This window comes from Abrus precatorius, unplaced genomic scaffold, assembly GCF_003935025.1.
Source record: "Abrus precatorius isolate BTA unplaced genomic scaffold, Abrus_2018 Scaffold9, whole genome shotgun sequence".
Classification (NCBI taxonomy): Eukaryota; Viridiplantae; Streptophyta; class Magnoliopsida; order Fabales; family Fabaceae; genus Abrus; species Abrus precatorius.
Window position 1 is genome coordinate 8737036 of NW_020874439.1, and position 144179 is coordinate 8881214.

The 144179-nt window shown below is 29.4% G+C and overlaps 9 protein-coding genes and 1 pseudogene across 9 annotated transcripts; 7 read left to right on the plus strand and 3 right to left on the minus strand.

Annotated features, from left to right (window-relative positions):
* The first annotated feature begins 4576 nt into the window (after positions 1-4576).
* LOC113849582 (cytochrome P450 CYP82D47-like) lies at positions 4577-10784 on the plus strand. Its single transcript, XM_027479584.1, has 2 exons — positions 4577-5528; positions 9918-10784. Exons 1-2 carry the CDS (start codon positions 4587-4589, stop codon positions 10545-10547), a joined length of 1572 nt encoding a protein of 523 aa, XP_027335385.1. The 5' UTR covers positions 4577-4586; the 3' UTR covers positions 10548-10784.
* A 7392-nt stretch (positions 10785-18176) lies between these two features.
* LOC113850741 lies at positions 18177-20060 on the minus strand (annotated as a pseudogene).
* A 507-nt stretch (positions 20061-20567) lies between these two features.
* LOC113850743 lies at positions 20568-24620 on the minus strand. The gene is made up of 2 exons (XM_027481292.1): positions 21307-24620; positions 20568-21093 (listed from the first exon to the last, which is right to left on the minus strand). Exons 1-2 carry the CDS (start codon positions 24618-24620, stop codon positions 20568-20570), a joined length of 3840 nt encoding a protein of 1279 aa, XP_027337093.1.
* Positions 24621-38139: 13519 nt separating this feature from the next.
* LOC113849494 (cytochrome P450 82C4-like) lies at positions 38140-40329 on the plus strand. The gene is made up of 3 exons (XM_027479441.1): positions 38140-38847; positions 39041-39380; positions 39486-40329. The coding sequence occupies exons 1-3, from the start codon at positions 38249-38251 to the stop codon at positions 40095-40097; spliced, it is 1551 nt and encodes a 516-aa protein (XP_027335242.1). The 5' UTR covers positions 38140-38248; the 3' UTR covers positions 40098-40329.
* Positions 40330-45838: 5509 nt separating this feature from the next.
* Positions 45839-68298, plus strand: LOC113849495 (ER lumen protein-retaining receptor-like). The gene is made up of 6 exons (XM_027479442.1): positions 45839-46067; positions 53074-53273; positions 67311-67451; positions 67543-67623; positions 67996-68123; positions 68212-68298. The coding sequence occupies exons 1-6, from the start codon at positions 45839-45841 to the stop codon at positions 68249-68251; spliced, it is 819 nt and encodes a 272-aa protein (XP_027335243.1). The 3' UTR covers positions 68252-68298.
* A 2110-nt stretch (positions 68299-70408) lies between these two features.
* Positions 70409-72693, plus strand: LOC113851519 (ninja-family protein AFP3). Its single transcript, XM_027482028.1, has 2 exons — positions 70409-71101; positions 71839-72693. The coding sequence occupies exons 1-2, from the start codon at positions 70615-70617 to the stop codon at positions 72423-72425; spliced, it is 1074 nt and encodes a 357-aa protein (XP_027337829.1). The 5' UTR covers positions 70409-70614; the 3' UTR covers positions 72426-72693.
* Positions 72694-74359: 1666 nt separating this feature from the next.
* LOC113849922 (galacturonosyltransferase 8-like) lies at positions 74360-77998 on the minus strand. The gene is made up of 4 exons (XM_027480173.1): positions 77833-77998; positions 75902-77149; positions 75336-75616; positions 74360-74448 (listed from the first exon to the last, which is right to left on the minus strand). Exons 1-3 carry the CDS (start codon positions 77992-77994, stop codon positions 75341-75343), a joined length of 1686 nt encoding a protein of 561 aa, XP_027335974.1. The 5' UTR covers positions 77995-77998; the 3' UTR covers positions 74360-74448; positions 75336-75340.
* Positions 77999-85580: 7582 nt separating this feature from the next.
* On the plus strand, positions 85581-90439 carry LOC113851372 (ethylene-responsive transcription factor-like protein At4g13040). Its single transcript, XM_027481835.1, has 7 exons — positions 85581-85853; positions 86890-86989; positions 87138-87268; positions 88273-88360; positions 88860-89040; positions 89887-90008; positions 90103-90439. Exons 2-7 carry the CDS (start codon positions 86947-86949, stop codon positions 90249-90251), a joined length of 714 nt encoding a protein of 237 aa, XP_027337636.1. The 5' UTR covers positions 85581-85853; positions 86890-86946; the 3' UTR covers positions 90252-90439.
* A 19688-nt stretch (positions 90440-110127) lies between these two features.
* LOC113850518 lies at positions 110128-118072 on the plus strand. The gene is made up of 4 exons (XM_027481082.1): positions 110128-110442; positions 110986-111099; positions 116681-116785; positions 117527-118072. The coding sequence occupies exons 1-4, from the start codon at positions 110340-110342 to the stop codon at positions 117805-117807; spliced, it is 603 nt and encodes a 200-aa protein (XP_027336883.1). The 5' UTR covers positions 110128-110339; the 3' UTR covers positions 117808-118072.
* Positions 118073-125227: 7155 nt separating this feature from the next.
* Positions 125228-125805, plus strand: LOC113850744 (pentatricopeptide repeat-containing protein At1g05670, mitochondrial-like). The gene is made up of 2 exons (XM_027481293.1): positions 125228-125345; positions 125447-125805. The coding sequence occupies exons 1-2, from the start codon at positions 125228-125230 to the stop codon at positions 125803-125805; spliced, it is 477 nt and encodes a 158-aa protein (XP_027337094.1).
* Positions 125806-144179: the final 18374 nt, after the last annotated feature.

Here is a 144179-nt window from a genome sequence, read left to right on the forward strand (position 1 = left end):
TCACAGAAGACTTACTCTAAAGTCAACAAAATAGTGGTGCACTGTGCTGCACGTTATATTGATTATGCTTTTGTACCCTCTATAAATTAATTAATTTTATAATTGAAAAAAATATTACCTAAAAAAACAAATAAGAGCCGATACTTGAATTTGATTACTGTTATTAGTTATGACTTTTTTTTTTAATCATGTAGTTATATTATAGGTTAGCTCATTTAAAATAGAAAAAAATATTTCTTACACTGTCTAATAAAAACACACACTTTAATTTAAAAACTACAATTTATGAACATGTTTTGATTATATTTAATTATTTAAAATTAATTTATCAAAATTAATTTAAACAATTTTAAACCATATAAACAATATATTTAAGAAAATAGAATAAACAGAAAACAGTGACTGTGATGATCATTGGATTTTCTGTTTCAGTTATTATTCATAGATATATATTTGGGACTCATTTATAACTAGAATTATAGGAATTATCAAGTAAATTAATTTATGATTTTTAAATTTTGTTAACATGTATCCATAAAATTAATACAAAGAAATAAAATAATATCATTTATTATAATTACTTTTTATTATTTATCCTAAATATTTATTAGAAAAAAGTTTTGATTTCAATAATTTTCAAAATGTTAGATTTTATTTGATAACAAATATTATAATGATTTTCAAAATAATTATAAAAGTAAAATTATATTTTAATTAAGAGTTGTTGTTTCTACTCTTTTTTTTTATATGTACTTAAAGACACAATTTTTAGCAAAACTCATTATTAATGATTGGAATGCAATCATAGCAATTGTGAATACTATAATTTTACTTTAAAAAATTATATTTATTTTTTGAAAATTTAAATTTGATTATTACAAAAAGGAATAAAAATAAAGTATTTAAAAAAATAAAATTTAATCTTAATAAAATGAAAAAACTTTAGAATTAGCTTCTAAATAAAAAAAATAAAACATTGCGAACAATTAAACTCATAAATCAATGTTGCTTTATATGTAAATATGGAAAAATTCAGAGTTTAGCTTTTTATGAAAGACTCTAGCATAAAAGGAGGGCTAAAAAATTTGAAAAGGAATTTTTTGAAAGATAAAGAGAAGAAGGAAGGAGGGAGAAGAACGAGAGAAAGCAAAAATGTTAAAGGAGGAAAAAAAATAGAAAGAGAAAGAATAAAAATTTCTGATAATAAAGAGAGAGCACACAAAAAGGGATCAAAAAAATTTTGTTCACAAAGGTGAATAGAAGAGTGCTTAATAGGAGAGTAGAAAGAATAAAACAAAAAATGAAAGAAGAAGAAATTGTAGATAGAAAGTTAAAGAAAAAGACAAGAGAAAAACTACCATTTTTATCATTTTATCATCTTTTATTGTGATTAGATTTTTTTTACAGGCATATTTCCTTACTTTAGTTCAAAAAATGTTTTGCCTTTCTGTTTCTTCAAATCTTTGCTTCTGTTTCATCATCGTGAGTTTATTTTCTCAAGTTTTTGTTGTAAATATTCTTATGAACTTAAAGACATTAATATTGTTTCAAATATTGTAATTGTTTTAAAAAAATTTAGTTTTTTATAAGATTCATTATCTTTTTTATTACTATAAAATTAATGTAAATAATAATTGTAAGATGTATCATATGAGCTGTGGTAGTGTTATATAAAACAATAATAATAAATGATTTACGATGTTTATTTTTGATAATGAATTTACTCGCTATATCTCTCTTTTATATATATATATATATATATATATATATATATATATATATATATATTATTCTTGTAGAGTCTTTACCTAATCATATTAAAAGTTATTATAAACTAATTTTAAAATATAATTAATTTAATAACCCATAAACTTGCTAGTTTAATATTTTTGTCTAAAATTCTATTTCACTTTCTAAATAATCCTCTAGATGTAATTTATAAACTTTTAATTTTAGATATTTTGCATATTTTATAGTTTCTTTCAATTTTTTTTCTCTTTAAAAAAAATTAACTTGAATATTTTATCACAAGTAATTTATAATATAAAAATTGTAATTAAAAGTATTTAAGGCATATTTCAAAAGCTTTTCAAAAATGTTATATATTAAATTCAGGAAACTAAATTTATTATTTTAGTAATGCTGGAGTGAAACTTTAAAAAAAATTATTTGTTTGAAGCAGTAAAAAATATCTATTTTAATTATGAAAACAAATATATATATATATATATATATATATATATATATATATATTTAAGATCCGTGATAGTTACAAACTTCGAATAAAATTAGTCTTAGACCAGTTATATTTAAAGACAGGACATGATCTTTTATTTAAAAAAATATATAAATTCTCATTTTTTATTTTAAAATTAATTTTTTCTTATATTTTTATAAATTTTAGCATGCGTTAAAAAACTGTGGCAAACTTTCTCTAAACTAATTGTTTGGACGTACGAGCTATTTCGGTCGATCATAAATTGAGTGAAGCCAATTTCTTAGTTGTTGGGAAAGCTTTTGGCATCTTTCTTTTTGTTTTTTCTCTTAGAAATCCATATGAAGATATTATTTGGGGTTGTTTGGGTGCGGAAGGCAAGATAAATTTTGTATTTTAAATAAATATATTTAAAATAATATAATATAAATAATATAAATTTTTAATTTAAAATTAAATATGTTCTCTATTCTATTTTTCTCTAAAATTAATATCCCAAATATATTTTTAGTGTTTTATTTTAATTTATTTAATACTTTAAAATAATTAAAAGTATTAATTATTTTTGATAAAACCATTATTTATAGTTTATTTAAGTAAAGAATAAAACATATAACACTAAAAATAGTTTTTAATAAGAGTATTTTAGTAAAATAAATTTATTTTATCATAATAATTGGTTATTTTTTAAAAATTATACATTAATACTAAGTAACATTAAATATAAGGCACGGAATACTACTAAGGCGTTTATGAGATGAATCTCTTAATTAAAAAGAGAATAAGCACCTATAAATACTTTGTTAGTTAAATTTAATTAAAAATTCATAATTTATGATTGTTTGATCAAATTTAATTGTAAAAATATTTAAAATACTTTAAATGATTGAAAATAAAAGTTTCAAGATTATATTATGCTTGTATAAATTGTTTTAAAAAAAATAAGGGTTAAAACAAATATTGGAAGTTACTCTTTTTTGTTTTTTAGTCTAAATCACATGTTAAGCACTTTATCTGAAGATTTAACACAGGTGTATTAAGTAAGATTCAAATTTGAAATTATCGATAAAGCTGGAACAACCCTATTAGTCGATGAATGTACTTAATGATATTTGAGGCTATTTTTAATAAGTTAAATGTTACATGACTTAATTTTCAAAAAATATAAATTCTCTTTTAAAATTTATAAGCTTCCTTTATTTTTTAGTTTACCAATCAATTTTACTAATTTATTAAAAAATTATAAACCCCAAAATAACTCCAACTGAGTAGCTTCTAACTTGGCCAAGACATCAACACATTAGTTCAAACTATCATTTTCTTAAAATAAAAAATAATAATTAAACAAATAAAATCACGTGGTCTGATTAATAGTGGGGCACAAATAGAGAAAATGGTTACAAGAACAATAAATAACTTTTGAAAAGTAGATGACAATAAAATTTTATTTGTAAATTTTAAATATTTACTGAAGTATCCTTAAAAGGGGTTATGTCAAAATAATTTTTAAACTAAATTTAAATTATAACTTTTAATTATCTTCTTAATAATAATTTTATAAATTCTGTTGTATGCCAAGATTATAATGCAGTCAAGTAAGATGTGTAACAGTACCACATGTGAAACATACGGAATACTTACCAATTAATTAACTTCATAACATTTCATAAAATCAATATAGTCATAATAATGGTTAATCATCGCATTTATTTTCAACTATATCTTTGTCTTATCTATAAATTAACAAAATTTTGAATGTTTTGATGACAATAGTTTAATCAAGTACCTTTATAGTTTCTTTCAATTGAAATTATTGAACCATTTTTATAATACATAATGAATAATCTTAAACAATAACGTAAATTACGCTGATGTCTCCTAATATTTAACCTGATTACTCTTAATTATAACCATTCCCCCCCCCCCACCCCAAAAGTTTCTCTTATGTCCTCGAAATTTAGTTAACCTGAGAAAAACACGTTTCATTTTTCTTTTAAAAACAAATTTTACAAAGATAATATTTTTATATATCATTTTTTATTCTTAAAATACAGTATAAATTTATAATATATAGCGTTTTTTTTTATTAATTTTGATAAATTAACTAGTTATTTTTGTTTCTTAAAAAATGTAAAGCAATAATTTGTAAGAGCCATTTTAATTTTCTTAATTATTGGATCTAACTTGTCGGAGAAAGACATAAATTTTACTATATAGGAAACTACAATAATGAGGCAAAATAATTGTATTTCAAACTCAAGTAACTATGTCGTTATCTCATAATCGGACCCTTTGAACATGTCCTTAAACAATGGCCAGATGCTATAAATAGATGTGTAAGTATTGTGTCTACTCAAATATCATCTCCAATATGGATCCTGCTTCTTATGTCCAAACTATTGCAGGAATCTTAGCTTTGTTAATTGCATACACTGTCTTTAGGTCCATTAGATCATCCAATGGATCTAAGCTCAAGAAAGTACCCGAACCTTATGGTGCTTTACCCTTCATAGGTCACCTTCATCTTCTTAATGCTAGAGTACCATATTTTAGGACCTTTTCGGTCATGACTGAGAAATATGGTTCAATTTTCTCCCTTAGGCTGGGTTGCCACAACACCTTAGTGGTTAGTAGTAGGGAAATTGCCAAGGAATGCCTCATAACAAATGACAAAGTTTTTGCCACAAGGCCAAACACAGCAGCAGGTAGATACATTGGTTACAACAATGCAATTTTTGGGCTTGCCCCTTATGGCCAATATTGGCGTGACATAAGAAAAATGGCCACTCTCGAGCTTCTTTCAAGTTATAGGCTTGAGAAGCTAAAGCATGTGAGAGATAGTGAAACATTTTCTCTGGTAAAAGATGTGTACTCATCTTTGTCTTTTGGCAACAAATTGAATGGTGTGCCAATAAGCAATTTATTGGAGCACATGACATTTAACATAATTGTGAGAATGATAGCAGGGAAGCGCTATGGTAGAGAAAGCGCTAACAAAGAAGAAAACGAGGCGTGGAGGCTAAGAAAGGCCATAAAAGATGCAACGTATTTGAGTGGTGTTTTTGTGGCTGCTGATGCTATTCCTTACCTTGGTTGGCTAGATTTTCAAGGATATGTGAGTTTCATGAAGAGAACCGCTAAGGAAACGGACTCTATTCTTGAGGAGTGGCTTCAAGAACATCTCAGAAAGAGGAGTGAAGAGAGGAATGGTGTAAGCCAAAATGACTTCATGGATGTGATGATATCAAAATTTGAAGATCAAGATGAGATTTATGGCTGCAAGCGCGAGATAGCTATCAAAGCCACAGCAATGGTATGTACTACTTTTCCTCCACTGCAATAGTTGCTACTATGTTAATCAAATGTTCTTTAATCTCTATTCTCAGACTTTTCACTGAATTTAAATATCAAACAGTAACATTTTTTTAAAATTATTTATTATATTAAAATATAAAAATAGTTTAAATATATCATAGTGTAAAAAGATTTTATTAATAATTGAGTTTAATTTTGAAGCATTATCATTCTAAAAATTTTTACACAGTAAATAGTCATTCTATGTTACGAATATAATCAAAGTTTCAACGGCATGACATCCTCTAAGAAAACTATTTAACGTTCAAATCTACAAGGATACATTTTATTCGTTCACATAACTTCAAATCCGTTTCTAAAATCCATTTTACACGCGATTAAGTACATGTGATAAGAAATTAACAAATGACGTATTTTATTAAAATATTTAATTTTATTTTGTAAAAAATAATTAAGAATATTTTTTTAATTATAAAAAAATAAAAAATAATTTTAAAATGTATTTATTATAATTTTTATATTAAAAGATACTCACTTATTCCTTATTTAAATAAATATATTAATTATTTAATATTATGAGTAATTTTGGAATGTAAAATAGATTTATAATATATTTTTTATTAATTTTCATAAATGAATTATATTTTCTTGTTATAAATAAAATTAAAGGTAATAACACTTAATATTATTATTAATATATTAAATTTTGTAAATTTTATTAAAATTTTATCATATAAATTTTTATTATTCTTTAAATACATATAAAAAAACCGTAAGTAAAATAATATTGCTTTTAATTCTGTTTATCTCCGAAAAGAGAAAATAAATTACATATAAACCAAAAAAATCGATATTTTCTTGGACTTAATTAATTGGTAAATTATAAATTAGAATATGAGGAGTCTCTTTCTGAACTACTCCAATTGTACCTCTATTCTTATTATCACTCTAGATAAAGAAAAATTTATAGAGACTGAAAAATTTAATTATTTTATTAAAATTAGTTGCTAAATTTATAATTTATTCTTTATTAACGAGTATATTTATTTATTTATTATTTTAAACATTTAAATAGTATAAATTTTTATATAGACAAAAAAAATTGATGAAAGAATAATAATTATTATTATCTTAAATTTTTATATAAATAAATAAAATAAAATAAGAGATAATAGGATCAATGCAGACCGAAAGAGAAAAACAAAAAAAAAACAAAAAAAAACAACAGCCATCAGTCCAATATCGTACAATTATAAAACTTCAAGCTAAGGAAGAAACACGTTTGGTGTCGTAGATGGTCCCCATCCTAAGAAGTACCCACACGACTTCAAATGCCACAAAATTTTTAAGAAACAAATCACAATTAAAATATATTAAGTAAAAAAAATAACCTCAACTTTTGTGTCAGAATTTAAACAAAATATTTAATTAAAAATTATATTTTATTTATATATTTAATGTAATAAATATATTTTTAATAAAAATATATTTTTATTTTTTGCTTAAAGTCAATCTTAGTAATTAGAATTAATAAAACTAAAAATACAATACAATAATCATAAAAAAATATTTTAGAAATAAAAATTTATTATATTACCTTAATATATTAAAATCTTAAAAAAGTGTTTGGAAAGTTATTATTTTTTTACATTCCAGAATTTTTTATTCATTAAATATTTAAAATTTATTTTTAAATTTTTTTAATGAAATTAATTTAATATAATAAAATAAATTTTTAAATTCTAAAATATTTAATTTATAAATAATAATCTATTTAAAGTTATTAATTTCATATAGGAAATGTGTTGGTCATTGCTACGGCAAATTTGCAGTCCACTCCTTAGTTTTCCATTTTCCATGCTCAAACCTTCTTTTCAGAAACTCATATTCATAATCAACTTTCAACAGCTGCAAACAACTTTCCACTGTGTAACTTACTAACTCGTGTTCATTTTTGCCCAATAATGTAAAATGAAACTTAAAATATATTCACACAATATATGCTAACATTATGTCAATATTAAATTATTTTATTAACATTAATTATTCAATTTCTTAATTTATCTTTCATTAGTAAGTCTTTTACTAACTCTTGCCCTACTAAAATAATATATATATTTATTTGACAAAAACTTTAAATTGGATCTTAAAATATAAGAGTTAAAATTTGATCCTTAAAAAAAATATTCAACATTATTTGCTAAATATATGATTTGTTATAATTAGCTTTCACAAAGTTGATGATAAAGTACGATATAAATATAATCTATTTTCACTTTTTCATAACACTTCATTGATAATATACACATGAATAAAGTATTTTTTTAGATATTTTTATTATAATATTTTTAATCGGTATCATTAAAAATACATTAATGTTTTATGATTTTTTTTTATACATCATTATTTTTATGAGATTTAAGTAACGGATTCTAACAAAAATATTAATTAAAAAGTTTTTCATCTTTTAAAAATTAAATTAAATAGACATAGTGTTTAAATTTTACAATAAAAAAAAATTATTAAGAAAAATAAATAAAAATAGTCAAAATAATTTTTAAAATTTTTCTTTATTATATTATTTACCATATTCCATATTTTGTCTTTATTTTTGTTGTATAATTTAATTGCACTATATGATTACATTGCATGTTCTCCACACAATGTTTTTAAGAAAGAAAAATGTCCTCCACAAATGGTATTGATAGGTTTAACGGTGTAGTCAACGTCCATGACTTTTTCTCCATCAAGTGACGTGTGACACCCTACCTACACTGACCTCACAATTTGTGAAAAAGACGGATATTTGATTGGTTTGACTATTCTACCAGGGATAATTTAACAACTTAAATATATTTTTCTTTTTATAATTTAATAATTTTTTTTATTTTTAAATGATTCTTTTTGTTTTTAACGAACTAAATTTCTAACTTCTTTTATTGACATGATTAAACTAAAAATTACCATTTAAGAATATTTTAATAAATTATATTGTTCATATAAATTAAAAATAAAAATTTATTATAAATTAGTCAAAATAAAAAATTCACTTAAATAAAATAAAATAAAATAACATCAAAATGTAAGCGTGAAAAGGATATTTAGCCCTATATTATTATGATAATCTATATCATATGTTTCATTATATTATTTTTATAGTTTCTTTCATATTATTTATTTTCTTATATTTTTATTTTTTTCTATAATAAAATAAACCTAAATATTATTGAACGTAATATTTAGTAAAAAAAAAAAGGTGTAAGTTTTCAATAAGATTTATAACTTTTTGATTTCTGATTTTTTTAAAATTTTAATAATAATTTACATTTTAAAATTTTTATATAATTTCTTAATTTTAGAAATGTTATTCTTTTAATTATGTCTTATTTAATTTAGTAAAATAACTACTATTAATAATAAAATATGTAATGTATTTATTTTATAAATTTTAAAAATAATCATATTATATGTCTTTATTTCTATATTTTTTTTATTTTAATAATATATAAATAATTTTTTTAATAATATATAATAAATTTTAATATATAATATATTTTTAACCTATAAGTAAATATCAAATTTTGTATTTCGTTAAAAATTATAAAATTATGTAAGTATTTAAATTTGATATATGATGTAAATTGGATCCAAACTCTTTATATATGTATATATATAATTTAGTAAATTTTTAAATAATTAGAATTTTTATTTACCTATGAATTGATTATAAATTTATAAATTAATGAAAATAAGTTATGAAATTATGACTAAAAGTTGTGTATTCATATTTTATTTTCTTCTAAAATTATTGGAAAAGTTACAAATTTTAGGATATAAATTACGAAGTTAAAGAAAATTAAGGAAAATATGATACTCATTTTAAAGAGAGCATCAAAGTAAGTTCTCATGTTATAATTGAACATTATGTACAAATTTGTTTTCTAATTTTGGTCTCACTGATGAGAGATCATTTAGTTTAAACTACTAAATAATTTAAGCTTATTTTGTGTATATTCTTTATGGAAAATCATATTAAAATAATTATGTAGTCGATTTTTCATGTTTCAATAAGGGAATTTTTTTTGTCACAAATATGCCATGATATAGTTTGTTTGGATTATATAGAGAGAAATCGTTTTACGTATTGAATTAGAAGTAAAATGATACACTTCATTAAGAAAGATTATTACACTTAACCACCCAAATGATATACAATGAACTTTTCAAAATTTTCAGCACTAACCAGCATTTCATGAAGAAATTAAGATATACATTTGTTTTATGTTTAACCTAATCAATACTTTTTTTAAGAGCTGGAATTTAACAGTTTCTTTAATATTATGTTTTCGATCCACACTTTATTAATTCCCACCAATTTTTGGTGCAGATGCTTATACTTACGGCGTCAGGAAGCACAGCCATGACACTTACATGGGCACTTTCCTTGCTCCTAAACCATCCAAAGGTCCTAAAGAAAGCGCAACAGGAATTGGACACCAACGTAGGACAAAAAAGATGGGTCCAAGAATCTGACATCAACAACCTCAATTATTTACAAGCCATTGTTAAAGAGACCCTTCGTTTGTACCCACCAGCACCCTTAACAGGGATCAGGGAAGCCAGAGAAGATTGCTACGTGGCAGGTTACCATGTAGCAAAAGGCACACGTTTGCTAATTAACCTTTGGAAGTTGCAAAGGGACCCACAAATATGGTCCAACCCTGATGAGTTTGAGCCTGAGAGATTCCTCACCACTCACCAAGACATTGATTTTTTGAGTCAAAACTTTGAGCTAATCCCATTTAGCTTTGGAAGAAGGTCATGCCCTGGCATGGCATTTGGGCTCCAAGTGGTTAACTTGACCTTGGCTCGGTTACTTCAAGGCTTTGATATGTACCCAAAAGGTGGTGTTGAAGTTGATATGACTGAAGGGTTAGGTGTGGCCTTGCCTAAGGAAAATGGACTTGAAGTGATGCTAGAACCACGTCTTCCTTTGGAGCTTTATGAAAGCCTTTGAACAAGGTGTTTCAAAAATACAAATTCTATTTTATTTCTGCTCTGGGATATTGGAGCCCCAAATAAATCCCACCGTCTTTTGTGTTGTATTCTTATTCCACTAGTAGTTTATGTAGGTTAATGGTATCAGCTGTTGTACCGTTGCCGTATTTGATATCAAATAGTTAATAACGTATTTGATAGCATGTATGATTATTTTTTTCTCTTATTTATTTATTTATATTTCATAAATAGTATTTTAAAATTTTAAAAATAATAATAAAATTCATTTTAATATAAGAAGAAAAAGCAAAACTAAAGTTTTAATTAGGGCTATGCATGAATTGGATTCACACAAAACTAATTAAATTTATTTTCAATCTAATTATATGGATTAAATTTTAAACAATTTATTTTATCTTTTTTAGAATCAGTTTAAAATTTGTTTTGGGAAAGATAATGACATGTAAGGCATAATGATGATGGTGGATCTTAAGACAATACATAGTACATTTCATGTTGTCAAGGTGGAAGTGGTGAAATAGTAAACTCTTATCTCTTTTGACATTAAAGACCATGTTGCTTAACCTAACTTATTGATATATCAAGGTTCACAAGTTTATATGGGATAAACACACATCGTATTGGTTCAGGTTCAAAAGTTTAGAGTTAGGCCTATATATTATGATATTCCTCTTTTACTATCATTATCGTGTCTTCTACTTTTTACCTTATAAAATCAAATATAGAAACATTTGACCAAGTCCTTCTAAACATTCTTTAGATACTAAATAATGTATTATCTTTGTTTTATCAACTTGCAAAAACCTAAAATTGCAAAAATTTTAAAGAGTCATTTAAATAAAAGTATTTGCAAGTACTAAATCATACCTCTAATTTTTTATTCCACAAATGAATGTATGGTTGGTAAATTAATGATCAATCTTTATTAGTCATTTCTTTCAATATTGCCCTATGTATACTTGTTTAGTAGGCAAGTATACCCAACGAAAGTAATATATGTAAACTTCTATTTTTGTTATCTATTAATTTGGTATCGTATGATGATTGTTAATGCATGTTGCTTAAAATTAGGAGAGTTTTAAGTGTGTAAGTTGCAAGATTTTTCGCTGTAGCAAGATGTGTCTCACTGTAGTAAGAAAAGGCATTCAGAATCAAGCTCTCTGAAGTTCTGTCGCTATAACGAGAAGTGGATAAGGTTAGCTCAACTAATCCTCTCGCTGGAGCGAAAAATTCTCGCTGGAGTAAGGAGATTCTCGTTAAAGCAAAAATGACAGATACCAAGGAAAAAAAGATATATGATTTTTTCACTATAGTGAGAGAAGAGCTCACTATAGCGAGAATGTTGCAAGTTGAGGGGTATTTAAAAGTTTTCAAGTTAAGAAACTTGAATTCTAATCCAAGTTATGACCCACTCTTCATTTTCTCTGACCTCTCTCTTTCTTTTTTTCAGAAAACCCTTGATAAACCACAATCTTTCTCCAATCTAAACTTGAAAGTTCACTCTTCTTGATATTTGGTAAGTTCTTGAAGCTTGGTTATCCATTTCCTTGGTTGTTTTCTTGTTTCTCACCTCTAAAAAGGATCTCTTGTGATATTTAGGAAAAACTCAACCTTTTAAACAAGATCTCTAACAAATCTTTTTTTAAAACTTCCATTTCAAGGTAAGAAAAGTTTTTTCTCGTTGCTAAAAGCTTGATGTGTTTATATTCATAAAAATACTGTGGTGGGATGCATGATGGTGGATATATGTTGGATTGAAACATGTTTTATGTGTTTGATGATGTGAATGACCTCTATTTTAAGCATGTGTGTATGTATATTGTGGACTGAGTATGGAGGTAACTGACCTCAGCAATGCTTAATTGATATATGACGTAGTTAATGTACTTGAATGAAATAGAAAGAGGAAAGGATGAACAAAAGATTAACATGGAAATATCAAGTTAGAGTTTGATAAGAAATACAAAAAGAGAAATGGAATGAGAAAGAAAAATGATAAGGACAAGTATAGATAGTTTAGAGATATACTGGGGTATGGAAGATAGAGGCAATTTGAGAAATCTTAAAAAAATAAGGGTAGTGGATACTTTTCTTGAATAGCGCATAACAACTAAGAGTAAGAGCATCATTGGCCTCACATTTATTTCCTGACCACGTTTTTGCTAAAAGAAACTGGGTCAACACACGTTATATCCGTGTACCTACGGCTATCTAGCAACTATCTATGTTAAGGAAGACCTTAAGGGATTTTAAGAGCAATGAATGTGTCGCAACCAGAGACACGATGGGACAACGATGACAAGGAGTCGCCACCAAAGTTTATTAAAGAAAAACATTGGAAAAAACTTTTAATAAAATAATCTTCGAAATCATGTTTGGACTCGAGAGTTGTTTACGCATAGGGAAGGTATTAGCATCCTACGACATCCGTTGATTAAAACGGTTACTTTCTAACTAATTGTGCAAAAATTATTTCAACTTTAAAAATTATTTATTTCATTTTTTAAAGAAAATTATTGATTTTTTTTTCTGATTTTTCATTTATTTTTTTTATTTTTAACAATTTTTTTTAAGTTTTAATTTTTTATATATTTTTTAGAAATACAACAAAAAATTTTGAATTAAAGAAATGAATATATATAAAAAAAATACTATTTTTCTTTTATTTTCGTATTAAATAAATTTAAATAAAATATGACATGATTTTTTATTTTTCTTAAAGTAAGATTTTCTTTTTTTCTTTTTTGTATTTTCTCATTTTTGACAATGAGCTAAAAATCTAATAGAGAAAGTGAAATATTTATAAAATATTATTCTTTTTATTATCATATAAAATAAATTTTAAAAAAATCAAAATTACTATTTTTCTTTTTATTTTCGTATTAAATAAATTTAAATAAAATATGATATGGTTTTTTATTTTTTCTTAAAGTAAGATTTCCCTTTTTTTTTTTTAGTTTTTGAATAGTGCTAAAAATATAATTCAGAAAGTGAAATATTTATAAAATATTACTTTTTCATTATCATATTAAATAAATTTGAATAAAAATCAACCTAATTTTTTTATTGTTAAGCAAAAATTCATTTTTTGCATTTTTTTAAAGAACTAAAGAATTTAGTTTTAATTGGAAAAATGGATTATTTACAAAGTATTATTCTCTTTTTTATTTTTTGAATTGGATAAATTTAAACAAAATTTAATTTAATTTTTTCTCTCTTTTTTTTAAGTATAAAATTCGTTTTTCATATTTTTTAATAAAAAATTAAAAAATTAATTTAAATTAGGAAGATGGATTATTTATAAAATATTATTCATTTTTTATTTTTCATATTAAATAAAATTTAGCTTATTATTTTAGTAAATATTTATTTTTTATTTTTTAAATAAAGAAACATAAAAAATTTAATTTTAATTGAGAAAAGGGATTAATCATAGGATCTTATTGCCTCCTCTCTTTTTTTTTCTTTCTCTTTCTCTTTTTTTTTTTACATTTTTGGCATTAATGAAAATAATCTTAAAACATTTTTTTTCTTTATTTACTTATTCCCCTTTTTTACATAAACATAGAAATTTTGTTTTCCTTTTTTATTATTTTGAATTGCTCATAGTAAAATTTTTTTAAAATAATTTAAACTTCAAAAAAAAATAAAAAAAATAGACTTGACGAGTCAGGTTCCCGCTCCTACGTATCTCCCGTATGCAACAGAAGAATCAAAGCTGTCACATAGTTCTTTTGAAAATTAGGTTTGAAAGAGTTTCAAAAGTGTTAATTTTTTTTTGCTTGATTTTTACTTTATTATTATTATTTTTTATTTATTTATTTTTAAATCCACTCTTGCACGGGGTTCAAGTTAGTACACGACCACTCAATAAACCCTTACGATCCAAGCGATATTAAAGGTGGATCCACCACTCTATCAAAATTACTTGGCCGTTGCGTGGATTTAAAAGCCTCTTTTTTTTATATATATAACCAAAAATGTCTTATCGATATTGGATTTATATATATATATATATATATATATATATATATATATATATATATATATACAATAAGAAATAAACGAGAAATATATAGAACAATAAAAACAAACACAAGAGCAAACAAAATAACAAGAAAATAATCATTGTTTGATCTAGGAATTAGTGTTTATTTTTTGGAATTTGTAAAGAAATTGAAAATTTTAAGATTTACAAAGAAAGAAATAATTTTTAGGGTTTGAAAAATTTAGACTTTTATAATTTGTGAAATGGTTAGGGTTTAAAAAAAGGTTCTTTTTTTTTAGGTTTTTGTAAAAAAGGAATACTTGAGGTTTTTTAAAAATTTATTTTTAGCGTTTTAAAAAAAAAATAACACTTTTAGGTAGAACATGCTTTAGAGTTTGCAAAATGATACTTTTAAGGTTAAAAAAAATGTTTAGGGTTTGTAAAAAAGGAATACTTGGGATTTTTCAAAAAAAAATAATATTTTTAGGGTTTGTAAAAAAGGACACTTTTGGGTAGAAAATGCTTAGGGTTGGCAAAAGGCAAAGCAAACAATGCTTGTTTTTTTAAAAAAATTTAGGGTTTGCAAAAAAGGGACAATCTTTATTTTTAAAAAAAAAGTGATACATTCAATGTGAACTAACCAAATAAGGAAAAGATAGAGATGCAAGCAAAGTACACATAATAAAAACAAAGAGATTTTTGTTTAGAAATAAAAATTTAGACTTTTAATATGAACAGAAAGAAGAAATGAGAACAATATAATAGATGCAGAGGTATTTCATTTAGAAACAAAATTTGAGACTTTTAATATAACAAAAAAAAATATACAAGCAGAAACGAGAGCAAATAATAGAGGAAGAACAAGAAACAAAAGGAAATCTTACTTGATTCGGAGAATAAGAATTTTGTTAGCTTTAACCTTCAACTCTTTTGGTTTACTCTCTTTGTTGACCTCAGGTGCACCTTGGTATGCTCTCGGTTGATTTATTTTCAGCTTTCTCTTCTTTTTCTTCGTTTCCCGAGCTCTCTCTCTCTAGAATTCTCTCTCTTTTTCTCTCTATGCGTTCAAAGTGTCACATAAAAATATGAAGTGTAAAAGTGTCCTTCTAAAGACTTAAGCTTCCTATTTATAGCCACACCTCCTAACCCTAGGTCTTATTTAATTTATTTATTTATTTATTCTTTTTATTAAAAAAAGGTTCCACCTTCTTATTTTTTTGATGGCCACCTCTCACATTTCCTTAAACATCTCATCCACTTCCCTTAAAATCTACTTACTAACCTAAATATCTACATATTTAAAATTTGAAATTTGAAATTTAAAATTTAAAATTTTAATCTCTTATAGACCTAAAATTTAAAATCTTATCTAATTTTTTTTTTTATTATTTATGTATTTATTTATTTTAAGAGGGGACCTGGATAAAATTGGGTATTCACAGTTGCCCCTCTTTACTTATTTCTTACTCAATGATATGAATAATAAAAATTTCATATTATTATGGTAAGAAATGGGTAAAGAAGTGAATCAATTTTATCTGTGGTCCGAAAAAGAGGGCCAGTCAGATCCTAGACTTTTAACAAAGAGTAGACGTGTCAGTCAGATTCTGGACTTTAGACAAAAGGTAATTATGCCAATCAGGTTCTGGCCTTTAGCAAACGATAGACATGTCAGTCTGGCTGTAGACTTTGGACAACAGGTAAACATGCCAGTCAGGTTCTGGACTTTAATAAACGTAGACGTGCCAGTCAGGTTCTGGACTTTTGGCAACAGGTAAACATGCCAATCAGGTTTTGGACCTTAGCGAACGGTAGATATGTCAGTCAGGTACTGGACTTTGGACAAAAGGTAGAGGTTTCAGTCAAGTTCTAAACTTTAGCAAAAGAGTAAGAGTTCCAGTCAGGTTCTGGACTATTTTTAAAAAGAGTAAGAGTTTCAGTCAGATTTTGGACAAGAGTGTTTGCCCATGCATAATGATGCATCATATGAAAAGTGGTATAATGATGATGCAAGAGTAATGCATGATGTGAGACTTTTGAAAGCAATGAAGATGCGTGATGCGAGACTTTTGAAAGCAATGAAGATGCATGATGCAAGACTTTTGAAAGCAATGAAGATGCGTGATGCAAGACTTTTGAAAATAATGAAGATGCATGATGCGAGACTTTTGAAAGCAATGAAGATGCGTGATGCAAGACTTTTGAAAGTAATGAAGATGAAAGTCTTTTCAAAATTACAATAATATTTTCATTTTGAATTTGTGATCTGTCATCCTTACAGAATCGTGTGTCTTCTAGTTTGAAATGAGATTTGACTTTCTGACTCTTTTTGTTATTTGAATTCTTATCAAGGTGTATTCCAATTTGACTGCAATTGACGATCCCCAATAATAGTTTGCAGGGAGATTAAAGCTGTGGAATTTCAATGAGCTTACTGTAATTGCTAGATCTATCAAGACACCTTTGATGCCCATTTCTTTCTTTCTCTACTCATTTCCTTTTGTTTTTGTTTTTTATTTTTGTTTCCTCTTGATATGTGTTTAACAAAATGCACAATGAATTAACCATGGTTAGGTTTAAAGAAGATAACTCTATTTACTCAATAAAGAGAATGTATTTACATGAACAAGCTTTGTTGGATGAGTGGAGAGGGTAAGAGTACATAGCTATTTTGATGAACACTTTCTAGATGAACAATGCTAATATCGTACATGAATAACTTTGACTGCTTCTTTAAACAAACCATGAATTGCCCCAGTTTAGAGCTTCAGAAATACGTTTCTCCCAGAGCCGCAAGCACGTGACTGTCTCCATAGTTGTGAATGACCCTGACCACCCTTTTAGTAAATCATAAGTTGCCCCAATTTAAAGCTTGAGGCACATGCTTCCTAGAGTTTCAATTTTTCATCTTGGAACCTCAAAGGTTTGGATGACGCTTCAATTGTTCGTTTAGACTACCTTTTTGGGTTACAGCTTAATAGTGAGTTATCTTGCCCTAATTTTTGCTTGGATCGCTCTTTCGAGTTTTCAATCCAACGAGCTGCTCTAATTTTTGTCTAGGTCGCCCTTTCGGGTTTTCAACCTAGTGAGCTTTCACCTCTTTTTTTTTTTCAAGGGTAGTATTTTTTAAATGCATCAGAATTCATAGGATATGATAAGTCTTTGCCATCCATGTTCAAAAAAATCAAGGCTCCTCCTGAGAAAGCCTTCTTTACGACGTAAGGTCCTTTATAATTTGGAGTCCACTTACCAATACGACTCTTTTGAATAGGGAGTATCTTCTTGACTACCAAATCCCCTTCTTGAAACTCTCGAGGGTGTACCTTCTTCTCGAACATTCTCTTTAATCTCTTATGGTACAATTGACCATGACACATTGCATTTAACCTTTTTTCCTTCAATAAGGTTTAATTGGTCAAAACGAGTTCATACCTATTCCGCTTCTTCTAATTCAGTTTCCATCAGCACCCTTAGTGAAGGGATTTCAACTTCAATTGGAAGAATTGCTTCCATACCATATACCAAGGAGAATGGAGTTACCCTGATTGATGTGCGGACAGACGTACGATACCCATGTAGGGCAAAGGGAAGCATTTCGTGCCAATCTTTATACGTCACTACCATTTTCTGAATAATCTTTTAAATATTCTTGTTAGCTGCTTCAACTGCTCCATTCATTTTTGGGCGGTACGGAGAAGAGTTATCATGCTGAATCTTGAAATTAGCACATAACTCTGTCATCATTTTGTTATTGAGATTAGTGGCATTATCCGTGATCAACTTATTTGGTAGGCCGTACCGAAATATTAATTCCTTTTTGATAAACCTTACTATTACATTTCGAGTCATATTGGCGTATGAGGTGGCTTCAACCCATTTGGTGAAATAGTCGATTGCTACTAGGATGAAACGATGTCCATTCGATGCCTTAGGCTCAATGGGCCCTATGACATCCATCCCCCACATTGAAAAAGGCCATGGTGATGACAAGACATTTAATGTTGTTGGTGGGATATGGATGTTATCTGCATAAGTTTGACATTTGTGACATTTTTTCACGTATTTGAAGCAATCAGTCTTCACGGTTAGCCAATAATAGCCAGCCCTTAAGATCTTTCTTGCCATGGCATGTCCATTTGCATGTGTTCCAAAGGAGCCTTCATGAACTTCTCTGATAATATTTTGTGCTTCATTGGCATCCACACATCTAAGTAGTATCATGTCATGATTTTTCTTGTAGAGTATCTCACCATTTAAAAAGAAACTCATTGCCAATCTTGTTAGAGTTCTTTTGTCATTCTCTGAAGTTCCTGACAGATACTCTTTATTTTGGATATACTGCTTGATGTCGTGGTACCATGGTCGTCCATCTAACTCTTCTTCTACTAGTTGGCAATAAGCTGGCTGATCGCGATGTTGAATCTTTATAAGCGGCATATCTTTTTCGTTGCTCAATTCGAACATAGACGCTAGGGTAGCTAATGCGTCTGCCAATTGATTATTCTCCCGTGGGATATGATGAAAGGTGATTTCCTCAAATTGCTTTATCAACTCTCTCACAAAAGCTTGATAAGGGATTAGCTTGCCATCTCTAGTCTCCCATTCACCTCGCGATTGATGAATCACTAAGGCCGAATCACCATATACGTCAAGAATCTTGGCTTTTGATTCTATAGCTGCTTGAATCCCTAGAACTCATGCTTCATATTCTGCCACATTATTTGTACAATCAAAAGATAGCCTTGCTGTGATTGGGATATGGTGTTTCTCTGGGGAGATTAACACAGCGCCAACTCCATGTCCCAATGCATTGGAGGCCCCATCAAATAGCATGATCCATTTTTCCTTTCCTGACCCTTCTTCTTTAAACAAAGTCATTATGTCTTCATTGGGAAATTCACATTGCATTGACTGGTAGTCGTTTACTGGCTGGTGAGCTAGGTAGTCTGCTAGGGCACTGCCTTTAATTGCCTTTTGAGTGACGTACACAATGTCATATTCAGATAAAAGTACTTGCCAACGAGCAATTCTCCCAGTGAGAGCAGGCTTTTCAAAGATATACTTGATTGGATCCATCTTTGATACCAACTAGGTCATGTGGCTAAGCATATATTGTCTCAATCGGCTGGCAGCCCAAGTTAAAGCACAACAAGTTCGCTCCAACAATGAGTAATTGACTTCATAATTGGTGAATTTTTTGCTTAAGTAATAAATGACATGCTCTTTTCTTCCAAAGTCATCATATTGCCCCAACACACAACCCATTGATCCATCGAGTATTGTCAGGTACATGATTAAGGGTCTTCCATGAACTGGTGGAATCAAAATTGGAGGGTCCTGTAAGTACTGCTTGATTTTCTCAAAGGCTTCTTGGCAATCATCATTCCATTTCATTGGTTTATTTTTGCGCAATAACTTGAAAATTGGTTCACATGTAGCGGTCAATTGGGATATGAATCGGGCAATATAGTTTAGTCTCCCTAAGAACCCTCGAATTTCTTTTTCTATGTTGGGTGGTGGCATTTCAAGAATTGCTCAAACTTTGTTAGGATCCACTTCTATCCCCTTTTGGCTAACTATGAATCCAAGTAGCTTGCCAGACTTCACGCCAAAGGCACATTTGGCTGGATTCAATCTCAGCTTGAACTTCCTCAGTCGCTCAAATAGCTTCTGAAGAAGAACAATATGATCCTCTTCACTTCTAGATTTTGCAATCATGTCATCTACATACACCTCAATCTCTTTATGCATCATATCATGAAATAAGGTCACCATTGCTCTTTGGTATGTTGCCCCGACATTTTTTAACCCGAACGGCATAACTTTGTAGCAAAAGGTACCTCAAGGTGTGATGAATATAGTCTTTTCTCTATCTTCTTCTGCCATTTTGATCTGATTATATCCTAAGAAACCGTCCATGAAGGAGAAGAATTAGTGTTGGGCTGTGTTGTCTACAAGCATGTTGATGTGAGGCAGTGGAAAATCATCTTTAGGACTAGCTCGGTTCAGATCTCGATAGTCTACGTACATTCAGACTTTTCCATCTTTCTTAGGGACAGGCACTATGTTTGCAACCCATTGTGGATATTTTGCAGCAATTAGGAAACCAACATCAAGTTGTTTCTTCACTTCTTCTCTGATTTTTAAGGACATTTCGGGCTTCATCCGTCTTAACTTTTGCTTGATCGGGGGACATTCTGGCCTTAGTGGTAATTTATGTTCCACAATATTTGCATCGAGGCCAGGCATGTCTTGGTATAACCATGCAAAGATGTCCTTATATTCATAGAGGAGTTCTATCAACTTGCGGCGCTCATTCTCTTTCAATAAGGTGCCGATTTTGACTTCATTTTTCTCTTCTCCGAGGCCCAGATTAATCATCTTTGTAGGTTCTTGGTGGGGCAAAATTTCTTTAGTTTCTTGCTTTACTAGCCTTAGCAGTTCAGGAGAAAGATCGTGCTCATGCTCAGTTTCATTGCTAGCTTGATTAATGAGACATTCAACATTACTCTGAGCGATATTAGCATTGACACTTTTGAGTATATCATCGTCAGGTCTGCACAATTTATAGTTTGCAATAACAAAAAGATAAGAAGATAGCAAAAGGTCTAATAATAAGAAAGGAATGAAATTTTATTGGAAAATTCAAAATGCATTTTATTGATAATATCAAAAGGAAATATGTATGCCCGATTCAATAAAACAAAATAAAGAAAAACAAATATCCTAAAGCCTTGGGCAGAGCAATAGAATCAGCATTACAAATTACTTGAATTTTGAATCTAAAATCACAGGAAGCTCAATGATCTCCCAATTGCCGATCTCTGTATTCGGCGAGCACGCCCAAACTAAATTAACATGTTCATCTCCGTGGGTATCTTCCTCAACAGCAGCCACTGGATCTGCAAATTCAAATCCTGCACTTTGAAAGCTTTGTAGGAGATCACAAAAGGGGATCCTTCCAGTTTCAGGCTCTCTATTTTCTAATTTGGCCATCCTCTTTTCTCTTCTCTCAGCTATTATCCTTCTTTTATCTGCCCTTGTTGGCCTATAACCAAGTCCAAATTGATCTTTATTGTCAATTGGTTTAGGCAACTCAATCAATCCTTGCTCATTTTTGCCTAACCCGCATCCAGGCCAGTAACCTTCCTCAAGCATAACTCTCGCTATCATCATAGCTGTATCTGATGGTTGTGGCTTCATGACATATGTTCCCTCCCCCACATACGTCGTATTAGCAATCTCGAGTGCCTGGAATGAGGTTTCCAGAGCCTCTTCAGTGACGTCAATGTAAGGGGTGGATGAAGGCTTAGTTACTAACAGGTCCTCTTCAGCTGAGACAATGACTAACTTGTCATCTATAATAAACTTCAGTTTCTGGTGAAGTGTAGAAGGTACAGCCCTTGCACAGTGAATCCATGGTCTACCCAAGAGATAGCTATAGGCCGGTGCGATATCCATCACATGGAATGTTACCTCAAAGATAATAGGTCCAATCATCACCGGTAAAGTTATTTCCCCAATCACTTCTCTTTGAGAGCCATCGAATGCTTTAACCACCATGGTACTTGGCTTCATGTATGATCCATCTGATGATAACTTTGCTAGGGTCATTTTAGGCATTACGTTTAGTGAAGAGCCGTTATCAATTAAGACTCTTGCCAAGATATGATCCATACACTTCACAGAAATGTGCAAAGCTTTGTTATGTCCCGCTCCTCCCACGAGAATTTCGTCATCAGTGAATGTAAGATAATTATTAGCACTGATGTTGCCCACAATACCTTCTAACTTGTCAACTGAGATATTATGGACAACGTGAGCCTCATTTAAGACTTTCAACAATGATTTTCTATGAGGTTCTGAGTTTATCGTCAATGACAACAATGATATTCTAGCAGGAATTCGGTTTAGTTGGTCCACCACCATATACTTGCTCTGTTTTATGAGCTTCAAAAACTCACAGGCCTCTTCATGAGAGACCATTTTCTTTTGTTTCCCCTTTTTGTCTTTAGCTATTGAGTCAGTTGCCTTGGTGCCCTCCTTTCCACAATTATTCCTCTTTTCTATCAACTGTTCATTCCTCAATTCCTCAGGAGTATAGATTCGACCACTCCGAGTCATACCTCCGACACCAGCGATATTTGTAACATCAACAGCATGGGAATCAATGTCCTCTGATTGACTCTCTCCATGATTATTAGTGTAAACTTTCACATCATATTTCCAAGGTATCGCTTTATTGTCCTTATATGGGAAAGGCATAGGGACTCGTAAAGTGATGGGCTTTGGTAGAGTAGATACCAATGCGATTCTTTTCTTAGTGTAATGGATCACTAAAGGTTTTGGGCTGTTTGAGGTCAACTCGTCAACTGCTAACACTTCTTGATCAATCTTAGAGCAACTAATTTGAATTAATTGCTTATCCATAAGGTCTTGCAAAGTGTGGGTAAATTCAATACATTCCTCCAATGTGTGGGTTGCATTAGGATGAAACTCACAACCATTTCCTCTTTCTGAACATCGCTTAAGTAGTCCAAATTTGCACATTTCTCTAAAAATGGACTTCAATGAGGTCTTCACTTCTTCAACTTTTCTCCTCAAGAATTGTTCTCTGCCTTCATTAATGAGGTTGATAGACGGTCCCTGATGACCTGGCAAAGGATTGCTTCCGATATTGGGATTCTTCTCCTCAAAACTTATCCACCCTACATTAATCAAATCTTGCACTATAAACTTTAGTGCCTTACAATTTTCTGTGGAATGGCCAACAGCACCTGCATGGTATTCGCACCTAGCATTGGGATCATACCCCCTGGGATATGGGGGTTCCAGGGGTTTCATGGGACAACGCACCACCATTGAGCTCTGCAGTAACTGAGATAACAGTTCTGTATAGGTGATAGGGATGGGGTCGAAGTGAACTGATTTTCGGTCTTGATAGTTTTGGGGTCTAGCTTGGTTAGGATAAGTGTGATGGGCTTGGTTGGTTTGGGGTGGTTGTATAGGGAGTGTGGAGGATGGATTTTGTGTGTTGGGATGGTAAGATTTATAGGGGGTATGGGCTGGTCTACGGTCGACTTTTCTAGAGGGGTGAAACGTTACTGCATTGGCTTCCCCTTCTTTCTTTTTCCCAGGTCCACTCAATGGCCTCTTGATGCTAGTTGCCCCCGTAGCATATGCAATTTTTCCACTTCTCATGCCACTTTCTACTCTTTCTCCTATAATGACAACGTCAGAGAAGTTTGCAGAGATACTTCCAATCATCTTGTCATAATAGGGAGATCTAAAAGTATCAATGAATAAAGAAACCATTTCCTTTTTTGAAAGGGGTGACTCAACCTGTGCTGCCGTCTCTCTCCATCTTTGAGCATATTCTTTAAAAGTTTCATGGTCTTTCTTCATCATGGTTTGAAGCTCTAATCTATCAGGAGCCATGTCAATGTTGTACTTGTATTGCTTCAGGAAAGCATCAACCAGATCCTTCCAACAACGAATACGAGTACGTTCCAGATGCATGTACCAATTTAAAGCTGCCCCAGTTAGACTATCTTGGAAGACATGGATTAACAACTTGTCATCACGGGCATGCGACGCCATTTTCCTGCAGTACATTGTTAGGTGACTCTTTGGACATGTAATGCCTTTGTATTTATCAAATTCTGGTGCTTTAAATTTTGGAGGAATTACTAGGTCTAGCACCAAGCAAAGGTCAATTGCGTCTCCAATACCGTAACTATTACCCTCAACAGCTCGCAACCTGTCTTCCAAGAGTTGCAACTTCCCTTTAGAAGGATCATCCTCATCTGGCTGAAACTCTTCAATAGTGGGATGAAAAGATGTGTTAGCAATACCAATGCGGGTAGGTGGATTCCCTTGGGTGCTCAGGTTGATAGTTTGCTGTTGAAGGATAACCTGTGGGTTAGGAATAGTATCCTTTGGCAATATAGGAAAGGTTTGAGGGCTTTCGGTGATGTTTGAGGGCATGCCTGGGGGTTGGGTAGATTGTTGTTGAGTGATTAATGAATCACTTATAGCTGAAGGTGCATTATTGTATGATGAAAATTGTGCCTCTTGAGCCATAGGTGGTGCATAGCCAGCTGGGAGGCCATAAGGTGGGAATTGAGCCTCTTAAAAATTAGTCTGTTGGACAGGCCCAGTGGGATGCAATGTTAGTGGTGCCATTGTCCCTTGGGGGATGAAGCTGGGTGGATACGTGGGAGTAGCAGGCGGTCCTTCATTAACTGGCGTGATCCCCTCAGTGTTTCTCCTTTTCAAAGATTGCAGTATTTCAAGAATTCTGGCCATTTGATCTTTCAGTTGGTTGACTTCATTTCTCAACTCTTCATTGTATTGTTCTAATTCGTCCATGATCTTTGACTGGCAACGCGTTCTGTAAGGATGTCTGATTCGCAATTTTGCTAATTTTAATTATGAAAAGAGCATGATGAGTAAAAAGAAGACTACTAGAATGAATATGTTTTTGTTAAATATTCAATGTTTTTAGAGAAGTCCCTACTTTTCAACGCTAGAGGCAAATCCCCCTTAGGTCGAGCAGTAGTTGACACTCAGTCTAAGGAAGCATTCACTTCTCAATAGCCGAGATCTTACTCATTAGCAATGCATCATATGCCTCTTGCTCTCATTCCATGGCAAATCACTTCGGTTAAGAATGAGGGTATCCTCAATAGGTGAGATTTGTATTAAAGCCAAATATGAACGCCACAAATAAATTTTATCCCATATCAAATAGAATAAATACAGTGTCATTTTCAAGTGAAGGAATTACACATGCACCCTAAAACTCATAGCAAGGTTTTTACAATATCTGAAGAACATAATGACTTTAAGAGGAAACACAATCTCATCGTTCCTCTAGTACTCTTCCTTTGCTTCTCGAAAGTGTTCTAACAGTTGTGTGGTGTGACGTTGGACGCAGTCATACATGTCATCGCACCTCTTCATCCACTCCCTCTTCCTTTCCTGTTCGTACTCGGCTCGAATGCGCCATTTATATTTCTCATTCTCAAGTGCTTCATTTTGGTTTTGTAATTTCCTCTCCCTTTCAAGAGTCTCGGTCAATTCTCTCTTTAACATATTCATTTCATCTTGCGCTCCCTTCATTTTAGAGAGGGATGCCTCCTTCTCTATCTTCAGAGCCTCCGTCAGCATGTTTATTTCATCTCACATTCTTTTCATTTTTGAGAGAGAAGCTTCTTCTTTCTTCTTTCTTTTTACCCCTTTACCATTTGAGTTGTCAAACCCGTCGGCACATTGATCTTTAAATGATTTATTTCTCGATCTTTCTTTTGACATTATCTCTTGAGCCGATCAACCTCCACCTTGGCATATTCTCCTTCCTCTTCCAATAATCTCATTTGTGCTTTTACTCCTTCTAACTGGGTCATCAAGGAAGTCACTGCTTCATTGGGTGCTTGAGAAGATTTCTTTTCTTGACAATCTGCTTTAGGGGCTTGATTTTGGGTACTTCTAGCTTCCCTCCACTCTCAATATTATGGTGAGAAGGTCACACAAGGTTTACCCAGTTCCTTCTCTCCCTTTCTTCTAACATTCTCCAATGCAGCTTTGATTTCTTCTAGACGCTTATTTGCACCATCTCCAGTATACTGGAATATCAGTCCTCCCAATTCTTCATTCCTTGGCTTGGTTTGAGTCCATTTGAGTTATCTGAGAGCTACAGTTGGAGTATATGCTATGCATCCTCTTGGTCCCATCAAAGGCACACTTGAAAACTTTCCGCAACTAACAATGGTGTCTCTGGGGTGGTACCAAGGACATACCCATGGAAAATTTTCAGCATTGAATCTCAAGAAGTCTTCTTTCCATAGTCGAGAGTCTTGTTTTTTGATTGGAATGCGATGAAAACTCCTCAAAGGATCGGGTATTTGACCTATATGATTTGCTGCATAGAGATGGGTTGTGAACCAAATAAATAGTAAATGAGAACAACATCGTAATGTACCCCCTTTTCTCTGATGACATACTTCCATAGAAAGTAAAGTACCTGCTAAGATAGCTGGAACTGGATTCACTCTGTTTGTTTCATATTGGTAAAATACATCCATAGCAGCTTGGTCTACAAAACCTGAGGTGAATGGGAATATAACTAATCCATAGATTAATAATGCGAGAGTCTTGTTGAAATTGTCCCAATTCCCTTGCTTGTATAACGACTCCAGATATTCTTCTAAATAGCCCTTCTTCCAACCCTGAACTGATCCCCTGTTCTCAAACTCGGCTCGTTCTGTGCTTGGGCCGATAAAAGCAGCTATTTTCCTGGATCCCACGTAGTTTCCTCTATACAGATATACCTTATTGTCTTCCTTGATTGATAGCCTAACCATTATTTCATATTCTTCTATGGTAGGCACAAGATCCAAGTTGGGTAATTCCAAGCATCTGAGTTTTGAATTCCAGAATTGGGCTATAGTGCTCAACATTGGTGTTTCTATTGAGATAGAAAGCAAATCGAGGATTTGACCATATTTCCTTTCAAAGTTTAAATGTGCTTCTTTGGGCATATGTTGGCGAATCTCATTCACTCTTTGAAGGTCATTACTCAACACAGTGATTTTGATACTTCTCATTGGTCCTGATGCATTGCTAATGTGACCTTGAACTTCTCTCATTTTTGAATGCTATTAAATCTTGTAAAAATTTTATACAAAAAAAATGAGCATAATGAAAAAAGAAAAACATAATAAAATAAAATTGATGTTTGATATGTAAACTTAATGAATGCATGATAATTTGGATGATTGCAAATAATGAGATGAAATGTAACCCATCATCCTTAGGAGATGTCCTACCGATGCATGCTCAACGTAATGACCTTGATTTTCGCAAAATGAATATTTTTTAATTTTTTAGATGCAAAGGAAAGAAAATTGTATGCTCATGGTATGCATGTCATGTTACTAAAGCTATGATGAATGAAGAGAAAAGGAGAGTGAGCTCCTCATGTGTCCTTATTTTGGGTAGAATCCTATAGTGAGGTGGTCACTATGGTCATTAATTAGTGCATGGTTTTGAGGTGGATCTAAATCCCTAAGTCTATTATGGCCCTCAGATTGTCCCTATTAAATTATAAGGACCCAGCTTATAACCTTGCCACAAGTAGGGACATTTCCTCTCAATATGACTAAGCCATGATGCTAGTAACAACCTGAGCGATACCCAGACGACGGCCAAGTGGGCATCAAGCCCCTCAATAACAGCAGTCAAGGCATCTTCTATTCCTAGGCTTGCACAGGCTTGGGTATAGAGCCCAAATGTGTGTGAGGTGAGCGTTAGTGATGTGTGTGGAAGGAGTACACAAACCATTACCCTACATCAAATATCAACAAACAAATAACAAATAGTACAAGGGTCATCTATCCTAAGTTTCATAATATATCAAGAGAACGAAATATATTTACAAAATACACTAGACGATAAGTGAAATAAAAGGAATATACAAACAAGATAAAAAGTGAAACAAATATGTAAAAAGTTAAAAATATTGTACAATTAATTAGATTAAGCTTGACTTTAGAAAAAGTCCCCAGTGGAGTCGCCATGACGGGACGACGATGACAAGGAGTCGCCACCAAAGTTTATTAAAGAAAAACATTGGAAAAAACTTTTAATAAAATAATCTTCGAAGCCATGTTTGGGCTCGGGAGTCGTTTACGCATAAGGAAGGTATTAACATCCTACGACATCCGTTGATTAAAACGGTTACTTTCTAACTAATTGTGCAAAAATTATTTCAACTTTAAAAATTATTTATTTCATTTTTCAAAGAAAATTATTGATGTTTTTTTTTTTTTTCATTTATTTTTAACATTTTTAACATTTTTTTTAAGTTTTAATTTTATATATATATTTTAAAAATACAATAAAAAAATTTGAATTAAAGAAATGAATATATATATAAAAAATACTATTTTTCTTTTATTTTCGTATTAAATAAATTTAAATAAAATATGACATGATTTTTTATTTTTCTTAAAGTAAGATTTTCCTTTTTTCTTTTTCGTATTTTTTCATTTTTGAACAATGAGCTAAAAATCTAATAGAGAAAGTGAAATATTTATAAAATATTATTCTTTTTATTACCATATTAAATAAATTTTAAAAAAAATAAAAAATACTATATTTCTTTTTATTTTCGTATTAAATAAATTTAAATAAAATATGATATGGTTTTTTATTTTTTCTTAAAGTAAGATTTCCCTTCTTTTTTTTTTTAGTTTTTGAATTGTGCTAAAAATCTAATTGAGAAAGTGAAATATTTATAAATATTACTTTTTCATTATCATATTAAATAAATTTGAATAAAAATCAACCTAATTTTTTTGTTGTTAAGTAAAAATTCGTTTTTTGCATTTTTTTTTTGTAAAGAACTACAGAATTTAGTTTTAATTGGAAAAATGGATTATTTACAAAATATTATTCTCCTTTTAATTTTTTTGAATTGGATAAATTTAAACAAAATTTAATTTATTTTTTTCTCTTTTTTATTTAAGTATAAAATTCATTTTTTATATTTTTTAATAAAAAATTAAAAAATTAATTTAAATTAGGAAGATGGATTATTTATAAAATATTATTCATTTTTTATTTTTCATATTAAATAAAATTTAGCTTGATTTTTTTAGTAAATATTTATTTTTTATTTTTTAAATAAAGAAACATAAAAATTTTAATTTGAATTGAGAGAAAGAATTAATCATAGGATCTTATTGCCCCCTCTTTTTTTTTCTTTTTCTTTTTTTTTTACATTTTTGGCATTAATGAAAATAATCTTAAAATATTTTTTTCTTTATTTACTTATTCCCCTTTTTTAAATAAACATAGAAATTTTGTTTTCCTTTTTTATTATTTTGAATTGCTCATAGTAAAATTTTTTTAAAATAATTTAAAATTTAAAAAAAAAATTAGACTTGACGGGTCAAATTTCCGCTCCTACGTATCTCCCGTATGTAACAGAAGAATCAAAGTTGTCACATAGTTCTTTTGAAAATTAGGTTTGAAAGAGTTTCAAAAGTGTTAATTAATTTTTTTTGCTTGATTTTTACTTTATTATTATTATTTTTTATTTATTTATTTATTTTTAAATCCACTCTTGCACGGGGTTCAAGTTAGTACATGACTACTCAATAAACCCTTACGATCCAAGCGATGTTGAAGGTGGATCCACCACTCTATCAAAATTACTTGGCCGTTGCGTGGATTTAAAAGCCTCTTTTTTTTATATATATAACCAAAAATGTCTTATCGATATTGGATTTTTTTATATATATATACAATAAGAAATAAACGAGAAATATATAGAACAATAAAAACAAACACAAGAGCAAACAAAATAATAAGAAAATAATCATTGTTTGATCTAGGAATTAGTTTTTTTTTTTTTTGAAATTTGTAAAGAAATTGAAATTTTTAAGATTTACAAAAAAAGAAATAATTTTTAGGGTTTGAAAAATTTAGACTTTTATAATTTCTGAAATGGTTAGGGTTTTGAAAAAAGGTTCTTTTTTTTAGGTTTTTGTAAAAAAGGAATACTTGATCTTTTTTATAAATTTATTTTTAGGGTTTTAAAAAAAAAATATCACTTTTAGGTAGAACATGCTTTAGGGTTTGCAAAAAGATACTTTTAAGGTTAAAAAAAATGTTTAGAGTTTGAAAAAAGGAATACTTGGGATTTTTCAAAAAAAAATTATTTTTAAGATTTGCAAAAAGATACTTTTAAGGTTAAAAAAATGTTTAGGGATTGTAAAAAAGGACACTTTTGGGTAGAAAACGCTTAGGGTTGGCAAAAGGCAAAGCAAACAATGCTTTTTTTTATAGAATTTTTTAGGGTTCGCAAAGACTAGGGTTTGCAAAAAAGGGACAATCTTTATTTTAAAAAAAAAGTGATACATTCAATGTGAACTAACCAAATAAGGAAAAGATAGAGATGCAAGAAAAGTACACATAATAAAAACAAAGAGATTTTTGTTTAGAAATAAAAATTTAGACTTTTAATATGAACAGAAGGAAGAAATGAGAACAATATAATAGATGCAGAGGTATTTCATTTAGAAACAAAATTTGAGACTTTTAATATAACAAAAAAAATATACAAGCAGAAACGAGAGCAAATAATAGAGGAAGAACAAGAAACAAAAGGAAATCTTACTTGATTCGGAGAATAAGAATTTTGTTAGCTTTAACCTTCAACTCTTTTGGTTTACTCTCTTTGTTGACCTCGGGTGCACCTTGGTATGCTGTCGGTTGATTTCTTTTCAGCTTTCTCTTCTTTTTCTTCGTTTCCCGAGCCCTCTCTCTCTAGAATTCTCTCTTTTTTCTCTCTATGCTTTCAAAGTGTCACATAAAAATATGAAGTGTAAAAGTGCCCTTCTAAAGACCTAAGCTTCCTATTTATAGCCACACCTCCTAACCCTAGGTCTTATTTTTTTTTTTTATTCTTTTTATTAAAAAAAGGTTCCACCTTCTTATTTTTCTGATGGCCACCTCTCACATTTCCTTAAACATCTCATCCACTTCCCTTAAAATCTACTCACTAACCTAAATATCTACGTATTTAAATTTAATATTTGAAATTTAAAATTTAAAATTTAAAATTTTAATCTCTTATAGACCTAAAATTTAAAGTCTTATCTAAATTTTTTTTTTTATTTATGTATTTATTTATTTTAAGAGGGGACCTAGATAAAATTGGGTATTCACAGAATGTGTGAAATGAGAACCCGAAATATTAATAAAGATGAAATGTATTAAGCTGAATGATTAGTGATTTTGTTGTGTGATTGATTAATACATTATCCTTGCTTGTTTTGCTGACTTAAATGTGAATTCATGTTCGGTGATGAAAATAGAGGCTCATCCTTGCAAACACTTTTCAGGAAATTAGGTTGACAATGCCCCAAGAGAGGACTAGATTAATAGATAGTTCAGTGCAGTGTAGGTTACATTATGTATTTAACGAGTATTAAAAAAATGTTATTTTAAGTTAGTTATACATGTTGATAAGATGCCCCGTCATATTATTATGTTAGAAATGGAATTATATTATAGTATGTGTCTTGACTTTCCTGTAAACAATAGAATCCATCATACCCTATGTATATTTATAGAGGTACGGTTAGGACTCCCTCAACAATGACCTATTTTTTTACATACCATAACCATGATTATCTCGAAAGACCACCTTAGTGGACTTTTAAGCGGGTTACCGATATAAAGGCCACTACAGATTCAAGCCATCGCTATCTCAAGTCTGATGGAGATCTTAATTCCAAGGATCTTGCAGATATAGACGAGTGGTTTGAGGAAGATGACTAGAATCTTCTTCAGTTTTTGGAATGGATACACTACTCATTAGGACTTGTCATGTTTTATTTATATTTTATAAATGTTGTAGACAAGTTCTAATGTATTTTGAAGTTATATTTTACAAAGTTCAACCTCTTGTAAACTTATGAAAACAATGTATGTTAATGTTATTTCATGTTTCCTTTTAAATTGTTTAATTCCCATTACCTTATCGTTTAAATTTTATAAGTATGAGTAAATTAAATAAAGACATTATATTTCCATATTTTGTATTTTATGAGTAAACGAACTTAATTTAATCTTTTCCTCTCAATTCTGAAAATATTTTCTATTACTATATTAAATAAATAAGAATGCTACAATATAGAGTTTTAAAATAAGTTCCCGAAATTATCATCCATAGAAATTGTTTCCAATTACTAAAAAATTCATTCTTTAATTGTTTGAACTTAAGGGATGCAAAATCAATTAACAGAATTAAAATATAAAACAATTATCACTGAATCTCAAGACAAACAAATACAGCACATGTCTTAGTTAAACTTATAGGAGAAGAACTTAGGGCATATGGGTTTATTCATTCAATTTTTTATGTTCTTTTTCTGATTAACTCTAAATCTAATTTCTTTATGATTATCAATCATTTATGCAAATATTATTAATATCTAATGGTTATGTAATATTAATATTCTTTCCTCTAAATTAATATCCACAATGATCATGAAGATATTAATTTAAGAAAGCAATGAGCACTTATGAACTTGTTAATTTAATAACAATTGGAAGAGAAAGATTAGTTTAGTTTACCTAATCCTTTGTCTCATTTTATCCTATAGATCCATTAATTAATCGAGGTACGATCGCCTATGATATAATTAATTAGGGTTATATTATGAGTAGGCAATTCACAACATGCAATCTCAATAGGATAAACACTAATCACGAATAGAAACCAAACTTAGATTTAATTATCAAAATTCCATAAATTCATGAACAAAAATTTTCATAACCCTAGCTATAGATTTAGTTACTCATGCTAAAAGAAAGAATTAAAACAATAAAAAATAAAGCCATAATCATAAGGTAAAAAGTAAACTTGAAAGGAGTTTTCAATTTTCAATTACGATCACTTGAAGCTCTAAGTCACACAAAAAATATGCTAATGATCACGTGGAAGAAACGAGATAGCTAGAATCAAGATAAAAAAGAAAGTGTAAAAATTGGGATTTTTGAATGTTGTTCTCATACCTCTTTTAATAGGTTTTTGAAACCCTGAAATCTGTTTAGAAGTTGTGGTCACGCAGTTGAACACGACCGTGCTTGAACATAGGCATGTTTCTTTACATGCATGGTCGTGCATATTATATAAGCATAAACATGCTAACTGCTTGTGGACTAGGCGTACTTTGACCAATATTGGTATAGTTTTCTTAACTTTTCCCAAAATGTCCATAAATTACATATAGCCTTAAACACATTCATCTGCATAAAATAACAATGTAATTAATATAAAAATCTATTGAAATCAAGAATAAATACATATAAACGTGCTGAAAATATAACGCCCCAAATTTTGTAATATAGTTTAATAATTAATATAAGTGTTTACGTGGACTTTTATGTGTTATTATTAATTATTATGTATGTATGTATGTATGTATATATATATATATATATATATATATATATATATAGGGTGATGAGAATATGTGTATGCTAGAATCATACTGAAATTTGGCTAAGTGTCCTGGTGCAGAGTGTTCTCGCTACAGCGAGAGTCTCGCTGTAGCGAGAGAGCCTTAGGAGGAAGGCATGAAACTGTCGCCTTATCGCTGTAGCGACAAAGCAACAGTTTAGGGTACATTTCTAGGTGCAGTCTCGCTGTAGCAAGATTCTGTAAAAACCAAGGTGCAGTTTTCTCTGATATTTTTGTTGTAGCGAGAGAGGACCTCGCTACAGCGAAAGTATCTCGCTATAGCGAAAGTGTCGCAACTAGAAGAGGACTTAAAGGGGTTAGGGTTTGGGGAAGGGTTATTTCTCACTTTCCCTTCGAGATTTCTTCAATTCTCTTACTCCCAAACCCTATTTCACCAATTAAATTGCTTACAAAATCGTTCGTGAGCTAGATTGAAGGTTAGATTTGTTTTGGAAAAGCTTGGAAGTGAGTTTCCATGGTTAAGGTTTATGATTTCTCGTCCCCACTCACAATTTTCTTGGTTTTCTTGAGTTCTCATGGGGTTTTTCCATGTATTTAGGTCAAGTTCGTGTGGGGGAGCGCCTACCTTGTTGAATTGGGTGTGAATATTCATTTGAGGTAAGGGGAAACTCTACTCTGTGTGACCATGTGATTGAGGTAGGAGGTCGGAATATGTATGTTTTGATAGGGTAATTTGATTGTGATTGAGTTGTTATGCTCTTGATTTGTGAATGTGGATTACGTTGAATGTTGAGTGCATAAAATTGTTGCGCGTTAAATGCACGAGGTCGCACACGGGTCAAAATAAACCTAATTACTATAGTACAAGGTAAGCAACTGGGGTCGTTTCTCAAAGAATCACAATGACAAATTAATCTATTTAGAAAGCGTATAAAACGGGGGGGGGGGGGTTTGTTTATAAAGGAAACAAAAATGCACTTAATTATAATTAGAATGAAGAAGTTGAAATTCCAATCCAAGAATTAAGAAAAAAAAATGACTATTCTATCACCGGATTTTTAAGAGAGTAAATCAACAAATAATTCGGTAATTAACAATGAATCCGAATGAAACCTCAATTTGAACTCAGCATTCACATAAAAACCTTCATGCATTCGATTAGCACATAATTAATTAAAATTCAGAAAACTCTAGAACCTAATTGAATTGTGCCAATTTAATTTACCAATGCCGTTAATCATAGTTTTCAAACCTGAAAATCCAACTCATGTTCCTTAAAACTCAATTACATACATCAATCGAATAATACGTAATCAACAAGATGCATAATCATCAATCCAAACAAATAACTTCAATTCAAAAATATAATTAGCAAAAGGGAGAGAATAAGGAATAGATGAAACCGAAATTGTTATTGAATTTATGCTAATGTGCGATCAATCAATCCTCAAGAGTGTCACGTCTCTTTTAATCCTTGAATTAGATGAAAATCTAAGCCTCCATGGATGGAGGGAAACAAGATGTAAAAGGGGAGAAAAAAAAACGAAAAAGAGAAGAGAGGAGGGAAGCCAAAAAAAATTAAAATTCAAAATTCAAAATTCAAAAATTCCGTTCGTCACTTTGTTCCTTTTTTCGGCTATGAAAATGGCTCTTTTTGGTTCGTGGCCTGAAGGATAACTGTAACTTTGGATGTTAGCTTCAAAATGCCATTAGAATGGGCTTAATCGGATGTCTGTGGGTGCACCACAGGCCACACACTCTCCTCCTGACTAGACCCCTGACCAATACCTTTGCTGAGTGACCCGTGACTACCCAAGCGGTAAGCACACGTGTATGAAATATTGGTGCAGTGAGTGCACCGGTTGTGTTTTGAATTGGAATAGGTGATGAATGATTATTGAGATTGAGATTGAGATGCTTATATTATGGTTGCATAATTTAAAATATGATTAGTAAATGTGTAGTAGTTGAGGTGAGTCTCTATGTTTATGAGTGTTGGATAGTGTAGAATACTCACCATTTATTTTTCAGGTGACCAAGACGATCAGCACCGGACTCAGTGAAGGAAGGATGAACTGTTATAGGACTTAGATTGTATTTTTGAAATTATGATATAATTCAATTAGTCCTGTAGCAGTCTTTAATATAAACTTGTAATCCTTTATTATTTAAACTGCTTTATGAAATTCTATGATGAGATCTTTTATTTAAATAAAAATTTTATTATTTTCATTTTGTAAAATAATTAATTAAAAATTAATTTAAAATATTACAAAAAAAAATGTATCAAAATACAAACTTATCAATAGTCTTATCCTATCTTAAATCACTATAAATATGTGGATTCATAATAAATTGTCGTATCACACATAGTAGGACAACAACTCTTTAACAATCTACTTTATTTAAGCACATTTGAGGTAATCAAGTTATCACATCAAGATTGTAAGACTACTATACAATCAATGTACATATATTAACAATTAGTAACAACTTTTATTATATCTCATAATTTGTTCTAATTACTGCATAAGCAAATATATGAATACATCATTTTATTTCGTTGTCTCAAATAGATGTATGTAAAATCTTACTTAACTGCTTTAAATGTATGTACCACTATCCAACTATATGTAACATTAATACATATATAATTAATAAATCTTATAACATAGATATAATCCAAAGATGTCATATTTACACACTTTGTTTCATAAGGTTGTCATACCTCTATAATGCTTGGATCCATAGGTACAATGCGTGACAATCTATCTCATACACATAAATTAATTGTGTTAGTCTAAAAATTTTCTTATGGCAAGAATTTGTAACCACACATAATTGTCAATATAAATTTGTTATTTGGGTAAAAATGGGCTTAAATCAAGTAAAAATTTTTTATAAGGCAAATTATCTTCGTTATGATGTCAATGATATATCACTTTAATTTTAAATACAATCAACAATACTATTTTATATGTGGTCAAATATTTACATTTTGAATTTTCAATAAAGATAAATCATTTGGATTAGACCTTATATCACACGATTGACATGAAGAACATATCATCCTTACATTGAATAAAATTTATTAAACAATAAATTCAAATGAAAACTTAGTATAATAATTAAACAATCAATTTGTATTATAATAAATAATATTTAACTTGAAATATTATACCAATTAAATAAAATTTTATATTAAATTTAAATAATCAATATCTAACATAAGCTACACCACTAAATTTATTCATGATATAATTCTATTTAAATCGTTCTAAAAATTTATACAAGAATGAGATCAAATGACATTTTATAGAAATTTAGAAATTAATAAATATTAACAATGAATATTGAGATACCATAAATAATATTATCCAGTGACTTATGGTGAACACTCATCCTTTTAAATCAATTCTTGAGAAGAAGATATCTCGCACTTGCACTTTATCTCTAGAAAGATTTTACACTTAACATACATTTCTCGTGATATATTCATTCCTTTTCATAATTTTTAGATTCTCATGATATTATATATCAACTTTATTTTATAAAATTATATAAATCATTATTTTATTAAAAGCTTATATCTTATGATTACTTAACTGCACTAGAGTTGTTTAAGAAAATTAATTAAATAACTAGTTGAAATGTGTTAAATATCTTAAAAATTTTGAATTAATTTAAATATTTTTTATATTTTTTATAAACTTCTAGAATGTTAAATTGTTTTGAAACTTTATATTCTTATTTTTATTTTTAAGAATAACATCATATATTATAATAAATTTTTAAAAATTTGTTTTCTGTAATTTGAAGTTTAGATACTCTTTTTAAATATTAGGAATGATGTTGAGAAATCTTTTGGTAAATAAATAAATCAGTAAAGTAGTTTACTTGAATCTAAAAAAAAAATTAAAAATACTAGAGGATATTATCTATTTTTTTACTCTCTTTTGTTTACATTTTTTTTCTTAATTTGTTTGTTTTTACTTATTTTTTTCTCATCCAAATAAAGTATAAAGAAAAGAAAGACAGGTTGAACATGAAATTAAGAGAATATTTATACTATACTTTTGTCGACATATTCATTCTAACATTCTTTATTATTGAATGTTATTAATAACTAAAAAATGGTCAAAAATTTATTTTAATTACAATATCCAAAGTGTAATTCTTCAAATAATAATAATGAAGCCTATGTTATAAAATATATTTACAAGATTATAATAATTGTATCGGTCAAGCAATTATAATAAATGATATATAACATTTTTTTTATTGCAAAGGATATATTATAATTTATACAATGAAATATTTCTATTTGGAACTCAGATTACTCGATCACTTATGATTGTTTGATTAAATTAAAATCTGCACAAGTTAGTAAAGAAAAGTCTTTTACACAAAAACTTTCCTCCATCCATTTCTAAACGCAATCGCTTTCATTGGTTTCAAGTCGTATCAAAAAACAAGTCTACACCTAAAGTTGAATGTGATGTTCCTGTCGTTTTACTCTTCTGTTTTCTCATTCTTTTCAGAAAGTGTTTGTGTATAATCTAATAATATTTATAAAGTATTTTCATATTCAGGCGTACCCTGAGAGCATTATATCAAAAGTAAAAAACTGGGACAGTTAATTTCTGTGCTCAAAATCATTTGAACACTGATCTCATCTTCTTTAATCTCTAACCAGCTGAGATCAGATTCCATGGATTTGCTTACACAACCAACAATTGTAGTGATAGCTATAGGTTTAGTGGTTCTCTACAACATATGGAGGATGAAAAAATCAAGTGAAAAAATGAAAGGTCTACAACCACCAGAACCCTCAGGAGCCTTACCCTTGATTGGTCACCTCCACTTATTAGGAGCCCAAACACCCCTTGCAAGAACTTTTGGTGCTTTTGCTGACAAATATGGCCCAATCTTCCAAATCCGTTTAGGAGCATACCCTGCCCTTGTGATTTCCAATCATGAAGCAATAAAAGAGTGTTTCACCACAAATGACAAAGTCTTAGCCTCACGCCCAAAGTCAAGTCATGGAGTTCACCTTGGCTATAACTTTGCAGGATTTGGATTTGCCCCTTATGGCACATATTGGATCAAGCTTAGAAAGCTTACCATGTCTGAATTACTCTCAGCTCGCCGCCTCGAATTTTTGAGGCATGTTTATGAATCTGAAATTGACACTTTGATCAAGGATCTTCGGATGTATATTGGGGACAACATGAGTGTTAAGGTCACAATAAGTGAATGGTTGGAACGCTTGACTTTCAATATGATCACAAAGATGATTGCTGGGAAAAGGTATAATTGGAGATGGTTAGAGATTAATTAGTTAGTTAGTGAATTTCCCTTTTGTATATTACTCATGTTGTGAACTTATTTAATTGTATTATCCTCACTCACTCACTCACTCACTCAATCAATCAATCATTACACTTTACTAATTATACTATAAAATTTTCTCAATTTTGGGCTCTCCCATGTTTGTGAACAGGTATTTTAGTTATTTGCAAGATGTGGATGATGTAGAAGCGCATGGTATTGTGAAACTTATAAAAGAGTTTATGCATATATCTGGGGAGTTTGTTCCCTCCGATTTGATTCCAATTTTTGGATGGTTACCAATACATGGCCAAGTGCTTAAGTCCATGAAACGAATTGCTAAAGATTTGGACACCCTTGTGGGAAGCTGGGTTGAAGAACATGCTAAGAATGATCCTCTGACTAACAAATCATGGGAGAAACATGATTTCATTGATGTCATGCTGTCTGTTATTGAGGACGATACTGTCTCTGGTCATACCCGTGATACTATCATCAAAGCAAATGTTATGGTAAGCTTTTTTTAAGTTACCAATTGTTTACAAATGTTATGGTATAAATTTTTTACGAGACTGTTACGAAAACTATGTATCATTGTGATATTATTTGAAATGTAGAATCTAATGTTAGCGGGGTCAGACACAACATCGACAACAATGACATGGATGCTAGCAATATTGTTGAAGAACCCACACGCTTTGAAGCGTGCGGAAGAGGAGATTGAGAAGCAAGTGGGTAGGGAGAGAAGGGTGGAAGCAAGTGACATAAAAAATCTAGTTTACTTACAAGCCATTTTCAAGGAAACACTGAGGCTATTTCCACCAGGTCCTCTATTGGTGCCCCACGAGGCAAGAGAAGATTGCTACATTAAAGGGTATTATGTACCCAAAGGGACCCGTGTGTTTGGCAATGTGTGGAAACTGCATAGAGATCCAAGTCTTTGGGCTGAGCCTGAGAAGTTTTCACCCGAGAGGTTCATTAATAGCAATGGAGAAGTTGATGAGGGTCACCATTTTGAGTACATGCCTTTTGGAATGGGTAGAAGAGCTTGTCCTGGCTCTACTTTTGCCACCCAAGTCAGCCTCATCACCGTTGCTCGTTTGCTTCAAGCCTTTCATTTCACTGTTCCAATCGATGAACCTGTTGATTTGAGAGAAGGTTTGGGGATCACCTTGCCCAAGTTAACCCCATTGCAAATTCTTGTAAGGCCTCGTCAACTTTGTCACTGAACCAGACACTGCTCTGTTCTATAAATCTTAACCCTTATGTATAAGTTTAAGTAATTGATAATATCCAAATTTGATGCTTTCACACTGGCATGTCTTTGTGGAGTATGCAAAGAATCCTCGTTCAAGCACAATCTTTACCAAAAGTGGCATCCTATAAATAATTTATCATCAAATTCTTTAGAACATAATTGTAGGAAAAATCTGTCAAATTTATGTCCAAATTTTGTTCCTCTCATCTACTATGTTGATATAAATAATAACTTTGACATTACCAATTGTTTTAACAGAAACAACACAAAAGCTTTTGAAATTAATCGACCTCTTCGTTCACTTGTCAGCAAAGTATCAGTAGTGATATGACAAACTATGATATACAGAACATGTTTATAGAAGTATAGAACAACACTGGAAGAATGGAACTTAAACTTGCTCATGTTAAAGCTGGTGTGATATTTTACAACCATGATAAAGGACATCAATATTATTTAAATACCATAATTACAATAAATTACTTTTTTTGAGATTTCGTTTTATCAATTAGCAAAAGATGTACATAACTTCTTTCTCTTTCTTTCTCTCAAAGGATTCTTCTAGAAGAGGCTTCTTCTACTTCCTTTCAGATTAGCTATGATAGCAGATATATAAGTATGCAGAAGTCATTCAAGCTGACTACTTTTAAAGGCTAACAGAACATTTAAATAATTCTTTTAAAAATAGGACATTTACGTAATTCTACTTTTATTTTATTTTATTATTTTAAAAAAGCCAAAAAAATTTCTTACCCAACATAAAAGTGACCATCAACAAAATCACATTTTTATGTAATAGCGATCATTTTCTCATTCATCATTGATGTTACTAATCCAGTGATCATCGTTACCATTTTCCGGGGACTTGATCACTCTTTATTTTTACTAAAACAAAACATTCAATTTGGGAGCGATAGGAATGTTACGCTCATAACGTGAAACTAACAGAAGATGGTTATATAAACAAGTGAAACTGAGATGCAGAAGACAACTTTTTAAACAAATGGTTATTCATATGTTCTCACAGGACATATATTCATCTCTAAGAAGTTATTCATAAACCCACAACTTGGTACTTTTCTAGAATCATGTAAACCTCAACTCACACGTTGTTATTAGCATGGCTAACTTCAGCTTAGACCAGTTTTCAAATTTGGAATTATTATCAACAAGTGTTTATTCTTTTGTTCTTTTTTAACTTGTTTTCGAAATGCATTTAAATTTAATTTCGTAACTTAATTTTCAAAAACCAATAACATACATTTTCAAAAATATGGTTAGCTTATCTTCTTATTTTTCCTCTTCTTCCTTTACTTGTTTTTCTTCTTCCTTTAATCCCTAAAAAATATGGTGACTTAGTTTATCTTCTTATCTTTCTTCTTCCTCCTTTGGCTTCTTTTTCTTCTTACTTTAACCCCTCATCCACCTTTCACAACTCATTTTCCTCCTTTAAATTTTGACCCAAATTTTTTTAAAAAAATTTAGACAAAAATTAAAATAAATCAACCTCTAAGAGAAATTCATGATTAAAAAATATTTTTATAATATAAATAGCAAATTTCTCCTTAATTGCATTAGTCTTATAAAATTAAAATAAACTTTTGGACTAAAACATTAAAAGTATATTGCACGAATATTTTAAAATTAATAAATATTGTAATCTTATAAAAATGTAAATACTTTTATTATAATAGTATTTTATTATAACAAATACAACGAAATTAAAATTAAGAAAAAAATACAGAAGTTACAATTAAAATTAAATCAACCTCTATATATAATTTGCAATTACTAATTTTTAAACAATAACATTTTTAAAAACATTTTTAAGAATTAGATTTTTTGTTATCATGTCAAGTGAAATTTTTTATTACATATTTTTCTTATTAATCTTTGTGTATAGGACTTTATGAATATAAATTCTTAAACAATAATATTTTAAAATTATTTTTGAACAAAATTATTTTAGGAGTATTTTTAAATATAAATATTTTAAAAAATTATTTTTTCAATATACCAAGTAATTTTCAAAGTATATAATTATTTTTAATTTCATATTATTTTATATTTTAAAAATAATTTTTAATTATTCATTTAAAAATGTAAATAAAAGGACTTTTTATTTAAATAATAAAATTTTAAAAATTATTTTAAAAAATAAGATTAATTAAAAAAAATTCTTTTGTTGAGGGCTTTTTTTGCTACATCACTTAATGTATGTATTAGACTCTTATGGACAAAAATATATATATTTTTAAAGAGTATCGCATATTTTATATCAATATATACTCTAATAATAACCTATGACAAGAGCAGGACGAATATCTTTTTCTTTTGGACGATACTATTATCTCTATTTTTGCTGCGATAATGCTATCTCCATGTATGTACAATAACATATGATATTAATTTAATAAAAATATAAGTTGTGATAAGTTTAATTGACATATTTTCTATAACAATATAAATTAAATTTATAATTAATTTAGTTATAAAATTAAAATTTTTTAAAATAAGATTATAAATTTTAAAATAAAATTATAAATAATAAAAAATTAATTTTAATTATAGTATTAATTTTTAATAAAAAATAGTTAAAATAAGTTTAGATGACATAACATGTATAAAAATAAAAATTAAATTTATATTATTTGACTTATTAAGATTATAAATTTTAAAAATATTATTAAAAATTGTAAAATATTTATCTTAATTTTAGTATTAATTATTACTAAAAATAATTTTAATTATTTTTTATATTCATAATTTTAAATATTTTTAAATTTAAATTTTAAATTTTTTTTACATTTATAATCTTAAATTTATAATTTAAACACTTTTAAATTATAATTTTAAATATTTTTAAATTAATGTTACATGTTAATATCCAAAAGTAAAGATAGCACTGTTATCCAGAAAAAAAAAGATGAGACACTTGTTTTGCTGTTTTAAGAAATAATAAAAAATAATATGATATACTTAATGGTAAAAAAAATTCACAAACAGAGAAATAATATTTAATTAATTTTATTTTAAAAATAATTTTTAAAATTGTATTATTTAAATAAAAAAATATAATTATAATCATGTATTATATAAAAAAAGTACTAATTAAAATATTAAAGAATTTTTAAAAAGTAATATAACATAATTAAAAGACGAATGAACTTTTAAAATATTTCTTTAGGTTTAGATGGATTTCGATATCCATCATACCTGCTGGACGAATGTAATTTTGCTGGATGTTGATTATTTATCTTGATCGGTAATGAGATGAGATTTGATGTTTTTATTTAAATTAAATTAATAGATTTTTTATTTTATTTTAATTCTTTAGCTTAACCTTAAATAAGTTATTTTTTTAATAAAAATATTAATTTTATTGAAAATTAATATTTATTACATACTTCCTTGTAAATTTTAGCAAAAATATATTATATTCTGATAAATTTTCTAGTTTTTTCTTCTTCTTCTTTTTTTTTTATCTTTTTATCTTTCATTCTCCTCTTTCAACTTGTTTTCCTTCTTTTTTGAATTTTGATAAAAAATTTATTATTCTTCTTCCATTGCATGAATCTTATTAAATTAAACTAAAATTTAAAAGTAAAATATTGATAATAATATATTGCACGATTATTTTGAAATTAATAAATTTTATAATTTTAGAAAAATATAAATATTTTATTATTAATGATAAATATTCTATTATATTGTATACAATTAAATTATAAAGATAAGAATTCAAAATTAAGAAAAATAAAAAGATAAAATTAAAACTAGATTATGTACTTTTTAATATTAAAATCAACTTCTATACTACGAATAAAAGTTTACTATTTGAAAAGTAAAACATTTCATAAGATTATTCTCTAACATAGTTTGTCATATATACATTTTAATGTTAAAAATAATTAAGAATAACATGTAAACTACACTATCTATTATTATAATGTTTATTTTTTATTCACATTTATGTTAATTCTATTTAAATTTTAGAAACTAAACTTGTTACTTATCTTTTCTTTATTATATTATATGAATTTTAGATTTTTCGTGAATACTTATTCTTACATTTATAAATATTATTTTATATTTTTTAAAAATTTAATATAAAGAGTCTTATATCTTAAATTCATGCTTATTAATATATATTAATTATTAATATTTAATTCAAAAGTTTTTAACACTATACTATAAAAGTATTATTTTAAAATAAATTTATTTAATAAATTAAATTATTCAAAGTAAAATATATAATATTAAAATATAAAATTATATATTAATAATTTTATTGTATAGATTTAAAAAATAAATTATTTTAGTAAATATTTATCATTTTAATACATACTATTAGTAGTTATAGAAGTAAGTTAAATTTTTTAAAAGAAGTTATTATTTAAAATAATTTATCATAATATAATTTAAAAATATAAATTTTTTTATTTAATTATTAAATTATATGTATATTTATTCTAAAATTAAATACATGTGTATTGCACAAATGCTAAACTAGTTGCCTACAAAATGATGTATGAGTTACTCTCTTTTCACGATAATAATTTTATTTTTGTTTATTTTTTAGTAATTTCATTCAAATTTTTGAAAATATAAGTTGTTATTTAAATTTGTTATTATATTATATAAAATTTTAAATTTCTTAATTTATTTATATATACAATTCATAATAATATATTATTTCTATTGCTTGTATTTTTATTATTTTGATACATATTATTTGTAGTTTGAGTTATGTTTAAATAAATTTTAAATAAGTTTAATATTTTAAATAATTTTATTATTATTATTATATATAATTCTACAAAATTATAAATTATATACATTAATTTTAAAATAAAATACTTGTACATTGCATAGAGTACTACCTAGTATATTTTAATTATTTATTCAGAAAATTAATTATTTTAATAATTCTAGTATATGAAGAAAATTATTGGTTAAGACATTAAAAGGTCAACGTAGGAGAAATACATAGTTAAAAAGATGTCGACTCTTAAAAACGTTTTGTTTAGGATAACTTTTAAAAAATTATTTAAAAATTGAAGCTCACATTTAATATATAAAAAGAAATAAATAAATCCCTTCGTCAAGATTCAAAAATAGTCAAACTATCACATTTATTTAAACATTTTTTGTCCTTATTTGTTATAAAATAAAATATATTTATTACTCGTCTGTTTTCTTATTTATATATTACTTAATTTACTTAAATTAATTATGCATATATTTATATATTTTAAAATTTAAAAAGTACACATTAAATATGAAATGCAAAGAATTGTTGATAGATAAATAATAATAATAATAATAAGTATGAATACATTAAATATGAAAATAAGATAGGAAAGCTATTCAAGTGTTCCAATTTTCAACATTCAGAATCCTTTTATTTGTTATGTAAAAAGAAAAGAATGTATATTCTTCTAAAATGGCAGAAGCATTGGGATCATCCTCATTTGCCATTTTGGACTTTTCCATAACTGCCTAAGTGCCATTAATGGTCCCAATTCAATGCCACATAACATCACACCATCCACTGCATGCTCTTTTGGTGTCTCCTCAAAACGCCTCTTTTTCTCAATCTTGTCAATTCTCTAACACTACTCTCATCATCTAAACAATTTGGGTGTCACTGTGAACACAAATACAAACCCAAAACAAACAGAGCATACCCATATATTGTGAAGATCCCCAATGGGAACAAAGAGAGGTAATTCCCCAATGAATGTTTTGTTTGAAAGGCTGAGGAAGCAGTCTATAAAAGTGAAGATCCTTTTGGGGGCATTGCTTGCTGTTTGTGTTTTGGTGGCTTTAAATTTCATCATCAAAGATCACTACTATTTCTTCATAGCCTCTGCAGCAACCCATGCTGCTGGAATAATTGCCCTCATATACAAGCTCTTTGCCCAGAAGACCTGCTCTGGTACATTTCTCTTTTCCTCTCATTCATCTGTAGTTATATATTTTCATATGTTTAATTTCTATTGTTCATTGTTAGCAAGAAATCATATATACTTTTATTTCTCATATCTTCAGTCATGTAAAAAATGTGGGTTTTTTAATTTAAATTAGAAAAGGGCCTGGCTAGATGATTTTTAGTTTTTTTTTCCTAATTTTTGGGTACTTGTTTGTTTATATTTGTGAATGTTTGTAATGGGGGATCTGTATAGTGAGTGATCTATGGAGAATAGTTGGTATTTGATTTGATTGTGCATACAGAACTTTCTCAGTTTTGATTACTCGTTCAAGGAAATTAATTTTTCATACGAATATGTTATAATTATATTTTTTTTATCAAATACTTAAACTTTCATGGTAAACATAGGTCCCTCTCTAATTTTTTTTTCCTATGGAAAAGTTAATAACCATAAAGAAAAAAATAAAACTTTGAAAGATATATGCATAACATTTATTTCATCTCTTTATAAAGGGATGAAATTAACTGTTATCATTCTTAAAATAAAAAGTTATCCTAGCTCCACCTACCTTAATTAGAGTCCCTGATTCAAATGAAATAGGTAGCATCAAATTTTAAATTTTTAGTTGGAAACTTGGAAAGGGATTGCTGCAGTATTCATAGTTGACCAGTTTAGCGGCTCTAGTTGATTAAAATGGAAGCCAATAGTTTTTGGTTCTCAATTTATTAGATTTTGTTGATTTTATATTCTTGTGTCAATTAGTTAATTTTAAGTCATTATCTGCTTTAGCACTCTGTTTTGACCCAGTTAAACCTCTGTCACTTGTTCACTAGCTTTATATTCTATCTAGTTTTATCAGCATTAGCACAGTAATTTTTTAGAAAATTGACGATTTCTTTTTTGAAAACTCTCTTGAGAGTGAGTGAAAAATAAGATAACATAATTATTATTCAAGAATTACTATAAAAACTTTAAAATCGAAAAAAAAATCATAACTAAAATCAATCTGAAAATAACAATGTAAAAATTTTATAATAAATAGATTTTTCTTATAACTACTTTGCAGCTCTCCTACCCATACTTTTTACAGTGTATGAATATCTTACAACACTTTAACATAAGATTATAAAAAAAAGTTAAATACAAAATTAAAGTATTTTTAACTAGTACAACTTAAAATAAATAATTTAAAGTTAATATATATCATTGGTTTCTCTCTTTGATAATGTTAGACTTATTTTAAAATATTTTGTTTTAATTACTTCTAATAATCTTCGTTTTGATTGAAATAAAACATCTTTTAATTTTATTGTCTAATTTAAACGAACTATTATACTCTATCATAACGAGTATTTAACACACATTTTGTCAATGTTAGTCAATGCATCAATATCAATTAATACCTATATGTTATTATTATACACCTTACGTCAATCTTAATCAATGTTCATATGTTATCACAACACATTTTACATCAATAAACTAATGTTCTTCGTGTTATTACTACAAATTTTATATTAATATTAACTAATGTTCATATGCAATTGAAAATCTTCGAACAATTACTAATCATTTTTCTAGCAACCAGTAATGTTTACACAAGAAAATCTCTCTCTCCTACAACGAGAGACATTATCCACATCTAACTTAACCTTGTGTAATCATAATTGTGTTAACACTCCTGAACTTGAATTTGCTACAAAACAAAATAGATTCTTTCATCACACTTATTTATATCAAATTTTTTCTGACACTTTTGAAAATTTGATATTGCAATTATATGTCATGAATCACACTTCTCTTCCAATTTAGAAGATAAAAAAATATGGCAACCACAAAACATGTTAAAAATGCAACATTTCACTAAACCAAAGGCTATATACAACTACCAGAAAACATGACAAAAAATAAAATAAAAAATCACAATACAAGAATTAACAAAAAAAAAATTTTAAACTAAAAAAAAAAAATCACGTTATGTTTTAAAGTCAACCTAAAAATAACATTATGTGAAATTTCTTACAAATATTTTAAAAAAAAAGTATAACTATTTTATAATTCTAATATATTTAAATTTTTTAGAGTAAATATTTGAACATTTTGTAACACTTCAGAATAAGAGTATAAGAAAAAAGTTTGATACAAACTAAAAGTGTTACTCTTTTTAATAATCTTCGACAATGTAGAACTTATTTTATTTCAATGAAGTCTAGCAGTAATAAAGTAATTTTCTTAGTCCCAAAATTGTTGGTTGCTTATCTAATTCTTATCGCATGTTATTTCTACGAATGATCAAAGTCAACCAGTTATAACTTTAAAGATGTTAGCGCTAAAAAAGAAAACATAAATACATTGACAATAGATAAATTCTTAAATAGAATATAGCAGTTTTTTATCCATGACCTAACCTACCTAACTTGGTATGAGAATTTTGAATTAGACCGGAAATTTAAAGTTAGTCTAGATAAATTTTTAAGTTAGTATTCATAAAAAAAATTAAAAATTAAAAATAACTTATAAACTTCTCACCTAATTTTTCTCTAAATACTTAAATTTAATAGACAAATTTGGCCATTTGTATTTAGAAAAGCTTAATAATAATTCAACAATTGAAATTTTTAATTTACTCATAAAAAATTAAGTTAGAACCAAAAACATGTCAAAACTGAAGAAATATCTTTCACAGAGAGAATTTAAATTCCTTAGCTCGATAGTCGTAGCGTGATTTCTCGTTTTCTCATTTATGAAATGTTATCTAATATTTAAGCTAAGTTATGAAGATGGCAAAACAACTTCTACTTGATGATTCGATTCATAAATTGCTTATTTTAATGGGAAAGATTGAGTTATAGAATTCATCGTTTCGCTTAATTTATCGTACAAAATGAAGGGAATCAGGATGGAGTGAGTTGAACCTATTAGATTCATATTTTTTTTTCAAATTTTTTATAACTAAATGTATAATCTCTTGAAAAGGTTCAATTAAAAAGCATAGTCATAATTAAATGTAAATAAAAATATTATTTTCGGGTTATGATATTAAGCTCTTTCTTACTCAAAGACAAAACTATATATTGAAGATTTTTAAAAGGAATAAAATCAAGTTTTAATAAGAGGACAATTTATGATACTTATATTGAGTATTGGGTACAAATATGATACGAGCACGTTATCAATTTTAAATTATACATATTTCAGTGTTAGATTGAGTTTAACCAAATTACCCAACTCTATTTCACTCTTCTAATTTAATTGACCTAATATTTTAAGGCCCAACCAAAAAAATTATAATTTATATTTAATTTTTTAAGAACTATTATATTAATCTTAAATTATTAACTAGCCTTTTAATTTAGGCCGAGCTAATCCCAATTGTAGTTTGATGCCGACCTCAAACTAGACACCACATTTAAGTTTTCAAATATGTATACCGAACACAATTAACTTTGAAGGCATCCTTCAGACTCTAATTACCACTTTATGTGGCACTAACTTATCAAACCTTATTATCTATGACGTATTGTAGTGGCCACCACTTACTCTTTCACATACCTATATCATATTTCCTTCTTTCCCCCATTTCTAGAATCCTTGCCATCATGAAGTTGGAACTATTGGCCTTCCTATTACTACCCAGTAGAAAACAAATTTCCTTTTTTTCCAAAAAAAAAAAAAGCAAACCTCTTTTTGTTTTAGAGGTTTTGTTCTTGAGCACCATGATAAGAAAGAGAGGAAAAGGATATTTGATTTTTTTTTTAATATATTGTTACTTTGTAAATGCTACAAAAATTACATATCTTATTCTTACTTCTAAACTAATATTTCTTTATCAATTTTTTGTATTTTTTAATAAATTTTACTAATGATTAAGAGTGCATTAAAATAGGTGTATCATTCCTCTTTATTTGATGTATTACTATAGTTGTTTTTCTAGGACAAAGAAATTCAAAGTTGTTAGAACACAGATGTAGGTAAAGAGGAAAGGATATTATGCTAGTTAGGAAAAAAATTAGAAAAGGAAAAAAAAATCCCTGTTTTCAATTTTATTTTATTTTATTTGGAAATTAAATTCATTTAATTGACACATATTAATTTGTACATAAAAACATGTTGCAGTGGTAGAATTGAGGCTAATACAAGTGGTTGAATTGGCAGCCTGTGACTACGAGAAATTATAGTTACATACTATTTAACATATTTGTTTAAATATATTATTTTACTGCTGGTTAAAATTTATTAAAAATTATAAAAATTATGTATTTTTTCTAAATTAATAATTTTTCTCATCCTTTTCTAGTTTTAATATATGTTTACAAAAAATAAAAAGCGTGTAAAAATTATATTTCCTAACACTCTTCCTAAAGTTATATTGACAAAGTAGTTTATAGTGAAGATATATTGAGGCTCTCTTAGATAGTAATAGTGGTGAATTTATTTGTATTATGCTGAACTCAAATGTCTAATGCCATAACTTCACTCAGAAGATATTAAGATGTCTCGCATTAAATATAATACTCCTAGCAGTTTGCATGGTTTAGACCGAGTCATTAAAATGCATTTTTATTAACATGTACATAAATTGAGCAATGTTAAGCTATCTTATAAGTATATTTTTTTTGTTTACTAGTTATGCACTATCATTGAGTCATTAAAATGCATTTTTATTAAGTTAAGAATAGATTACAACACAGGCCACGGTTTTTTGTTTTCTTTTTCATGATTCTTATCACGTGTGTGGTGTGGGAGAAGGTAAGATAAAATGAAGAGACATATTTGTGATAAGAGTTAATGAAATATTCAAGTGTGTAGCTAAATCTTATGTGCAGTGTACATGCCCAAAAGGTGTGAGGACACCTCATGGGATACCAAAAATGAAAGGCTTAGACTAGAGTTAACTAGAAGTGAAAGTGAAGATATATATGGAATTAAAGTTGAACAAAAGACAATTTACCAATATGTAGGATATGAAATTTAGTTATCTTGTTCATCTGGTCATTCTTTGGTGAGCCCAAAAGGGTTATAGGCCCAATGAAGTCTAGAGAATAATTGTTGGAAAGCTGGTACGTGATGTCAATGAAGTAAATGGATGGTGTACTTACAAAGGCATTCTAACACTCAAGTTAGTATTTGTAATGACTAATAGTAGGAATAGATTACGTACCCCATCAAGTAGCATGCAGCTAGTTATTCAATACTTGGATGCGAGTGACGCACAATCGACATGACCAAGGAAAATTTTGGGTTTCATGTGATAATAAGCATGAATTATGGCTGGGATCCCGGTTGTAAACGTTAAGGAATGCTCAATGTATATATGCACAAATTGCTTATTGGGCAACAAAGCAAATGTTAATCCTAATTTGGAAGAAGGATTATAAGCAGAGTACAAATATAGGTATGAGAGGTTTGACCTAACTGAACTGCCTTAGATCACAATCAATCCACAATTTGCATGGTTTAAGCATCAAGCTTCTATACAAAGTGATATTGAGGATCTAACTCATAAGATTCAAGTTTAATGTATAAAATGAAGAGAAATGCTGACAATGTAGTCGCTAACATACTCTTTTTAACGCATTTTTAACTATTAGTTAAAATTTATTAAAAACTAAATAACATGAAACAAAAACATTAATTTAGAAGAGAAAAAAGAATAAATCTCACATAATTTTTTTTAACTTTTAATAAATATTAATTAATAATTAAGAGTGTATTAAAGACAGTATCTTAGATAATATGTTGTTAGCATTCTTCTTAAATGAAAGATTGTTTTAACTAGGCATATTATTTAATGACAAGGTGCCTATTAAAGATGATGAAAATCATTCTGCATGTGTATAAGACCTGCGATCCTCTATGGTATTAAATGAACAAAAATGGTAGAAACTTCTAATGTGTAAGGCAGTTTGTTCATGTGAGGGGAATACTATAGGCCCTACAAAGATAAGTATATCAAACGGAAGATCTATGATCTGATCAAAAGAGAGAAATATGAAAGAAACTTTAGGGAAAACCTTTAAACCAGAGCTTGTTCTAGATGAATTTTCGTACTCTTTAAAAAGACTCTTCTCAATATTTGATTTTGGATGAAGTACTTACAAAGATAAAATTTTGTTGTAGCATACCCCTCAAGATAAAATTCGTAATTTTAAATTTATATTTGAACATTTAACATTATATGGTAAAAAAAATGGAGCGACAGGCTAGGTTTCTCCTATCATCTTTGATAATGTAACTTTTTTTTTTCGTAAGTGGAGTTTAAGAGCTGCTTCAAGATTCGAAAATAAGATAAAGTAGAGCTCAAAGAGACTTTACTCAACTCGAGCAAAGGAACTTAAGCATGCATATTTTGATCGGCTGTAATTGTATAATTTCATGCTATAAATAGGATGCTTACTGCGAAAAACGAAATTAATTAAGCAATTAACTGATTTGGATATTATTTATCTAACAAAACTTATAATTTTGTAAAACCCAAAAAGAGTAGAATATGGATGCAGAGTGTTAGAAATTTTTTATTTTCCTTCTCTTTTTTTTTATCTTTAAGCATGTTGGTATGATTGCTGAACTTGTTTCCCTCAAATAACCACCCTTTCTAATAGAGCAGATTTTGACTTTATGATATCTTGTTATTCAACCACTTAATTTTTATTTCTTAATAGAAAACTGGGCACTTTTATCGAACATTAACATAAAAATTATTAGTATCATTATTTTTCCACCCCGGTATTACTTGGAGGGCTTAAAAAGTAATGCAATGTGAATCAAAGTGAAAAGCATAGGATGTTAAGAACAATACAGACCCAGTCTGTTCAAGGAAATATAATAAATAGTAATAGTTTGTTTTTCAGCTTTCGCACTCGATGAAGAGTCTAAATGAAATCATTAGATTTTGAACATGCTATTATCTTGGTAATACTGACATCATCATGGACATTGATGTCTTGTAACTTTGTAAATACATATTTTGATTTAAGAGTCTAAATGACGAGTTTATAATTCCATTTTTAGGTTTATCACTCAAGACCCAAGAGCTCACTGCTTTATTCATAGCTGCAAGATTTAGTTGTAGCACCTTTATGGTGGCTAACATCCACACTGTGCTAGATTTGATATCACTCTTGTCAACTTTATTGGTTATATGGATGATAAGATTCAAGTTAAAGTCATCTTATATCAAAGAGCTTGACAACCTGCGACTTTCCTTTGTGGTAAGTACTATTCATTATACACTCTGTTCTGTAATTTTGTAGCATAAGTTGAAGCTTAATTTCGCTTGTATGCATGCATGCATTCAATAAATATGGTGTGTCCAATTTGAACATGTTGCCTTTGCTTGGAACACTCAAATTTGTATTTATGTGGCTTGAAAATGTTGGGTTGATCACTCGAGATGACGAGATGGATCAAGATACCATTTAAAACATTCTAGCAAAAAAACTTTGGAACAAAACCTGTGCCGAGATGAGTAACCTTGTGCAAAACTAGTTAGCATATGATATGCATGAAATAAAACACACATCAACATAAACACGTATTTAAACAGTAAAAAAATGACAAGCTTGCACCGTGTGTTTTATAGTGGTTCACTCCTCAGTGTGGAGTTCAAATCCGTACCCAGAAAAAGTAATTTTTAGCTGTAACTAATTACGGCAAGATTCATCCTTTTCTTCTTCACAAGTTATTTATGCACTTAACAGGTAGCTCAAACAAGCGTCTTATAATCTCTCAAGCTTACATACCAGTCTTAAGTGAGATTCATACTAGATTATAAGCTGAGTGTTACACACTCTTTATTATTAATTAAAATTTATTAAAATTATAAAATTATGAGTGAAATGCATTAAAGTTAGAGTAGGATTCACTTAATTTTTTATTCTCAATAAAATTTATTTAATAAAAAAAATATTGTTGAAAAGTGTCATTGAATGTTGCATGTTTTTTAGGAAGCTTTTAAGATTTGTTTCAATTTGAATAAGTTAAATTGTTTTATTTAGAATCTATCATTAGCATATAGTAGATTAGCTATTTTTTTTTTCAACTGTGTTATTAGTAGTGGTTGTTAGAATAATTGGGGTATGACTTCCTAGTCAATTATTTTTTAATGTATTTAAAATTAAATTGCATAAAATTAAAAATGTTTCTTTCTAACCAATTCTCTTTGTTATTCTCTTTCCTTTAAACACTTTAAGCTCTATTTCTTCACTATTTTTCTTCTCTATTATGCTACTGCCTTTACCTTTTTGAAAATCAACAATTAGTATCAGAGCTATCGTATTGATGAACATGTATATGTTTTAAGTTGTCATAAATTTTTAAACAAGTTTTTCCCAAGTTGTTCTCTCAATCTTTGATGGGAAAAACTATAAACTTTAGAAAATAAGAATGAAATATTGCTTGGAGGCATTTGATATTTGAAAAGTTGTGGAAGAGGATTATGATGATGTCCCTTTACTATCAGACAATCCTACCATGGCTTAGTTCAAGAATCATAAGGAGAATAAAACTCAAAAAGTAAAGGAAAAATCATGTCTTTTTGTTGGTGTCTTCACAACCATCTTCACCAGGATTATAACTCTCAAATAAGTAAAAACAATTTGAGATCATTTAAAGGCAGAATATGTTAGAGATGAAAGAATACAAACCATGTAAGTGCTTAATTTAACGGGAGAATTGAAGTTACAAATGATGAAAAAATATGAGACAATCAAAGAATACACAGGAAGATTGTTGGGTATTGCCAGTAAGGTAAGGTTGTTGAACAATAACTTTGCTGATTCTAGAATTATTGAAAAATTATGGTAATGGTGCCTAAGAGGTATAAAGCATCCATAACCTCATTAGAGAACACAAAGAATTTGTCAAAGATCACTTTGGCATAGGTGCTCATGCTTTGTAGGCACAAGAGCAATGAAGGTTGATAAGAGAAGATTGTGTTATTAAAGGTGCATTTCCAACCAAGCATCATGATGCTAGACCTCCTAAAAAGAAAAATTTTAAGAACCAACCAACAAGTAACAAGAATACAACATACAACCAAAACAAAGGCAAAGATAAAAGAAAAATTATCCACTCGTCAACATTGCGAAAAAATGGTTCATCCATTTTTCAAATGTCGAAAGAGACTAGATACAAAGTGTAATCAGATCAGACAAGAAGTTGTAATTTGCAAAGTAAATATTCAACAAGTTGTAGCTAATGCAAAAAAAAAAAATGCACAAGGGAATGAAGACTAACTCTTCGTTGCTACTTATTTCTCTAGCAGTAGTTCAAGTGAATCTTGGTTGATAAATAGTGGCTGCACTAACCACATGACCTATGCATAGAATTGTTTAAGTGTTTGGACAACATCGAAGTCAAATGAGTCAAAATCGAGAATGATGAACAAATTCTAGTAAAAGGCAAGGGATTGAAGCTATAACAAGCTACATATATACAAGAACCTCTATGATATTTTATTTGTAGCTAAAATTAATCAAAACTTGCTTAGTGTTGGACTGCTACATGAGAAAGGGTTCAAAGTTATCTTTGAAGATAAAAGTTGCATCTAATAGGCCTTGAAGTGTTCAAGGTCAAAATGAGGAGCAAGATTTTTTCATTTGATCCAACAAAGGAGCATATTGCATTTTCAGTTATAGCAAGCTCAGTTGATCTTTGGCACAAAAGGCTAGGTCATTTCTATCATTTTAGATGAATTATATGCTGAAAAATCAACTAGTTCATGGAGTTTCTAACTTGATAGAAAATCTAACTGAATGTGAAACTTGTAAATTTAGGAAGCAAATATAGAAATCATTTCTTAAAAGTAGCTGGAGGGCAAGTCAAGAATTGCCGCTTGTTCACACTGATGTTGATGGACCACAAAGAACTCCATCACTAAATGGAAGTCTTTATTATATTAATTTTATTGATGACTTAATGAAAATCATTTACTTTCTTAAATACAAATAAGAAATAGTTGCAGTGTTCTAGAAATTCAAAGCATATATTGAAAATCAAAGTAATTCTTGTATTCAAATTTTGACTCAAACAATGGAAAAAAGTATATAGCTTGTCTATTTCAACAATTTTGTGATGGAGTTGAGATCAAGCATCAATTGACAGCTTCTTACACTCATCAACGTACACTCATCAACAAAATGGAATGAGTGAAAGGAGAAATAAACCAATCATAGAGATAGTTAGGTGTATGCTCCATCCAAATGAATGACCAAAGAAGTTCTTGGCTGAAGCTGTAAATACAAGTGTGTTTATTCAAAACAGAATTTCTACAGGAGCTATATAAAATTAAACTCTTTTTTAAGTCTAATTTGGTTTTAAAGCTTCTTATGAATTTTAAAATTATTTGATTGTTTGTGCTATTTACAAGTACCTTAAGTTAAGCGTGATGAGTTTGACAAAAAAGTTGCACATGAAGTATTGCCTACAACACAATCTCTAAAACTTATCAGATTTTTCAACCTTATATTAGAAAAATTCTTATAAACAAAGATGTGCACTTCATGGATGATGAAAAATGATGGTGAAGTGACTCAAAAAAGAATCGGAAGGTTTTTTATACAAGAATGAAAAGTTTTATAAACTTTTCTAATTACATATTTTTAAGTTCCTCCAATTTAAGAGATTTTTTATTAATCTTTTTTATTCTTTTTTGTAGGAACCAAAACACCTGTTGTACAAACAGCAAGATCACACACTCACATACACTCTTCGTTTGATGATAGAAAGAGAGAACAGAGAGTGAGAGAGAACGAGAAATAGGAAATTTTATATGCGAACGTAAAAAATAACAACAATAATTTTTATACATTTACTCAACTAACTAACTTCTAGAACTAAATTGGCTACAACACTCTCCCTCAATTCAGTTCTTCTAAGTTCCTTACAAGTTTGCTACAAATTTGCTTACACCTTGCAATTTGCACCAGTTTAGTCATAACATCTACAACTTGTTCTTCCCCTCTACAATACTCAACTGTCACTTGCTTTTTGAGTACGTGATCCCTTATGTAATGGAATCTTGGTTCAATGTGCTTGCTTCTACCATAAAATGTTGGATGCTTTGCCAAGTTTATTGCTGACTTGTTGTCAATCAACAATTCGACTGCCACTGCCTCTCTAAGCTTCAACTCCTCAAGCAAGTTCTTCATCCACACAGCTTGGCATGCACCAAAGAAGGCTGCCACATACTTAGCCTCACAAGTGGATAATGTCACCACATCCTGCTTCTTTAAGCTCCATGAAACTGGTGCATTGCAATACAAAAACACATAACCAGCTGTACTTTTCTTTTCTTCTGGATCTGTCTTCCAATCAGAATCAGTATATCCTATCAAATCTGATTCTTCAAGAGTTGCTTCACTAGGGAATAGAACACCATTGCCAATGGTTCCCTTCACATATCTTAACACCCTCTTAGCCGCATTCATGTGAGATATCCTAGGCTTTTGCATGAACTTGCTAATTAGACTCATAACAAAGCAAATATCTGGTTTGCTGTTACAAAGATACCTCAGAGAGCCAATTAGCTGTCTGAATTCAGTTGCATCTGCTAGTTCTTCCTCAGGGTCATTGCTCAGTGAGGTTGGATTGCATTCTAACATCCCAAACCTCTTCAATATATTATGTGCATATCGCTTTTGATGCATAAACACGCCTTTTTCAACCTGATTGAATTCAAGGCCAAGGAAATGAGACAATTTCACTAGGTCTGTCATTTCAAATTCAGCCATCATGAATTGTTTGAAGGCTTCAATCTCCTCTTCTTTGCTACCAGTAACCAATAGGTCATCAACATAAAGGCAAACCAATAGCAAGTTAGAGTGAAAAGTGGACCTTACATACATTCCATGCTCTAACTTGCACTTACTGAATTTTTGCTTCAAAAGAACTCCATCAATTCTTTGATTCCAAGCCCTTAGGGATCGCTTCGATCTTCTGCTACTGCTTTTCAATCTCAAATCCTGGAGGCTGTTCTATGTAGACCTTTTCCTCCAAATAGCCATTCAAGAAAGCTGACTTTACATCAAGTTGGTGCATCACCACCCTTTGTAACTTGCAGCAGCTACTACTAGCCTCACAGTCTCAAGTCTTGTTATTGGAACAAAAACTTCTATGTAATCAACTTCCTCTTTCTGAAGAAAACTCCTTGCTACCAGCCTAGCTTTTTACTTGGCAATCTGTCCATTAGGCTTGTGCTTGACCTTAAAGACCCATTTTACACTAATAGTCTTCTTTCCTGGAGGCAATGACACTAGTTCTTATGTTCTATTTCTTTCAACTGACTGCAGTTCCTCCTTTATAGCTTCAATCCACCTTGCTTCTGTGATGGCTTGACTGAATGACACAGACTCCATATCAACAAATAAGGCTATGTGCACCACCTTACTGGGCAGAAGATCACCTTCTTCTGTGATCTGGTCATCTGAATGGACTTCATATCCTTGTAATCTAGATAACAGCTGCCTTCTTATCTGTGGTCTATTAGCAAAAATCACTGTAGCATCCTAATCAATGTGACCAGTTCCTTCTTGCTCAACAAGATCATCATCTGGTACATGATAAGGTTCATAATCTTCAGTGCTAATCCATCTTATGGAATAATTCCTACTTGTAGTTTCATCCCAGTTCCAGCTTCTGCTTTCATCAAACACAACATCACTACTTATTACAACTTTATTTTCACTGCAGTCATAAAGTTTGTAACCTCCAGTGCTATGATAGCCAATCATGACCATTGCCTCTCCCTTGCTGTCAAGCTTCTTTCTTAACTGATATGGGACATGTTTGAAGCATAAGCAACCAAACACTCTTAGGTGCTTTACACTTGGCTTGCTTCCATTCCAGACTTCTTTAGGTGTAATTTCCTTTAACCTTTTGGTTGGATATCTATTGAGAAGATATGCTACAATGGATATTGCTTCCCCCCAAAACTTCTTTGGCATCTTAAAGTTTCTCAGCATACTCCTAGTCATGTTTACAATAGTTCTGTTGAGTCTCTCTGCAACACCATTGAGTTAAGGTGTATATGGAGGTGTAATCTCTTGTATAATACTTTCACTTTCACAAAAATTCTCAAATTGATATGAAGTGATTTCTCCTCCACCATCTATTTTGATTCTGAGAATATTTCTGCCACTTTGCTTCTCAACCAGCAGCTTGAACTTCTTGAAAGTTGAGAACACTTCACTTTTCTTGGTTAGTAAGCAAATCCATACTTTCCTACTAAAATCATCTATAAATGATACAAAATAGCAGCTGCCACCAAGCAAAACTTCCTCAAAAGGACCACATACATAAGAGTGAATCAGATTTAAAACTATAGTTGATTTAGTCTTTACCTCAGTGTTGTAGGACTCTCTAGGTTGTTTGGACTCACAACAGTTGTCACACACCTTGTTGAGCTGCTATATCTTAGTTATACCTGTAACCATTTGACTATTACTTAGCAAACCAAAACTTCTGATGTTGAGATGTCCAAACCTCCTGTGCCAAAGCCAACTCTCTGAGTCATCCACTACTGAGAGACACTTCTGCTAATTCTGCACTTGGATCTTAGTTCTGAGTGTTTTATTGCTTGAAATTGATGATTTGATAATCAACTTGCCCCTCCTGTCATACACCTTCAAATATCTATTTTCAAGATTCATTGTATAATCCTTTTCAAGCAATTGCCCTAAACTCAACAAATTATTCCTCATGCTGGGCACATAGAGGACCTCAGAGATAGATGAACTTTTGTCATCCTTTCTCCATATCATGACTCTTCCAAGGCCTTTAGCTTTGACAACCGTGTTATCTATGAACCTAATGCTTCTTTTGACAGACTCATCCAGGTCAACAAGCCAATCTTTCCTCCCTGTCATGTTATTGGAACATCCAATATCTAAATACCATTCATTACTACCTGCTTTGTCTGAATTATTTGTCACCATAAGCAACACCTGCTCCTCATCAAAATCATCTTCTTGAGCCAACTGAGCCTCATCTTATCTAGCTTTCTTTGATTTTCTGACCTTGCACTGTGTTCTCTTAGTTGTTGAGAGGGTTACCCAAAAGCAATTTATAAGGCATACCCAATAAAACTTACAAGTAAACCAGATATTAGAATTCTTGCAGTAATAACATTGTATAGGTTTCTTACTAGACCTCCCTTTCACCCCATCATTCTGAGAACTGCTTTTCTTGTTCACAGAGTTATTCTCACTGTAACAGGAATTATCAACACTGGTTGCTTTTTGAACTTGGCATTTTTCTGCTTCTCTTTTCCTTTTTTCCTTTTTAAACCATTGTCAAATTTCTTGCCACCTTGTGCAAACAAAGCCTACTCTGTAGATCTTTTAGTACTCCTCTCATTTATTTTGTGCTCGTGTGCCTCTAATGAGCATTGAAGCTCATCCAACTTCATTTCTGTGAAATTCTTGGACTCCTCTACGGCAGTAACAACATAATCAAACTTTGGACTCAAAGTTCTTATAACTTTATCAACCACATCTTAATCTTTCAGACTTGCACCATAAGCTACCATCTGATTTGACAAATTATGCACACGACTCAGATACTCAACTACCTTCTCCTTCTCATTCATTTGTAGTAACTCAAATTGCACTTCAGAGCTTGCAACTTCACCCTCTTCAATTTATCAGAATCAAAGTAAGCCTTCTCAAGAATCTCCTACACCTATTTAGCTGTTGCAGTGGAAGCAATCTTTGCAAAATTAGTAGCATCGACACATTGGTGGATGAGAAACAAGGCTTTGCAGTCCCTTTTCTTGGCCAATTTCAATGTAGCCTTCTGGGAATCACCTGCATCTTTCTCCAGTTCTTGAAAACCATTCGTGACATACTCGAGGACATCTTGCATTCCAAAGATGACCTTCATTTGGATGCACCAAGAATCATAGTTCTTGCCATCAAGAATTGGCATGTGTGCTAGAAACTCGTTTCTATTCATATCTGCAACAAAAATAGTGACCAAATGTGAAGAAGAACACAACGATCTTCCAACGAACTCTCCCTGAAACTGAAGGACCAAAAGCTCTCGATACCACTGTAAGAACCAAAACACCTGTTGTATAAACAGCAAGATCATACACTCACATACACTCTTCGTTTGATAATAGAAGGAGAGAACAGAGAGTGAGAGAGAACAAGAAATAAGAAATTTTATATGCGCACGTGAAAAATAACAATAATGATTTTTATACACTTACTCAACTAACTAACTTCTAGAACTGAATTGGCTACAACACTTTTTTCTCTCCTCTCTTGCCCTTAAACTATTCTTCTCTCTCCCTTCAAATTCTCAAACAAAACTCAAGGGAATCTAAAAAAAAAAAAAATTGAACTTGGAGGGCTCTTGTACTTTTTCCGTTGTTGAAGGCTACAACAATTAGAAATCCCCGGGAGAAGAAAAGAAGGAAACATTAGGCCAATTGTGAAATAGCACAAGAATACTTCCTTGAAAATATTTTTGTGTTTTTTAATCTGAATATTGAAAAATATCTAGCTTTCCCCATGTCCTTCGCTGAGTAGATAAAACATTCTAAAACTATTTGAGACATTTTGGAAGCACTTAGAATGCAGAGATGCACATTTAAGACATTATTATCTTCTCAAAATGCTGGTAAAACCGAACATGAGTAGACATGTACTGTGAAATATTTAGTCATCATATTTTGTTTATATTTCTTGCTATCTTTTCAAATAAGCCAAAAGGACAATGATCGATTCATTAACATTCTATGTGTTAGTCTCACATCATGTATAGCAAAAGTCAAACAAATTGCTGTATGTTTTGTCAAAAATTTCTGCATGCTTTTTAGTGGCATTTATTGTCGGGCAAAGAAAGGCTGAAGCTTTGTCTATAAATAACAAGCTTCCTTCGTTCATTTTGTACATCCAATACCATCGAGTGTAATCCCACTAGAAGCAATACCTAGTATATAGAGAGAAAAATACAGAGAGATAAAATAGTATTCTCCTGTGAGGTGTTCCTAGTGAGTAAGTTTTTTCTTAGTTTTTCAAGAGAGAGTGTCATTGTTCTCTCCTTGTAAATTAGAGAGAAAGTGTAATATTTCTTTCACTTAGTAAAATTATTTCTCTGGTCTTGCCCGTGATTTTTTCCTTATCTGTTGAGGGTTTTCCAAGTAAAATTACTGTGTTCTGTTCCTCTTTTTTCATTTCTATTTTAGCTGTGTGATATTACTCAGTTACTCTGGTACCTAACAGTGGTATCAGAGCCAATGGTTCGGTAGGATATTCTTAGTATGCTTTGTGGTTGCAGCTTAGTTTGATCTTCCACATCAAAAAAGATTAATTCCTTGTTGTTGGAGAATCATCCTTGATTATTGATGCTGCAGTACTATTCATAGTTACTATTCACGATGTGGTTGTATACTTTTACAGTGATTGTTAACGTATACTGAAATTATTCTGGTGCACGGTAAAAATATATAATACTGTTCACGTATACTGTACTATTTACGGTGAAATTGTGTAAACTGGTTTAGTTAAAAATGGCAGCGAAATTTGAGATTGAGAAATTCAGTGGGAGTAGCTTCTCCCTGTGAAAATTGAAGATAAAGACAATTTTGAGAAAGGAAAATTGTTTGGCAGCAATTAAAGGTAGACCCACCAACATTACCGATGAAAAGTGAAAAAGTGAAAAAAAAATAGATAACAACGTTGTTTCTATCTTGCACTTAGCAATGGCAGATTCAGTTTTGTCAAGCATTGCAGAAAAGGATACTGCAAAGGAGATCTAGGATACTCTCATCAAACTATATGAGGTGAAATCACTTCACAATAGAATATTTTTGAAGAGAAGGTTGTATACTCTTTGGATGAGTGAGTCTACATCAGTAATGGACCACATCAACAATCTGAATATGTTGTTTGCTCAACTTACAGCGTCAGATTTCACAATACCAGAAAATGAACATGCCGAACTTCTGCTTCAGAGCTTACCAGATTCTTATGATCAACTCATCATCAATATAACAAATAATAATATTGTTGGTTGCTCGAACTTTGATGATGTCGCTGGAGCCATTCTTGAAGAAAAATCCAGACGCAAAAATAAAGAAGATAGTAAAGAAAGTTCAAAGCAAGTGGAAGCCTTGACGATGACAAGAGGAAGATCAACAGAGCGTGGCCCCGGTGGGAGACAGAATCATAGTAGATCAAAGTCTCGAAGACGGAAGAACTTTAAATGCTACAATTGTAACATGAAGGGGCACCTGAAGAAAGATTGTTGGTACAACAAGAAAAATCCAGAGAAGTCTCCTGGAGCAAGTACATCTCAAGGGTGTGTTGCTAGTACCTCTGATGATGGAGAAATTCTATACAGCGAAGCTGCAATTGGTTTCAAAGGCAAAAGACAGCTCACTGACGCATGGATAATGGATTCTGGAGCAACATGGCACATGACTTCACAACGAGATTGGTTTTGCACTTATGAACCTATCTCAGAAGGATCTGTGTTCATGGGAAATGATCCTGCTTTGGAAATTGCTGGGGTTGGAACTATCAAATTAAAAATGTATTATGGTACTGTTCGCACAATTCAGGGAGTACGCCATGTGAAGGGATTGAAGAAAAATCTATTATCTATAGGGCAATTAGATAACCTCGGTTGTAAGACCCATATTGAAGGTGGGATCTTGAAAGTGGTGAAAGGTGCTCTAGTAGTGATGAAAGCAGAGAAGATTGCTGCTAATCTATACATGCTTCTAGGAGATACATTGCAGGCGACAGATGCATTAGTTGCTTCAACTAGTCAAGAAGAAATTACGATGATGTGGCATCGTAAATTGGGCCATATGTCAGACCGCAATCTTCTTCACGAGCTCAAATCGGTAAATTTACCTTTTTGTGAGCATTGTGTGACTAGTAAGCAGCATAGATTGAAATTTAATAAGTCTACTAGTAGAAGCAAACATATATTAGACTTGATTCATTCTGATGTCTGGGAGTCACCAGAAATGTCTCTGGGAGGAGCAAAATATTTTGTATCTTTTATTGATGATCATTTCAGAAGATTATGGATGTACCCAATCAAGAAGAAGTCTGATGTATTTCCAGTATTCAAGAAGTTCAAAGCACAAGTGGAGCTTGAAACTGGTAAGAAAATCAATTGCTTGAGGACAGACAATGTAGAAGAATATATAAGTGGTGAATTTATTGCATTTTGTAAGCAAGAGGGTATTCAGAGGCAATTCACAGTGCCACATACACCTCAGCAGAATGGTGTAGCAGAGCGGATGAATAGAACTCTCCTGGAGAAGACAAGAGCTATGTTGGAGACTGCGGGTCTAGCCAAGTCTTTCTGGGCAGAAGCAGTCAAAACTGCTTGTTACTTGATAAATAGGTCACCATCAACTGCTATTGGTCTTAAGACGCCAATGGAGGTGTGGAAAGGAAAGCCAGCAGATTACTCTTCTCTACATGTATTTGGTTGTCCTGTGTATATTATGTACAACACCCAGGAAAGAACAAAGCTAGATCTAAAATCCAGGAAATGTATATTCTTGGGTTATGTTGATGGTGTTAAGGGGTATCGCCTGTGGGATCCCACTGCCCGCAAGGTTATTGTCAGCAGAGATGTGAACTGCAAGGTGAGCAGAAAAATGATAGCACTTCTAAAAAAGCTACTACTGTTCAGATAGATAGAAAGTCTGGAGAAGATGATTCTTGTGAAGCAGAACCAGATCACGAAGAACAAGAACCAGATAATGGTGATGATGGAGAAGTTCGAAAATCATCACGTCAGACAAGAAAATCATCTTGGCACTCAGACTATGTGATGGCAAGCCATGATGCATATTGTCTTCTAACAGAAGAAGGAGAACCATCAACATTTCAAGAGGCTATGAGCAGTTCAGATGCTTCTCTGTGGATGGCAGCAATGCAGGAAGAAATGGAAGCCTTACATAGAAACAAGACATGGAAACTTGTAACACTTCCAGAAGGTCGAAAAGTCATTGGAAACAAATGAGTTTACAAGATCAAACGAGATGGCAATGATCAAGTGGAGCGGTATCGTGCTAGATTGGTGGTCAAAGGATATGCTCAGAAAAAAGGCATTGATTTCAATGAGATTTTCTCTGCAGTGGTTAGACTTACCACTATCAGAGTAGTCCTAGCTATGTGTGCTACATTTGATTTACATCTTGAATAATTAGATGTAAAGACTGCTTTTCTTCATGGAGAACTTGAAGAAGAAATATATATGCTCCAACCAGAAGGCTTTAAAGAACAAGGAAAAGAAAACTTGGTTTGCAGGTTAACCAAATCTCTATACGGTCTAAAGTAAGTGCCAAGATGTTGGTACAAGAGATTTGATTCCTTCATTATGAGCCTCAAATACAACAGATTGTGTTCAGACCATTGTACATACTACAAGATGTTTGATGATGATACTTTTATCATTTTACTGTTGTATGTGGATGACATGTTGGTTGTAGGCCCCAACAAAGATCAAATCCAGAAATTGAAGGCACAATTGGCTAGGGAGTTTGATATGAAGGACTTGGGACTAGCAAACAAGATTTTAGGGATGCAAATTCACCAAAACAGAAAAGATAGGAAAGTTTGGCTCTCTCAGAAGAATTACTTATTGAAAGTTTTGCGGCGCTTCAACATGCAAGACTATAAGCCAATTTCTACCTCTCTTCCTATTAATTATAAATTATCCTCAAGTATGGGTCCTAGCAATGAAGCAGAGAGGATGGAAATGTCTCGAGTACCGTATGCATCAGCGGTGGGAAGCCTTATGTATGTCATGATTTGTACTAGACTAGACATTGCACAAGCAGTGGGAGCAGTCAGTAGGTTCATGGCATATCCTGGTAAAGAGCATTGGAATGTTGTAAAAGAGATCCTGAGATATGTTAAAGGAACCTCCGGTGCTGTATTATGTTTTGGAGGATCAAAGTTTATTGTCAGAGGATATGTTGATTCTGATTTTGCAGGTGATCTTGATAAAAGAAAATCTACTATAAGCTATGTGTTTACACTTGCAAGAGGAGCAGTAAGCTGGTTATCTAAATTACAATCTGTTGTAGCTTTATCTACTACAGAAGCAGAATACATGGCAGCGACTCAGGCATGCAAGGAAGCAATCTGGATACAAAGATTATTGGAAGAACTCGAGCATAAGCAACCAAAGATTATAGTGTATTGTGACAGTCAGAGTGTCTTGCACATTGCAAGAAATCCAGCCTTTCATTCCAGGACAAAACACATAGGAGTGCAATATCATTTTGTTCGAGAAGTAGTGGAGGAAGGAAGTATGGATCTACAGAAGATTCATACAAAAGATAACCTAGCAGATGTTATGACAAAGTCAATCAATACTGACAAGTTTAAATGGTGCAGGTCCTCCTATGGCCTATCAGAAACGTAATTGCAGCAGGAAATGGCAAGAAGAGAAAAAAAAAATTTGAAAAGATCACAAAAGTGACTTTAAGTGGGAGATGATTTTGGATTCAACATAAAATTGTAATGTGTGAAGATATGATTAGCTTAATCATAATCTTCAAGTGGGAAAATTGTTAAATATTTAGTCATCATATTTTGTTTATATTTCTTGCTATCTTTGCAAATAAGCCAAAAGGACAATGATCAATTCATTAACATTCTATGTGTTAGTCTCACATCATGTATAGCAAAAGTCAAACAAATTGCTGTATGTTTTGTCAAAAATTTCTGCATGCTTTTCAGTGGCATTTATTGTCGGGCAAAGAAAGGCTGAAGCTTTGTCTATAAATAACAAGCTTCCTTCGTTCATTTTGTACATCCAATACCATCGAGTGTAATCCCACTAGAAGCAATACTTAGTATATAGAGAGAAAAATACAGAGAGATAAAATAGTATTCTCCTGTGAGGTGTTCCTAGTGAGTAAGTTTTTTCTTAGTTTTTCAAGAGAGAGTGTCATTGTTCTCTCCTTGTAAATTAGAGAGAAAGTGTATTATTTCTTTCACTTAGTAAAATTATTTCTCTGGTCTATCCCATGGTTTTTTCCTTATTTGTTGAGGGTTTTCCACGCAAAATTACTATGTTCAATTCCTCTTTTTTTATCTCTATTTTAGCTGTATGATATTACTCAGTTACTCTAGTACCTAACACTATGTTGATTTTGTCTTAATGTTCTCGGTCTCGTGGTGCCATATTAATGCTTTTCATTTGACCATGGATGTGCATAGACCAAAATAAATATAGCAATAATATCTTTTAATTGTGTGCAGGTGGTTCCTTCGGCAATCCTTGCGATACTAATACACCCTTTTACAACTCATTGGCGTTTTATTCGAGTCATTTGGGCTTTCAGTTTGTATTTGGAAGCTGTTTCTGTTCTCCCTCAACTTCGTTTTATGCGGAACGCAAAGGTTAGTCCTCAAGAATTTGTTCTAGTATTATTTTCATTTTTACTTTTATAAACCTTCTGAGTATGTTGTAATAATTCTGGCATGTTTCTAGATGATTGAAACATTTACAGGATATTATGTATTCGCTCTTGGTATTTCAAGATTCTTGGCATTGGCTCACTGGGTTATTCAGGTTAGATCAAATTTTATTTGGTTCAGTTTTCTAGATTATTTTATATAAGTTTTAGAAGCACCCATTGCCCAAACAAAATTGTCATTGGCTTGCATTTTCAGTAAAATATAACATTCATCGTTCAAGAAAGATTTCATAAAGTTTTATTTAATGTTGATAAAAGGTTAGTAAGGTAAGTGAAAGTTATTATTTCAGTCCTTCCCTGTATAAATCTCATGAAGCATTGAATTAATTTTGGAAGCACTAGAAATTAAATACCCAACTCGGCAATGGCATTTTTAGATTTATGAGATTGAAATATAATGAACTTATTATAAGGCGTGAGTTATTAGGATACGAACACATTGAACAATGTTTGTTAATATTTTGTAGATTTATGAGACAAAAGGGTCATTTCTATTTTTGGCTGGGAGTGGCTACTTCTGGTTCTTGGCAGCTTTTCTGGCAGAGATGGTTCAATCGTTGATCTTGGCCGACTTCTGTTATTATTACATGAAGAGGTATGCCATTTTGTTTATTACAATGTGATAAAATGTTATCGAATATGTATCATTGCTAATATTTTCTTTGCTTTATTTGTTTTTTCAGCTTCATGAAAGGACAACTTATGAGGAAAATGCCTGTTTAAGGATCTTCATTCAATAGTTTGAATAAGAGTTAAGCACTTAGTAAGGCTAGCTATCGATCTTGCTGTAGCCTCTCCCTTTTTCTTTTATTTAATCTACACTGTTCATAGAACGGGTTTTAAACATGTAATTCATCTACATTACAAACACATTTAAAAATGGAATATTGGCAGTGACTTGTAGCATTTTCTTAAATCTTTTATCCTTTAACTTTTATGTGTTTATTTAACCTTCAAATTTATTCGGGTGAATTCTTTGTTAGCCATTTTGATCCAGTTCAAATATTATATAACTGGTTTAAATTTCGAATGATTCAGGCAAGTATATATGACTTACCCAGATTAATTTTATATTATATCAATACGTATAATTTTAATTATATAAGAATTAATTTAATATTTAATAAAATTATTTTTTTAATTTTAATTACAATTTTTAAATATATAAAAATTTGTATATAAAAATATATTTATCATATTTTTTAATGTAATTATATTTAATATTATTTAATATAATAAAATTTTATTATTATATATTTCTATATTTAAATTACAATTATTTATATTTTATAACTAAATTATTATTATTAAAATTTATAATATGTAAAGTCACGTATAAATTAATTTTAATTATTATATTTATTTTTTATATAATTTATTTTTTAAAAATTAAAATTTTTATTTAAATTATAATTATTTTAAAACTAAATTAAATAATAAAAAATATAAATATATTTGTACAAATTTGTACAATACACAAATATATTTATGATTATATAAATAAAAAATATTTAATATAAATAAAGTATTAATAAGTTATTTAATAAATTAATAATTGATTTTTTTTATTGTAAATAAGAAAAACCGTTTAAAGGAGGACTTTGTTCCCCCCAGAAGGAGGAATGACAGCTAGAGACGCTGAGGCGCAGTGGCACAGGCACAGATCTGCCACCTTGCAACTCATATTTTGCTTCACAAAGCCCAGACACACACCACGTACCCTTCATGCATCCTCCCCTCTTACTCTTTCAATCGCATCACATTACTACCAAACACATCATAAATAATAACAATAAATACTCTAATACGTTACATCGCTTTATTAATTCACCAATGTTAATAAATTTGAGATCTACCGTTTAATTGTTTCCCTTTTAATTCTTTTTAAAATCCATTATTGAAATTTAATAAATTTTTATATTATAATAAAAATTAATTAACATCCATAAAAAAACTAAATACATTAATTACAACTGTTTAGTTTATTTTTAGAAATAAAAATATGTAAATAATATTTTTTTAGCATTTAATATTAGCAATTTATTAATTTTATATTTTTAAAATAAAAATTTATCATTTACTGTGCACAGTTATACACAATATAAAATTTTAATACGAATTTTTTACTTAATAATTAAATAATATTTCATTCATTGTATAAATATTATTAAATTAAAAATAATAAACATTTAAAATATATTCTATGATTATTTAATAAATTTTATAAATTTAAAAAGAATAAATATTTTCATTATTAGTAATAAATATTATATCATAATAAGATAAAATTTTTGAAAAAAAAATTCAAAACTAAAATTAAGATTAAATTAAAGAAATAAATGTTAAATGCGTTAAAGTATAATTTTTTAATATCTTCAAACTGGACAAATTCATTGACGTAAACCTTTAACTGACATTAAATTTGAATATCAAAAATTAAAAATTGAATTGCTTGAACTCGTGACGAACAAAGGCGTAGACAGTTACAGAATTGTTAACATATAGACAGTACGTGAAAACTTCTCTCCCAAAACGATGACGTGTCCCTTTCGGCAACGAGTCCCACCGCAAGTACAAACCAATCAGATACTCCAACGTTCGTTTCGTCACCATCGCTTTTAAAACCTAACCTTCCCGCATCCACGTTTTACCCCTTCCGAAACCCTAGAATGTAGGCCCCACTCAACCCACTTGCCACATGTCCCACCCTCATGAAGCGGCAACGCATCACGCTCTCTCTGAACCTCGAGATTTAAGCACGGCTAGAGATTCACGGGGCTCATAAACGAGCCACGTGTCCCATAATCCCATCCCCTCATTAACCGCCACGTGGCCTTCCACGAGCACCATAAATAAACAGATTCTCCGTTCCTCGATAAGAAAGAAAGTATTTAGCGGTGCAACCTTCGTTAACGCCCCTATCTAATTACACACCCCCAACAAGATCCCATTACGTGTCGCTAACCGCCTTCCCTGCCTTCTCGCCTTTCGCCACGTGTGCCTCTCTTTCTAAAATAAAACTCAGACTGCAAATTCTTAAAAGAGAGGGATCACGTACCACTGTCGTATGAAGAAACTGTGTCACCATGGTTCAAGTTGAAGAGATAGAGCTCGATTTGGGGTTGTCCATCGGAGGGACTTTCACCAAACACACCCTCCAAAACCCCGCACCCGATTCCCCGCCCCAAACCTTTCATTTTTACTCCGATCCACAAGACAAGCGTGAGATTCAGGCGTTGCGGAGAATGGAGGTCAAAAAGAAGCGAGAGCAGAAGAGGGACCGGGTTAGAGAACCCGAACCCGAATTGCAACGGGCTTTTAAGAGGGAGAAAACGGATTCTCATAACGGGGTCAGTGGGGCGTGGACGACACCTCCGTTTCGTATGCCCCAGTACGCCACCGTGCAGTACCTGCCATTGAGTAACGCCTTTCCTTTACCGTGTTGGCTTGCCAGCGAGAAGAATGTGGATGGAATAGACGGTGTTAACAGCGGAGGTATAAAAGCCAAGTCTAATGGGTCTTCAAGGTGCAGTTCTTCTGTGGTTTCGGATTACCAAAGCTCTTCTCGCGAAGGTGAATTTTTATTTATTAATTTATTGAATATTCATTTTGTTTCCGTTGGCTAATTATTATGATTTCTTTCTTTCTTCGTAATCACAATTTTCTAGGTTCTTTTACACATTTATCACTATTATATGAATGCATTTGGAGCCTCTTCTTAGTTTTGCTAAGTGATCATTGCTTCTTATAGAATGTACTATTTGCAATGACATTATTGAGGATGTGGATTCTCTGCACTTGAAATCGAATAATTCAATTTAGTGCTACAAAAAATACATCTTTATTCGAGGGCCATGGATTATGATATCGTGCAGCTTTTAAAATAGATGCAAATTGATCATTATCCGGATTTTGGTACAGTGCATGGGTAACATGTCACCTACTTCTTCATCCCTCACTGGTCACCCCTAGTATAATCAAATGGCTTCTTGATTTTTCTATCTAGAAATTAATGCATATGAAAAGTAGAACAAGCAGAATCACGTGCCGTTTCTTATCCAGCGATGCTGCTTATCGCCGTATTTGTTCTTAGGTTGTAGCCAGACAAGAGAATTTAGTATCTTGAGATTTGATAAGGTTATCAGAGGTTTTTTTTTTTTTTAAAGTGCCACATTGTGGCTGGAATTTTAACTACTCTGACATTTAAATAATCAAACGGTATCAATACTTGACATTCATATAAGGCCCTTGTGTTTACCAATTATTTTCTGGATATAATTTTAATAATTATCACAAATTTCTTTTATCAGATGGAGGCAGCACCGACAGCCGCAGCCATTCGGTTCATTCTTTAGCCGAACCAACCCGATTGAACAGTTCCAAGGAAATGAGCAACGCAACACAACCTGAAGAAAGTGCTTCTGCTTCATCTCATCCTATGGGATCAAAACAAGGCAACAATAATGCACAACAAGAGAGAAAGCACACTGTGAAGGAAACCCAACCAAACATCACAAAAACCAAGGCAATGAAACCCAATGAAGAAGCTTCAACATGCAACAATGCACTTTCAATGCTTGAAACGCCCTTGTTTTATGAAAATTCAAACAGTGGCCCTTTGAAGGATACCAAAGGTGACATCATGGCAAAGCCACCAAAGCCTCTGTCCCAGGTTTCTTCACTCCCTCAAATGCCGTATGTATCAACTAAAGGGAACGGGCCAAATGGGAAAACGGTTAATGGGTTTCTATACAGATATACAAAATCAGAAGTTAGCATTGTTTGTGTCTGCCATGGAAGCACATTTTCACCAGCTGAGTTTGTGCAGCATGCAGGGGGCACAGACATCTCACACCCTCTAAGGCACATTACAGTGATTCCTTCTGCCTTTGGGTGATCCATTTTTTGTCTTCCTTTTTTTTTTTTCTCTCTCTTTTCTTAGCTTGTCTAAAGGGAGATGCAGAAAATTTTCACTTTTAAGTGTCTTGTGTTTTCTTACATGATCTCTAGGCAGAGTATATATTTTGGTTACAGGAACTTTCTATTAACTATTCTAACTGCATTAACAATCAATTACTCTTAACTCCTTTGTTTTCTTGTTTGAGTTTCGTTGAACTCAAATCTCTTTTCTTATATTGCAATGCCTACTGTGCTGGCTGGGCTTTAAGAAATTCTTGCAGATGTTGGAGTTGGGATACAAATAAATAACCATATCCTGCCAGTTTTGTCTCATTCTTCGTGCAACGGTAGGAAAATGGATAATTGAATCAGTTCATTCTTTGGAATCAGAATTCGCGGTTTTATTTTCATCACCATAAAAATGGTTTCAATAAGATTTTATTCTGTTAAATATTTCAAATTTTGAATAATTTAGCTCTTCAAATTTTTATTAGTTAGGCCCTTCAATTTTTAAGCATAAACAAAAACGGTTTCTAGTGCCATATTCTTTTTCTGTTAAATATTGAGTTGCATAACTGAGATAGATCCTAGTTATTTTTGCCATGTTTACGCCCTGTTATTCTTTTCCTCCTCATGAGCGTGTGCCACCTCATCTAAGCTAAGTTAAATATTGAGGTGTAAAATTAATAGAAAATTAAATAAATTAACTATTTAATTAGTTAAAATGCATGCGTTGAACAATTAATAGTATACATATATATAATATTAAAATTAAATTTATTTATTTATTTATTTGTTATTAATTATTTTTATTTATCAATTAATTAACTAGATAATTATTTTGTACTTATTATCCAACTAGTTAATTAAGTATTTATGTACTTATAATCAACCAAAAGATGGAACAGAAAAGAAAAGAGAGTAGCAATGGTTTTAGCACGGAAAAAAATGAAAAAAGTTGTAATTAGGTATATATAAAAGAATATTTTATATATTTATATTCTCTTTAGTTGTAATTTTTCTAATTTCTTTAATTAAAAGTAATTTTTTTAAATAAATTATTATTTTTATTATTTATTATACATATTCAATATAAAATTCACAACTATTATTTATTTTTATTATTTTGGATGTAAATTATTTTAAAAATAAAGATAAAAAATAAAAATTAAATTATTAGTAATTAGTTTTTTATGTTAACTTTTAAAAATCATAAACTAATTTTATTTTTTACTAACTAAACAATTATTAGTTTATTAATCAAATAAAAATGTGCAAGTTGCTAAACAAGCTACTAATCTATGTAATTAAGGAACAAACTTCTCAGTTACTTAATACTTCTCTATAATCAAGGATGACAATAAGTAGGATAATATAATACTCATTTTGATATCCGCGTTTTAAGAAAATATCCGCCTCTAGTCTCATACTTGCATGAATAATAATTTTAATCCTTATACTTATATTTTCTAGGTATACACATATCCATACATGTTCTTATTACATGCGCTTGTTTAAGGAAAAAAACACTTATAAAAAAATATACTTATATAATTTCATATAAATAATATAATAATACAAAAGTTTAATACGTAATTACCGAATAAAGTTCGAGCATAGATAAAAAATAAAAAAAAAAGACCTCTTTTAGATTTTTCTGTAAATATGCTATAAACTCCAAATGGTCCACCATAGAATGCATATATTTAAGAATTATTAATAGAAGCAAGATCTCTTTTAGATTTTTATGGATCAAAGTGATAATTACTCAAATAAGTAGATGATCTGTCTACCTTCTTTTTGTTTTCTCAACAAAATTGATTGTTTTATATTCTTATATGGACTTTTATAAATTTAATTTAAAAGTGTTTATGTAAATAATTTGTTCCATCTGATCTTTTGCAATAATTGTATATAAATTTTTCTTCTCTATTAATAGTTTTTTTTTAAAGTGATTTCATACAACTCACATCTTTCTTTTTTTTTTCTATCATCAATTGCATCACAATCATCTCCATCCCCTGAAATAAGAAGTATATCAAAGTAGGATTTAGATTGACCTCTAATACCAGAATTATCAAATGATCCACCATAGAAAGCATATACTTAAGAATTATTATCGTAGAAGCAATATCTATTTTAGATTTTTATGAATCAAAGTGATAATTACTCAAATAAGTAAATGATCTATCTACCTTTTTTTTTATTTTCTCAACAAAATTAATTGTCTTATATTCTTATATAACCTTTTATAAATTTAATTTAAAAGTGTTTATGCAAATAATTTGTTCAATCTAATCTTTTACCTATAAGTTGCTTATTGCAATAATTGTATATAACTTTTTTTTCTCTATTAATATTTTTTTTTTAAAGTGATTTCATACAACTCACATCTTTCTTTTTTTTTTCATCATCAATTACATCACAATCATCTTCATCCACTGAAATAGGAAGTATATCAAATTAGGATTAAGATTGACCTCTAATACCAAAATTATCACTCGATCGAGAATCATTAAGTACACTTTAAAGAGCATTTTAGGTTGTGTGTAATAAGTAAATTGTATTAGCATAGTTAAATAATATAAAATAATAAATAAATTTTTCTAGTAAAAATATGAAACAAAAAACTTATTTTTATGGTTTACTTTATTGATAAATATATTTTTCTGTTAATTTTATAAAAAAAATTTAATTAGATAGATTCTTATATCTTTAAATATGTATTCTTTTATTTGAATAACATAAATATTTAGATTAAATTTCTTAATCTTTTATTTTGCATAAAAAAATAAATTTAGAAACAGAGATTATAAATTGAAAGACAATATTACTTAAAAATTTAAAATTTAAAATTTGTCTATTTAAAAAAAAATAAAATAATTCTGTCCTATAAAAGAACTCTTACCCCATTTAGAGACCAAAATTGCAGGCCTGGACAAACTCTAACTCATAGTCAACATACTTTGTCCAAATGGGCTTGAATTGATTAATGGCAATGTCAAGCCATGGTTTCATGTTACCATTGAAGTGAACCGCTGCTGCATTCCTAATCTCATCCATGCTGATGCTTGGGTTATAGCCAAGACCCAGAACATGCCATGACTTATCTAAGGGCTTTGTTGTTGAGTAATATGTAATTAGACCTGGTGGTAATGTCCCCAATTTCCACAAGGTCCGGTTCTCATTCTGCACCAGCATAAGCATATCCAGTTAAATATGATATAATAAAGAATAGCTTCAGGTAGGATAATAATTCAGTAAGATTGCAAACAGTGTGTACTCATGAGAATGATTGAAAGTAAACCTCTAGCATAATTACTAGTGCTGCATTAGTTGACATTTACATGTTATTTGAATAATAATATCATGCTTGAAGTGAGACTATTATGTGGTAGAATTTAATATTGGTTGAGGATTATAAAAAGAAAAGAAAAAAACATTGTTGAAAACATGAAAAGTTTCAAGCCTCACCAAATTCTGCCAGTAGTGATACTCTTCTGTGCATTTTTCCCTTCTCCAAGCATCCAAATCAAAGAAATTCATTCCGTAAGCCCATGCACATGCCTTTGGGTTGAATTTTGCTTTAATCAAGGGATGTGAGAAATTCATGTATTGTGCATATCTATGGAATGACCCAAAACATGTTTCTACAGCTCCATTCACCTTGCCATCCATATCAATTTTCCATAACCCAGTAAGGTCCTTCTGAACCACAATGTCATCATCCAGAAACAAAATTCTATGCAGCTTTGGATACATTTCAGGCAAGTAGAATCTCAAATGGTTCAATATTGACAAATATTTAGGATTCCTAAACTTCATATTTGTTGGGTCCTTTGTGGCATTCTCAAGCTTGTTTTCAAAGTAAAATCTCTGCAGGTTAGCAGACTCTAGCTGCCGAAGCACTGGCACATATGAAGAATTCAGGAACTTGTAATCCTCAACTGCCTTAACCTCAATGTGTGCTCCATTATAATTCTTCAACTTAAACATCACTTGCATTGTTCCAAGATTCATCTTATCTGTCACAACATGAAACACATGCTTCCATGATTCCTTTGCATTCTTTGTTGCTGAATTGACCACCACGGAAGCTGCAATAACATTATCCGAGAATATGGCATAGTGATACAAATTAGGATCTTCAAATTCTGGAGGAGTCGACTTTCCCTCATCTGAATACTTCTCCGGATGTGCAATCCTTTCTTCCGTCAACCGCATGGCGAGACAATGCAAACTTTTTGGAATTGACTTGGCCGCAATCAAGCTAGAGAAAGCTCCCTGCTTCTTTGCCTTGGTCAATTGCTCATTCACGGCAAATATCGTATCCTTCAACTTCTGAATCTTGAGCTGATTATCAAAGGACTCTTTGGCTTCGCCTATCACTTGGCGTGAGATCTTAATTCGCTCCTTCACTTCCTTTTCCAATTGGCGTAGCAATGATTCATTAATTAGGCCGGCATGAGAGCTGAAAAGTGCACTGTATTGGGGTTTGCTCATAAGATCCGAGAAGTTCCTTGAGAGTTCAGCAAAAACCCTAACAAGCTTGGAACTCTCAAGCTTGAGTTTTCGTGCATAGGATGCATACCCCAGAGCCAAAGCACGATAATCTTCAGTTTGCTTACGGATGTGATCTAATCGTTGTTTCATGGGATCTGTTTTCAGTGTGAGCATGGATCTCCTTATTGATTCAAATCCTTGTGCACCCCATTCAGAACCCTGGTTCAGAATCATAGCAGATTAATTAAATCTCTTTCATTTTCCAGAGATATAGAAAGACAAACAAAACAAATTAACCCTTTAGAGTAATATTTCCACTTAAATTTTCCGTTTGTTTCCCAAGAAAATAGCAAAGCAGCAAAATTATCTGGTTTTGCTATGGCTTCCTTTATTCAATATCTTCCCTCAATCTGTTTCATTACCCAGAAAATAAATAAATAAAAGAAACCTTCTCAGTCACACTTCCACTCAAATTTTCCGCTTGTTTCCAGAGAAAATAGCAAAATAAAAAATCAATCTGGTTCTGTCATGGCTTCCATACACTCATCCAATCTCTCTCATTTCCCATAAAGAAAGTAACTGACGAACAAAACAAAGAAACCCTTTTAGTTACCTTATTCACTCAAATTTTCTTGTTGTTTCCCATAAAAATAACACTCAAATCACCATGGAATCCTCACCGCACTTGAATCCTAAACAAAAATCAAATTTTCCTACGAATTACACAAACCCACAAACAAAAACATAAATCAATCACGAAAGCCCACACTCTACTCGGAAAAAAAATAAAACAGAAAAAAAACTGATTGTTTCTCGGGAAATTTACCCAGAAAAGAAAACCAACCAAAAAAATATTGAGAAAATGTGAGAATGTTGAAGTTGCAAGAAAAACAAAAGCTTACAATGTTACGGTGAGTAGTGGAGTAGAAACGAGTAGTGAAGAGAAAAGAGAAAGTGAAGAAAACGCAGAAAACAATAGATATTGCAAAGGCCAACACTCTGAACGAGAACTCGAAGCTTCTGTTCCCTCCGGTGCCAGAGAGTGCGGTTCGTACGTTCCTCATTTTTTTTGTTGTGTTAAGGATTCAATTCAGAAGAAGAAGAAGAAAGTGAAGCGCTCACTTTACTCAAGAAAATCATGCACACAAGTTTTCTTTATTTTTCCCACAAGTTTAGGAGAGAGAAAAGATTATTATATTTTTCAACTATAACATCACATTTATCGAGTATGTGGAAGGGACTATATTGTTTGGTTTAAAACCGTACGAAGGAAGAAAAAATAAAGTTAAATTGAAGAAAGATAAGAAAAAAATAATTAATATTTTAATTATCGTCCATATAATTTTTTGCATAATTTTATATTTAATTAAAATACTATGTTGTATTTCTTAAATTGAAAAACAATGTTATTTTTAACTTTAAAAAAACATTACAATTTAAAGCAATATATATATATATATATATATATTCAATTCAACTTTGTTAAATATTTAAAATAAAAATATTATTACCTTTAGTAATACTACAAGATTCAATAAAAATACACGTTATTTAGAAAAAAAAATTTATTTATAGTTGTAAAATTATGATTTATAAATGCTTCATTAATTAAAATTTATTATGTGTTATCATCAAGTTTGTACTTACATCATTTAACAAAAAAAATGAATTTAAATTAATTGTACTTTAACATTAAACTCATTTATTTTTATTTAAAATTAAATTTTTCAAAATTCTATTTTTACAAATTAATATTCTAAGATATTCTTTATATATATAGGGAAAGATCTTTTAACGTAAGTTTAAAAAATTTTACACTTAATTTGAGTCTTTCATTTAACTTATATTTAATCATTAGTGAAGTAATAAATTATAACTCGTTAAATATAAATTAAATAAAAGACTCAAATCAAATATGAGTTTTGTCTTCAGATTTATCGACTCACTTGCTTTCTTAGATTGGTGTTGGTTGTAGTAAAAAAAAATGGATATATTTATTAATTGTTTGGGTAAGTACAGTGTAGTCTTTATGGTTACGTAGAAATATAATTGTGTTTTCCAAGTGTGTTTTAGATGAGAGGGAAGTCTTATATTCTATTATTCTGAAGTTCTAGAAATGACTATCACTTGTTAGTAAGGGAGAAGTTATTTTATTAGTTGATTGGTATTTGAACCCACAAAATTGTATCTGTCTTAACTATGTATAATTATGCTTTTACTTTTTATTTTCCTGAATAAGTATTAATTTTTTCTCTGTGTATATGAGTTTTGAGTTCTCTTTGAACTCTTTAATAATATATGTTTTGCCTATCTAAAAAAAATGTAAAAGTTTTTAGACTTTCATTAGTGTAAGAAGATTATATTATAGTTTGATGTTTTATAAAATCTATATTTCTAAAATAAATTAAATTTAAATTACTTGAGTTGAAACAATATAAAGTTCAAAATACACTTAAAAACATAAAAGATATCATTAATAATTACAATTAAGTTGAAACAAGTTATTATTTGCAATAATGATCATGCAAATAATGATCAAGGATGCAGGTTGTTATAATCATCCAACTCTTCATCACTGTGACTTCCACAAATTATTGAAAACAAAAAACAAGAGTTTCTCAAATTTGTCCAAAAAAGGAGAGAAATACAAAGTTCTTTGAAAAAATTTCTAAGTAAATTTTTAAGTTTTTGAACACTTATGGATTATTTGACTATGTCTTGCCAAAATCCAGTTGTTGTAAATAACATAGTAAAGCCAATTCATTTTTTTTAGTATTATCAATATTTCAAGTATCATTATGAGTGCCCTTATTTTGTAAATTTTTAGTAAAAATCACTACATGTTACATGTTTGACTTTTTTAGAACAAATCTAAAAATTTTCTGCTTCATTTTTTTCCTAGTTGTTTTACTTTGTCGATAAATTTGTCTAAACATAATCCTTTCTTATTCTTATATTTTTTTTTCACCCTTTCTTGCATAATATAATTTTTTTGAAGAAATAATTAAAAACTTCATGACTACTGTGGAAAACTTTTTAGGTGTAATCCATGTTAAGGTAAATTGATATTATTCCCCAACCTAAAGGTACACTATAATTTCAAAGATTATATATTTGTCTTGTTAGGTGCAAAGGTGACTTTAAAGGTGGATACAAGCCATTAATAAGTTTTGATGATGTTTTTTTTTTTTTTGGGCGTTACTACATAGACATACAATTATTATTGACAATAGGTCAATAAGCTAATAACCAAATTTGCATAATATAGCTTATGTAGTTGTTGATGTTGAGAATCAAAAAGACTTTTAACAAGTTTGCATGAAAATGTAGAGATTATTAGATGAAATTTTATCTTTGACAGCAAGATGAAGTTCTACATGAGAATAACTTATCAATGTTTCTATGATAGGAACTAATTTGTAGGGATTTTGATTTTTTTTAGGGACTAAATAATGTTTCTAAGTTAAGAACTTATTTGCATGATTTTTAATTTCTTAGGAACTAAATTGCTTATTCATTTCTCTTGTAAGGTTTAATATCAACTTTACAGGAGGTCATATTAGAAGCATAACATAAGTTTTCTGTACGATATCTTTAGCAAAATTTTAATAAGTAGTGAATGGATAGAAAATTTAAACAACCATTATAGGACTGTAAGATTAATTATAGTCTTGTAATTCAATGCAAATATGTTGACAATGAAGATAATGAGTGAGAAGGCATGGGTATATTTGGACAAGTGGTTTCAAGAAGCCTAGACTAAGACATGTTTTTTTAAAAGGTCAAAAGTTAATAATATATGTAACAATAATTGTGATGTCTTCGTTGCAAAGATCATAAATGCAAAGTTTAAACCAATTATAACAATGGTAGAAAAGGTCATATGCTATATTATGACTAAAATTAATACAAATAAGTTGAAATTGATTACTGTGTTAGTCATTTGCCTCTTATAGAACAAAACAAAGTAGAAAAAAAAAAAGTAATAAATGAACATTAGTATAGTCATGTAAAGAAATAACTATCTCTATCTTGCTAATTCAATTAATTTTGACATTTTTTAATCAAATTTTAACATGTTTATTGAATATTACTTGAAGTTTGTTGTACTATATGTTGCTGTGTTGATATGTCTTTTTTTAACTTATAAAGACATGTCATGCATGCATATTATTGTTGTAATAACATATAAAATGAGCGATTAAAAGACTATTGTTAAGGATGATTAACAATGACATTATTTCATACAAGTTATGAACATCATGTTGAACCATTACAATGTTAGGAGTTTTAGGAGCACACTCAACAAATTCTACCGTTATTACCAAAGGTTAGAAGTATTATGGGCAGACCTAAGAAACAAAGGTGATATGATAAAAATGTAAGGAGGCCGTTGATAACCTAAACCCACGTTAACTCAAAAGAATATTGGTTGAGTTTAAGTGTTTAGTTGTGCAACCCTAAACCAAAAGAATCAAATTAACTTGTCTTATGCTAAAAAAAAAAAAACAAAGACTAGAAGAGCTTTAAGCCTAACAAAGCAATATTTCATTTCCAAAATTTGGCTTATTCAAACCCTAATTGACAAAGGCTACAAATGAAATTGTACCTATAATATGACTCAATTGATTGAGTTTGAAAGGTTAGAAAGGTTGTCCAACTACTGCATAAGATAAGATTAACCTTTCCCAATTAGTCTCACTTGTCAAGAAAAATAATTCATCATTAACATTAAGTCCATCAAAGACTCATAAGTGAAACCAATTAACCATTAGGCAAAGGCTCTATCTTGCAAATATTCTAATTTCACTACCAATAAAGCCCACTAGCATGTCTACCAAATGATTAGAAAGATGATTCTTTAAAAATTACGTTATTCATGCGAACACCTAAACTAAGGACTAGTACACCTTAAATTTTACTTGTTTTTTTTTTTGGATGTATAATGTTGTCTATTATTTCAAATGTATCATGTGTTTCACTTATTTTGTTTTTTTTTTTTTTCACAAGTTGTTGTGTTTTGGTGGCCACCAATTTGGTATAGATTCATTTATGTCATTTAGACATTATATGGTTGTTACATGTTGTGACTTATTATGAATACTATTTTTTTTTTAGTTCTATAGAAACATAAAAATATTAATCAATTAAGATTGTAGTCAATAACTAATCTTTATCAAGTAGAGGAAAAATACATCATTCTCTTACATTCAACTAATACATTTTTTTTTATTTAACAACTTATATTACTTATCCAATCTTTCATGCAAATCATCATCATAATTTTGCAAAGAAAATTAATCTATGAATTTCAATCTCTATCTATAAAATCTTGATAACCTAATTCTTCATATACAACTATTACAATTCTAAGAACAAAGGTTACTTTATTAACAATAAAACTCTCCACTATACTAGTACTATTATTAATTCATGCAAAATAATTACAATAGTCACTAACTTGCATAATGTGTAACACCTTAATAAATTATTAAAAACCTTAACCTAACACAACCCTTTGCCAAATTGGTTTAGACAAAGAATCCAACATATTTATTTTATATTTAGTACATATGAAGAACAATATATCAAGATTAACTTTTGTTTGTGGTTACTCTCAATCCATAATACTAAACCTTACCAATTTATCTCTTATATTGCAATAATGATGACGATGAAACAAATGTATAATCAAATTTCTATAAATTTTGATTACTTTTTGCCTCTATTAAAAATATATGAATACTAAAACAATATAAAAAAATAAAGTCCAACAAATTAACTAAGAGAGAACTAAAAATGATGAAAGAAAAAATTAAAAATGAAAGATTTGTAATCTTAGAATGCAATCAATCACATATTTATAAAAAGACCACTAAAACATTTTATAATTAATGTACCTTATAAAAAGTACTAGAAGAAATACATATTAAATTAAAGCCTAAAAAAATGTTAAAAAAATTTATTAAATTATAATTATTTGTTATATTAGTTGTTCAATTTATTGATAAATATAACAAATGAATTTATATAATTCTTGTATAAATTTAATTTTACTTTACAAATAAAAATATATTTAAGATAATTATATTTGAGGATTTTTAATTACTTTTTACTCTTCATTTTTATTATTGAATCAAATCTTTTATTAAGATTAAAATAAATTATATAAATAGTATAATAAAAATGAAAAATATATAATATTAAATTAGAATGAATAATATAATATATAATAGGTATTATCACTAATCATGTGATAAGTAACGTGTAATTATTTTAACTCCTAAAAATATAATAATGTTAAATATTTAAAATATTTTTTCAACTCGATTTAAATATCATTATCTTTTAAACTATAAGCAATAAATAAAAATAAATGAGAATTTTTATAAAAAAAATACTAAAATTAGAAAGATAAGTTGCTTTATCAAATACAACTATTTTGGTAAAATAAATTTATGAAATAGTGAAATAATCTTAAATTAAACTATTTTTTTAATACACATTTAATCTTACACTTCTAAAATTTATATATTTTATATTAATGTATTAATATTTATATCACTGTTATAAAATTTAGATCAGTTAATCATTTATTTTATATATATCAAAGTAACCTAATTTCTTGACCAAATTTTTAGACAATCCAAGCTTTTCGGTTTAAATGATTAGACAACTTAGTTAAAGTTTAATAACATTGGTTTATATTTCCCTTAAATATTTTTATGCATTAATTTATTCTTTATTTTTAAATAAATGTATTTTTAAGAATAATTTTTTTCTTAATATACTTTATGGATTCTTTTGCATTGAACATTTAATTTTTAATTTAATTTTATTAAATTAAAAAATTATATATTGTAATTTAATATAATATTGATAGTATAGTATAGCAAAAATTCATTCGTTGAACATTAAATTTGGAATCTCTTTCCAAAATTGTTTTAACTTTTTTTTTGTTGCTATTATTGTTTTAACTTTTAATGTCTATCTATTTTTCCTTTTTCATATGGTGATTTTTTAAAGTTTTAAATTTTGAAATACTATAAAATTTATTGTATATTGTGTGCGCATTATTATATTAAAGTAAATCTTAAATAATATATATATATATATTATGATTATTTTGAAATTGAATAAATTAAAAATTAAATATTTAGTTAATAAATGTTTTATTAAATTAAATAAGGCCAATTTTAAAAACTAAAGATTTCAAAATTTAAATTAAATTAAAAAATTTATTACAAGGAAAGAAAAGTAACATATCATGGTGAGAAAGAGAATTAACTTTTAAAATAATTTTTTTTTTAATAATGATTCAAAACACACTTATTTAAAAATTAGGACTCACATTTTACAAATAAAAACTGATATCTATTTTCTAAAAAAATATTTATTTAAAATATCAAAATATATTAAAATAATATAAAGGTAAAGAAACAAGATCGTTGTAAAAATAAGCATCGAGTAAGTACGTGGATAAATGATTAAGGGTTATTCCAATTTAACATACGTTCTTCACCAAAATCGTTGTAAAAATAAATATATTTTATTAGAATATATTATACTTGAATTAATAATTCCTTAAAATCATAACAAACACTATCTTATTAGGTAAGTTTTTCAAATTACCAAACATTTTTAAATTGCAAATAGCAAAACCGCAAAGTTGACATAATTAATAGATAATTGAATTTTAAATATACTAATTAATAATATAATTTGTTTACTTTAAATATTTACAGATAATTATCTAGTTTTTAATTTTTTTCAAAAATAAAATAAAATAAATAGCAATTTTAAAAATAAATTAAGTCAAACATGTTTTAAGTTTAATGTCTAAATTATAATAATCATAAAGATTTGTTGAAAAAGCCAAAATTTATTTTAATAAATTATATGCATTAAAGATATAATAATAATAAATTTGTCATTTAATAAATTTTTACATATAGGAGTTAATAACAAGCTAATAAATTTCCTTTATATTAAATTAAATAACTTTTTAAATAATTAATTTAAAATATATTGTATTATTATATTTGCATTTAATGAAATAAATAGTTAATGTTATAAATAAATAGTCTACAATGATCTTCGTCTAGGAAAATAATAAAATTTTAAAAATATTTTTTATAAATTTAAAGTATATTTCTTTTCCTTTTTAAAAAATACTTTTCTCTCATTAAAAATAAAAAAAAAAATAAAAATTTATATTATATTTTATTTTTGAAAATAAAAAACATTAAAAAAAATACTCTTACATTCTTAAATTTTATATTAAATTTAATTTAAATAAAAAATAAAAATAATTTTTTATAATATTTATAAATTTGAAATTATATATTTTTAAATTAATAATTGCAAATTTTTTAATATTTTAAAAATTAAAAAATATTTTTATTTTTTAAATAAATTATTAACTCTTAATATTTATTATATTTGTAATATAAAATTAATAATAATAATAATTTCACAAGTGAAATGATATTAAATGTATTCATAACTTACAACACATTTTATAAATTACCTAAAAATAAACAACAAAAATGTGAAAAGGGTAATACGGTAAAGTTGACATGTCTCTAACCAACCTCATTGGAATTTGCTTGCTGGCCCCTTTAAAGGGAATGATAGACTTTGAAATTTTAAACCAAACCAAACTACCAACGCAGCAGGCAAAACAGCAGCAGCAGCTACGTCCACTCTCTCTCTCTTCACCCCCTCTGTCCACCACCCTTCCACATAAGACACGCAGAACACACACAACCTTGTCTGGGAGAAAAACAAAACCAAACATCAAAAAGGTGGTAGATACATAGGTCACAACAAAATACATATATGTCACACCACCACCTCTGCGATACACTGTTTTTTATTTTTTAAGAAGTGGGTACCAACAATGGCTTATTTCAGTCTCAAGGTACCAACAATGGCTTTCTCTTGTCATCATTCGCCTTGCGTTGATGGGTCCTTGTGGGTCGTTTTTATGGGTTTGGAAGGCTTAAAAACTTGATCTTTTTTTCTCTTTTGGCTTTGTGGGTTTCTCTTGAATTTTTGTCTTGTCTTGTGCCTTGTGTGAATGTATGTGTTTTGGTTTGTGCTGTGTGATAATTGGGTTTGGCTTCTCTGTTAGAAAAGGTGGTAGGATGGGGTTGACTTCAACCCAAAGCAGAGAATTTTGGAGTTCATGTCACGGGGTGCTTTTCTGGGTGATTTATTTTTTTTCTGAAAATTTAATTTCGCTTTGTATTCTGGATGTGGAATATTCCTATTGTATAGTATTAACTTTATTTTGTCAGAAGAAAAAATAGTTTTTATTTTATTTTATTTTATTTTTCCTTCTTTTGGCTTTGAGGAAGATATCGTTGGTTGTGTTTTGATGGGTTAATAGTGCTTTATGGTATGATGAAATTGGATTTTTTATTTGATTGATTATGGATAATGGTTTGTTCTGGATGATAGTGGTTGAAATTGTGTGGTGATCGAGGTTTATCTGCATTTGTATTTGTTTGTTTATGTATGGGTTTGGCCAACATGGTCTAAGCATGAGGGCATAATCACTCTGATTGCATTGCATATAGGTTAAAGCAGGATAAAATTTTGAGCAAAATCTTGTATTTGGATGTCTTTCTCAATGTTTAGTTAATGTCTTCTTTCTTCAATTATTGTCTTCTGGTGTTGTCACTTATTTCTTGTGCTAATTACTTTTATTGCATAAGTAGATCTTTCTAAGATTCCTCTAGCCATTACTTATTTGTTGTAAATTTATTTTTGGCTGACTCATGGCAAATATATGATAATTATATTTTGCGATTGTTAATTTTTACAATGTCTTGCTGAGATTGGAGCTTTTTCTTCCTTTGTAGTTCCAACTTATTTGTTTCATATCCCTGAAAATCTTCTATTTTTGTTGTATATACTATTCATTCTGTATTGAAGGGAAGTTGGTTTTATAGGAAATTAATCATCGTACTCTGATAACTTGGTAAGTAGATTGGAACTAACAAGTAACAATGGTGAGCTTGAGAAGACGCAGACTTTTGGGACTATGCTCAGGTAAATGTTGTATTACATATTTCATTTAATTTGGACTGTTATTATGGAAATAGGATAAAATGACATCTTTGGTTGCCTTGAGTCTGCTATATGAGTTGTATCTAACCTTTAATCGACATTATTTACTAATTTCACTGGGCCTTTACAGGAAACAATTCATTTGTCACTCCACTTCCTCTATACTGTGAGAATCTAACTGGTGATGCAAATTCAAGTCAGCAGGCTAAACCTAAGAGCGAACAATCTGTTGTTTCTGATATTGCAAGCATCCTGGACAGTGTAGGAAAACTTTGACATTATTTACGTCATTCTCTCTCATTGAAAAATGTTTAAATACTTTCACCACATTTCATTGATATAAGGGTCCCTACAATTCATAAGTTTGCTATGTTGTATAAAACTTCTCTTTTTATCTATTTATGCTCAGGCTCAACATGCCCATAGTTTTGAACATAAGAAGTTATATTTATGTTGCTTAGCTGTTTAGCCTTTTGGGGAGGGGAAGCAAGATGTGGTATTCTCCAAGTAAACAATAAGGGTGAAAAATCTGTTGGACTAGCTGTAAAAGTGATCTTTAACCAAGACTTCTGTTGTCTTCTTCAATTGGCTGAATAAACTAGATATATTTTTATTTTATTTGTGAACTGTGAACCTAATACCTGTACTTCATGAGAGAAAGGAATAAAGAAAGGAGTTGGCATTGGTTGTTTGTGTCGCCTGCTTTTGCTTATCACATAAAAGACAAACATAACCAATGCTGAATTTGAACATGAAAGAGGTATAAAGCTTTAAAAAGATATTGAATTTCGTATTTTTGAGTTTAGTTAAACCTCCTGGTTTTTAAACAAGTCTATTGAGGCATGCTTGGAAATTTCTGTTGTTGGAAGAATCAATGATACATGGGATTGAAAAAGTATTCTCTAAAAGAATGAGGGATGGGTTTTTCCTAATCTGCTGTTATTTTAAGATATAGGGTTCTTGCATTCCCATTTCTACTTCCATGGATAATTTCCTCTGTGATCTAAATTTGTTTTGATTTAAATGCTAAAATTTGCAACATGCTACTGTTTAATACAAGAATATAGCTGAAGATTCTAGATTGATTGCCATTAAGTGGTTGATTGGTTAGCATTTATGGAACAGATGTGTTAAGTAAGACGTAATAAGAACTGATATTTACCAAGTTAATAATATTTGAGAGCTCCTCCGTAGGTATTATATCTATTATTCATTTCTTAGATAGTCAGGAACTTGTACTAAACTCTTCTATTTGTGTTTCCCAGAACACTACTGTGAAAGTTGAATCAGGTTCATCAAATGTGTCTGGTTCTAGCTCGTCCAAAGAGCAACAACCTAGTCAACAAAGCACAGGTTTGTTTTTTAAGAGATATCTTTTTCTTTTAGCTGTTTTTATCTGATTAGTTTATGCTTACTAAACTGACCAAGTAATAGATAGTGTTTCCTTTACAAGAAGGGTATCTAATGTCTGGTTCATTGTGTTCTTTTATTTTTATTTTTTTCCTGATTTGATAGCTTTTCCACTTGCTAGTCTAATTATAGTAGATAAGACTTGGTTGTTGTTGGATCATTTTACACAAAGCCCTTAATTGACATTGAATGCTGTGCTGAGTAATGCCAATGGTACGTACATGGCGTCATGAAGTGTGTCATGGATTAACTGACATATAGGAACTGTATGCAGAAATTTAATTTGAACATAAGAATGCATGAATGCAGCTTACATGCATGTACAGTTTACTAATGTATGCTGAAAGTTAATTTGATGATAAACATGAATTCTGCAGCATTTCTGTTGTCTTTCTATGGCTATGCATGCTTGTGGTTACTTATTTTAACCTGCATCTTCCAGGGCCACCTGTTAAACGCAGAAGGCGACATTCAAGAAGACTTGTCCATAATCAAGAAACATGCTTCCTGAGAGGGGTCTATCTTAAAAATATGAAGTGGCAGGCAGCCATAAAAGTGGACAAGAAACAGATCCACCTGGGGACTGTTGGATCACAGGAAGAAGCTGCTCACTTATACGACAGGTAGCTTGAATTGTAGCATATCGATATCGATAATGTTCTCTTTAGATAACTCCTAAGTCATATAGAGAATATGCACTTCTTATTTTTTATAAACTGCCAAACTTATCTGCTTCTTTTGCTCACTCATTGACCCTCAGATAACTTACTGGGCCCCAACAAACCTATAATATGTAAATTTTGGGTATTTGGATTTTACCATTAGGCCATTGTCTACCATGTCAACACAATCATTTTTGCTGCTCTAATATTTGTGTAACTGTGGTTACAACAGTGACACTGCTTGTCTTTGTATGGCACCTAGTCTCTTGGTTGCCTGTTTATATTTCTTTTTCTTTTCTCATTTGGAGGTAGAAACATTGCACCTTAGGAGAAAATTCATTGAGTTAACTAGGGAGTTATCAAGATTCCTTTGCATGTATATGTGCATGATCATTTTTATTTTTTAATTGCATGAAAACCATGTCCAATGGCATCTCTGTATGTTGATGGTTCTACATTCTCTATGCTTTTACAATTTTAAACATTCATGTATGTCAGTCTGTTATGCAAGTCATGCAGCAGCTATGACTATGGTGTATGTAACCATCATTTTTGCATTAACTTTTGACTTACGAGCAAAGTTCATTATGCAAGCTAGCTGTAATAGAAATCTCAATATGGTCAAAGAATAGATTTGAGCATCTTCAGATAATGAATACAAACTCTACAAGCAAAATAGTAAAAAATCTTTGACAAACAATGTTTTATCCATTACTGAATGAGGGAGATTCGGTATTACAGTAGATTTTCATGTTCTTATTCATTATATTAACTATGATCCTTTTTGTATGTTTTATTTCTTTTAAGGGCTGCTTTCATGTGTGGGAGAGAGCCCAATTTCGAGCTACCGGAGGAAGAAAAGAGAGAACTGTGTAACCTCAAATGGGAAGAATTCTTGGCAATAACTCGGCAAGCGATCGCCAGTAAAAGTATGTTGTTTTTCCCTTTCAACTATTTTGTATATTTTCTTAGCCTTCTTAGGACTTAAATTTTAATATTTGTTCCATATAAAATGTTCTATAGAGCAAAAGAAAACGCAGAGTCCTGGACCACAAAATAGGAATGAGGAACCTTCATTGCTCAAAGGTGATCGCAACATTAAGCAAGGAGTTAGTGGTGTCTCTGCTAGCGAAGATGCAGAGAAAGAAACTACATTCTCTAGAAATACATGATTCAAGAATGAAGCAAGAGGATGAAACCTCCAGTTCTAAGAGTTTAGATTTAGTTACTTGATTCGTTTTCAATTTCATTAACCCAATAAACTGTACATGACTCAAGTTTATAGCTATTAGCTATTTTTTTTCCCCTGCGGTGGAAAATGAAGATACATTTCTTTATTTTAGTACATGGTTTATTGAGTAATACATCAAATGAGTCTTTGAAATTATGGGCATCAATTAATTTAGTCCTTGAAATTATAAAAATTTTCATTTTAGTCTCCTCAATTATCCAACAATGATTATTTTAGTCCTTCAAGTTACATGTGTACAATTTCTTCAAATTATAACAGTGAGGACTAAAAAGACCTATATGAGTTCTAAGGTCTAAATTAGCTTTTTTGTAATTTCAAGGATTAAATTGACTAGTAACTATAATTTTAGGGACTAATTTGATTTATTATTCTATGATTATTTATGTACTAAAATATGAACAAATATATTTTTTCTAAATGTAAATTTTCAAGCAGTTATACCCATATAGGTTTTATGTGAGGAGATAAAGCTTTAGAAAATGCTGTGATTTTGCTTATATGCATTGAGAAATCTTAAATAATGCTGAAAGATAGTAAGTTTATTCAACTATCGAACATCCTAAGTGTATTACTTCCTTGGTAGAATGTAATCCAAGGCTTCGTTTCATCTTTTCTGGGTGAACTAGACAAACAACTTTAGGGGAATTCGATAGAGCTTCGTTGATGTTTTTTGTTTCGAAATAATAAGAATATATTTTTTAATATGTTTTTTTTAACTAATCTTTTAAGCATATTATCTAACATCTTTTTTGGATTTATTATCTTCAATTTTTAAGATTTAGTTTATGGAATGTAAAATTGATTAATCCAACTAATTTAAAAATTTTTATTAAGTAGATTAATTTTATAATTTTTTATATAAAAATAATAATAAACACTTTATTGTAATATTTTATTTTAATATATAATATATTTTTAATAGAACAAGATATCTTCACACTAGTATAAATTTAAAAATTTTTACATTCAATCTGAACTTTTTATTTAACTTCAGATTTATAATTTATTATTTTATTAACTGTTAAATGTAAGTTAAATAAAAGACTCAGTGTATAAATTTTTAGATTTATATTAATATGAGAATATTTTTTTATTTTTAAAATATAAATACATTTTGAATAATATATTTATAAATATTTAAATTATATAAAATTAATATACATAATTATAAATATAATATAAAAAAATTTAACCTTTAATTTCAACGAAAGATAAAAAAATATGTTAAAGAATGTCACCCTAGCTTTGCTACAAGAATAGGGCGCAGAGAAATTGGTCAACAACCACGAACAACAGAATAGTGAAGTTGGCATTCGAAACTTATATCGGCGTTGACTTAGTCAAGGCAGTGCGTTAATGATTTCTGGTTCAACCAATAAATTAATGGTCAGATTGTATAAATTAAAACAAATACCTTTTCAAATATTTAATATTAACACATGTTCGCACTCACATTCATTTACTCGTTTAAAATACTGAGATTTTTTATTTAAAAACTTAGTTGATGTACGACATAATAAAAATTTATATATAATAAATTTTTATTATAAATAATTAGATATTATATAATTTAATACATTAAAATTATTAAATATTATAATTTTTATTAAAGATATATTATTTATTATTTTTTTAACATGTACTTTTGAACACATAATAAAAATAATAATAATTGTTAACTAATTTTTAAAGTTAATTTTAAGTATTAAAAATAATATTTATTATATCAGATATATTTGTTGAGATATTAAAGATTATATAAATCGAAATTGTAAATTAATTTGGAATAAATATTTGCTAGTTGATCTACTCAATCAATTATGAAGAACTTTACTTTAAAAATTTCTAAAACTTTTAATTATATTCTATAAATCATAATAATATTAACTTTACTTCTTTTTATACGATACCTTTAACCAAATTATACAAATTAATAAAAGTATTTAAAATTAGTAAACTTTTAAAAAAATAAAATAATACGATAATTTTATTTTCACTTAATATCACTAAATTTGATTCCACTATTAATATTATTTACCTTTACTAGTTTTAATTTGAATTTTCACAAACTCTATTTAATAAGACAAATATAAAAAAAATAAATGGTTTCTATAAATTGTACAGTATAACAAAGACCATTAATTTTTTTTAAAAAAGTGTCTTATTAAAAAGATTAAATAAATAAAAATGTTTAAGAAATATTTCTTTAAATATAATTATATTATTATTAGTTGTTTAAATTTAATTAGTATTTTCTAGAAAATAGTACTGAGATGCAATACAGTTTAATGAAGCAAATGTTAACCTTTCAACTTTTTAAATAATTATCGCAATTACTAAAAAGTGAAAATGAGTCGAATTAAATTTTAAATGTTAAAGTTTGAATGTTTTAGACAGTTATCACCAATGAATAAAACTGAAAATGAGTCAAATAAAACTTGAATTTAACTTGATTCTTAAATTTAATATTTGAATTTGATTTATCTACCTGTTATGAATTATATTTTAAGGTTTTTCATAATTTTTTAAAAGCTTATCTAGACTTATTAGTCTTTTTAAAATTTTATTTTTTTAATAAAGTAAAAAAAAAACTCTAAATATATTAATAAATTAAAACTTATAAATGAACTTAAACTTTTTAATTAAAATAAATACATCATCTAAAAAATTAAATTATTATTATTGATCCAAAATAGAATTTTTAATAATATATTTTTTTTAATTAGACCTGACCAATTTAGGAATAAGCTCCCTTGGCTTAGACCCCCTCTATATGGGGCCTTAACCAATGGACTAACTTATTTTCAACTTATATATATATATATTTGGATAAATAATTAAATTATTTAATATCTTTTTCTCTGAGAGTTATAACATGAATTTAATCGTGAAGTTTATTAGAATATGTAAAAAACAAGTTTTATACGAAAGATTTTATAAGATTCAAAAATTATTTTCATAAATTCTTTTCGACTGTAAGTTCAATTAAAAAATATTAATAAAACAAATTTAGAAATTATTGATAAAAAATGCACATAAATCATATTACTTATTTAAGAGTAATTTTTTCACATATGATAATCACATCATTCTTTTATATTTCTTATGTTACCTCAGTAATGCGGTAGGTTTACATAGTTCAACGTGTAACACTACACAAAGTTGCATTTTTAATAAAATATAAAATAAAATAAAATTAAGAGAATTAAAAAATAATTACAACCATAAAAATGTGTCAAATCAACTAAAACGTTAGCGTATCTATTAACTTCTTTAAATACATGTCATACAAAAATAATTATTCAAGATTGAATTAAAACTCTAATTTCATGAATTAAAAATTTAAGTCTATAACATTTATCAATAGAATTAATTAAGTAGATAATAAATATAGATTTAATGTATTTTTTTTACTAATAGATAATGCATAATCATATAATAGTATAAAATAATTTTGTTTTGAGACCCTATTGAAGTTAAATTCATACTTGTTTTATTTTCTTACAAAGAGTTTAAAAAAAGAAAAATAATTACATTACAAGTAAACTGGTCAAGTTAAGAAAGATATTTAGATTGGATTTGAATATATAATTTTTAAATATTTATATAATAGACTATTGGTTTTAAATTTAATCATATGAACTATTTTCGTAAGTTATTTATAAATTATTTCAAATAATGTAATAGCATTGGGTTAAAGATTATAAAATAAATTAAAATTTTAATTATACTTTTAGTTTCTATAAGTTAATATATGTGTGATTTTACTTTCTTTAATTTTAATTATTTTTATTTAATCCTTTTAATTTTTTAAACGTTCAAATTAAGTTCTTTTGTTTTAAAATTAAGACTTTAATGATATTTTATATATTTTATTTTGTATTTTTATTTACATATTTTTCATATTTTTCTTTACATATTTATATAAAATTATAAAATATTATACTTTTATCATACTTTTATTACATATTAGATAAAATTTTTGAGTGGAAGATTTGGTTTGAACATATAAAAAAAATTAAAGGGATCAAATGTGAGCAATTGAAGTTAAAGAAACTAAAATCACACATATGTTAAAGTAGAAATATTAAATATGAAATAAAATTTAAATTAAATTTATATATTTTAAATGCCTAATTCCTATTTTTTTAATTATTTACATAAATTAAAAAAGAAATGTTCAAAATGATAAATATCATGTCCTTATAAAGAAAGAAAATATATCCTTATTTTATTTCTTTAAAATACAAGTATTATCATTCATACATAAAAATCGAGTAAACCTCTATGTTAGTTCGTAAGATTGTGAATGTTGAGTAAATTGGTCCTTGAGATATTTATATAGACATGTTAGTTCTCAACTTTATCCAATATAAGGTACTTTAGTTCAATTAACAATTTTTTTTATAATGATATGAACTTTTTCTATTAAGTGACACAAGAAATGCCAAATGATGTTTTTTCTCTTCTCTCACCTCAAAACGATATCGTTTTCCTCCTTTCCTACCCACTCACCAATCTCTAGCTCCAATGACATCTTCAGCTCTAACAGCTAATCCTCTTAGGGCACCACTATTTTTACTCTTTTTCTTTGCCACAGTTTCCGAAGCATTGGGTTGGTAGCTTTCCTCCCATGTCTCTCAAGTTGCTCACTAAGTTCTTATGTAAGAGGATGTAATTTTTAATATTTCAACTTTTATTTTTCTTTTATTGTATTTTAAGGTTAGAGATTGAATTCAAATTAACATTAAAAAGAAAAAAAATGCTAATGCTTAAACCTAGTATCAGTTTTCTATATGCCTGATTCTTAGATGAACATAAAAGAGACACAACATTTAATTAACAAGGCTTAATATCATACTATTAAAAAAAGTAAAAAGTTGAAAGATTAAAAATAAAAAATATAGAATCAATTTTTGAATTTTTATCCTTTTATTGATGAGAAGTTCTGCAACTAATTATTTTTCTTACTCCAACTACTTATCTTATTGATGGAGAAGCCCTAAGAGAATTGGTTGCCCGAGCTGACGTCTTGTAGAAGTTGGAAACTAGTGAGTGGTGAGAGGAAAGGAGAGGAGAGGAGAAGAAAATGACATCGTTTTAGGGTGAAGAAGAGAGAAACGATATGATTTTGGCATTTCACACAGAAAAAGTTAACTTCATAAATTGTTAATAACACTAAAGTGCCTAACGTTTGATAAAGTCAATGATTAACATGTCTATGTAAATATCTTAAAAACTAATTTACCTCATTCATAATTTGATGAACTAATATAAGGGTTATTTCATACAAATATTATATCATTGATAAATTGTCACTTTGTTATTTTGTTTATAAGATCTTAACATAAAAATATTATGCACTTGTTCCACTTAGACATATTAAATCATTGTCAATGTTAAATTACAATTCTTAGCATGTGGTTAGTTAGTAGTAATGGAAATTGTGTGTCAGAGACAACAAAATATTGTCCACTTTTATTGTTCACAATTAAACTAAATGATATTAGAAAGAATAACATGCATCGTCTATTTAGAAAATGTTAAATTAAATAATCAAAGTATATATAATTTAGATAAAGACAAAACTTAGATATTTTTCTATAATGGTTGTTTACCAATTAAAATTAGATTTTTATTTTAATAAAAATATTCACATTTAATGTTATCATAGGTTAATATAAAATTCTAATTTTGATTAGTTAACAACCATTAACATTTGTAGTTAAGTTATCCTTTACATAAATAGCAATATCTCAATATAACAACTAATTTTGAAACATATTACTACCAAGCATTACCTAATATGCAAAAGTCATATTGGTTCATGAAAATTAATGATGCTCGTCTTGGCATGATAGGCTTGCTCACTTGCAATTTTGTTAGAATGCAACTAGCACTCCAAAAGTCAATTGTAGTTCTATACTAAATATTACTTAGCAAAAGTTTAGGTGATCTATACCATAAAGTCACAGCATGGCCAGTTAATGACTAATTTTTAGTAGGATTAAAACTATTGCAAGGCCAAAATCTCTAATCCTAAGATTTCTAGTTTGGTTAATTAGAAAATTTGAATCCTTGATCTCATAGTGCAACACACCTCTACTATGGCAATGTTCAAGCCCATGAAGCAATTGTTGTATGTAACATTTGATCTACAAAGCCAACAAAATAATAATTCAATACCATGCATTTACAACATTCTACAACCTTTTTAACTAAACAAGTTACAATGTTCTGCCTATTATAAGATTTATCATCCTATTAATAGCCAATCAACTATTGTATAAACTACTATATCTACTTATTTTCCTTAACCACGATGTGATGATAATTATTTTAGTGGTACGATTGAACTAGTTTATATGGACAAGATACTATCCTTATTTGCCTTATTTATTCAGGAGCAACTGAAATTTCTTAATGAAAAAGAAGACATACAAAATTGCCACTAAGCCTATCATAGTGTTGTACAGACTGCTTATGCAAATGAAACATTGATAAGTCCATTTTTTGTCCTGTTTTTATAGTTCATATATTTATGGTTGACCGTTACACTAAGTTATATATTAATTGTGCAGATTAATATGAGAATACCACAATTGGGTTTTCGATGCATTTTGAGCCCAAATTAGTTGGAAAATAGGGCTTCGCTATAGTTAGCACGCCCAAACTCCAGCAGCTAGCATGGAAGTGTTTTGCTCACATGCACGGCGATGAGCAATATTTTGAGCCTATGCTTTGAGCTTTTCTTTGAGTCAATAGGCTTTTAATTATGCTTAATTGATTAATTTTGGCTATTTTAATGCAAGCTACATTAGTTGAGCTTTATTAGAAAAATCTCCTTAATTTCATTACTTTGACTATTCTGACCTTTGTTCATTAATTCTATAATATTTGTTCATGAGGTCAAACTTTTGAAGATATTCTTAAATAGTTGATTCATAGAGCTTTAATTTGGTGATTCACTTGTGAATTTTGGATTTCAGGCTTGGAAGTTATGTGCATTTAAAGTTGATACTGATTTGCTATAAAAAAGTTATCACTTTTGGTGCAAAAAATGATAGTTCCAGAGACATTAAAGGGAAACCATGGTGGGCATGATCACTTTTCTCATAAAAAATAATCACTCCAAAGCCTGATTAGAGGATCTCATCTGCGTGTCATCACTTTCCATGCCAAAAGGAGCAACGTTGAAAGGTTTGAGGAGAAAGGCTCTGCGCGTTTCCACTTTTCTTGCAAAAAGTGAGTGTTCTAGAGGAGTTTTAAAGTGCGATGCTTGTGTATAGCTACTCTTTGATGATTCATATTTTGTACTCACATTTATAATTTTATTGCATCTTCCAAAATATCTTTCCTTCTTTATTTATTTCATTTAGCATGTTTTTGCATTTCTTGCATTAAATTGGAGTTTTCATGAATACTTGTTATCTTTACTTTATATTTCATATTTTTGCTACTCTGACCTATGTCCACTATTTCAGCCATAACTTTTTTTGTAGATCTCCTTTTCGGCTGATTCTTTTTGCAATGGATTCTTGACTTCCTAGGCTTCAATTTGGACATATGGATCATGCTGTTTGGAGTTTGAAGCTATTTTTTTTTTAATTAATTTTTGAAGTTCAAACTTAAAACATACTTTTTATATTTAGGGCTTTTATTTTAATTATTTGCGGCAACCTTGGCCCATTTATTTTTGTTTTCATTTAAGACTAGTATATATACAGGCCAAAAGGTTGATTTTGTAGCTCTCATTTCCCTTTCATATTTTTGTTTTCATAATTTCGTTTTTGGGTAAAGACTTTTTCCTATTTTTGAGAGAAAACCCGTTTTAGTTCCATTCGCTTGCCTCTTTTCAGATTCTACTACATTCTCAATTATTTGTTTCTCACGAATCATCTCGTCTCAAGCGTGAATTGTGTAACACCTTAAATTTAATTCCAATAAAAAAAAATAATTTCACAAATTGAATAACCAAATTTTTCATAAAAGATTTTGAAATAAGTGAAGGGTTACAAATTAATATCAAATGACTATTACAGGACTAGTTCAATTACAACATTTTCAAAATAAATTCTATGTCCTATAGCGGTCCATCTGTCCCTTCACTGAGTCCGGTGCTGATCATCTTGATTATCTGAAAAATGAATGTAAGGGTGAGTACTCTACACTACCCAAAAGCACATAGTCAGCATAGAGTCTCACTTCCAGCATATTATCAATCCATTAAGCAAATACAATCACAGACAACATTTCACATTCACAAGCACAACACCCAAACTTGTGCATACGCATAACAGTCACACTCACTATAGCACTGTGATCACAGATTTACACCATGAATGGTCGCCGGTTACCCCCGCCTCACGAATATCACGTGAGCAGTCACGGTTCGCTCAGCAAAGATAGTGGTCAAAGGTCTAGTTAGGAAGAGAGTGTGTGGCCTGTGGTGCACCTGTTCCGCAGTCGGTGTCACCACCACTCTCTCTTCCCTAAGGTATTTCTACCGTCCTCATCTCCCACATCCCCAGTGTATTGCTGAACCATTCACAACACATTACAACGGCGCTAATACGCCCCAGTCACACGCATTTCAATATATGGCACATAGCCCACATTTAATAGTACACGGCACTAGGCCCATATTTCATTTTCACAGCACACACAACACATAGCCCATAATTCATTCATGCCACACGGCCCCTAGCCTATTTCCATTCATATTACACGGCCCTCGGGCCCACATTTTCACAATGTTCATTCATATATACATACATGTATAAACGGCACAAGTGCTCACATCACATATCTCAGCAATTTCCTACCCACTACTCAGCCACATCACAATAGCAAATCACACATAAAGGAGTAGAGTAGAGTCTCCCTTTACCTTGGATTAAAGACCCACGTCTGAACTCAACTACAGAAATGCTCCCCACACGACTTTCGGCCTAAACACATGGAAGAATTTCATGAGAACCCCGAAAATCATCGAGAACAGAGAAAGGGAAGGAAAACAAAAACCCTAACTGTTTAAAACTCACCTCCAACTATTCCCCACACAAATCCGAGCTCCAATCTCGCTCCCGAACGACTTTTGAGGCAATTAATTGGTGGAATAGGGCTTTGTGCATGAGAGGATCGAAGGGAGAGGGAGAAATAACTCTCCCCAAACCCTAACCCCCTTTAAATCCTTTTCTGGTCGCGACACTCTTGCTACAGCGACACGCCTTCTCGCTACAGCGAAAAAACTAGAGAAAATTACACTCTAGTTTCTGCAGAATTTCGCTACAACGAGACCCTCTTGCTACAGCGAGACTACACCCAGAAATGCACCTCAGACTGTCGTTCTCTCGCTACAGCGAGATGGCGACAATTTTGGTCCTTCTTCCCAGGGCCTTCTCGCTACAGCGAGAACAGCCCAGTAACACGCCCTACACTTAGGTACTTAGTCCATTTCAGTCCAACCAGTCATGCATACACACAAATATATATATATATATATATATATATATACATATTCACAACATATATCTAAAAATACACACATGAATATAGTTTAGATTTATATAATTATCAATAATTAATATCATCGAAATCCGGGGCGTTACAGATTGCAAGATCGATTGATCGTTTCGAGTTGGTCTTTTTACTTTTTTGCAATTCTTGATTAAGATTAATGCATGCATAATTCGATTGAATTTGATTTTATTCTTGAGTGTAATATTGATCGATTGATTACTTTTACATTTGAGATTTAGGCAAATTCAGTATAGTAATCCTAGTTTGCGTTTGTGATTCATGATTTCAATTTGTGGTTTTAATTCTTGTTTTTGTTTTCCAATTCATTTTGCGTTTTGTTTTCATTTTTGTTTTTGTTTTCAATTTGTTTTTGTTTTCATTTTTCTGGGTTAAATTAAATTCATTTTCGTTTTTAAATTTGTTTTCATTTTTCTAGATCCGTTTTGTTAGATTCGTTTCTTTTAGATCCATTTTTTTAATTCAAATTGTTGTTTCCAATTTTATGTTTCTTTTTAAATTCTTAAAAAACAACAAACCTCCATATCTACCTACTATTGCATGTTTAAAAATTGAAAACAGAATGAATTTGTGTCCTTTTGAGATGACCTTGGTTTGCTCCCTATATTGCAAAATTATTTGAGTAATCTAGTTTTGTTTGAAACCATTACTATGTGGTTGTCAAAATGGCGCCATTACTGGGGATACAAGTCATTTTGTTTTGATTTTATTGCGTGCACTAACTGTTTGGTTTAATTTCTTTTGTGTTTGTTCATTTGTTCGTTTATTTTGCTTCCATTTAGTTTGTGTTGAATTCTGTGTGATTTGTTTATGCGTGTGGTATCCTGCATTGACGCGAAAAATAGAGTATTTCGTCTTAAAGTGGTCATCACTATAGGTCTATTCACTTACTATTCACCCAATTTTGGAAAAATAAAATAAAATAGTTAGGAATTAAATTTTGAGTTGAACTTTTTTGCTCACACTTCTTTTATGTGTTTTAAGTAGTAGAGTTGGCGGATTTGCAAAAAGAGTCATAGAAAAAAAATATACAAGTGAATAGCAAAGAAAAAATTCTAGAAAATTAAAACGAGCATAAGTTTGGCTAGGAAACTCAGAATTGACATTATTGCATATGCATTTGGGGTAGAAAAAAAATTAACTATCCACTTTAATCACTCTGCCGGTTGAGGTTGCCTAGATTTTCAAAAATTGCCTGTTTTCTTAATTTTTTTTATTTTCTACTATTTATTTACTTATTTTTCTTGATTTTAGGCATCTATTTTTCTTGGTGTTTTCTACATTATATGTAATTTGAATTTTGTTAAGTATTATTCTTGCAGGATTTGAATTGAAGTGAGAGAGAGTTCACAATATTCTATGCTGGAGAGGCTAATCCTTCATTAAGAATTACTTAATTGCTTGAAAGTTTAGCATTGAATTCAGAATGCTAATTCTATAGTAATCACATTGAGGTTAGGTTTAATAATTAGAAAACATAATTTGAATCCAATGAAGAATTCTAGATTAGATTGTTAATCAGTAGATTGATCAATCATTTACGTTTGAATTTAATCGAATTTAATTTTCAATTCAATTTTTACCAAATCAATATGAAAATCCTCCCTGTTTTTGAATATAATGCATGAAAGATATTTGATATTCTTTCAATCATGCAACGATCCTTACGAACACAATCTATGTTAGCTTAACCAAGTTACTACATTTACATTCTCATTATTTTGATCGATTATGACAATCGTTCACACGGTTGTACTATTCACGTTGAAATTACTATTCACACCGACTTTATTGTTCATTTTTTAAAATAATTTCAAACTCTATCTAAATCTCTTCCAATACTAAATAATCCTTTAATTAACATTTAACAAGTATAAAACATTACATATTACTTAATAATAAATTACAGGCTTGACATCTTGCTTGGGCAAGATATAACTTGCCTAAGCGAGGATCACAAGCTGATCAATATTGCATTTTGCCTTATTCTTGCTTGAGCGAGAATCTCCTCTAAGCGAGGAGAGGGCTCGCATGAGCGATATCGTCTAGAGTTGCCAAGGCGCTTTGGTGTGGATCTCACTTAAGCAAGTTGTAGCATGGGAGATAGCATGGAGATTTAACCTATCAAAGGGTGCAAAGCAAAGGATAAGCTTAGGGACGAAGCTACATTATTGGGGAACTAATTTCTATCTTTTTTCCATGTATTTTCTTATTATTTTGTATGCCATCAGTGGCTAGAACTCCATATAGGATTGGATGTAATCTTAACTTTTTTGAGTATTTTAGTTTATTAATATAGTTTGTTTATTTTCTCTGAGTTAGGTGTGTTTATTTTAGTTTTTATGCTTGTTTCTATCCTATGGGAAATGATTCATGATTCAAGAATTCGGGTGAGTTGGAAAAGTACCTTGGGACCCAGTTAGGATAAACTCACACATTAGGTTGAAACTCTAGGAATATATTTTAATTTGTTGTATGCTAAATAACTTTTGCTATTAATGCTAGATTATTTGTTGTTTAGGTAAGGAATTATCATGCAATAAATATATTTTAAAACCATAGGTTAGAGGAATCCAACGAGTGAATACTAGGAGAGTGCATCATAAAACTTTGGTCTTTGTTCAAACTACATTATGACTAAAATACAAAGTTAGTAATAGATGAAATCTAATCCCTACATTTTATTACCATAGTAAATCCATATTATGTCATCCTACTTTTATTGTCATGCATTTAATCTACTAAAAACCAAACAACCACAGTTGTAAATTTGTGAATATGTAGGAGTTTGTTAATTTTAAATTGGATAGCTAAAATTACTTAAGTGTTAACATTCCCTGTGGATACAGTAGTTTTTTATATTACATCGAAAGCTTGGTACAATTGCCAAACTCATAACACAATTCTTAAACATACCATAATTAATTATACTATAGGCGATCATATCACATATAGTTAATGGATCTATAGGGTAAAACGAGATAAAGGATTAGGTGAACCAAGCTTACACTACCAGAAAAGTACCATTTACAGACAGTCATTTTATCTGTCTGTAATACAGACGCCTTTATAGACAGATTTGTGAATTTTTTTTTTTAAATTTTCTAAAAAATTCATCTGTAATACAGATAGATAAAAATTTGTCTGTAGCTTACCCGTCATTTGGCGTGAAATAATAGAGACAGGATTTGAAAATGGGAGGGAAATTTGGAGCAACTTTTTATCTGGCGATTTAAAGACAAATTTTTCTGTTTGTAACTGAACTTGACGAATTTACAGACGGAAAAATTCGTCTATAAATGAACCTTTAAAATGTAACGTTTCATTAAACCATTTACAGATGAATTTTTCTGTCTGTAACGTGTGAAATCCTTAAAATCGCGGCTTCTCCTTTTCCTTCCTCATTTTACATAATTTACTCTCTCTCTCTCACCTCTCTCTAGGAACTTCAGTTTTTTGGCCTTTGCGAGTGATTGGAGCATCCTTTTGAAAGATAATTTGTATCATTATGTTCATGGTACGATATTTTAACTTTAAATCGATTTAGTTTTTTTTTTTTTTTTGATGTATTTTAGAGACTTAAAATTTCTAAGATAGAGTTGTAGGATTGGAGATTGTATGACTGGGGGAAGGGCGTAGAGGTCCTTCTCCGAACCTGATTATTGTGTGCTGTAGGATTCTTTGGGTTTGCGAAGTTTGTAGAATATGCATGTTGTGGAGTTATAAGGGAATGTGCTCTATAACGGTTTAGGATTGTAATGTGTATGTTTTTGATGCATTGATTAATAGATTGTTACATAATATATAAATTATGTGTAAAGAAAATTTAGATTTTTATATTAAGTACGTGTAAACAAATGTAAGAAAATATTGTTTTATTAAGAGATATTATGCCAAAATTTACATTAAAAATTTGTTGTATTAAGTTAAATAAATATAAGAAAATATTCATATATTAGAGGAGATTCTGCCAAAATTTATATTAGAAATTTGTTGTATTAAGTGTAAACAAATATAAGGAAATATTCATATATAAGGGGAGATTCTGTCTAAATTTACATTAGAAATTTGTTGTATTAATTGTAAACAAATATAAAAAAATATTCATATATTAGGAGAAATTCTGCAAAAATTTACATTAGAAATTTGTGTAATGTGTAATAAAAGTCGATACAATATTGTGTATTTGTGTATGGAAGACCAAGGAAAGTGCATGGAAGAAGAAATGGGCGAATAAAATGGAGAAGAAGATAGAAAAGAAGGTGACATCGAGGATGCAAAGGGAAGTGCAGCAACAGATTCAGCAGCAGCATATGCAGATGCATGCATACTTTGAGGTCATGAGAGTAAGCACCTTTACACCTCTTCCTCCTCCTCCACCAGCTCCAACACTACCAATCTTCAGCTCCATGCGTCATTCTTCCTTTGACTCCTCCTCTACTAATGACGATGCTTTTTCGGAAGATGATCACACCGATTATTAGTGATATATAATGTTATTTTATTTTTTATATTATATTTTTAGATGTTTACTTCTTAATTTGTAATGATATTTTAATTTTATATTTTATAAATAATTTCTGATTTAAATATATAATTTTGTAGTTTTTATTATGTTTATGAATTGTGATAATTAGGAACAAGGAGGAATAATTATGTTTATAAAAAAATGAAACAATTTTAAAAAAATTTCATAAATGAATTACAGACGAATTTTTCTGTCTATAAATCATAGACATATTTTTCGTTGTAAATTATAGACAAATTTTTTTGTTTGTAATTACAGACAAATTTTTTTGTCTGTAATTACAAACGTATTTTTCTGTCTGTAATTATGATCAATTGGATTTTTATAATATTATTTCCTCTAATTCCTAGCTCATTAATCCTCTTTTGTGCCTAATTGGTTGAATTGGATCATCTTATGATGTTTGAATTTTATTTGGGCTTTATTTAATTTTTCCAGTATTTGGTAAATTCTGATACTGTTTTGGTTTCTGGACCATATCTTGAGTTGTAGAACTCCTTTCATTGTTATTCTTGATTTTTAGGAAAGCTAAGAGAAAGGTGCACAATTTCTATGAGAGGTCAGAAACCAATTCTGATGATAAGAAGCTGAAACTGGGCCTGGAAAAAGTTAGAACGTTGTAGTTGCAGATCCTGAGCAAGGTGCAGTATTTGGGTCATATCTCAGTCCACAGACATCCGATTAAGCCCATTCTAGTGGCGTTTTGAAGTTGACATCCAAGGCTACAATTGTCCTTCAGGCCACGAACCAAAAAGAGGCCGTTTTCATAGCCGAAAAAATGGAACAAAGTGATGAACGAAATTTTTGAATTTTAAATTTTGAATTTAATTTTTTGGCTCTTTTCTTCTCTCTCTCTCTCTCAGCCCCTCTCACCTTTATGACTTGTTGTTTTCCTTCATTAATGGAGGCTTAGATTTCCATCTAATTCAAGGATTAAAAGGGACGTGACACCCTTGAGGATTGGTCTCACATTGGCATAAATTCAATAACAAATTCAGTTTCATTTCTTCCTTATGTTCTCCTTTTGGTAATTATATTTTTGAATTGAAGTTATTCGTTTGGATTGATGATTATGCATCTGGTTGATTACGTATTATTTGATTGATGTATGTAGTTCAGTTTTAGGGAACGTGAATTAGATTTTCAGGTTTGAGATCTAAGATTAATAGCATTGGTGAATTAAATTAACACAAATCGATTAGGTTCTAGAGGTTTTTGAACTTTGAGCGAATTGTATGTTAATCAAATGCATAAGGGTTCTCGTGTGAATGCTTAATTTGAATTGAGGTTTCATTCGAATTTAATGTTAATCACTAATTTGTTGTTTGATGCATCTTCTTGGAATCCGGTGATAGAGTGGTCGTAGTTCTTCTAAATTCTTGGATTAGAGTTTTTAATTATTTTTAACTTTTGATTCTAATTAGTTATTCTATAAATCAAACCCCGTCTAAAAATTTTATAATCGTGTAACGTTATCATCGTTGGGAGACGACTCAGATTGCACCTCTTACTACATAATTTTTATGCAATTCGGTTTTTATTAATTTGTCCGAGAGCGACACTCGCGATCAAATTACAGACGGATTTAAAAATTTGTCTGTAATTATTTACCGACGCGCATATTATAGACAAACTATAACCGTTTGTAAATTCGTCTGTAATGTTAAAATTTGTCTGTAATAATAAAAAATTCTTCTATAAATCCATCTATATTTGCAAATTTTCTAATAGTGTTAGTTCTTGTCTTTCAATCGTTATAAAATTAACAACTCATAGGCATTTTATACTTTCTCTTCATTTTACCTTATATGATCATTGAGGGTGATAGTTTAGAGAAAAAACTATTAACATTGCATGATCATTGAGTGTTAATGGCAAACCTATATATTTTTATAAACATATTATATTATTCCTTTTAATTTGTGTTGTAATTATTTGACTATATGTATTGAGATGAGTATGATATATATATGTTTATGTGTGTGTAAGTTGTGCAATTGCTAGGTGACAATTGTGTGTTTGCAGAGTTGTTTGGTTACTTTATTTGATATATTTAGTATTTAGGGTTTGTGATTGATTCTTAAGAGTTTTATGTGAGTGTTGAACATAAGGAATATAACAAAGCCTTTTGTTGTAAAATCCTTATTTGCATTGCCTTCTTTTTGGGAAAATAAGAGTTCTGGTGCAGGATTTCTATAATATTGCTCCAACTGTCTTTTCGCTCAGGCGAGAAGTGACCTCACCCAAGTGAGATGAGCTCACTCAGGCGAGAAGTCACAAGAAAAATAAGAAACTCTCTAGATCTATTCTTACTCAGGCAAAAGTGCCTCTCTTTCAGGTGAGATGCCACTCACTCAAGCGAGAATGTCTCTCGTTCAAGCAAGAATAGCAGAAAACTAAGTAGTTTTAGTGTTTGGTTTTCTCGCCCAAGTAAGAATAGGGCTTGCTCAAGCGAGAACTTGCAGATTTGGAGAGGTATTTAAGGAACTTATGCCCCAAAAAAATTCATTTTATCAACCAGAAAAGTTTTCCTTCTTGTTTTCTCTTTATTCTCTCACATTCTTCTCTCAAAGAAAAACTCTCAAACCTTTTCTCAATCTGAGTGTAAACAACTATATCGTTAGATCTAAGTAAATTTTTAGAGCTTAGTTCTCCAACTTTACTCTTTATTCCTTGGTTTCTCTTTTCAAGGATTTTCTATTGTGTAATAACAATGAGATCTAAGTTTTTTGGGTGTTGTATCTCTTTTTAAGACTCACGAGAAGTGCAATTTTGGAAATCTAAAACCTCACAAATCTCCTATTTTAGATTAGGAGAGGTATTCTTGAAAAAAAAAAAACAGAGAGGGTTTCTCAGTGTTAACTGTCAGTCTAGAGGCTTGGCAAAAGGAATGCAAAATATTCTAGATCGTAGAAGCTTATAAAATGTAAGCCTTAATGATTAGGATAATGTCATCAGCAAAGAGGAGATGTAAGATACCTATATCATGACACTCAAAATAGAAGGGGACCTATCATTAATAATACTACCTTGAATGAGATGAGTAAGTCTTTCTATACATAAACAAAAAGATATGGGGATATAGGCGTATAGCAAAATAACCACTAACATCTTAACACAAATTCACTGTTATATTCTAGACAAATCAATATCCAAATAGTTTGTACATATTTAGTAAATAACTAAATATTATTGACTTTTCTATAATTTTTTTTTAGTTTTTGTGTTTGTTTTTTTTAAAACCTCAAGAGCGAAAAATAGTTTTGAATCTAATAGTAATAAATTTTATTTATTTATTTTTAAAGATGTTAACATGAAAATAGCTATATATTATAGAAATTGGTTGCTATTATTTTCTAGTTTTATTGTTTTTTTTACTTGATTACATGATTTATTGTAGATAGACCATGTTGGTGGTAAAACCTTTTCTTTTTGTTACAATAATTATCTGTAGGAAGAGTTTCATGTTTTTTCTAAAAAGATAAGTGATTATTTTAAAATAGTTATTATATATATTCATAAAAAAATTATAATTTTTCTTGACTTAAATTTTTTTAGATTCTATGGTGAATTTATTCCCTTAATTTTAAATGTAATTGGACTTTTTTTTTCAACTTCCTTGAACATAAAAATAGAAAACATTAGTGTCAAAAATAAAATTAAACTCCTGTATACCTAATTTAAAATTTATTTAAATAATAAAATTTTCTACATATTATTTTAGAAAATTACATAACAAATTAATATTATATTAATTAATTTATATTTTAATATATAAATTGGTGGATAAGAACGAAGTTCAACTCATTTTTTCTTTCTTCTCCACGTGAATAATGCAACTCCAGCCCCTTTGTTCTTCGTTCTCCTCTCAAATTTTTAATTATTTCTAAAATATATTTTTCTTGGTGACAAAAATTAAAAGCAAGTGTTGTTCTTCTATTAAAATCATTTTAACTTATTAAAATTTTATATTTTCTTCTATTTTGAGCTGAAAATTCGTGCTATATATGGCCATATTTTTAAAAAATTTATTTCAAATTAATAGCTTAATTATTTATTTAAATGTATATTTGAAATATTTTAATTTGTCATTGTGTAGAGCTATGAAATTAAGCTTTGCAGACTTTCTTTTTCCTGTATCAAATTTTTCCTAGTATCCATAAAAGTAAAAACTATAAGTTTCTCATTAATTTTATTACTATCAAGGGGTGTTTTATAAATAAGTATCAATTTTAGAATAGAAAATAAAAACTATTAGGAATTTTAGAAATTAGCTTTATTGAATTTTTTAATTATTATATCAAGGAATGTAAGAAAAATATTAGAAATTCATTTTAATGAGTACCCATTCCTATTGTTATGAGATACACTACTCTTTACTTATATCTACATATAGTTGGACTTAATGTTGAGTGTTTAAGGTATCCATGCCATTATACCATATATTTCTCTCTAATACCACTTGTCTCTTAGACTAGTACCAACTCCTATCTCCACCTTTGTAGAGATTTTTTCTGACTCATCTAATTCTACTTCTCCTAACTTTTCTAGTTCTTTTTCCCTCCCAGATAGTCTATTTACACTACCTCATGGGTTGGGCTTAAGAGATTGAGGGAAGTGAGATAAATTTTGATTTACACCTATAATATTTAATATCTTTATGAAAATTATTGTATTCCTAAATAGGAGTGTTAGGGTCTCACACTCATGACCTTGTGTTTTAGATTAATGATATTGACACTTTTTGACCATCACCAATATTTTGATGTCCTTAATTGTACAATTTTTAAAGTTTGTATGTGATATACATTATTGAATATTATTGTATATATATGTATGATATTTTGCTAGGTTGCATGTGGAATTAGTTATAAATAAATTAATATTAACTATTTTAATAATGCTAATAATAATAATAAAAAAAAAGTGAGTAATAAAAGTGTCACACTACCTTCAATTATTTAACATAACTGAGTTCATTTGATACTTAAATTTGAGATCATATGTTAAAGCTTCTTACTAATTAATCCATGTGTTTAGTAATAATAAATTGTTGCTTTTAAAAAATAATAGAGTCACATTTTTTAAAGTTGTTTTTTTATTAATGTTTGTTTGTGCGAGTATATATATATATATATATATATATATATATATATATATATATTTATGTAAAAGATAATATATAGAAAAATTTATTATTTTTATTTATTTATAATTATAAAAAACCTTTATATTAAATAAAGTCATTAAAATTTTTCAAAATATAAACCATTTTTCACAAAATTGAAACAAAAATCTATATTATTTATTATAGAAGAAAGACTAGCTATGTATTTATTTTAACACATTTTTAATTATTTATTAAAATTGATTAATAACAATAATTTTTTTTAGATTTAACTATTAACTCACTTTTAAATTTTTTATTTATTATGATTTTGTTTAAAAATTTATTTAATGATTCTTTGTTCCTTAACGTGACAAATTAATAATTTTTAAACTTTTTTTAATATTAATAATTAAATTGATTATGATTGTTAATTTTCTGAATTAACTTTTCAAATTAATACTTAGAAAATGTATTTTAATGACTGTGTATATTTTAAAAAATTAAAGTAAAAATTTATTCAAATTTTAACTGATAATATTAGTTAAAAATATATTGAAAATATGTCCTACATTTACCTTATTTTAGATATATGGCAAAACAAAGATGGGGTGGGTCGTTAGTGGCCAACGTAGGTTAACCCATTTCCATATAGGCCATGGGTTAAAGAAAGAGAACTCAGCCCCTTTCCTATTCCAAATCCCTCACGAACTCTGATTTTACTTGGCAGTGAGTATCACAGAAACGAGTGAGAGCTCATAAACCCATCAAATCTAAACAACATCGCAGATTGAATTGACTTGTAAACGATTTACGAAGAAGAAGAACAAGCAATGGGTTCTGAGAATGAAGGAACCCCAGATTCAGGACTTAACACTTCACCCTCTTCCTCTCATTCCTGGAAAAACCGAATCTTTATTCCCACCCTCCTTGCAGGTCTCTCTCTCTCTCTCTCTCTCTCTCTTGTTGTTGCTTTGTTTTAGTCACAAAAATTTGTTTACTTAAAAAAACAAAAGAAAATTTTTTTATGTTTGAACTATTCAATTTTGCAAGGATGATTAATAATAAATTTAAGTAAAATCAGTCATGTTAAGATGTATCATATCGGTTAGAAATATAGCTGAAGTACTCTTTATAAGGCTCAGACAATTGTCCTCCTATGAGTGAGTTTAGGGCCTATCTAGTTTGAATGTTGAGACTACCCGTGGATGACCAGTTTTGCAAATTTCATGCACTAGATGTTCAGTTGAGTGTGAAAGGGTGTCTTAAGATGCACATTGATTAGAAACATGGCCAAAATACTTCTTATAAGGCTTGGAAAATCATTCTCTTAAGAGTTAGTTTTTAGGAGTGAGTTAGATCAGTCATGTTCAGTTTTCTAATAAGTCACATAAACATATATAACTTGAGGAATTATGATTGAAAATAAGTTCTAACCTGTTTGTATGTATTTATGATCTCTGTGATTATTTGGAGCAGGGGTTGCTGGTATTGGAACTGGGTTAATTTCAAAGCACAGAAAAAGTCTTGGTCTTGTTAATGTGTGTGCAAGCTATGCTGCTAATTTCTCCATCATCACCGGTTGCTATTGCGGTAGGTAGCTGTTGGATTTTCTTTTGATCTGATCATTGGCTGTTACAGTTTTGGAAACATGTTGGATACTGTGTTTAATGGAATTGTTTGTGTAATGTTGATAAATTTTAAATTGAGTGTATTGATTTGCTACTGTTTTATATGGACTTGGATCTTTTGCATTTTTCATATGATAGTATCATGTTATTGGAGAAATCCATAAGATTTTTGTTGCAGATAGCTCCACTAGTTTTTCACTAAAGCAGTTTACACTTTGCTCTCTCTCATTTCATATTTTCATGATTTTAAGAAAAATGAGAAGATCCAAATCTGCCTTATCTGTTGAAAGAAAACTGTGGCCTTGTTGTTGGGGAGGATGTTCTACATATTACTGGCCTGAACTTGTCCTGATTTAGTTTGTTTGAGTAGCTCTATTTGTAAGTCCTGGGTATATAGAAGGGAAGTATGTTATCTTGTCTTGTAGAGTGCTTCCTAAAATTGTGGCATTGAGAGTGTGCACCATTTTTTTGATACTTTATATATATAAATTTTACTGTTAGCCTTATGGAACATTTTCATGTAATAGATAGTTTAAGTTGATTTGTTGAAGTAGCATTTTATCAATGAAAAGCAACATACATTCATAAATATTAGGAAAAATGATCGTTAAATGTTTTCAGAATGAGAAAAGTAAACAACAGAAAAGAATTTCTAATTTTCTATTAGCAGAGCTTTATCATATAATATGAAGAAATCCATAATTAATTACTACTACTCTTGAGAAATTGTCACTAGGAAACAAGACTGTAATCAGTGAGCAACAAGTGTTGTTTCAGTTTGCTTCTGGAAGAATACTGAGGCAAATGGAAATCTAATGATGTGAATTCTATATCATATTGCAATCAGTTACCATCCTTTTTCCTGATTATAGATTTTTGGAATTTGTAAGGATTTTGATTGAAAATAAAAGGAGATTGTATTACTATTGAAGAAAATTAATGGTAAATACAAGATAAGAATTAAGATACAAGCCTAAGAGAAAAGCCTCTGGCCTGAAGCTGAGAGTTAGGAAAAAGGTAATCCCTGCCGCCTCTACTGACTAACCAACTGATATGAGAAATCTAAGGATTTCCTAATAAGGATAGGTTTACATCAAGGTTTTGCTTTGAGCCTTTACTTGTTTAATCTAGTCTTAGATGTGTTTACAAGTGACATAAAAGAAACTATCTCTAGGTGCATGCTCTTTGCAGATAACATAATGTTGGTTGAGGATTCAAGAAAAGAGATTAATGTTAAACTTGAGTTATGGAAGGAGACTTTAAAATCTAAGGGTTTTCGCTTAAGTTGAAATAAAATAAAGTATATGCATTGTAAGTTTAGCAAAAACACAAGATGAACATCATGTGTTAGAATTTAAAATTGGAAATGATATTATACTACAAGTCTCCAAGTTCAAGTACTTGGTAAGTTGGTATCGATTCTACAAAATGATGAAAAAATTAATGATGTTACTCATAGAATATAAGCTGTGTGGTTAAAGTGAAAAAAAAAAAATCAAGAATTATTTTTTACTATAAAGTATCTATCAAGTTGAAAGGGAAATTTTATTGTACTACAATATTACTAGCTATCCTATATGGTAGTGAATGCTGAGTTTTAAAAGAGCAACATGAGAAAAAAGTGAGAAAGACAGAAATAGGAATGTTAAGGTGAATAAATGGTCATGAGAGGATAAAATAAGAAATGATAGTATACATGAGAATTTTGGAGTAACACCTATAGTGGAAAGATGATTTAACAACCATCTAAGGTGATTTGGTCACAGTACGAAAGACATTTGGAGGCATTAGTGAGGAGAGTAGATGACCCAACTCTTAGTTTGGTAGAAAGGAGTAGATGGAGATCCAAAAAAACTTTGGAATAAGTTATTAAAAGAGACCTTTTGATTAATATTTTTGAAAATTTGGTCTTTGACTGAGTTTAATGACATCGTGTCATCTATAGCTGACCTTACTTAGTAAGATAAAGTTTGGTTGTTGTTGTCGCTTCTCTTGCTAACTTTTCCCCACCACATATGTATTAATTTTCCTCTATTTGCTTGGGTCTGCAAGAATAAAACTGTAAGGGTTTTTTGGGCCCATTCTTAATATTTGGTTTAGCAATCCTATCAATACTGATGACAATCACCATCCGTGTTAACAAATTAAACGATTTTAAATGGAATTGCATATGACAAAAAAAGAATTATTAAGGCAAAAATAAAAATCGAGACAAGAAGAAAAATAAAAAAAGCAAAAATAGAATAAAGATAGAAGATGGTACCACAATCGCAAAATTGATAAGCAAAAGGAATGATCGTTACATGAGTTTTGACCTTTTAATAAGATCAAGGAAAATTGACTCATTCAAGAACCTAGAGTCACACGCTCTCACAAAAGTGTTCAATCTCAAATTGCATTCAAAATGTCTTTATAAGAGCTTATATGTGTCTAATCCTCATAAATCAACACAAAAACAACCTGAATGAGCTTCTTGTACTAACAAGTCTAAATCTAAATAAACTAAATAAAACAACCAGTTTTTATCCTAAATAAAAGCTCAAAGTGTGTAATGATTAATATTAAAATCATACTTGTTAATTGTGCGCTATAGCAGCGCTATTGCGCCGAAGCGGTGTGGCATGGTCGTCGGCCGCTATTGCCGCCACATCGCAGGCCATTTGGCATGTCGCGGCAGGTGCGGCTGTTTGTGGCCATAATTGGAAGAAGTTCGCGTTGTGATCGCGTGATTTGGGGGAAAGAAAGAAATCCTAATCTATTTTTTATAAAATGCACCGTATGGATTATTTTTTAAGGGTAGAATGGTCATTTACCCTTCATAAAATATGTATGTTTCTTTATCCTCTTTGTCTTTATGCTTGTCATTGGTCTTTGAAGCCCTTTTAATGCTTTCAAGCCATTATCTTCAATGGGTTTTCTTTGATTCTGATACGACCCATACATTCGTGAGCCCAGCTAACAGTGAGATACCCGGGCAGCAGATACGTGAGGGAGAGAAGACCTGGAAAGTATACTCCAGGAGAGGTAAAAGGGTGACACGTGTTTAAAAAGGGAGGACTAGTCAGTTAGGCTGAGTGGGTTGTTTTGGGGCCCACTAGAGATGGGAGGTAGGGGAGTTGGTTATAGGTGAGAGGAAGGAATCAGGGAAAGGCAGAGAATATTCATTTTGTTCTAGCGGCCATTGTGGCTTGGGAAGGGGAGCGTGGTGCTCTCCTGAGTTACTATCTTTTGTTCTTCGTTTACTGTTGCTAGTGCAATCTTTCACATTTCCTTATTCATACAGCAATATACATATATCAGAGTATCTCTTCCATACTTTCTTTCTCTTTTCTGGTTGTGTTTTCTATCAGATTCTCATCAACCACCATGTCGAAAGGTTGTCTTGTCTTTGAGGTAGAGGAAAGGAATCTGGGTTCTAATAGTGCTTGCCTGCCTTGCCTCTTTAATAAGTTTGGACTTACACAAGATCAACTGCTCAGTTACAATATTTCCAAGCTTCTGTACCTCCCTAGGAGCCAAAATAGCTTCTGGCTCCATTGGAATAGGATCATCAGCTCTGAGGCATGGGTATGACACTTCTCATAGAGTATCGGTACCGGGAATGGGTATGTCGTGGGTATGCTTGGTATGTACCCAAAAAAATTTGCAAAAAAAACAAGTTGGGTATGGGAATTGGGAACGCGAATACAATTTGGGTACGGGAAATGGAATTTTTTGACTAAAATTTTAGAGTTTTCGGTTTTTCGCAAAAATTTGACCTAGTTGTCTCTTTCTCGCCTCCAACTTCGACATACCCGTACTTCCTCCAGCCTCCACATGTCCACAGGCTGCATATTGCTACTTTTCTTCTCCCATCTCAAACCTCAACCATCAGCCTTCATTGGTGACGGACAAACGACAAACGGCAATAACAGCGGTGGCAAGTCTGACAACAATCTCCTCCAACAATGGCAAGCCACGAATATGCTAAAATTTGTGTACTTTTATTTTATATACAATTTTTTCATATTGATTTTATACAATTTTATGTGTGTGTATATATATATATTATTTTTTTTTAATTGACGTACCCGTACTCTATTTTTTTACAAATTGCTGTATCCTGTACCCATATCCATACTTGGTACCAGTACCATACCCGTACCATATCTATGTAAAATAGGTCAGTAGATGCCATTTCAGGAGGGAGAACAGCCTCCACTTGATTTTTTCCAAGAACTTTCTTCAAATAAGCAACATGAAAATGGGAAACAGGATGAATCAAGGCAGAATCTGGAAGCAACAATTTATATGCTTCTGGTCCCACATAAGTTATGATTTGAAAAGGGCCAAGGTAGCAGGCTGATAATTTATAATTGATTCTTCTGACAACCAAGGCTTGTTTGTGAGGCCTCATTTTGACGAACATCAAAATGCCTATGTCACAAGTGATGTCCATCTTATGAGCATCTGCATTTCACTTCATAACCTGTTGTACACATAGTAAATTAAATGTTGGTTGCCTTAGGGCCTCATCTCTATCAGTCAAAACCTTAGCTATTGAATCAGCTGCTGTTTCTCCTGCTAGATAATGAACTATGGTGGGTGGAGGACTGCCATACTACCTCATAAGCAGTTGTCCCAGTTTATGAATGAAATGAGGTGTGATACAAGATTTCTCCCAAGAAAACCGTAAGGAGCATTGCGTGGTTGCTTGGAAGCAAAACAATGTAAGTCTCAAGGCAGCAGTTGATCAACTCAATTTGCTCAATGGACTGTGGGTGATAAGAAGTACACATCTTCAACACCATTCCTTGCAGACAATAAAAGCTCTGTCAAGAAAATACTTAGAAATAAAGGATCTCTATCACTGACCATACCTCAAGGGATACCTTAAGGAAAACCATGTAATTTGACTGCATCCTTAACAAAATATTGAGCAATAGTCTTAGCTGTCTGTAGAAGTGTGCTTCAAGGGAGATTGTGAGCTCCATGTAACTGGAGAAGTAATGGGAATATCTTTCATCTTTGCTCTCATCTTTTGTGTCTATTGTTAATTTCCTATGCCTTCTTGTGTCTGCAAGAATAAACCTGTAAGGGCTTTCTGGCCCATTCATAATATTTGTTTTAGCAATCCGATCATATTTGTTAGTCTCTATATATGAGTGAACATGATAGGATAGAAAATGATAATATATGAGAGTTGGATAAAGATATGCATGATAGGAATAGAATAAATTCCTATCCTATCCTTGTGCTTGATGCACATTAGGATAATAAAACAGATGATTTATGTTCTTAAGCTTTTTCGTTTGTATATTTGCCATGCTTTTTTAAGTTTTTTCCAATAGTTGGGGTTTCACTAATTTTAATGCTAGTGATGTCACGGCCATCCTTTTGTTGGATTGAGGCTTCTGAATATTTGATTCAGACTTCCTGTGTCAATTCCAAGGGTTCAAATTCAACTTGTGTATTGACAAAATATAATGTTAAATCCATCAATTTATCTGTCTATTAAATCACTTTTCTGTCTAAATAATAAAATATATTGTATAATTTGTTAGGGGCACGTGAATTTGTGACTGCAACTAGAAAAACAGGACCTGATGATCTATGGAACTCTGCAGTAGCAGGATTTGGAACTGGAGCTCTTCTAGGGCGTCTGCAAGGTTTAGTTCTGCTTTTCCTTCTCACTCTTCTGCTACATGTTTGTGATTTTTGTTGTTCAGAAAGCATGGTGAAGTTTTGCCAGTCTGCTCTCGACAGGATTTTTATTAGACATGTTAAAATAAAATCTACTATTGCATCTTATTTATCATCCTCTTTCTTTGTATTTGTATGATCTCTTTGTTTCCTTTTTTTTTTCCAAATGATTCCAATATTGTTGTGAAGTTTCGCATTAGTACCAAAAGCATGTTTCATTAGGGTAGTCGTTGGCTCCTTATAAAATTAGAAATTGACTGATTATTTTATCCACAGAAAATAAAAGAATTTGGATGTGCCGTAGCATTATCTACTACTAATAAGGAAGAGAGGGTGTCATGGTTATTTCAAGTAAAATTTTGTTCTCTGTCTTATTTACCACCTATTTTTCAACGTCTCGGAAAGGGTAAAGTTCTTCGTGAGCACCAACCAGGGTTGATGTGGACTGTGGAGGTAAGCAAGTTGCACACACTGTGGAGGACCAAGATAACTTTGAGAGTGTCTCCTAATTGCATGGTACTCGAGGATCACAATGCTTATGGGAATATTTTGGTCACAGACTGATAAAATTTTACCAGATTATGTTTAAATTTGAAAAGCATTACTTGGTGTGAACTACATGTAAATGATTCTTGCTTAAATTTGCTGAGTGATAAGCTATGAAGGTTACAAGCATTAAAAGTAAATTTTCATTTATGGAATTTTAGGTGGTCAGCTTGGTGCTGTTCGTTACTCTGTCATCTTTGCTGTTGTGGGGACTACAGCTGATTTTGCTATTCTGAAGTTGAAGGATGCTTTGAGTGATCGCACTAAAACAATACACAAAGACATTGAGAATTCAAAGAAGAATGGAAATTGGTTGAAATTGCCAGAATGGTTCCCAATTCGGGTACTTGACGACGAAGCGCTTGCTGCAAAACGAGCTCAGGAAGAGCAGTTCCTTGCACAGAGGGCAAGGATTCGTAACCTAAAGGAAGAAGACTCTTGATAACAATTCATTTTTGTGGATGTTTGCCCTGATCTTGAAGGGAGGAAAACTTCCACCCTCTTAAACATTTTGTATACCCAATTTTATTTTATTGAATCAGTGAGTAATACTGTACTTCTCAAGCTGATGAGCAATCAATGGCTTCAGCAGAGATTTTGGAAATGTTGAGATTGAATTTTCAGTTCAATGATTTTTCCCTTCTAAGGGTAGACAATATCCAGTAACTACGCCAGGAAAATCTATAAATAGTTGAAATGATTGTTTTGCTGTATTTTGACTTTTGCTATATTCTTATATTGCTTCATATGGTTCTGCTTTCTACTATAAGTTATTTGGTCTACCAATTTCCTTTGCTTTGCGCTTGATGTAACCCTAAATCATTTGGAGTTATATTTAGAGGCCTATTATGATTTAGGGTGATTCTGTGGTTGTGAAGTTCTAAATGTAAGTTGGCACCTGAATATGAGAAACAATGCCTTGTGTGTAAACGGTAGTAGATTAAAATAGTGGATCAACGAGTTAAAACACTTGTAAAGAGAAAAAAAAAAAGTTTAAAATTAAGCAATATCCATATTACCAAAATTTTATGGTTGTTTATTACTTCATAGTTATTCATGGTAGCACAATTTATCATGGTACATATTCATATATGTCAAGTGCTAAATTGATCATAATTATTTGTATTTGCATGATTGAGTCTAAATTTTGTAGATTTTAGAAGAATTATTATCGTACTCTTCAAAATAATTTTTTAAAATATTTTTTGTATTCGGTCATTTTTTTAAAAGTAAAGCAATATTTAAAAGAAGTCAATTTATGAGACAAGTGTTTTCTCTAATAAATCGAACAATGTATTAACATAAGTGTTAGTAACTTTTCTCGAGTAGACTTATATAATGTCATCTACCGAAAAATAAATAGAGTTACAACAGAGAGAAAGACAAAGGAAAAAGGAATTGCATAGATCTATAAATAACTATTTTATATTGACATTTAATGAGATAACACTGAACAAAAATATTAAAAATATACCTTTAATTGCACCCTTCAAAACTATATGGGTACTCACATATTTTTTTTAAAAAAATTTGTTGCCAAATTTTTTGAAGAAAATTTTTATTATCACTTTAATTTTTAAATATTTTAATACTAAATTAATTTTTTAAGAATTAAATAATATATTAATTAAAACATCCTTAATCATTATTCTTCTCTTTTATTTAATATATTAACATTTTATATAAAATATATAAGGGTGCATATTTTAAAAGCTCAAGTAATTAGTCCCTAAATATATTATCATTTTTAGTTTTAGTCTTTAAAATTTTTTAACCAATTTTAGTACTACATTTAACAAAAATAATATGATTTTATTACATGCTAAAAACTAAAATAATGTACTTTTTTGTGTTCAGAAACTAAAATCAAATAAAACTTTTATAGTGATTTTATTCAATTTTAGTCTTTGAAAGATCAATAATTATATATTAACAGGACTAATTATTTAAAAAATAAATAATTATACATAAAAATAAAACATTCAATGATAGGTTTTTGAATTTTATAGATAGTAAAACTAAATTAATAATAATAATATTTTTAAGGATTACTTACTCAAACTTATTTTTGAATTGATAGAAAAAAGTGACAGGACTTAGCATTACACGTGGATATGTAGATATTGTAAATTTGGACTTTTAGATATAATTCTAAGATTTTATTCTTCTCTCGTTATTTTATTTTATTTGTTCCAATACCTTACTCTAGTTATTATATATATTAAACTAGATGACCATTGTTGCGTTGTACAAGTTTATCTATAAAAGATTAAAACAATTATATTTAATTAAAATAATTGAGATATATATATATATATATATATATATATATATATATATATATGACTAAATTCTCATTGTGGTTTTTAAGAGAGTTTGCATATAACATTTTAGTCTCTGAAAAATAAAAAATATTATGTTAGTCCTTGATTTCTATCTTCATCGGACATTTTAGTTCCTATACCCCAAACGCCGTTAATAGATAGTAACAAAATGATGACATGTCATGTTAAGTGACATATGTAATTGATTACGTGGCAAAAACGACATTGTATGTGGTATAATATATGTTTTCATTTTATTTTAGTCTTTGAAATTATAACCCGTTAGGCATTTTAGTCCTTGATATTATCACCAACGAGTATTTTAGTCCCTAAGATTATAACTAGTTGTTTTTTGAGTTTATTTTACTTTCATCTTCGTAGCTTTCCTTCATATCCTCTTTAGTTTCTTCTTTTTATTTTTCTTCTTTTTGTGGGAATGTGATTACAAACTCTTTTTCTTCAATGGCCACAAAACTAGTTTCTATTGGTTCTCCTTTACAAATGCTATCATCTTTGGTTTGTATACCAACTTCTTTTTCTTCTCCTTCTTGCTCTTCATCTTAATTCATTTTAATGTGTTATCTTTGTTACTACTTCCTTTTTCTTCCTCTTTCTGACCCTCCTATTCTTCCTCTTCTTATACATCTTGTTTTTCTTATTATTTATCTTTGTGAACGGGTGATTCCCCGAAAGCAATTAGTCAAAGTTGTCGCTTTGATAGGATCAAATCTACACCTCATCAATAAAAGAGTATTCTTTGGAGGAATACATATGCTAACTCTTGCTTTCTCTTCTTCTTCTCCTCTCCTCAATCCCTCTTCCCATCCCTTCCCCTTCTTGCAAAGCCATCAACCATCTTGCAAATGCAACTCCACATGAACCCTCTCTATCATCTCCTTCACTAGATCTTTCAATAGAACTTCTACACCTTTTTCCTCTTTCTCTTTATCAAGGACTAAAATGTTCGTCAGTGACAATCTTAAAGACTAAAATGTTCGTCAGTGACAATCTCAAAGACTAAAATATCTGTTGATAACAATTTTAAGGAACTAAAATGTCAGTCGGTGACAATCATAGAAACTATAAAATGCTCGACAAGTTATAATCTCAAGGACTAAAATGAAAGAAAAACATATACTATACCATACATAACGTCATTTTTGTCATGTAATCAATCACATGTGTCATTAACGTGACACAGAAGCGTTGTTTTGTCACATAATCAATGACACATGTTACTTAACGTGGCATGTCAGCATTCTATTATCATCTATCAACAACGTCTGAGTGTAGGGACTTAAGTGCCTGACAGAGATGGAAGTAAAAAATTAACGTGACATTTTTAATATTTTCGGGAGTAAAATGCTAGACATAAACTCTCTAGGGGACCAAAATGAAGTTTTGTTAATAATTAATTTTACACATGTTTTACAATTTGCAGAACAAAAATTAAATATTTAAATTATAAAAAAAATATTATATTACACAAAGATTAAAATATTATAAATTTTTTAAGTAATAACTTTATTTATATAATTATTTGCACAACTCACATGTGTCATGCACACAACAATACATTGAATCAAGTTTTAGTTTAATAAATTTTAAACAACTTTCTAAATAATTATACAAGGTGTTTGCAATTAATTTAAATCAGTTCTAAGGTAAAAAGTTAGAATCAATTAAGAAATAAATGTGCATTTTAATTTGAATAGATTTAAAGATTGAATTTAACTATTACTTATTAATAAGGGAAAAACTATTTTGTTAACTAATTGGTATTTAAACCCAAAAAATTGTATCTGCCTTAACTTAGCATGAGTATGTTTTTGTTTTGTTATATTTCTAGGTAAGTGTTGATTTTTTTTTCTTTATGTATTTGAATTTTAAGTTCTCCTTAAACTTTCTGTAATAATATATATTTTACCTATAAAAAAATTAAATTAAACTAATTAAATCTTTATTGGTTTGAATCGGATAAATTGCTTCAATATTTACCTCATTTTATAAGTCATTCTATCTACACTTTTTGGTTAGTAAACAAATAAAATTTAATTAATGAAAATATAAATTCAATCTTTTATTAAATATAATTTTTTATTCAAGAAATGAAACATATTAAATAAAAATAAAAATATTTAATAAATTTAAAACAATGTTAAAATAATTAAATCTCTCTAAAAGTATAAATTTAGACTAAATTACAAATAAAATAAACTTAATTTTAAAAAATAAATATATTCAGTATAATATATTATAAGATAATGTTTATATAATAATAGAATAGAAAAAATATATGAATTTTGTAGTTCAGTTTAGTTTATTTTGAATTCCAAAACTAAAAATTGAATTGAGTTCCATTAAAAATATATTTTTTAATTATTGATTTATTCAATTTCAAATTTTTTAAAATTGGTTTATCACATTAAAATGATTTGAATCAATTTTTTAACATTAATAATTATATAATAATTAGATAGTCTCAAGTTTATGAAAAAACTTATCGTGTACTAGTTAATCACTAATGTCGTTTTTAGAATGAATAATTTTTATTTTGTTGTCGAAATAATTTTTAAAATTTTGTTTGACAGTCCAAAGAAAAAAGAAAAAGAAAGAAAAAAGAGAGTTAATAAAATTGAAATTATTATTAAATTTTTAAGGTTTTATTTCACGCAAATGTTTTTATATAAATTTATAGTAATATCTAAATCATAAACTGAATATTAAGTAATAAATATTTTTTTAATATTTTTTAAATTTTATAATAAACTATGTAATAGTATTCTTTTTCATTTTTAATATATAAATTTATTAATAAAATTGGTATATGATCTTCTAATATGTTAAATATGATAATTAATTGAGTCTTTTAGAAATATATATAATTTTTAAATTTAATAGAGAATACTCATTAAGTAAAAAGTTAAAGATTTAATAATATAAAAAATGTTAAAAATATTAATTTTAATTATAAATTATAACTTGGTATATATAAATTATAAATTAAATAAACTCAAATTAAAAAAAATAAATTTATTTTAAAATAATATTTAATATTTATATAACAATAGAATAGAAAAATTAATATGAATTTATATTAATGAGTTTGTTTAATTTTGAATATAAGAAATGAAAATTAAACTGAATAACATAAAAAATGTAATTGATAATATAAGTTTTGCATCAATTATTTAATTTAACTAAATAGGTAACTTTGAATTTATGAAAAAAAAAATCTATCACACACATTTAGATAATCCTAATGTTTATTCATTAGATGAGAAAATATTTTTGTTTTAAGTGATATTATTATATATTTCAATTTATATTTTTTTGTTTTTAAAATTTTACTTTTATGCAAAATAAGAGATTAAAAAATTTATATAAATATTTATATTACTCAAATAAATGATTGCATATATAATAATATAAATATTTATATCATGAGAAATAAATATTAATCTCACACATAAATAGTTATTTTATAATATTACATACAATATATTTATTAAGAAAGCAAATCTCAAAAATTATTTTTTAATTTTAATAGAAAAAACATTTACTATTCTTATGTCATTGAATGAAGCTAATATAATTAAATAAATTCATGATTGACATAAAAATATATATATTTTAAAATATATTCAAAGTGAAATAGGAAAAAATATTTATTCTATTATTATTTTTATTATTATATTCATTTTCGTTTTTTATATTTAACTCTACTTTATTTTATTTTTTTATCATTTTTTTGAATATGGTTAGAGTCATAAATACTAATTTTCATGATATAAAAGATATAATAGAAAGTATTTTTTGTTACCAATTTCTTTTGTATAAGTTAATAACATAGAATATTGAGATTTTCACTTGTATATTTTTTAAATAAAGGAACTAGATTTTTTTTACATGATACACAAAAAATAACTTATTACAATAGATTATAGAAAATTTTAAAATTACTTTTGAATTATTTGAATAATTTAATAAAATTATAATGTAAAATTAATATTTTAAATGCATAAATCTTATAATTGCCTATATTATAGTAATGTTTTACTGTACAAATCTAAATTTATGCGAAATTTATTTCTACAAGATACTTGCACACCTAAATCATAGTCAAATATAAATTATTGTAATTTCTAACATTAATATATAAACTTTTAAAATTAAAATAACTTTAGAATTTAATGCATTGAGATTATATTATCATCCAAAAAATTAATAACATATACAATTTAAGTCATTAACAACCACAAAACTTAATTCTAATACCCTTGAAATTAGAGAAAAAAACTAATTATAGCTAAGTCAATTTTTTTTAGTATCTAATATATAATATTAAACATGATTAATTTTTTAATACTTTAATAAAAAAATATAAGAAAGGAAAAATTAATAAATGATGTAAAAATTTTCAATATAAAAGAACTTATGATGTTATTTAAAGTTTTTAAAAATATTTTATATTTTTTATAATATTTATACTTTATTAATTTATAAAAATACATATTTTAATTAATAAATTGTGAGTAACTACTATAAACATAATTGATACAAATTTATATATGTATGTGTATAATTTTTTTTTATTATTATCTTTTTTTCTTTTAATTTAATCTAAAAAAATCCGTAAAATCTTACTTAATATCATTCATAATTTAAATAATCTATACAGAACACTTATTGTGTTTCCAGTAAATTTAAAAAATATTTTATACTTTCGTTAAATAAATTATTCTAAGATCTAAAAATAAAAAAAATATTAATAATTTTTCTAACTAAATTAATAACTCTATTATTATTTGTGAATCTAAAATTAACTATCTAACATTATTCCAAGGGTGAGATAAAGATATTAAATCCTAAAGATTACAAAAAATCGATTAATCTAAAAATAACAGGCAAAACCTTGCACACACTACCATTCATGATTCTTTCCCCAGTCACTCCAAAACCAAACCACAAAACATCTTCTGGGAATCCTAAAGAAGGGGAGACACTCAGACTTTGATATTCCGAATGTCATTCTCAAGGTTAAGCTCTTCCTTTCGGCTCTCTGTTCCAAAGTTTCCTCCTTTTCTTCTCTGCTTTCCTTCGTCCTCACTCCAAACCCGATTCATTCACCACGTTGATGTTGATGATGCCGTTGCCTCGTTCAATCGCATGCTCAATACTCGTCCTTAACCATCCATTCGTCAATTTAACAAGATTTTGGGGTCTCTTGTCAAGACTAAGCATTACCACTGTTCTTTCGCTTATTCATCGTTTGGTATTCAAGGGAATTCCGCCAGACATTTTTACGTTTAGAATTCACATCAATTGTTTATGCCTGCTTCACATGACCTTAGCTTTTTCGGGGTATTGGCCAAGATCTTCAGATTGGATTATCAGCCGAACACACAGTAACCTTCAGATTGTGTTAGCTGTAATGATAAAAGATGGGTGAAACCTGATGTTGTTACTTATAATACTTTAACAAAGGGCTATTGCATTGTTAATGAAGTAAAGAATGCGAAATGTGTATTTAACAACATGATTCGAGATGGAGTAACCCCTGGTCTACACAGCTATATCACACTGATCAGTGGATTATGCAAGATTAAAACGGTGGATGAAACCATGGTTCTCTTCAAAGACATGCATTGCAACGGTATGGTTCCAAATACAGTAACTTACCTACAGTTCCCTTCCAAATACAGTAACTTACCTACAGTTCCCTAATAGACGCATTATTCAAAAACCATCATCTAGATCAGGCAATTGCATTATTCAATAATGTCATAGACAGGGGCATTCATCCAGATGTACACACATACACAATAATTATTGATGGACTATGCAAAGGCGGAAGACTTGAGGATTCACAGGAGGTTTTTCAGGATTTATTGAATAATGGCTATCGTCTAAATGTGGCAGCATACAATGCTATGATCAATGGGCTTTGTAAAGAAGGCAAGGTTGATGAACCATTGTGTCAAAAATGGAAGACAATCGGTTGCAGTCCTGATGCTATAACTTTTGAAACAATTATCTGTGCTCTCTTTGAAAGAGATGAGAATGATACAGCCGAGAAACTTCTTCATGAAATGGTTGCCAGAGGCTTGTTGTGAGATTAAAACTAACGCTTTCCACTGGAACATTTCCTCGAGAATCATTGCTGCCATGTGGCTCAAAACCGTGAGAAATCCAGATGTCAAACTTGTGAAGGAATAAGCACATCCAGTTTCCTTTTTGATTATTCAGTAGTGTTGTTACTTATTTGTTAAATGTTAAAGACAGCATACAATTTTTCAATTTGATTATTCTTGTTGTTAGCCTGCCCAAGTCATAAATGACAGTTTTGAGGAGTATTTGACAGTTCTGGATTTGCCATTCTTGTTTCTGATTTCTAGTTAGTAGTTTGCAGAAATGTTGGGCCATGTCACTAAAATACTTGCATTTGTTAAAGAATCTGAAATTACAATATAAAATAATATAATGGAGCATGGTCGTGCTGGTCAATATGTCCGGCCTTCTGTTTGTGCTTCTTTTAAACTTTTTTATTGATTTTACCTATTCTTTGCTCTTTTCTAAAATTTTATTTTATGATTTAACTTATTTTATCAAGTTGTATCGTCATCATTTTTTATAATAAAATCGAGAGAAACATAAGTTCAGGGTATGTAACAATTTCTAATAACAAATTGGTTAAAATTCTACAAATAAAATGGCAAAATAATAATTTATCAATAATTTACTATTTCAATTAAAAAAATTTCAAATGGTAAAAATATGTTATGTATATAAGTTACATTCTTAAATTCGTAGGAGTAGCACGCATGTTTTATGAACAAGGTTGAGTTGCATACTTAAATTCGTCTAAACAAATATTTTAAGCAAAAAATTCGTTTATCCCGCCTTATATGATCTAACTGTTCAAAGGACAATGAACAAAAGGATAGCCACTACAGGGAATACTTTTAAATATTTTAAGTGTATTTATGAAAGGAATATACATCGCTGCTACAATTCAAGTTACAAAAGATTAAATTAATCGTAAAAATTATTATTTTAGTCTTTAATGTTATAAAAAATTTATTTTACGACTTCTTTGTAAAATATAAGTTATGTATATAAGTTACATTGTTTTATTCTATTTTTAAATTATTGATAAATATATTTTCTTGTTTAAGCCAACTATTATGGGTGATAGATAGAAATATAAATAAATAAGTAAAGACGAGACAAGGAGTTGGTGAGTAAAACAATAATGTCTAAAGAGAATATCAAATTCAAAAGAATAAAAGGAGATACCTAAGATATCAACATAATACTTCAAACAACTCATTAACAAGCATGAAATCTATTTTCTATGCTTCTACAATACAAAAAAAAAAAAAAAGCGTCATTTAGTCTCGATTCATTAGCGGCAGTTAACAATAATGTCCACTAAAACATTTTAAAAGTAACATTTAACGTTAATTTTAGTAATCACTACAAAAAAATGTAGGATTTAAAGGCTGTTTTGTGTAACTGTCATAAAATTTATGAAATTTAGCGACGATTTTGAATAATTGCCACAAAAAATGTAGGATTTAGTGGTGGTTTTGTGTAACTGCTGCAAAAAATGCGAGATTTAGCGTCAGTTTAAGATAACAAAATATAAGAAACATCACTCCTCTCCCCATTCTCCATCACCCACTCAAAGCTACCATTCATCTCCTCCACCATCCTCTTTGTCATTGCCACCATCGCCACCACCATCAAAGTGTCTTCTCTAATCGTGACAACCTCAATAATCTTCTACTATCATTTTAACTTCCTCCAAAAGTGATTCTTCTTTAATGACTCTACACTATAAATTATATAATATATATGTTGTGATATTAAAAAATAAATGGAATGTGAACCTAAATAGCAAAAGAAAGAATTGATTATAAAATAAGAACGGAAAAAAAGTATGGAAACAAATAATAGCGCACTGCAATGCCAAAAACAAAGCACAACCATGTGCAATTTGACATTTGAATTTCAAATTTTAGCAGCAGTTTAAAACTGCCACTAAATAATTCCTGCAAATTTAAAAATTTAGCAGTGGTTCAAAATTGCTACAAATTTAGATTTGCATTGCCAATTTTAATGTCTATTTCATAACCTCTGAAAAATATTTAGAGGTAGTTGTTAATCATTAAATTTAACTGTCACAAGTGATTTTTTTTGTTGTGCTAGTTGTTTAAGGGAATCATGTTTTAGTGGTTTTTGTTAAGTTAAAGTGTCTCTGCCATTGTAATCATGTGACTTGTTTAATGTCATGTAATGAATGACACATGTCACTTAACGTGATATGCTAGCATTCTATTATTGTCTATTAATAGGGTGTCAGAGATGAAAGTTAGGGACTAACCTGATATTTTTTTATTTTTCAGAAACGTAAATGAGAGTTTAATTATATTTATTTATATATTTATTTATTTTCACATCATCATGATTATTGATTATATAAAATTTGAAGGATTTAGTAAATAACTTATGTTTTAATATTTTAATATCTAAAGTAAAATATCGTAAGTAAGAAAGTATAACTATTGATGTTTCTTTAAATTTATAACTAAGTAGTATTCTTTTTCATGCCCTACATTCTTAACTTTGATTCGCTTATCTTTTCTTTTCTTATTCTAAAATCAACAAATGAAAATTTTATTTAACTAAAGATAAATAAAAATAGCATCATATGGCAAAAATTTCTTTGCTTCTTCCCTTACCCCATTTTTTTTAAAAAGATAAACTTGACATTATATAAGTTTTGTAGTATATGACGTAAACTCATAACTAAAATTGGTTTAAGGAGAAATTGTTTGAAATATTATCTTTACATATGTTTCTATCTAAGTCATATTGCAAATAGTACAATCTTTTGCAATAATATATAGTAGTTTTAAAAATTTTAATTAATTATTGTTGGTCCTAAAGAAATTATTGTATTTATTAATATACTTTTACATGTTAAATCTATTCATTCTTGAATTAATAAGAATTATCACTTAAAAATAGTTAAATTGAAAATAAAACTTTAAACATTTTAGAAAAGGTTAAGTATTATGGTTTAACTCATATTTAACATTAGAATCAATTGATTAGTAAATAAATAAATAAAATATTATAAAACTCAAAATAATTGTATGAAAAGACCTATTTAAACATTTATATTTAACGTGAAAAATAAATTATTAGTTAATAATATTATAGAACTCAAAATATCTGTATGAAACTATTTAAAATATTTTAGACTTGGTAGAGAGCATTATGATCCTCTAAAAGACTTTCTTTAACGTGCATTACAATTGATCTTTATAGATAAAAATTGATTTTTTAAAATTTAAAATTATGTCATTTTATTTTAAATCTAGAAATATGTTATTATTTTAAAATATATAAGTTATATAAATTTGATTTGATTTGTAATTTATGTAGCATCCTCTTTTTCATTACTTAGAAAGTGATGAGTTATATAATGTTAAATTATATTAGGATGGGTTTAAGAGTGAATTATGAAGAGTTTTATGAGAAGTTGGTGCAAGAAATATCGCTCAAGTGAGACTGAACGACTATAAACATCTTATTTCAGGGTAATTTTGCTCAAGCAAGATAGGATAAATTTTGCCCAACTATCACCTCGCTCAGGCAAGAGTGATATCACCCAAGCGAGCTGAGATCTCACACAGGCCCCACAGGAAAAATACCCTACTCTCTGGACGACATCTCGCTCAGGTGAGATGGAGATGGACGACAGGCTAATGTCTTTGTCGTCTTATGTTTTGTTTAGAGATGAACATACTCTACGCTTATATATAGGTCTAGAATCTTTGTACAACTTAAGTTATATCACTCTTAACCGACTTATAGTCAAATGCTGGAGTGTTTATCCTTAAACTATAATTATTTTTAAAATATTGTGTCTTTAATTGAAACTGCTACGTGATGTGTACTATAACACCCTAGATTTTGTAATAATATTTTAATTATTAGTAAATACGTGAGTTGCTATATGAATGTGTATTTGGTTTGTATGATGATGTGCAATTGATATATATAAGATGATGTGAGTATATGTGTATATGTTTAATGATGTGAATGTTGGTTGTATATTGAAGATTGAGTGTGATTGGAATTGGACTAAGAAATAGGCTAAGTATGTATTGTAGGGGGCATTCTTATTGTAGCGAGAAGGTCCTGGGTGAAGAGCGTTATTCTGTTGCATTCTCGCTGCAGTGAGAGGCTCATCGCTACAGTGAGAGGCTCCTCGTTGTAGCGAGATGTGTCTCATTGTAATGAGAGTGTCACGATTCATAGGGGGTACTTGAAGGGTTTAGGGTCTAGGAAATTCATTTCCCATTCCTCTTTTCTCAACCTTATTTCACCGATCAAACTGCCTCCAAAGCCGTTTGTGAGTTAAATTGAAGGTTGGACTTGTGTTTCGGGCGCTTGGAGAAGTGTTCTAAGAGTTAAGGTTTCAGTTTTCATCCTTCTTCTTGGGTTTCTCAGTTTCTCATGGATTTTTCATGTGTCTAGGACAAAAATTTGTGTGGGGAGCATTTTTACTGTTGATTTCATGTTGGGTCTTCGATCTGAGGTAAGGGGAACTTTACCCTATCTCATTTTTGTTGAAAATTCTTTTGTTTTGCTATATGTGACAATGTGATTGAGATAGAATGTAGGAACATATGTGTTTGATGGATATTTTGTGTTGGACGTGACATATTAGACATTGGTTGATATTATGTGTGATAAAGTGACATGATGATGGTAGAGTTTTATGGAAACTTGATGTTAAATTTAATGAGATTGAATGTAGGCATACGTGCCATGTGTGAAAGTAAATATCATAAGATGAATGTGAATGTGGGTGAATGTGTGTGTAGGCATGTCATTGGTTGATGTTGAATAATATGAAATGGGCGACAATTCGTGTGAATGACATGTTGAATATGATTGTGTTTGAATATGTTGGAAAACTATGAATAATTCAGTAATACACTGGGGGTATGGAAGATGGGGTGGTAGAAATACCTTGGAGAAGAGAGTGTGGTGGTGACACCAACAATGAGCATGGGTGCACCACATGCCACACACTCTCCTCCTGACTCAACCTTTGAGTAACACCTTTGCTTGGGGGACTCAGTAATGCACACGTTGTATCTGTAGATTGGGAGCTAGTGAACATCCATAGTGTGAACTGAGTAAGTCCCTGAGATTGAGAGTATCAGGAATCTATAATCATAGTACTATAGTGAGCGTGACTAGCGTGCAGTGAGCGCACGTGGGTGTTGTATGTTAATTGTTTGATGGTGCAGTGAGCGTATCTATATGTGAATTAGGAATGAAATGTTGAAATGCATTAATCTTGTGCCTGTTTGATGCATAATCTAAATTATGTTAGTAAATTTGTGAACGTGCAAGGTGAGTCTATGTACTTGTGTATGATAGTGTAGACTACTCACGCTTACGTTTATTTTTTTTTAGGTGACCAAGATGATCAGTACCGAACTCGGTGAAGGGATGGATGAAACTGCTATAGGACATAGAAAATTGTTTTGAAAACTAATGTATATGAATTAGTCATGTAGCAATTACTTAATTCAAAATTTGTAATTCACTTTTATTTTGAAATATTTCACTGAAACTATGTATTGGGAATCACTTGAATGAAATTTATTTTTAATATTCTTACTTATTGCAAAATTTATTTATTTTAAAAAATTAAATTAAGGTATTACATGTACAGTACTAGTACTTGTATAGTTGAATAATAATGAATAAGTTTAAATACTAAACTTGATTTAATCAAATACTAAAATAAAAATTTGCGTCTGAGCGCATGACAATTAAATAAAATTTTAATTAGTTAGAAAGAAATCTCTTTGCGTGAAACCAGAGATTAACGTAAGCTCTTAAACATAACAATTACTAACGATAAAACACACACAAGGCATCAGCAGTTGTCAAATGCCTTCCATATCGTGTACATATTGAGATATAACAATTTGTCTTTATTGTGGTTTCAAAGCGTCGTTGAATATTACAATTTGCCACAATAAACAATTAACAAGAGAGCGTACGACATAATATGACATAATGTCACGGTTGTTAAAAGCAACGCATGTATTGGAAATATTATAATTCACGAAAATTTTCAAGGTTTATTGATCAAGTTTAGAGTAAAACATCAACATCAGCCAGAGACGTATTAGAGACAAAAATTATTGATTTTTAACAATATATAATTTTATTAAATTTTAGTCCGAAAATTATAAAAATAACATAAATTTAGTTCTGAGTGAGAAACTAAAACCATGTCATTTTATTTAGGGATTAAAACTAAATAAAATTTTTAGAAATAAAACAAAACATTATCATATTTTTAGAAAGCAATAATTTATTAAACCGATAACACATTGCTTCAATTATTATATTGCAAACATAAAAGGTGACGTTGGTGAAACATGGTTGAAGAATTAGCATGGTTGAGTTCCGCAGTGGTAGTAACAGAAACACGCAAAACCAAAGCCATCTTGGTGGCAACCCCCGAATATAGCGTTTTCCTGACTGATGCATTGATCTTTACAGCCATTAGAGTTTCAACAAGTACCAGACCATGTCTTGCTACGACATCGACAAGGTTCTGCTTGTACCTCTGCATGTGTCAAGGAAAACAATGTCTATAACTAATTAGTTATACAGGTAATGAGTGGATATATGTCTCATCAACACAAACTTCACAATAAATAAGAGTATAAAAACAATTAACCAATTAATGGATTTTAAAGTGATTCTTTGTTTATTAATAATTTAAACTATAAAAATATTGACAATAGTTTCTTATAATTAAATAGTAAAAAAGAGCAATCATTTAGTTAGTTGTAATTGTACCCCATGTAGAGAACAGGACGAGGACAACGCAGAGCAACATAAAGGTGGGGAATTTGGGGGCAGGGGAAGCCATGCTTTACTTGCTAAATTACTGTGAATGCAAAATGTATGTATGTGAATGATGTCTTGCACCAATGCATGGCCTCACTTGTGTGTTATATATGGCAGCTTTTGATTCCAACGTTTGAGCATGTAACTCGACATTGCCGCTTCATGCCTTGACATATGTTCCTTGTAGCCTTAACTACTTAACTATGTTTTTGGATTGTCGTTTTCTTCTTTGTATTTCTTTTTGGTTGAACTGCAAATTGTTTTGTGCTTCCTGTATCACCTCGTAATTCGCGATATGTTTCGTTGATTTGTTGTTCTCCTTCTTTGCTGTATTCAATTGGTGAAATAAAATAACGCGAATCGTTGTTTCCAAAGTGGATTATTTTGTTACCTTTTCTGCTGTGATTATTTTGTATACTTTATTCTATTATCTAACTTGGTTTCAAGAAGGTCTAGATCTATAATATTAAAAATCTGTTTAAGTTTAGCTTTTTATTGGTTAAATTTTAATTTCGGTCTCCATACCTAATTTGCCTTTGATTTTAGTCTTTATCTGAAAAAATTATATAATAGTTTCTATATGAAAAATATTTTACAAACTAGTTCCTAATGGTATTTGTTTCTTTGCTTTTAAATAAGATGGAAAAAGGATTAAATAATTTAATTCGGATGGCACTGGTACAAAAAAGTTTACTATAATATACTTTTATATTTCTTAATTAGTAACTAATTTAATATAATGCACGGTAATATTTTTGAAAATAGAATTTTTTTTTAATATCAATTATAAAAATAACTGATGTAAAAAGTAAGATAAAATTAAAAAAATAGAGAAAATATTGAAAATTTGAAAAAAAAAATTGTGCAAACCCCTTTTGAGGGTCTATTTTGGATAGATATTGAAAAGTTATGTGAAATAGATTTTATGTTAAAACTTATATAACTATAAGTTTATGATAGTAAATAAAGGTGATGAAAAATTGCATAATTTTTTACTCAATATTGTTTTAAGAACGGATGCAAAAAGTACTTTCTACATCGATTGTCTTTAAAATAGATGTAAAAAATAGTACTTTTGTGATGGTTATTTTTAGAACTGATATAAAAAATAGTACTTTTTATGTCGATTGTTTTTAGAACCGATGTAAAACAAATATATCTTTTACTTCCGTTATTTTTGAAACTAATATAAAAAAATACTTTCTACATCGATTTCAATAACAATCAATGTATAATACTTTTTATATTGATTATTTCTGAAACTGATATAGAATCAATTCAAAATTTAAAATTTCAGAGGCATGTACGAATAAAATAACATAAATTAGGGATGACAAACACAAACTTTTACTTATATTTTTTAGTTTCTATTAAGGAGTTTGGCTTTACCATTGACAAACACGAACTCTTACTAGGTATATCAATAATTTTAACTTGCTTCATTCTATGTTTTCTTCACTAACTTATTGGTACACAACTTTGACGAACACTGCATATTGATGAACATTGACAATGAATACTAGTTATTGATGAACATTGATGGCAATGATGAACATTGCTGATAAACATTGATGACAACATAAACACTGCATATTTTTTTATTGATGACACAATGAAGATTAAATCCAGAGCAAATATTGATGAACATTGTGGACGAACATTAAGAACGAATGTTGACACCATTGAAAAATTTTGTTATTAGTAAATAAGAGCATTCTCCAAATTGATAGTGTTAACAAACAAAAATAGTTACTAGATTGGTTTTTAATACCCAACATAAAAAGTTAGGACTTTTACATTAGCTTTATTTACATTGGTTCTTTAACTGATGTTAAATATTATTTTTAATCGACATTAAATGTCTTTTTTGTGTTAATGTGGGTGCTTTTCATGACTCCAGACAGAAAAAATTATAAAGGTCATTTCGAAGAGGCATTTCAACATGTGCTTATAATTTGAAATTTATTTCATTCAAATTAGTAGTAAAATATGAAGTAATTAATGGACAGATGAAGCAAGCCACTAATTCTCTCATTAGTAAATATTATTTGTCAGGCCTATATATATATATTATTCTTTTTAATTTGGGTTGTAATTGTTTGAACTATATGAATTTTTATATATTGGTAAATAAAATGTGTGAGTTGTGCAATTGCCAGATGAAAGTTGTGCATTTGTAGTGCAATTTGTTGCTTTATTTTATGTAAAGTAGTGGGAGTTTGTGATTGATCATTAAGTGTTTTATGTGTATGTTAATATAAGGAATATATCAGAGCCTCTTATTATAAAACCCTCATTTACATTGCCTTCATTTTGAAAAAAATTAAGAGTTTTGGTGCAGGGTTTTTCGCTTAAGCAAGGTATATCTCGCTTAAGCGAGCTAAGTCGTGTTAAACGGGGCATTTTAGAGCGATTTTGCTCAAGCGAGATTAGTCTTGCTCAAGCAAGAAAGGTTAATACCACCCCAACTGTCCTCTCGCCCAGGCGAAGGGGGATCTCGCTCAAGTGAGAAGTGACCTCACCTTGGCAAGAAGGAGTCTCATCTAGGCAGCCTCACAGAAAAAATTGGGAATTCTCTGGACCTATGCCTCTCACTCAGGTAAGAATAGCAAAAATAAGGTAAATACCACTCTTTGGTTTTCTCGCCGATGCGAGTGTAGGGCTTGCTTAAGCGAGAACGTGCATGTTTGGAGGGATATTTAAGGAACCCTGTTCGTGTGTAAGTGTACCCGTCGAAAAATAGTAAAGAGTTTTATAATTAAATTTTCAAGTATCATCCTATAGAGATTATTTTCAAGTACCAAGAATACATTGATTCAATTGTTTTAACAGAGAGAATGCGTAATGAATTAAAATAAAAAATCCTTAAATTCAAAAAGTAGTTAAAAGAAACGAAGGAGGTTTTTTGACAGAAATTGGATGAGAAGAGCCTAGGGTATAGGGTTTCACCTATTACGCCTTTGTAGGTTTTCTTTAGTTTAATCCCAATGTTAATTTCTTTAGTGTTTACCAACCACCCATACTTAATTTATTAACATCCAATGATCATGCAATGTTAATATTATTTTCCCTAGGCGATTACCCCCAATGATCATGCAAGACCAAAGGTAGAGAAAGTATAAAGAACCTATGTGTTTGTTAATTTAATAATGGTCAAAAGAGAAGGGTTAAGTTTGATTCGCCTAACCTTTTGTCCCATTTTATCCTATAGTTTCACTAATTACATGTGATACGATTGCCTATTATTCAATTAACTATGAGATACTAAGGGTGATTAGTTCTTAACATTAACAATTCAATTCAATAAGATAAAAACCAAACACACAAAGAAACCAATATTATTATTAAACATAAAAATACACAGAGTATGCAATAGGATTCGCTATAGTCCTAGTTTTGGATTTTGCTACTCATAATAAAATAAACAATGAAAAACATAATAAATCTTAGAAGTCTTGTAAATGACTATACATGCTTACCTGCAACAATTAACGGATGATTTAATGTAGAAACCCCTTCAATCTACTAATAAATGCTCATAAAAAATACTCAAAAAGTATACCAAAATGTGGGTTTATTAAAAAACATAATGATCCAATCCATAAAACATAAAGAAAAATTCAACTAAGAGAAACATAAAAGGAAAAAGACAAAAAAAGTTCTTGTTCTCCAAGGGGCTTAATCACTCACTCAGACTCTGAAGGGAGATTTATTGTCTTTGTCAATGATCTCCAATAACTTTCAATGGTGAAGTGAGTTAGAACTAAGAAGAGGAAGACAATGTGTAGAAAGAGGTGTAGAATGAAGTTGAAAAGTATGTCAAGTGTGGAGCATAAGGCCTTTTTATATAGGATGTGTCCTGAGTTTCCGGTCAGTTGAACTCTATCTTTTTGAATTGGTTTTATCCATAATCAAAATCTCAATCGAAATCTTTATTTGAATTTCAAATCTGAATCTGGATCAAAACTCACGCAAGGTTTGAATTTTGAATTTAAACTTTTGAATGTAGATCCATTTAGTATGGCCGTGCACCATCATCCAGCATGACTATGGTAAGCTTACGAAGCACAGTCATGCATGAGTACGAGATCTGCTGCAATTATCCAAGTTTTTACTCAAAATATTCCCAAAATGCATCGGTGTTTCTCTTATGCTTACCTATAAAAATTAACATTAAAACTAGTGAGAAACCTCCATCAAATAAACTCCAATTACACAAATGTAAGCCATAAAGTACATCAAAATATGGACTTATCAAACCCAGCTGTAAAACTTTCATTTTCTCACCAAACAACTTTTCCCTCTCTTTTTCTCTCTATTCTCTCACTTTGTCTTCTCAGGGAAAACCTCTCAAAGCCCAAACCTCTTCTCTATTTGAGTGTGAATGTCTATTTCATTTAGATCTAAGTAAGTTTTCGAAGCTTAGTTCTCCAACTTCACTCTTTATCCCTTGATTTCTCTTTCTCAACAGTTTTCTACTTTGTCATACTAAGAAGATTTGAGTCCTCTCTCTTGGGACTCACAAGGAGTGTGATATGAGAAACCTATTTCTAGGTAAAGGGAGCTTGTCTTAGGTTGCTAATATTACTCATCTAGATATATAAGCACTTGTATATAAATCTTGTTTTAGCTGAGAATGGATTAATATATGGATAAACCTTAGGGTAGAACACAAGGTGTGTATGATGGGATTCTTTGTTATTGTGTAAATGGTATGACACAACAAGAAAATACTTGATTAGCTACCGAATTTAATAACCGAAATAAATCCGTAGTAAATAGTAACTAATTTAATGATTGAAAAAGATCTGTTACAAATAGCAATTGAATTTAGCAATCGAAAAAATTTGTAGCAAATTGCTGTCAATTTTAGCAACCGAAATAAATTTGTAACAAATAGCGAAAAAAAAAGGTGGCAAATAATTATAGATTTTAGCAACTGAAACATATTTGTAAACAACCGAAGTTAGCAATAAAAAAAATCTGTAGCAAATACTACTAATTTTGGCAACTGAAAAAATCTATGACAAATAGGAACCAATTTAACAACGAAAAAGTATTGTTGCAAATAGCAACCGAAATTAGTGACTGAAATAAATCTGCACCAAATAACTACCGAATTTAGCAACCAAAATAAATTTGTGATAAATTTGTGGCAAATAGCCACCAAATTTAGCAACTAAAACAAACTAGTGACAAATATTATTTAGACGCCAAATACAAAAAAATGATATAAAATTTATAATTTTTATAATAACAAATTAAAGTTGTTCTAAAATCTATTATTTTTTAATTAAATATTTTGAATATAATTACAAATGTGTTATTAAAAATAAAAATAGTCTGTTAATATTTTATAAATTTTATTTTATTTTTTTAATATAGATATGTATGAATGTTAATATGTTTTTCTATAATATTTTAAAAGATAAAAATTAATTTATACACACACATATATATATATATATATATTATATGTGTGTATAATTTTTAAAAAGAAAAATAATAATATTTTCAAAAACATAAAAATATATTTGTTATATAAAAAATGATATCAAATTCATATTTTTTTAAAACAACAAATTAAAACCATTGTCAAAAATAAATAAACTACAATTATAAAATATTACTTGAAATTAAAATAAATAATTATAAAATAAAGATTAGATTTATAGTTATAATTATTGTTAGATAAATTATTTTAAAAGATAAGAATAACTATTGATTGTTGCATAAAATTGTTCAAATTATTCTATTATCATCATATTATTGATTTAGTAACATAAAATTAATAATTTTTATAAATAATATAGTTACGTTCTTAAAATATAATAAATTATAATTATTAATTTATTTCTAAATTTTAAATTATAATTATAGATCAATAAATTTAAATTAAATTTTATTATTGTGATCAGAATAATTAATACCAAATAAATCTATATTTTTCTTAACGCAAAAATTTGATCTTTAATTATGATTTTAACTCTGTCCACACATAGATACACTTTTCTTTATTTTTAAATATAATAAAATATATATGAAAGAAATCAATTTAGTATAATTTATTATACAATTTATTTGTTTTAAAATAATTTAACTGTCATAGTATATAAAATTAAATAGTATAAAAATTATTACAAAAAAAATAGTATTTAAAATTAAATATAAACATCATAAGACTATGATAAAATTATAATATTTAAAATTATTAAATAATTAGTTATTATAATGTTTTATTTTTTATAAATATTCAAATAAAAATTAGTAAATAATATCCAAAAAATATTACATTAGTTTTAAATATGATTGTATTAATTCACTAAATATCATATAATTTACTTTTTAATTTTTAAAATTAAAAGACATATCTTGAAAAACGCTTATAATAATATATTTAAACATTTGAAATATTTACTAATTTTTTTTATTTATGATTATTATTCAATTTTAACATTTTTTAAACACACTACTATCAAATATTTTATGACGTTTTTTCATTGTAAATTTAATTCATATTAATTTATATTCAATTTTTAAATTTAATATGTGATATTGTAAATGACAACGTATTTTAATTGAATAATTTTTTTAATATTTTTTGTTTAATATTAATAATCTTATTTTTAATTATTTATATTTAATATAACAGAAAATTAATTATTAAAACAAAAATATTTTATTGAAATAATAACTTTTATAATATCTTTAATTTCATTGACTATAATATAAAATTAAATTTTAATAATATTTAAAAGATAAAATTGATATATATATATATATATATATATATACACGTATATAATTTGTTAAATAAAAAATATATTTTTTAAAATTAAAAAAAATAGTAAGTTTGAAAAAATTTCCTCTCTTACTCATCATAAAATCAACACTTACAAATTAATAAAAAACTTTATACATCGTCGTCACTAGGGCTCATGAAATTGGAAGCCCAATCTCTATTCCAAAGACAAATTTATGTCCCTGTGCACATGATTCCTTCGCGCATCGTTAGGGATGAAAATAGGTCCAGCCGCCTGACAGAGGCCTAAACCAGGCTAGGCCAGGCCTTTTTAATAAACAAACAAGCCTTAAGCTTGTTTTAAGGCCTGTTTAAGTAAACAAGGCATGTCTGAGCTGTTTACAAAGGCTGTTAAGCTTGATAGGCCGACCTATATATATATATATATATATATATATACACCAGATAACTCAAAGTGGATCACAAGAAAGAAAAGACTGAAAGAAAAGTAGGCAGTAGTATGATTATTAAATAGTATGCAGTAATAAAAAATTCTAAATTAAATAAAAGAAATTAAAACATAGAAACTAGAACGGCGGTAGAACCAACACAGATCTAGTAATAAGAGAAAGAAGAAAGTTGGATGACGGTAGTCCGAACAGAACCAGTTAAGAGGGAGAAGAGAGGAAAATATACAAAAAATAAGATTTTATTGAAATTCTCATAGAGAAAAGGCTTACAAGGGATGGTCTCACTCTTGAACTTATCTGTCTAAAACTCTCTATCTTCTGTAAATGAAAGGGTGCCTCACAATATGGTTGAAGACTCCTTTTAAAGAAGTAAATTTTACTGTTTCTACAGTTCCAGTTTGTTACTGGCACTTATTTTGAACAGTTTCGATTACAATTCTTGAATGTCTATACCGAAATAATCATCCTCATTTTGATAAAATCCTTCAGTATCTTTGGATTGGGAATTCTTCTTTGTGGAGGTTTCCGCTTCGTCTTGATTTTGGAGAAGAAAGAGGACATCTTTAAGATTATCCTTCAACTTTTCTTTTGAATCGCACCCTGATAATAAAGCTACAATTCTGGATTTCTGGTTCAGAAACTAGAATGTTGCTGGGTCAGCAAGCTTTATTAATTTAGGGTTTTCAGTAAAGAATTGATTTACTTCTGATGGTCCAGCATGGTTTGCATTGAATTGATTCCACCATTTTACAAAGAAATACCTATGAAGAATGGGGAACACCTCTTCATTTTCTGTCTTGCTGTATCTATACTGCTATGAGAATACCCATGCAAGAGCAAAAGCAGAGAAATATTTGAGATCTGCTAGAATCTTTAATCCTTGCAAATATCTAGTTTTGAAGATTGCATATTTGATTCCTCTTGAAGTAAATCAACCAGGAGTGTCTATTGAGTTTGTTTTGAAACCAAAATATTCTCGTCCAGGCATCAATGTAATCCCAGTAATTGTAACCAACTGGATCAAAGGGCTGAGAAATTTTTTTGTATGTATTTAGATTTTTTCCAAAGTTTTTCAGAGTTAAAACATTGAGAATTTGGATTGTTGAATGTGTAATGATGGATGGATCTTTTTGATCTTTATAGTCTTTTATAGAAACAGAATCTGAGTCTACTAAGATGAATTCATAGAATTGTCTGGTTTTATGCAGAGCATAAGGTCTAAAATGGAAACAAGGAGGAAAGACTTTTGTAATGGCTTTATAAGGATTTTTATCCCAAAATTCAGGTTCCATTTGAATGACTGAAGAATATTTTCCTTTAGCCATATAATGGGTTATTTTTTGTTTTTCTTTTGGAATACTAATAGCTTTGCTAATTTCTTGGGATTGATTAAGGGATTAGATTATAGTGTTTAGGTTTCCTAAATCTATATCCATCTCATCTTCTAAGGCAATATCTGCCCAAGATTTGGTTGGTAGACTACTCAAGCTTTCTTGGTGGAGAGCTAAGAGTGTGCTAACGAGCAAAGCATAACCGGCTTTAATTTGCTTGATTGTTTTGGTTTGTGAAGAAGAATCAGTCTTTTTGGAGGATTCTTTAGGATTTCCAGATTGTTGGGTTGATAACTCAACAACTTGGATAGCTTTTTGGGTTGATGACCTAGTTGAGGTGGATGACCCTAAAGAAGTTGAATTTGAATCTGCTCATGCAGATTTTGATTTTGATTTGTTTAGAGTCAAAGCTACTCTGACTCTTCCTCTGCTACTAGCTCCTCCTCTGGAGGAGGTTGTTGCCTTTTTAGGCATTCTATTTATCCTGTACATATTCACGGGTAAGATAATTAGGAAGGGAATTAGAAGTGCCTTTGAGATATTCAATTTCAAAATTAAAAACACACAAAATTGCTTGCCATCTAGCAAAGATTTGTTTGGATGTAAGATTTTTAACATCTTTTTGAAAAATTTCTTTAGCAGATTTGCAATATACTCGAATAAGAAATTTTTGATTTAATAAATCTGACTGAAATTTTGAAACACATAAAACAATTGCTAAAACTTCTTTTTTAACAGTTGATAGTTCTGTTGTGCAGAATTTCAATGTTTTGAAGTGTATGCAATGATATGCTCACGTGAGTCAACTCTTTGTTTGAGAATGCCACCATAACCTATGTCAGAGGCATCGATTTTAACAATTTTGAAAGCTTGAGAAATTGAGAGATAAAGACATTTTATTTCTTTAACCTTGGTTTGATTTCCTTGACCAAATCAGTATGTAAATCAATCCAGGAGGAGGATTTTTTTTTAAGTCTATCATGTAGAGGCTTAATAATATTGTTAAGATGAGGGATAAAATCACCTACATAATTAAGACACGCTAGAAATCTTTGAAGCTGGGTTTTATCAAGGATTCTGTCAAGAAATTTATTATCAAAATCAATAAATCTGCTAATAGGAATGATAGTCCCTTGGTGAATATTATGACCAAGGAACCTAACATTGGTTTGAAGCAAATTGATCTTTGATTTGGAGACGGCTAAACCATTCTATTTGACAATATTTGTGAAAACTTTTATATGCTTGAAATGTTGATCAATAGAATGAGAAAAAAATTAATACATCATCTATATAGACAATGATAAATTTAGAATAAGGATTAAAAATGTCATTCATGATATTCTGGAATTCAGAAGGAGCATTTTTAAGACCAAAGGGCATTACGTTCCATTCGTATTGCCCAAAGGGAATGGTGAAGGCAGTCTTGTACCTATCTTCTTTATAGATTTGGATTTGTCAAAATCCAGATTTCATGTCAAATTTTGAAAAGATCTTAGCAGAATTTAGTCTGTTAAGAAGATCTTTTTTATTTGGAATAGGATACCTAATCCATTGAAGGGCTTGGTTAAGAGGTTTATAATTGATAACTAATCTAGGGGTTTCTCTTTCTAATTCTGCCTATTTGTTCACATAAAGAACAAGACCAAAGACTCTTACTTTTCCTAATAAGTTTTTTTTGTCTAAAAGATCTTTAATTTCTTTCTGACAATATTGGAGAAGTTCCTCATTCATTTGAATGGGTCTCGCTTTGGTTAGAATTTGACTTTCTTTAAAGTCTAATTCATAAGGAAGACTAACAATATGTTTTTTTTCTATTCCAGAATGCATTTGGGAGGTCAGAACAGATAGAAGATTGGATAAACTCTAAAAGGGATTGAATCTTTTTCTGAAGTGAGGAATTCTTCAGTTGCTTGTCAATATTAGCATAAGAAACTTATTCTTTCAAAAAATTAATTTGATTAATTTTATTCTAAATAAAATTAATATTTCTAGTAAAAGGTTTACTGAAAAATTTAAAAGTTAACTGCTTACCTAGGTGATAAGTAGAAATTCCTTTTTTTGAAATTTGCAGTGGAAAAAGAGCTTTAATAAAAGGAGTTCCCAAAATGACATCATTTTTCAGATTTTTAACAAAGAGAAAGTTTGTTTCAATCTTAAAACCTTGATTTTCAATAACAACTTTAGACAATTTGTAATTAATCTTAAGCTTCGAACCATTGGCAGTGCTAAGTTTTTCAGAAGTTTTTTCAAAATATTTAGTAGGAATTAATCCTTCTAAAATGCTATTTGAATTAGCACTAGTATCTTTTTGAATTTTTACCTTATTGATCAAGTTCATAAAAATTTCTTCTGGATTTTCAGAATCAATTTTCTCATAATCTTTTTTCTTAATGAATTGTTCTTCTGCAACTTCAGATTCATCATCTTCTTCAAGTTACGAAAGAATAATTTTTTGAATTTGTTGTTGTTCTTTGATTTCACAAATCTTCTTCTTGAGATTGTTAATCTCAATCTGATGATCTTGCATAGTAGTTGGTTTTATACGAGAATTATTTTCTAATATTTTGAAAATACTATTTATATCAAACTTGTTTGTTGTAAAAGGTTCTTTGGGTTTTTGCTTTGTTTCTAAAACATCTTTAAATTTGCTAAGAAAGTCTTTTCTTTCTTGATTATCAGGAATAGAATTAATGGCTTCAAAAAGAAGATCTTGTTCTTTTGTCAAAACATTGATTTCTGAAATTTCATCATTATCAGAAGAAGATATTTGATCATCTTGCTGAATTTGATTGATATCTTCACTTGATTCTCTAACAGAATCGTCTTCAGACGATTCAATAAGAAGGTTGTTAATTTGATCTTCTATGGAAGGATCAAGGTTGAGATTGCTGATTTTCTTTTTGAGTATACAGTATTTACTGATATGACTAGGTTTACCACAGTTGTAGCAAGTTACACCTGTTCTGGGTTTTTTGGGATGT

Excerpts from the sequence above, each read along its gene's own strand:
- LOC113849582 (XM_027479584.1), top strand. The coding sequence starts at position 4,587 with ATGGATCCTGCTTCTTATGTCCAAACTATTGCAGGAATCTTAGCTTTG. Across the intron at positions 5,529-9,917 it reads CTATCAAAGCCACAGCAATG|ATGCTTATACTTACGGCGTC; the intron begins GTATGTACTACT and ends TTTTTGGTGCAG.
- LOC113850743 (XM_027481292.1), bottom strand. The coding sequence starts at position 24,620 with ATGGCTCAAGAGGCACAATTTTCATCATACAATAATGCACCTTCAGCT. Across the intron at positions 21,094-21,306 it reads ATTTTAGATTCAAAATTCAA|ACCTGACGATGATATACTCA; the intron begins GTAATTTGTAAT and ends TAAATTGTGCAG.
- LOC113849494 (XM_027479441.1), top strand. The coding sequence starts at position 38,249 with ATGGATTTGCTTACACAACCAACAATTGTAGTGATAGCTATAGGTTTA. Across the intron at positions 38,848-39,040 it reads AAGATGATTGCTGGGAAAAG|GTATTTTAGTTATTTGCAAG; the intron begins GTATAATTGGAG and ends GTTTGTGAACAG. Across the intron at positions 39,381-39,485 it reads TCATCAAAGCAAATGTTATG|AATCTAATGTTAGCGGGGTC; the intron begins GTAAGCTTTTTT and ends TTTGAAATGTAG.
- LOC113849495 (XM_027479442.1), top strand. The coding sequence starts at position 45,839 with ATGGGAACAAAGAGAGGTAATTCCCCAATGAATGTTTTGTTTGAAAGG. Across the intron at positions 46,068-53,073 it reads TGCCCAGAAGACCTGCTCTG|GTTTATCACTCAAGACCCAA; the intron begins GTACATTTCTCT and ends TTCCATTTTTAG. Across the intron at positions 67,452-67,542 it reads GTTTTATGCGGAACGCAAAG|ATGATTGAAACATTTACAGG; the intron begins GTTAGTCCTCAA and ends GCATGTTTCTAG.
- LOC113851519 (XM_027482028.1), top strand. The coding sequence starts at position 70,615 with ATGGTTCAAGTTGAAGAGATAGAGCTCGATTTGGGGTTGTCCATCGGA. Across the intron at positions 71,102-71,838 it reads CCAAAGCTCTTCTCGCGAAG|ATGGAGGCAGCACCGACAGC; the intron begins GTGAATTTTTAT and ends TTCTTTTATCAG.
- LOC113849922 (XM_027480173.1), bottom strand. The coding sequence starts at position 77,994 with ATGAGGAACGTACGAACCGCACTCTCTGGCACCGGAGGGAACAGAAGC. Across the intron at positions 77,150-77,832 it reads CCACTACTCACCGTAACATT|GGTTCTGAATGGGGTGCACA; the intron begins GTAAGCTTTTGT and ends ATTCTGAACCAG. Across the intron at positions 75,617-75,901 it reads ATCACTACTGGCAGAATTTG|AATGAGAACCGGACCTTGTG; the intron begins GTGAGGCTTGAA and ends ATGCTGGTGCAG.
- LOC113851372 (XM_027481835.1), top strand. The coding sequence starts at position 86,947 with ATGGTGAGCTTGAGAAGACGCAGACTTTTGGGACTATGCTCAG. Across the intron at positions 87,269-88,272 it reads TTGCAAGCATCCTGGACAGT|AACACTACTGTGAAAGTTGA; the intron begins GTAGGAAAACTT and ends TGTGTTTCCCAG. Across the intron at positions 90,009-90,102 it reads GCAAGCGATCGCCAGTAAAA|AGCAAAAGAAAACGCAGAGT; the intron begins GTATGTTGTTTT and ends AATGTTCTATAG.
- LOC113850518 (XM_027481082.1), top strand. The coding sequence starts at position 110,340 with ATGGGTTCTGAGAATGAAGGAACCCCAGATTCAGGACTTAACACTTCA. Across the intron at positions 110,443-110,985 it reads TATTCCCACCCTCCTTGCAG|GGGTTGCTGGTATTGGAACT; the intron begins GTCTCTCTCTCT and ends TATTTGGAGCAG. Across the intron at positions 111,100-116,680 it reads CATCACCGGTTGCTATTGCG|GGGCACGTGAATTTGTGACT; the intron begins GTAGGTAGCTGT and ends ATAATTTGTTAG.
- LOC113850744 (XM_027481293.1), top strand. The coding sequence starts at position 125,228 with ATGATTCGAGATGGAGTAACCCCTGGTCTACACAGCTATATCACACTG. Across the intron at positions 125,346-125,446 it reads CAAAGACATGCATTGCAACG|ATCAGGCAATTGCATTATTC; the intron begins GTATGGTTCCAA and ends ACCATCATCTAG.